The sequence below is a fragment of the Odocoileus virginianus genome, chromosome 8 (assembly GCF_023699985.2).
Source record: "Odocoileus virginianus isolate 20LAN1187 ecotype Illinois chromosome 8, Ovbor_1.2, whole genome shotgun sequence".
Lineage (NCBI taxonomy): Eukaryota > Metazoa > Chordata > Mammalia > Artiodactyla > Cervidae > Odocoileus > Odocoileus virginianus.
The window spans coordinates 47,090,484-47,234,662 of record NC_069681.1 but is presented as its reverse complement, the minus strand read 5'-3'; the positions used below and the strand labels follow the sequence as shown (position 1 = coordinate 47,234,662).

Sequence of the window (144,179 nt, the reverse complement as noted above, 5' to 3'; positions counted from 1 at the left end):
AAGAGTTACATATGCAATGGCAAATAAGCTTGCCAGGAGCAACTTTATTAATTAAGTGACATGTGTTTACTCATTCTAGAATATCTGGAATGATACATGGCCTTTGAGTTCCCTAATTGAGTTCACTGCTCTGGAATCACCTTAAAAACTTGAAAATAAGGAAAATTCTGGAAATACATTAATAAAATATTAACTAGATGTTATGTTTCTGACTTGAGGGGGGAAAAATACAATTCCAGATAAATTCACTTTGCTGACAAAAGACAAGTATGCCATTATTGGAACAGAGACACGCTTTCAGAAAGGCTGTGTTAAAATTTAAGTTTCTCAAATAAAGTGACATTCAAGTAAAATTTTGAAAATGTCCAGTACAGAGTTGAGCTTTGTAAATATATAATAGGAAATAAAGTGTGTGTAAGTAATGATATTTATTGAGCTGAAGTTAAGTGATATGACCAGAAAAGATTAAAAATGTGAGTTTTAGTAAATAATTTAACAAAGAACCTTTTTTGTCTTTGGTTAAAGTTTTTATTTTATTTGAGGCAGTTAAAGACCATGAGATATATCAGAAAAGTAAGTGTCTTGACAGAATCAACATATTACTTCAGGAATATCATTCTTCTTTTTAGTACAGCTGGGAAATAGAATAGATACAGTATAATTATGCTTCAGAATGCTAGAACATTAGGATAAGAACATAGCATGATGCATGGATGCCAGTTCCTCTCCATCATACCAGAAAATCTGAGTATCCTGAGAGGATCATAAGAGAATTTTGCTTCTTCTATACTCAGAGGTATAACATGATGGGTAGGAAAAATGCTGCCAGTTTCAAAGGCTGAAATTTAAGGTGTCTTTAAGTGGTTATAACATATCTGCTAATATAAGCAAGCTATATTTCAAAAGAATATAGAAAAATGATTCAAAAGTGCAATCCATATGAATATGTAAACAGCTACATTCTCCTTGTCCTTTATGGCTCATGGAAATCTGCATTTTCTCTTGGAAAGCCCAGCCTTGTCTCTCATCTCTCATCATCACTGGAATTTTATTGGGATGTCAGCTGACCATTCATAGCTGCCTCTGCAGCTGATGAGAAACCTGAACCCGTGAGACCCACTTTGGCCTGGTGCAAATGCTCATAAACCTTTGCAAAACAAGACTGCATTAGTTAAGATAGTGATGGAAACATGAGGATGTTTTACCTGTAGATCATTTAGTGTGGTCTTTTCTTCTTGGAGGGCTTCCATGATAGCTCAGTTGGTAAAGGATCTGCCTGCAATGCAGGAGACCTCTGTTCGACTCCTGAGTTGGGAAGTCTGTTGGAGAAGGGTTAGGCTACCCAGAAGAGAGTCCTTTCTCTTTTTGGAAAGGATGACGCCCTCTTGTACTTTTGAAACCCTTTTTCTAACAACTCACCTGCTAAGTAAGGGGGTCTCTCTGTTGGTTCGAAGAGAAGCATTTTTGCTATAATCTTTATAATATAAATAACTGACAAGTCTTTAATCAAGTCCTTATTTCAATGGCATAAATAGAGCCATTGAAAGTTCAATAAGGTCTAACCCATGTCATCTACAAGAGTGTACATAAAGGTTTAAAACCAAATATTGATAGTGAAAAACCAGCAACTTTTCTTGGCATGTTTTCTTAATATAGACTTTGAAAAAGTCAACATTTATAAGTAGCTATAAAAACAGCTTAAAATTTTAGATAATTCTAAATACATAAAACAATAATTGAATAATATTTATTTAAATACCAGAGTAAAAAAAATTGTTAAAGCTTGACTTAATCAGAAGGGGAAGTATGATTTTTAATAAATATGTAATTTTAAATTATACAAGGATTATTAAAATGTGTTTAATTTTTAGTCCCGCTAATCATGTAAAATGTGTGAGCTTTTGTTTATTCTTTACAATGGAATAGTATGCTTTAATCAGGAATAATGCCACACTTATTCCTGGAATAAAATATAAAAGAGATAATATGTTTTTGTTTCAATAGCCTCTTCTACTTGGCTCAGCTGTTTTAAAACACATTGGATTTTAAAGCTTTTTTATTATTTAGACTGACTAAAGTTTAATTTACAATAACTTTATGTTCCTGTAGGAAAGAGCGGTTATTTGTGACCAAGGGATCCATTTACTACTGATTCTACCATTGATTTACTATGTGTCCCTGAGCAAGGCAGTTATATTCTTTTTGACTCTATATTTTAATTTATCAGGTGCAGGTGCCACTATTATGCAGAAATGGTGGAATAAATTTTAAATTTCCAGTGAAGAAGAAACTATCAGACAGAGGGCATAATGTGATGGAAATCTTGTCAGCTGTTTTAAAATGCTAACTTCAAATTGTATGCGAGTACTTAGCCTAGCCAAATTTCCCAGTCTATATAATGGTGAAAACTAAGTGCTAGAGAATTAAAAAGGGATAACATATCTAATTCTTATTTTCCAACAAAGAAAAAAATGCCATTTTACATATTAATAAAGTAATGTTTCAGCAACTTTAGCTAGCTTCCACAAAGCAGTAAGGACGTGATATAATGCCAATCAGAACAAAAATTGAGTTAGAAATAAATTTTCTTTCCTTTTCATAACAAGCTATGAAAAAATAATACTGCTAGTCTTCAGCTTTATAGAAGATTTTCAGCATTAAATGCGATTTGAATTGTTTTGCATAAAATATCTCCCTCAATAACCATTCAGATGCCTGAAATTATAACATTAGAATGTTATTTTCTTCACAGATATGAAAATTTTACTCAATAATATGAAAAAACTTCCCCTATTCAAGACATCTGAAATCCTGAATTAAATATAACAAACATCTTCTGGGTGACCTATAATAATAAGTATAAGCAAATGACCATGAGGAGGATAGAATCTAGAATGGAAATTTCACCTAAAATAATAGCTTCCATGGAAACTCTGTACAGTGTTGAGAGAGGGATTTGAAAGTTGGCAAGAAATAGAATGTAAGCCATGATCCAAGAAAAAAGACTCAATTTATGTAGAAGTTTGATCTAGAATAAAAATAGAATAAAGCCAAAAAGAGACAAGGATACTGAGAGAGAAGAAAAGAGGATGGGAGGGAAGAGAAGAGGAAAAAAAAAAAAAAGAGAAATTTACTCCACCTAGGATTTGGTTAGCAAGGAATACTTTTCTTCAAATTTACATAAGAAATAGTCTCTCCTAATATCCCATGGCCATTAAAACACAGATTATAAAATCTCTAAATTCTATTAATATAACAATATTTCACCTCTCTGTACCAAAACACAAAGTCTAAAGCAAGAGTCTAAAATAAGATATTATATTCCACATTTATTACAGTGGATCTATCATTATCAAAGCATGATTTTTAATTACTAGGTCCACTTTTTCTTAAAAAGGAGCCTATCCTTATGTTACAAGAGTTTCACCTATAAATGAGAGAAGAAATATATTTGTATTTCACCAGCTAAAATTCAGATACAGGGTAAAAATAAACCACAAGGAGACATGCAAAATATTTTCTTTGGCTAAAAAGAAGGTGTATTGGTTTTCTTAATTACAGTTTTTTAGTTGTTTGTTGTAATAAGAATTTCACACAAACTATTGAAAATAAGCTTAAATTATTTTATATATTTCATTTATCTTAAAATATCACTGTATTTGTAATAAAAAGTATCCTTATGAGTTTAAAATACCTGAACATGAATATGACTAAATATGTTGGTATCTTGGAGAACAATTTTGTGGGGTATACATTCAAGACATCTTGGCATTTTCTGGGCAAATTTGATTTGATTAGTTAAATAAGCCTTTCTTAACATTTGAGACAAGTATAATAGTTTTTCATTTGGCCAACTTAAGGGACCAAGAGAGCAAACTAAAATGCAAGCAAAGGGTTCTTAAAAGGAAACAAAAGGTTCTTAAAAGCACAAGTACATTTTCTATTGTCCTTTGAACATGCATTCACTAAATTCAAATGTACTCTAATTCTGATTTCCTTTGACATAACTCTATTACTCAAAATTTAATTAGTGATAGAAATGCCCTTAAAATTGTCCCTGAAACATGCCCATTACTTAAGAATTTAAAGACACTTAGAAAATAAATTGTGGAGATAGAGAACCAGTATAGACTGTATGAGAACCTACAGACTGTATGAGAACTTATTTGAAAGAGTATCATTGTTTTCAGGTAACTTTTTGGTACACATCATAGCTTTTATATTATTAGGGCAAAGTTAAACTTGTTACTCAATTTCTCCTCAAAAATGGTTAAAATGACCCGTAACAAATGTTAGTGAAGATACAGAGAAAATGGAACTCTTGTACACTGTGGGTGACATTGTAAATTGGTGCAGTCACTGTGGAAAACAGTATGGAGTTTCTTCAAAAAACAACAACAAAAAAAGATTCACTTATGATCCAGAAATTCTACTGTGACCTGTGTATCTGAAGAAAACAAAACTAATTTGAAAAGACATGTACCCTATGTGCATGGCAGCATTACTTACAATAGGCAAGATATGGAAGCAACCTAAGAGTACACCAACAGATTAATGGATAAAAGATGTTACATAGATAGATAACAATAGATATCTTTCTCACATATATAGATCTATATATAGATGTAGATATCTCCTCAAAATGAAGCACATCTAAACTGAGACTAGTTTACATTTTGGCAGTCTGAAAGTGATGGAAGATGTATTTGAAAGTTTAGTAAAATTAACAACAATTAGTGTGATTAGGAGCATTAATGAGTCCTCAATCTTTGTAATTTAGGTTGCTGTCTTACAAATAATATTACTGTGCTCCAATTAAAAATTTGGCTTGAAGCTCAACATTCAGAAAACTAAGATCATGGCATCTGGTCCCATCACTTCATGGGAAATAGATGGGGAAACAGTGGCTGACTTTATTTTTTTGGGCTCCAAAATTACTGCAGATGGTGATTGCAGCCATGAAATTAAAAGATGCTTGCTGCTTGGAAAGAAAGTTATGACCAACCTAGACAGCATATTAAAATGCAGAGACATTACATTGTCAACAAAGGTCCATCTAGTCAAGACTATGGTTTTTCCAGTGGTCATGTATGGATGTGAGAGTCGGACTATAAAGAAAGCTGAGCACTGAAGAATTGATGCTTTTGAACTGCAGTGTTGGAGAAGACTCTTGAGAGTCCCTTGGACTGCAAGGAGATCCAACTAGTCCATCCTAAAGGAGCTCAGTCCTGGGTGTTCATTGGAAGGACTGATGTTGAAGCTGAGATTCCAATACTTTGGCCACCTGATGCGAAGAGCTGACTCATTTGAAAAGACCCTGATGCTGGGAGTGATTGGGGGCAGGAGGAGAAGGGGACGACAGAGGATGAAATGGCTGGATGGCATCACCAACTGGATGGACATGAGTTTGTGTAAACTCTGGGAGTTGGTGATGGACAGGGAGGGCTGGCATGCTGTGATTCATGGGGTCACAAAGAATTGGACACGACTAACGGACTGAACTGAACTGAATGACTGATTGATTGATTAAGGATACCAGGCTTTCTTTGGCATCCTTTGACTATAAGGAGTTGTCGGGGTTCACAACACTAACTACTATTTTTGTTAGTTTTTGAATAAAGAGTTTAAGAAACAGAGATGTGAAGTGGTGTGTCTAAGATGGTACAACTTTGAATATCACAGCTAATTCTTAACCATAAAATGCAGTAATGTTGTGATTTTTAATCTTAAGCTTGTGACTTGGTAATAAAAGCTATGATATATCTTTAAAATATTTTAAAAGTATAATTGTATATAATAGTGATAATATAATGATAAAATTGTGAAATCCATCATATTAAAATGAGACAAGGATACTAAGTATAAGAAAAAGTAAGGTCCAGTGACTATGCTAAGAAACATGAACTTTCAGGAAATTTTCATCTATGAGTAATAAGCATGTTGTGTTCTGTGTAACTTACACACTTTTCTTTAAACAAAATAATTAGAGTGTAAGGTGCCAAAGACTCAGAATTACTCTCTTCATGGAGCATTTACCCTCCAAATGAAAATAAGTTATCCTTTTGAAGAAAATGCAACAAACATTTTAAATAAATGAGTCAATATTATTTTGTTAATTAAACATGTCTATCATTGACTGAGATAGAGGAAACGCAGCTAGCTAACTGCTTTAACTTTGTATATCTTTAGCTTGTTATAGGCTACCTCAGCCAGCTCTCTGTATCTGGATTCCACATCCTCAGATTCAACCAACCACAGATGTATTCGTGGTTGGTTGCATCTACAGACACAGAATCCATGGATACAGAAGGGCCCGATGAACTAAGTCATTTTACGTAAAGGACTTGAATATTGGAAGGTTTGGGTTGTCCGGAGGGTTGCATATTCTAAGGGACCCCTCTTAATAAATTCGAAATTGATAGCTAAGAGAAGACCCCTCTGTAGTCTCTTTATTTGGAGACCAATTATTTTGTCTGATAAGTCACAAATTTGTTCTGATTTTGTTTGTTTAATCTCCACTATTCCTTTAAAGTGTTCAACCATGTGTTTTAAAAGTCAATTTCCAATTCTGTTTTTTCTTTCTGTATATCTATTTTAAAGATAAGCTTCCTTTCTAAGTGTAGGTATTCATTCAGCATTTAAAAAAAAGAAAAAAACATTTTCTCTAAAGTCAAATTTCAGTCATTTATTGCCTCTTCTATATTTCCTTTACAAGTTAAAATCTCTGCCTCATGTACCCTTAATGGAAAGGTTTCTGAAACAGCATTGCATAGTACATATCATACTTTTCAAGAACATTTATTTGAATTATGAGCAGCTATGCTATTTAAAATCCTGTACTGGCTTTTTGCACTCAGCTGCTTTTAACAACATTTCCCTCTCAGGCATTAACAATTAAGTGAGCTATTTGATTAAATAAGCATTAACAAAATCCTTAATTCAGAAGGAAATTTCTGTCTGTCTTCCTGAAGTTTAAGAAAATCTTTAATCATTGACCTTGACTTGGCTATAGGCCAAGGTTTAAATGCAGCTTATATAGATCCAACATTTAGTCCAGAATTCCTAATGGAGTATGTGCAGTAAGACTGTCCTTCTCCTTAGAACAAAAATTAATGGATGGATGGCTCATTTATAGAGATCTAGAGAAGGAGAGAGAGAAAAAAAAAGAGATTTATGTGGCTGGTAGAATGAAAAACAAAAAAAAAAGACTGAGTTAGGCAGAATTTACAATGTGTAAGTTTAAATTGGTTTTAGTGTGAATTATTTTATTTGGACATCATACAGCGTAATGAAGAGAGGATATTTTGAGACCTCAGGACATAGATCATAGGAAGTTGATCAGATTTTATTTCATTTTACTTTCTCTCTAAAGTTGTTAAGTGATATTTTTAACATGGCAAAAAACTCCCATATTGTCATCCTATTTAATTTTTAGTAATACTTAGTCAGTAACAGTAAGGTAAGTAAAGAAGCTAAGCTTTTATTGAGAGTGTATTTAGGAAAACAATTTTGTCTCTATGTATAGTAGACTTCAGCTTTCTTATAGATGAAACCATGGCACAAAGAATGGAAGCCACTACAGTTCTAACATGTGTACTTACAAAAGGGGTTTCCACTTCCCAGCTAAGCAGAGGCAAGAATCAATATTAGAATTAATTTCTCAGCTATCATTGATCTCAGAATTTAGACTAAGCAAAATGACCCAGATGTGACTTCTCAAGTGAGAGAATACTCTGGAATTTCTGTTGAGGAATCCAAGGCAAAGTTTAAGCAATTATCTTCGTGTGAATTAGCAAATACAATTAAAATATTGGGCTTTTGTGCTGACTTAGGTATGAGACTTATCAGATCTATCCATTAATCCATTCTTATGAAGAACTTCCTCAAAAACTCAACAGAGACAAGATAATTAAATGCTAAACCAAACAAAGGCGATGAGATTTTGTACAATTAGGACAAATAAAAAAGAAGCATCAACTGTCACAAACAAGAGTATCCTAGGAATAAATAGTATAATGGAAAATTACATATAATATAAAATCTGGTATCTTAAATGGGATATGGAAACAAAATATATATTGGGTAAGAAGTAAGAACATTTGAGTAAGTATGGAAACAATTATTAGTAATGTATCTATATATAAAAATACCTACTTCTGCTTCATTGTCTATGCTAAAGCTTTTGACTGCATGGATCAAAACAACCTGTGGAAAATTCTTAAAGAGATGGGAATACCAGACCACTTTACCTGTCTCCTGAGAAACCAGTATGCAGATCAAGAAGTATCAGAACCAGACATGATACAATGAACTGGTTCAAAACTGGGAAAGGAGTATACATCAAGGCTGTATATTGTCACCATGATTATTTAACCTACATGTAGAATACATCATGGGAAATGTTGGGCTGGATGATTCCCAAGGTGGAATCAAGATTGCCAGGAGAAATATCAACGACCTCAGATATGCAGATGATACCATCCTAAGGACAGAAAGTTAAAAGGAACTAAAGAGTCTCTTGATGAAGGCTAAAGAGGAGGATGAAAAAGCTGGCCTAAAACTCAGCATTCAAAAAACAAAGGTCATGGAATCCAGTCCCATCACTTCATGGCAAATAGGAGAAAAAGTGGAAGCAGTGACACATTTTATTTTCTTGGACTCCAAAATCACTGCACATGGTGACTGCAGCTTTGAAATTAAAAGACGTTTGTTCCTTGAAAGGAAAGCTGTGACAAACCTAGACAGCATATTGAAGAGACATCACGTTGCAGACAGAGGTCCCTTAAAGTCAAAGCTATGGTTTTTCCAGTAGTCATGTATGGATGTGAGAGTTGGACCATAACGAAAGCTGAGCTCCAAAGAATTGATGCTTTCATATTGTGGGCAGGAGAAGACTCTTGAGAGTCCCTTGGACTGCAAGGAGATCAAACCAGTCAATCCTAATTGAAGGACTGGTGCTGAAGCTGGAACTCCAATATTCTGATGCCCTAATGTGAAGAGCCAACACATTGGAAAAGATTTTAATGCTGGGGGAGATTGAGGGCAGGAGGAGAAAGAGGTGACAGAAGATGAGATGATTGGATAGCATTGCCAACTAAATGGACGTAAGTTTGAACAAACTCTGGAAGATGGTGAAGGACAGGGAAACCTGGAGTGCTGTAATAGGGTCACAAAGAGTTAGACATGACTTAGCCACTGAACAATGACAATATATTCATTAATTGTAATAAATATGCCATACTAATATAAGATGTTGCTAATAAGGAAACTCAATGTGGAGTATGTGAGAATTCTTTGTACTAACTTTACTTTTTTTCTTTTCTTTGTGAATCTAAAAATCTCATGAAATAAAGCATAAGAAAAGCAAGGATAAAGAAATACATGAAAGAATAAACAGATTAATACCAAAACTATTTACAGATAGTGTTCTCTGATCTAGGGATCTAATTACATTATAGAAAGATGTATTTGGTTGTAAATTATAGGATAACAGTATAAAGTAAACAAAATGTTATTGAAACAAATCAAAATTCATGTTGTTGAAAAGACTCACTGACACCAAATTTGAAGGACTATTGGGACATGAAAGAACTTCTGGGCACTTTTTTTTCTTCAGAAGAAAATTACAAAAGATGGTCTTCAAAACAAAACAAAATATTAGTGAAGCCTTTTATTGTTGATGCTCAAATATCTGAAACAAGCAAAATGTATTGTTTGATTATAAAGGGAAAAAGCTGTGCTTGTAAGTTCCAGTCTTTGAGCACATCAAAAATGCTGATCTTCTATAGGGCTTGGAGAAGCATGAATGAAGTTCAGGGATTGGCAGACTTTCAGAAATGGAAGTGTTTAGGAATGGTTGACCTTTATCTGTAGAAGTATATTTAATAGATTGTTGGTGTTGCTTATTGGCTGACTTACAGAAGAGCTCATTGAAGTGAATTGTCATTGATTTATGAAATGAATATAAACTAGTTTCAGTGGTTATATTTTATCTTGGCAAGGGAAAATAATTATTTTCCAAGAACTTTTATTATCACATCAAATAGAATATAGATATTTCATTGTTCAACATTTTTATTTGATAACCAATGTGCTAGCTTCTATAATGATATCTGATGCATTTTAAATCCTGTATGCTATCTGTTAGTGCCAAAGCTCTTTCAATATATACTTCCTGATTCAATCAGGAGGTGTAGAAAAAAACTGTATAATACTTAATAGCGTTTTCTTCTAATTTTTATTGTGCTTTCTCCTATTTCAAAGGAAGGTAGAAATCTACCAAGAGTGTCTCCCATAATCATGATGCAAATGGAAATAAAGTTGCATTTACTTCCATTCTGCTATAACCATAGGTCCCAACAAGGTATTTAAAGGCACTATGAAGTGATAATAACCTTAAACAATTATATTTATAACACCCATTTTAAAATTTGTAATATGTTTCACATTTTGTGGAAACCATACAACACAATTAATAATAATCCTATGAGATAAATGCAAAATGGAATATGACAAGCAAGTCTTTTTTGTAAAAGGAAAAATACTAAATGGGAAATGGGTGTCTCACTTTAGGAGTTTTAATTTAAGTAAAATTGTGAGACAAATAACTTTTAGTTAAATATTCTTTAATTTACACCATATTGTAAATCCCTTTCTCAATGTTTATAATGATATAAAAAGTAAAGGCTACTTAAACCCAGGTCATTAAGCCAGTCGGAGAGGGCAGTGGCACCCCACTCCAGTACTCTCCCCTGGAAAATCCCATGGACGGAGGAGCCTGGTGGGCTGCAGTCCATGGGGTCGCTAAGAGTCGGACACGACTGAGCGACTTCACTTTCACTTTTCACTTTCATGAGCTGGAGGAGGAAATGGCAACCCACTCCAGTGTTCTTGCCTGGAGAATCTCAGGGAAGGGGGAGCCTGGTGGGCTGCCGTCTATGGGGTTGCACAGAGTCAGACACGACTGAAGTGACTTAGCAGCAGCATTAAGCCAGTAATCAATACAGCTACTAATATTAATGATAGATTATGAATAAAATTAAATTTTAAGAAATTCTGCATTAGGCAATGGGTAGGAATTTTTTTTTCAGGTCAATATTCTCATAGAGAATAACCCAGAAAGTTGGACATAACAGATATATTGTTTGTTAAGATTTAGAGAGGTCAAAGGCAATAGAGTCAGTATCTGGTAAGAGAGGAGAGTAAAAAAAAAAAACACTTAATTTGGTATATAAAGCTTCTTTTCCTCTCAAGGCAATTGCAGGTCCCAGCAGAAAAATTATTAACTAAGAGGATGAGTAAGTGGTTAGAGCTTTCATATGTGGCACTAATTTGGAGGACTTAAGTAAATACACACCAGGCTTTTAGAAGTGGCCTTAGGAGCCATACCCTATGAGTAGTAGGGATTTGGAAATAGACCACCCCCCCACAATAACTGAATCCAGAGTCAAACTGTCTTAATAACTGAGCCCATTAAAAATATCTGCCTTAATTCTAACTGCCTCCTGAAATTAAAAACACTTGTGAAAATTAGGATCATCTAAAATTTTACATTATTTTGAATTTTTCTTTCCTGTGGTCTGGAATTCTATTTATTAAAAAGAAAATAATCTATTGGAAAATAAGAATTTCAAAAAGGGAAAAAGCAAAATAGAACAAATTCATAATAATTCTAAATATTGGTGTTGCCAGTCATGAAAGTTAATTACAATTTATATGATAAGAAATTAACCTACACAATAGAGATTATAACAAATAATTGAAAAATATATAATAGAAATAAATAAATTGTATAACTGAAAATTGTGGTGGTGGTTTAGTTAGTTGATAAGTCGTGTCTGACTCTTGTGACCTCATGGACTGTAGCCTACCAGGCTCCTCTGTCCCTGGGATTTCCCAAGCAGGATTACTGGAGTGGGTTGCCAGTTCCTTCTCCAGGGGATCCTCTTTGCTCTGGGATCAAACCTGTGTCTTCTCTCCTGAATTTCAGTGAATGCTTTACCATTAGGGAAGACCATAAATGAAAATACAAAAGATTACATTAACAACAGAGTGAATGTCTTTAATGACAGATGATGCACAACTGAAGAACTAATTGGTGAAGTGGCGTATTTCAAATTCATAATTTTAAAAAGAATTATCAGGATAACAAGCCCAAAAGTGGCAAATGATGGAAAACATATAAAATATAAGAAATCAAGCAAAACATTGTGAAATAGCTAATACATGTGTGGTTTAAATGTCAGAGGATGGTAGAAAAAGTAAGGCAGAAAATACATCTGAAGAGATAGTGGCTGATAATATTCCAGAAGAAACCACAATAAGTTATAGTTTAAACAACCACTAAGAAATCCAACAGAGGGAAAAAAAAAAGAAGAAAAGCATGACTAAGCACTAAGTAGGAAAAGCTGTGGTAAAGACTAAAATACATTCTAGGAAGTAGTCAAAAGTAAAAAAGAAAAAATTACTTATTTCTTATAACTACTTTCCCAATTGAAAATGGCAGACTACTTTGCAATAGAATAAAATGAAATACAGAAGATAATGAAATTGTAACTTCAAATATGTTTCTATAACTAACAACAAATTCTGTACTGAGTAGAATATACTTTAAGGTTAAGTAATGATCAAGATAATAATAATAATAAGAACATCAGCATCAACATAAGCCCCACAACACTTGAGATGATAAGCAACAACCAATATAATCTAGGAAATAACAAAGTAATTATTTGATTAGGATGAAAATGATCAGCAGTGAGGCTTCAAGATGAAGGGGAAAATGAAGAGCAATAATAACAATAAATATGTAGGAAATTCTAAGTGAATATTTGTGGAAAAAATCAATTTTTATAATACATGATACATTTATATATAATAAAACAATGCTGAATTGAATTTCCATTGCAATTTTAACAATGATCATAAAACAACATATATACAAAATATATAGAAAAAAATAATTTTAAAAACATTCCAAAATAAGCAAGTGGAGAGAGGAACATAAGGAACATATAATCATGAAACAAAGAGACTACAAATTATAAAAGCATAGAATTATATAAATTACCTTAATAATCTGTATGATTTTCCACTACCCTAGTTCCCTGGAGTTCAAACCCATCAATGTTGTTCAAGGGTCAACTGTAATAAATGCATTGGTAATTGAATCCTCAATTATAAAGGTGAATTTACATATAGCAATGCAGAAAAGGAGAAATAAATCAGGAAAGATATATGATATACAGCACTGAGAGTATATAAAAAGCAAATACATTTTTTTATTTAGAGAACTGTACTCAGAAACTGAGAATAGTATGCATTACTTTGAAGTGCATATGAAACAGTGAAGTTAATTTTTTCTTATTAATTTTATGAAGAGACAATGCATAAAATAGAATGCAACATTTAAAATGGGCTGTTACCTGGGTTTTTAACAACTGCTTACGCCAATGAAACTACCATATTAACCACGATATAGAGAATTTCCATCACCTGCAAAGATGCTTTTTTAAGGCACATTCTCCTGTCTAAATGGATTCCAGGTGATCACCAATTTACTTCCTTGGTTCTACATATCAATTTACTTTTTATACAATTACGAGAGTATAGAAAAAAAAAAAGTCCTTCTCTATCCTTTTCTACATAGCATATCAGTGATCCCCAATCATGGAAATACCTATTGGGACATGAGTCCAGGAGAGAAACCAGGATGTTCATGTCAGCAAGCATGACAAAACAATAAATGTATTCTGAAATATCTGTCACAAATGTGTGTATATATATATATGTATATATACACACATGAATCCTAAAGATGATGCTGTTAAAGTGTTGCACTCAGTATGTCAGCAAATTTGAAAAACTCCTCAGTGGCCACAGGACTAGAAAGGTCAGTTTTCATTCTAATCCCAAAGAAACATAATGCTAAAGAATGTTCAAACTACCATCCAGTTGTACTCATTTCACATGCTAGCACGGTAATGCTGAAAATTCTTCAAGCTAGACTTCAGCAGTGCGTGAACCAAGAACTTCCAGATGTACAAACTGGATTTGGAAAAGGCAGAGGAACCAAAGATTAAATTGCCAACATCCATTGGATCATAGAAAAAGCAAGGGAATTCCAGAAAAACAGCTGTTTCATTTACGATTCGAAAGCCTTTGTGTGGATCACAACAAACTGTGGAAAATTCTTAAAGAGATGGGAATACCAGACCACCTTACCTGCCTCCCGAGAAACATGCATGCAGTTCAAGAAGCAACCGTTAGAACCTGACATGGAATAACAGACTGGTTCAAAATTGGGAAAGCAGTATACACCACGGCTGTACATTGTCACCCTGCTCATTTAAATTTTATGCAGAGTATATCATGTATTCCATGTGAAATGAGAGCTGGATGAATCACAGGCTGGGATCAAGATTGCCAGCAGAGATAGCAACAACCTCAGATATGCAGATGATACCATTCTAATGGCAGAAAGTGAAGAAGAACTAAAGAGCTTCTGATGAGGGTGAAAGAGCAGAGTGAAAAAGGTGGCTTAAAAGTCAGCAATCAAAAAAATAAGATCATGACATCCAATCCCATCACTTCATGGCAAATAGATGGAGGAAAATTGGAAACAGTGACAAATTTTATTTTCTTGGGTTCCAAAATCACTGCAAAGGGTGACTGCAGCCATGATATTAAGACACTTGCACCTAGGAAGAAAAGCTATGACAAACTTAGTTTAGTACAGTACAGTCACTCAGTCATGTCTGACTCTTTGCGACCCCATGAACCGCAACACGCCAGGCCTCCCTGTCCATCACCAACTCACAGAGTTCACCCAAACCCATGTCCATTGAGTCAGTGATGCCATCCAACCATCTCATCATCTGTCATCCCCTTCTCCTCCTGCCCTCAATCTTTCCCAGCATCAGGGTCTTTTCCAATGAGTCAGCTCTTTGCATCAGGTGGCCAAAGTATTGCACTTTCAGCTTCAACATCAGTCCTTCCAATGAACACTCAGAAATGATTTCCATTAGGATGGACTGGTTGGATCTCCTTGAAGTGCAAGAGACTCTCAAGAGTCTTCTCCAACACCACAGTTCAAAAGCATCAGTTCTTCAGTGCTCAGCTTTCTTTATAGTCCAACTCTCACATCCATACATGACCACTGGAGAAACCATATCCTTGAATAGATGGACCTTTGTTGACAAAGTAATGTCTCTGCTTTTTAATATGCTGTCTAGGTTGGTCGTAACTTTCCTTCAAAGGAGTAAGCATCTTTTAATTTCATGGCTGCAATCACCTTCTACAGTGATTTTGGAGCCCAGAAAAATAAGGTCAACCACTGTTTCCCCATCTATTTGCCATGAAGTGATGGGACCAGATGCCATGATCTTAGTTTTCTGAATGTTAAGTTTTAAGCCAAATTTTCACTCTCCTCTTTCACTGTCATCAAGAGGCCCTTTGATTCTTCCTCACTTTCTGCCATAAGGGTGGTGTCATCTGCATATCTGAGGTTATTGATATTTCTCCCAGCAATCTTGATTCCAGCTTGTGCTTCCTCCAGCCCAGCATTTCTCATGATGTACTCTGCATATAAGTTAATTAAGCAGGGTGACAATATATAGCCTCGATGTACTCCTTTTCTGCTTTGGAACCAGTCTGTTGTTCCATGTCCAGTTCTAGCTGTTGCTTCCTGACCTGCATACAGCTTTCTCAAGAGGCAGGTCAGGTGGTCTGGTATTCCCATCTCTTTCAGAATTTTCCACAGTTTACTGTGACCCGCATAGTCAAAGGCTTTGGCATAGTCAATAAAGCAGAAATAGACGTTTTTCTGGAACTCTCTTGCTTTTTTGTTGATCCAGTAGATGTTGGCAATTTGATCTCTGGTTCCTCTGCCTTCTTTAAAACAGCTTGAACATCTGGCAGTTCATGGTTCACATATTGCTGAAGTCTGGCTTGGAGAATTTTGAGCATTATTTTACTAGCATGTGAGATGAGTGCAATTGTGTGGCAGTTTGAGCATTCTTTGGGATTGGAATGAAAACTGACCTTTTCCCGTCCTGTATCCACTGCTGAATTTTCCATATTTGCTGACATATGAGTGCAGCACTTTCACAGCATCATCTTTTAGGATTTGAAAGAGCTCAACTGGAATTCCATCACCTCCACTAGCTTTGTTCATAGTGATGATTCCTAAGACCCACTTGATTTCACATTCCAGGATGTCTGGTTCTAGGTGAGTGATCACACCATTGTGGTAATCTGGGTCATGAAGATCTTTTTTGTACAATTCTTCTGTGTATTATTGCTACCTCTTCTTAATATCTTCTGCTTCTGTTAGGTCCCTAGCATTTCTTCTGTCCTTTTTTGAGCCCATCTTTGCATGAAATGTTCCCTTGGTATCTCTAATTTTCTTGAAGATTTCTCTAGTCTTTCCCATTCTATTGTTTTCCTCTATATCTTTGCTTTGATCCCTGAGGTAGGCTTTCTTATCTCTCCTTGCTATTCTTTGGAACTCTGCATTCAAATGGGAATATCTTTCCTTTCCTTTGCTTTTCGCTTCTCTTCTTTTCACAACTATTTGTAACGTCTCCTCAGACAGTCATTTTGCTTTTTTGCTTTCCTTTTGCTTGGTGATTGTCTTGATTCCTGTCTCCTGTACAATGTCATAATCCCCTGTCCATAGTTCATCAGGCACTCTGTCTATCAGATCTAGTCCCTTAAATCTGTTTCTCACTTACACTGTATAGTCATAAGGGATTTGACTTAGGTCATATCTGAATGGTCTAGTGGTTTTCCCCACTTTGTTCAATTTTCCCCACCTAAAATTTCCCCACTTTCTTGAATTTGGCAATAAGGAGTTCATGATCTGAGCCATAGTCAGCTCCCAGACTTGTCTTTGCTGACTGAATAGAGCTTCTCCAATTTTGGCTGCAAAGAATATAATCAGTCTGATTTCGATGTTGACCATCTGATGATGTCCACGTGCAGAGTCTTCTCTTGTGTTGTTGGAAGAGAGTGTTTGCTATGACCAGTGCATTCCTTTGGCAGAACTCTATCAGCCTTTGCCCTGCTTCATTCTGTACTCCAAGGCCAAATTTGCCTGTTACTCCAAGTGTTTCTTGACTTCCTAATTTTGCATTCTAGTCCCCTGTAATGAAAAGGACATCTTTTGGGGGCATTAATTCTAGCAGGTCTTGTAGGTCTTCATAGAACCGTACAACTTCAGCTTCTTCAGCATTACTGGTGGGAGCATAGACTTGGATTACCGTGATATTGAATGGTTTGCCTTGGAAACGAACAGAGATCATTTTGTCGCTTTTGAGATTGCATTCAAGTACTGCATTTTGGACTCTTTTGTTGACTATGATGGCTACTCCATTTCTTCTAGGGATTCCTTCCCACAGTAGAAGATATAATGGTCATCTGAGTTTAATTCCCCCATTCCAGTCCATCTTAGTTCGCTGATTCCTAGAATGTAGATGTTCATTCTTGCCATCTCCTGTTTGACCACTTCCAATTTGCCTTGTCATGGGCTTAACATCCCAGGTTCCTATGCAATATTGCTCTTTACAGCATTGAACCTTGTCTGACAAACCTAGACAGCATATTAAAAATAGAAATATCATTTTGCCAACAAAGGTCTGTATGGTCAAAGCTATGGTTTTTCCCGTAGTCATATATAGATCTGAAAGGAGGCTGAAGGTCAAAGAATTAGTGCTTTTGAATTGTAGTGCTATAAAAGACTCTTGAGAGTCCCTTGGACAGCAAGGAGATCAAATCAGTCAGTCCTAAAGAAATCAACCCTGAATATTCATTAGAAGGGCTGATGCTAAAGCTGAAGCTCTAATACTTTGCAAAAAGCCGACTCATTGAAAAACACTCTGATGCTGGGAAAGATTTAGGCAAAAGAAAAAGAGGGTGGCTGAGTATGAAATGGTTAGATAGCATCAGCTGACTTAATGAACATGAACTTGAGCACATTCTTGGAGATAGTGAAGGACAGGGAAGCCTGGCATGTAGCAGTCCATGGCATTGCTAAGAGTTGGACAGAACTTAGCAACTGAACAACAACATGTTTGCTTGTGATCCTTTAAATGGCAGATACACAACAGTATTTTTAGAGACACAATGATGTACCTATAATATCCTTTGTCCTTAAACATCATTCATTTGTAGAGTTCCATCAGAAGTTTATGATGGTAACCTAAGACAGATATTTAGGAAAGATATTTAGATATTGAAACAGTGAAAAGGAAATGTTCTAAAACAAATGAAGATAATTTGAATTTCTCATAAAGGTCAACACTTTTTTTTTCTAAAGGAAAGTATATATTTTAGCCTTCACAGATCATACAGTCTCTATTTCAACTACTCAGATTTGTTTTTGTAATTCAAAAGGAGCTGTAGACAACACATATAAGATCAGCAAAACCTTAAATACTAAAAACGGCCGCTGGCCGGAATTGGCCTGAGAGCCATGGTTTGCTAGCCCATGATATAGTCAATTTAAAATCATTCAAGTATATCAAACTAACTCAAATAAAATTAGAGTGGCTAGCAATTATAAAGTTATGCAAAAAATCTAAAGTCACTATGACTGTTCTCTTGTTTGGAGTGTAAGTGACTTACAGCTTGTCTTCTCTTTTAGTTTCAATTACAGGCTGTTCCCTTTTTGCTATTCTAAATAAAGGTGAAATACATATGTTTTTAACTAGGAGTGCATCAGTCTCTGGAGTAGGAAATAGCAACCCACTCCAGTATTCTTGCCTGGATAGTTGCATGGACAGAGGAGCCTGATGGGCTACAGCCGATGGGGTCGCAAAGTTGGATATGACTGAAGTGACTTAGCATGCATGCACCATCACTCTCAAACATATTTCTCAATTACAATTTAGCATGTCTTAACATTTTCCACACCTAAAAACTCATAACAATAATACAATCAAAATTTGCTTTTTGCTCTATATCCACAAATAATCCCCACAACAACCAGAAACTAGTTTTATTTTGAAAAGTGCATTTCAAGCATTGCATGTATAATAAAAATGCCCATACATAGTTTTTATATCATCCTCCCTCACCTAGAACACTACAGTGAAGAAGCATTATATATTTGCTTTTGAGAAATAAAGTATACCTTGCAGGCTCAAGATTTTGTTGCCGAATGTATGCTTCTGCTTCTCAAAGTTTATTATGCATATGAATCATCAAAAGACTTTGTTAAAAATGCAGATTATACTTCAGTAGATCTGAAATTAGGCTGAGATTCTGCATTTCTAAATGCTCCCAAGCAGTACTCATGCCACTGGTGTATACACCAAGAAATATAGTAATGGTGTATATAGCACACTTTATAGTATATGCTACATGCATACTATATATATAGTATGTAGTACGTGTGTGTGTGTGTGTGCGTGCGTGCTAACTTGCTTTAGTTGTGTCCAACTGTGTGTGACCCTGTGGACTGTACCCTCCCAGGCTCCATTGTCCATGTGATTCTCCAGGAAAGAACACTGCAGTAGGTTGCTATTCCTTCCTCCAGAGAATCTTCTCAACCCAGGGAATGAACCCATCTCTTAGGTCTCCTGTATTGGCAGGTGGCTTCTTTACCATTAGTGCCACCTTCACTGTGTAATATATGCTATGGTGTACAGTATATTACAGTGAAAATTTGATTTATGGTATATATAACAGTATGAATAGTATGTTATCAATTCAGCTCAGTTCAGTTCACTCAGTCATGCCCGACTTTGTGACACCATGGACTGCAGCATGCCAGGCCTCCCTGTCCATCACCAACTCCCGGAGCTTATGCAAACTAATGTCCATTGAGTCGGTGATGCCATTCAACTATCTCATCCTTTGTCATCCCCTTTTCTTCCTGCCTTCAATCTTTCCCAGCATCAGGGTCCTTTCCAAGGAGTCAGGTATTTGCATCAGGTGGCCAAAGTATCATATATTTTGTATACAATAAAAAATGTATTATATAATTTGTATAAAAATATTTGTTTATAAAATATTGTATACAGGTTATAGTATATTATAGCTTATTTTAATATGCAAATAGTATTCTTGACTGATGTATGAAGATTATATAATTCTGCCTGTTAACCAAATAGATGATACAGAATTGATTTCTAATTCAGTATGTTTCTTTATGTATACTAGCACTGGGTTAGATGTTCCCCAGCCCTAGTAATCTAAGGATGTGCTAAAACATAGGTTAGACAAAAGGCATTTAAATATTTTAGAATATAGAGAAATGTGCTTATCCTCTTGTCACTGTGAGTTTATTCAAGAACATATCAAAATTTATTACATGTTGATGGTGACCTACCCTGTATTTCATTATACAATTTGTAAGGGTTAATTCTCATATTGATTATTAGAATTTTGATCATATGCTCAGAGCAAGAGTTCATTTTGTGGTTCTGTTTTTAAAGAAGAATGAATGATTTTAAGAAATGTTCTGTTTAGCACACTTTTTTCAGTTCAGTTCAGTTCAGTCGCTCAGTTATGTCCGACTCTTTGCGACCCCATGAACTGCAGCATACCAGGCCTCCCTGTCCATCACCAACTCCCGGAGTTTACTCTTTTTTAAATCATATCCAATTAAAAGGCTGATCTGTAAGTTATATTTCAAGGCTACAAGCCAGATACTAGGATAAGCTGCCTACAGAAGGAAGGTTTCCCTGGAGTAAATCTTGCTGGAGGGTTATTTTCACAATGTATGCTGTTTGTTTTAGTCTATTGTATTTAGAGGAAAGAATTCTGTTTCCTTCAACCTGATTAAATATATGCTAAGTATATTAAACTTAGTAGTACTTCCATTGTTGTGACACATGAACTCAATATCTCTAGTGATATTCTTTCATTATCACAAAAGTAGTAAAGTATTTAGTCAGGATATAATAGAGATAATATCTGTGTTTGAAGTCTACAAAGTTCCTTTTTGTACCTTAAAATTAACTTTCTTTCCCCCAATCTCAGTGAGTTATTTTTAATGTATTATATGTGCTGCCTTTGAAATGTTTTGCCTTAGGTTATATTAATGGTTTTATTAAACATTCAATTTATAATTTACACTGGTTTTTCTAGTTTCAAATTTGGATTTAAATGTGAATGTGTAAAAAGTCCAGGGATCTAGATATGATTGATAACCAAATTGTCCATAGTATACATTTGTCAAGACAAAATTTATATTAATAATTCCTAAACATTTTTCAAGATCATCACACTGACTGTGTTATTACATTTGCTTATTTGCAGCTTTATTGCTGGTATTTTACAAAATAATCCACCGTCTATATCTGGGTAAAGAAATAAAAATATAATAGATGTTATCCTGTTTAAAAGTCTCTTTCCCCTTTGATTACTCATCTGCAGTTTGGAAATCCTCCTGCTTACCCCTAGAGTTTCTGCTTAAAAGTCTATTACTTTCCAAAGGCAGGTAACTGCAGGTGTTTCCTATGCAGGTGTTTGACAATAAAAATCACTGCCAGTTAAGGCAAATCACAGCAGTCTTTCTAGCAGCAAAAAATAACCCACAGAATTTATTTCAGGTAAATATAAGCTATAGGATACCCACAATAGAAAAATGCAAATTCAATATTGAGTTTTTAAAGTGGAAACCACGAATGCCAGGAGATTCCCTTGTGTATACAAACAAAAGATGCTGATTTGGAAAAGTTAAGCAAAAAGTAATATTTTGTAAAGTGATAGTATGAGAATCCACTAAAAAAATGGTTTTATAAAGATGAATAAAGAATAAAATATTGTGGGATAATTTTAAACAATATATCTCCAAAACAATGTATAGTGCAGTCATATAAATATATCACTATTATAAAATTGAAATTCTGGTGTATATTCCTTTCTTTCTCATCTAGTTGGTTTTTTGTAAATACAAAAACCAATATCAGTGCCATATATACACTTTGCTTGTTACACTTAACAGATATTCATTATTAGATTGTTTAATGGAGAGAAAGTGTCTCATGAGGACTGACAAAGTGGAAGAAAGGATTGATAGACTGTGTAACAGTTATGAAATAATTCAGAAAGTATTAATATCTATACATTGTGTTGAGTATCTGAATTTAATATGCACAAGTTACTAACTAGAGTTTGGAAGATCTGTATGAGTAATATTACAAAAATAACCCTTTCCCATCTGCTGCCCACAGGGAAGGTCATGGCAGCTACCATGACATTGTATGACTAGATTCCAGTCACCATAGAAATGTTATTGAGTAACAAAATGATAAATAGTGGAATAACAAAAGGAAAGGACTTTGCTAGACATCTGTTGAATTTTCATTTGAAAGAAGCTAATATTCCTAAGCATACCCTTCCACTTCTAACTGAGCTTCCCTGTCCTGGGCTTCCCTAGTAGCTCAGCGGTAAAGAATTGGCCTGCAATGCAGGAGTTGGAGGAGATGTGGGTAAGATCCCTGGGTTGGGTCGGGAAGATCCTCTGGAGAAGGGCATGGCAAACCACTCCAGTACTGAAGCAACTGAGCGTCAGGCATGCACGTCACGGCAACAAGGAAATCCTATTAATGAGGCAATGAGCAGTCTTGTCACTTGCATTTCAACTTCTTCAACTTAGCAAGTGAACAACAACTAACTTGTACCATATGCATTATATATTAAGGACAGTACTATCATAAATATGGTATCTATTTTTTTATCTCCTTTGTTTGTATGTTTATCATATTGCTTCACATAATATTTTGAAACTATGTTGTATTTGTTTGTCCATTGAGTGACTTCCTTAAGAGAAAGGCAGTACATAAATTTTGTTCTTTGAGAGCCCAGTGGATAATTGAATCACTAGTAGAAACTCAATAAATATTTTTAATCTGAACTCTAAAGATTTTTCTGTCTAAATCCAGTTCAGTTCAGTTGCTCAGTCGTGTGCCTGACTCTTTGCAACCCCATAGACTGCAGCAGGCCAGGCTTCCCTGTCCATCATCAATTCCTGGAGCTTGTTCAAATTCATGTCCTGCAAGTCGGTGATGCCATCTAGCCATCTCATCCTCTGTCATCCCCTTCTTCTCCTGCCTTCAATCTTTCCCAGCATCAGGGTCTTTTCCAATGAGTTAGTTTTTCGCATCAGGTGGCCAAAGTATTGGAGTTTCAGCTTCAACATCAGTCCTTCCAGTGAACATTCACAACTGATTTCCTTTAGGATGGACTTGTTGGATCTCCTTGCAGTTGCAAGGGACTCACAAGAGTCTTCTCCAACACCACAGTTCAAAAGCATCAATTTTTCAGCGTTCAGCTTTCTTCACAGTCCAACTCTCACATCCATATATGACCACTGGAAAAACCATAGCTTTGACTAGATGAACCTGTCTAAATTTCTTCATTATTAAAACAGACTAATTAATTTACTTCATGAATCTAAAGTGACCATTATAAGAACAGACATTCCTAAGTATTGAAAATCATAAAATATCCTACTTGCAATTTCTCTTAACTAAATCACTATTTTTCTCTTCATTTATTGAATATATTTTTCAAATATAGTTAGAATATAATGAAAATGAAACATATACAGAAACTATTTTTGTTGATCTTTGCTTAACAATTCAATAATTTCTTACTTTATTTACCTTACTTTGTATCAATATATTTGTATCAATATATTTGATACAAAGTAAATACAAATAAATTTAATAAAGTATGCTATGTGGATAGCACTGTATTGCATAATTCAAAGTTGCTTAAAGAGTAAATCCTAAAAGTCCTCATCACAAAGAAAATAATGGAACTATGTATTTCCACAATAAACTGTGGAAAATTCTGAAAGAGATGGGAATACCAGACCACCTGACCTGCCTCTTGAGAAATCTATATGCAGGTCAGGAAGCAACAGTTAGAACTGGACATGGAACAACAGACTGGTTCCAAATAGGAAAAGGGGTACATAAAGGCTGTATATTGTCACCCTGCTTATTTAACTTATATGCAGAGTACATCATGAGAAATGCTGGGCTGGAGGAAGCACAAGCTGGAATCAAGATTGCTGGGAGAAATATCAATAACCTCAGATATGCAGATGAAACCACCCTTATGGCAGAAAGTGAAGAAGAACTAAAGAGCCTCTTGGTGAAAGTGAAAGAGGAGAGTGAAAAAGTTGGCTTAAAGCTCAACATTCAGAAAACTAAGATCATGGAATCTGGTCCCATCACTTCATGGCAAATAGATGGGGAAACAGTGGCAGACTTTATCTTTTGGGGCTCAAAAACCACTGCAGATGGTGATTGCAGCCATGAAATTAAAAGATGCTTACTCCTTGGAAGGAAAGTTATGATCAACTTAGCGTGTATTAAAAAGCAGAGACATTACTTTGTCAGCAAAGGTCCATCTAGTTAAGGCTATGGTTTTTCCAGTAGTCATGTATAGATGTGAGAATTGGACTATAAAGAAAGCTGAGCACTGAAAAATTGATGCTTTTTAATTTTGGTGTTGGAGAAGACTCTTGAGAGACCCTTGGACTGCAAGGAGATGCAACCAGTGCTTCCTAGAGGAGATGAGTCCTGGGTGTTCATTTGAAGGACTGATGTTGAAGCTGAAACTCCAATACTTTGGTCATCTGATGCGAAGAGCTGACTCATTGGAAAAGACCCTGATGCTGGGAAAGATTGAGGGCAGGAGAAGGGGATGACAGAGGATGAGATAGTTGGATGGCATCACTGACTCAATGGACATAGGTTTGGGTAGACTCTGGGAGTTGGTGATGGACAGGGAGGCCTGGCATGCTGTGGTTCATGGGGTTGCAAAGAGTCAGACACAACTGAGTGACTGAACTGAACTGAATTGAACTGATGTATGGTGATGGATGGTAACTATACTTATTGTTGTGATCATTTTTGAATGTATACAAATATTGAATCATAATGTTGCTTACCTGAAACTAACATGATATTATATTTTAATTACATCTCAATAGAAAATGAATAAGTGAATGAATGAATAAGTTGAGGTCAGGGTGCAGAAAACTCAATACTCTATGAGATTCCAGAAAAAAAAAATAATAATATGTGTAGCTCTCAGTTAATCATGGAGGAATTAAAGCAAATTTTACTTCTGATAGCTTTGAGAACTACTAAAATGAAAATAAAAAGATTTTATTTCATCAAATGATGAAGTAATATAAGTAACTGAAAGCCAACTGCAAGAAGAGAAAATAGAATAATGAAGTCTCAGGAGCAGAGGCAACAGTGGTAATTAATTAAATTAAATAGAGGCAGATGAAACAATGAGTTCCAAGTGGAAAGATCCCAGGGCAAATCATATTACCCAAATCCCAGAATTCTCAAAAACTGGAGTGCCCAGACACATTCAAGAAAAAAAACAGAAATAACATTTAAAGTCAAATTATTGATTCTAAATTGATCATAAAAAGCAGCTTGAGGTTTTCAGATATTCCTTCCAAATCATCCTGCGAAGTAGGCATAGCAATACCCATCCCATTTCAGTAGAAGGCTGAAGATTACTTTCAGGAAAGATATTATCAGAGATAGTAGATGTACCAAACTAGAAATGAAAGGACTAAATCTCCATATGTTCATAACCATCTACCCACCCACCCGCCCAAGAGGCCTTCAGCATGGATTGCTCAGTTTCCTGGAGAAGAGTTCCTTCCTAGAGTAAAGGCTTACAAATCACGGATACCGACATGTGAATCTCCCATTAATGAAGGCTCCGCCATCATGACCTAAACAACTTCCAGAGACCTAATTTCTTAATGCCATAATATATGGCCATAAGTTTCAAAATACAAATTTTGGGGGGCCACAAACACATCATAGTATACATGTTAAAAATACGGAGGTGTGTAAAAGAAGAAATTACTGAAGTGAAAGTTGTTGTCTAAGGAAGAGTAAAAATCTGAGATCAAAGTGAGAAAATGGTTGTTTCGGGAGTCCTTCAACCATAAAGAAAATATAAAAATATACACCATATTACATATTATCTTTTTTTTTTTCTTTTTTTTTCTTTTCTTTTTTTTTTTTTTAATTTTTATTAGTTGGAGGCTAATTACTTTACATCATTACAGTAGTTTTTGTTATACATTGATATGAATTAGCCATGGATTTACATGTACTCCCCATCCCAGTCCCCCCTCCCACCTCCCTCTCCACCCGATCCCTCTGGGTCTTCCCAGTGCACCAGGCCCGAGCACTTGACTCATGCACCCAACCTAGGCTGGTGATCTGTTTCACCCTAGATAATATACATGTTTCCATGCTGTTCTCCTGAAACATCCCACCCTCGCCTTCTCCCAGAGTCCACAAGTCTGTTCCATACATCTGAGTCTCTTTTTCTGTTTTGCATATAGGGTTATCGTTACCATCTTTCTAAAGTCCATATATATGTGTTAGTATACTGTAATGGTCTTTATCTTTCTGGCTTACTTCGCTCTGTATAATGGGCTCCAGTTTCATCCATCTCATTAGAACTGATTCAAATGAATTCTTTTTAATGGCTGAGTAATATTCCATGGTGTATATGTACCACAGCTTCCTCATCCATTCGTCTGCTGATGGGCATCTGGGTTGCTTCCATGTCCTGGCTATTATAAACAGTGCTGCGATGAACATTGGGGTGCATGTGTCTCTTTCAGATCTGGTTTCCTTGGTGTGTATGCCCAGAAGCGGGATTGCTGGGTCATATGGCAGTTCTATTTCCAGCTTTTTAAGAAATCTCCACACTGTTTTCCATAGTGGCTGTACTAATTTGCATTCCCACCAACAGTGTAAGAGGGTTCCCTTTTCTCCACACCCTCTCCAGCATTTATTGCTTGTAGACTTTTGGATAGCAGCCATCCTGACTGGCGTATAATGGTACCTCATTGTGGTTTTGATTTGCATTTCTCTGATAATGAGTGATGTTGAGCATCTTTTCATGTGTTTGTTAGCCATCTGTATGTCTTCCTTGGAGAAATGTCTGTTGAGTTCTTTGGCCCATTTTTTGATTGGGTCATTTATTTTTCTGGAGTTGAGCTGGAGGAGTTGCTTGTATATTTTTGAGATTAATCCTTTGTCTGTTGTTTCGTTTGCTATTATTTTCTCCCAATCTGAGGGCTGTCTTTTCACCTTGCTTATAGTTTCCTTTGTTGTGCAAAAGCTTTTAAGTTTCATTAGGTCCCATTTGTTTATTTTTGCTTTTATTTCTGAAATTCTGGGATGTGGGTCATAGAGGATCCTGCTGTGATTTATGTCGGAGAGTGTTTTGCCTATGTTCTCCTCTAGGAGTTGGATAGTTTCTGGTCTTACATTTAGATCTTTAATCCATTTTGAGTTTATTTTTGTGTATGGTGTTAGAAAGTGTTCTAGTTTCATTCTTTTACAGGTGCTTGACCAGTTTTCCCAGCACCACTTGTTAAAGAGGTTACCTTTTTTCCATTGTATATCCTTGCCTCCTTTGTCGAAGATAAGGTGACCATAGGTTCGTGGACTTATCTCTGGGCTTTCTATTCTGTTCCATTGATCTATATTTCTGTCTTTGTTCCAGTACCATACTGTCTTGATGACTGTGGCTTTGTAGTAGAGTCTGAAGTCAGGCAGAAAATACAGTCAAGTTGCAGGATATAAAATTAACACACAGAAATCTCTTGCATTCCTATACACTAACAATGAGAAAACAGAAAGAGAAATTAAGGAAACAATACCATTCACCATTGCAACAAAAAGAATAAAATACTTAGGAGTATATCTACCTAAAGAAACAAAAGACCTATACATAGAAAACTATAAAACACTGATGAAAGAAATCAAAGAGGACACAAGCAGATGGAGAAATATACCGTGTTCATGGATTGGAAGAATCAATATTGTCAAAATGGCTATACTACCCAAAGTAATCTATAGATTCAATGCAATCCCTATCAAACTACCAACAGTATTTTTCACAGAACTAGAACAAATAATTTCACAATTTGTATGGAAATACAAAAAACCTCGAATAGCCAAAGTAATCCTGAGAAAGAAGAATGGAACTGGAGGAATCAATCTGCCTGACTTCAGACTCTACATATTATCTTTAATAAAATAAATTTTGCTACACTCATCTATCCAATGAACTGTAAAATGACTTTTCAAAAGGAAAGCTCTGATTAATTTTTTTCATTTACATCAAAAATTGTTTACGTTTTTTGTTTGCTCCGTCGCTAAGTTGTGTCCAACTCTGTGACCCCAAGGACTGCAGCACACTGGGCTCCCCTTTCTCCGCTATCACCTGGAGTTTGCTCAAATTAATGTCCATTGAGTAGATGATGCTCCTTTTGCCTTCTATCTTTCCCAGCATCAGGGTTTTTTCCAATGAGTCGACTCTTCACATTAGGTGTCCAAAGTATTGGAGCTTCACCATTAGTCCTTTCAATGAATTCTCATGGTTGATTTTCTTTAGGATTGACTGGTTTTGGTCTCTTTTGCAGTCCAAAGGACCCTCAAGAGTCTTCAGCACCACAGTTTGAAAGCGTCAATTCTTTGGTGCTCAGCCTTCTTTATTGTCCAACTCTCAGACCTGTACACAATTACAGGAAAACCATAGCCTTGGCTGTATGGACTTCTATTGGCAAAGATTGATGTCTCTGATTTTTAATATGCTGTGTAAGTTTGTTGTAGCTTTCCTTCCAAGAGGCAAGTGTCTTTTAATTTTGTGGCTACAATCACCATCTGCAGTGATTTTGGAGCCCAGGAAAATAAAATCTGCCACTGTTTCCATTGTTTCCCCTTCTATTTGCCATGAAGTGATGGGACCAGGTGCCATAATCTTAGTTTTTTAAATGTTTAGTTTTAAGCCATCTTTTTCATTCTCATCTTTCACACTTATCAAGAGGCTTAGTTCCTCTCCACTTTCTGCCATTAGAGTGGTATCAATTGCATATCTGAGGTTGTTGATAATTCTCCTGGCAATCTTTATTCCAACTTATGATTTATCCAGCCAAGCATTTTGCCTGATGTACTCTGCATGGAAGTTAAATAAACAGGGTGACAATGTATAGCCTTTCAAATTACTTTCTCAATTTTGTACCAGTCAGTAGTTCCATATCCAGTTCTAACTGTTACTTCTTAACCCACATACAAGTTTTTCAGGAGACAGGTAAGGTGGTCTGGTATTACCATTTCTTTAAAAATTTCCCACTGTTTGTTGTGATCCACATGGTCAAAGGCTTTAGCATAGTCAATGAAGCAGATGTTTTTCTGGAATTTCCTTGCTTCCTCTATGATCTAATAAATGTTGGCCATTTGATTTCTGGTCCTCTGCTTTTCTAAACTATCCAAATGCATGTATGTATGTGTATATATATATAATATAAGAGAACAATCATTCACAGTATTCTGAACTCATTTTTCTTTCATGAAAACCTTTTAGGATCCTTTCAGTGTGCTGTGTTCATAATACTCTTTAATATTTTATATTATCCTTTAACCTTTCACTATATATCATACTTCATTGATTTAGAGATACTTTTTAATATCTACAAAGATATATATATATACACACATACATATATATATAATCAATATATTTGTCATATATAATGATAGTCTATTTTTTGTATAATTGGCTAAGTAGCTTTCCAGCTGGTTCTAGTTTTCAAGAATCCCCCTGCCAGTGCAGGAGATTTAAGAGACATGGGTTCAATTCTCAGGTTGGGAAGATCCCCTGGAGAAGGAAATGGCTATCCACTCCAGTATTCTTGCCTGGAAAATTCTGTGGACAGAGGAATCTGGTGGGCTACAGTCCATGGGGTTGCAAAGAGTAAGGCGTGACTGAGCATGAACGCAAGAAATAATGTCTTTGATGAAGTAAAATATAATTTATAGTTAAACTCTTATTGATGGGCTTTTTGGTTTATTTCCTGATTTGGAAAGTAAAAACAATATTGCAGTGTTGCAATACACATATCAACATGTTTTTTTCTTTTGGCATAAGTGGGATTATGGGAATAGAGTTAAAGACATAAAGTGGAATTTATCATTCAAATGCATGTGTATTTTTATTTAAATATATATTACAGAATCATCCTGTAAAGATGATATAGCAATTTGGGTATTATTCATGCATTTATAACTTTAATTCTATAAAACTCACTTTAAAATTTTTACGTATTATTATTTTTTTGCCAAATTTACATTTGGGAATTCCCTAGTGGCTCAGACGGTAGAGTATCTGCTTACAATGCGGGAGACCCGGGTTCAATCCCTGGGTTGGGAAGATCTCCTGGAGAAGGAAATGGCAACCCACTCCAGTATTCTTGCCTGGAAAATCCCATGAACAGAGGAACCCAGTAGGCTACAGTCCATGGGGTCACAGAGAGTCAGACATGACTGAGCGACTTCATTTTCTTTCACTTTAATAAATGGAAAAAAAAAAAAGAAATGAAAAAAAAAAAAATTTTCACATTGTACTATTGTTTTATTCATATTTCTTTAATTACAAGTAAGTGTAGCATGTAGATGGTTTGTTTAATATAATTTCATTAAATATTAAACATTTGTTAATATTCATTTCACATTTTTATTATTGATCTCAAAATTTTCAGTAACTGTTTAAATATTAATTTATATCATTGTTTCAAACATATTTTGCAACTATAATTTAACCAATATTTAGTGTTTCTATTTTAAATACAATAGTGTATTCTATTTAAAGCTAATGATCCCTCATAAAACCATAATTTTGTTGTTTTTCCTTTGATGTAAATATAAATTTCATTTTTGAAACTTACTATATTAAATAATTTATTGAGAAAGAGAAAATGAGAAATAGCATTTAAAATATTAGTTCAGAAAATAATCATGAATGCTATAGTACTCTTCGTGGGAATGTAATTGATACAGCCACTATGGAAGATAGTATAGAGATTCCTTTAAAAACTAGGAATAAAAGCACCATATGACCCAGAAATCCCACTTCTAGGCATATACCCTAAGGAAATGAAAATTGAAAAAGACACATGTACTCCAATGTTCATTGCAGCACTGTTTACAATAGCTAGAACATGGAAGCATCCTAGATGTCCTTTGACAGATGAATGGATAGAGAAGTTGTGGTACATACACACAATGGAATATTGCTCAGCCATAAGAAGGAATGCATTGAGTCAGCTCTAATGAGATGGATGAACCTAGAGCCTATTATACAGAGTGAAGTAAGTCAGAAAGAGAAAGATAAATATCATATACTAACACATGTATGTGGAATCTAGAAAAATGGTACTGAAGAATTTATTTGCAGGGCAGCAATGGAGTAACAGACATAGAGAACAGACTTATGGACATGGGGAGAAGGGAGGAGAAGGTGAGATGTATGAAGGGAGGAGAAGGTGAGATGTATGAAGGGAGTAACATGGAAACTTACCATGTGTAAAATAGATAGCCAACGGGAATTTGCTGTATGGCTCAGGAAACTCAAACAGGGGCTCTGAACCAATCTAGAGGCGTGGGATAGGAAGGGAGATGGGAAGGAGGTTCAAAAGGGAGGAGATACATGAAAAAAAAAAGAATCACAAGTTTCTATATCTCAACTCAGTTCAAAATCATATTAATGAAATAAAAATGTGTATGCCTTTCTAAAATGTCAGAATATAAAACATTTTGATGTTTTGCAAGTTATTTATATTCTAAGCATTGCTATGTAAACATCATATACATTAAGATAAATCTGTAGTTACCTATACTTCCCCATGGATAAAATATACTTTTGATTTTTACAAATGATATAAACTTGTAATCAGCCTGACAGTACTTTGGTAAATACTGAAACTGTTCAAATTTCCATCAGAGTGGCCAGTATAACCTCACCTAGATAGTGAACATAACCTTATTACATTCTAAACTTTTTATCCCTTGGAGATAAAATCACTGTGACACACAAATATAAAAATAGGAAATTAAACTAGATAAGAGAGAAGCAGTGACAGACAAAGACAGTATAAAAGAGATACGCCATATCTACATCTACCAGAATCAACTGGAGTCAGCTACACCCAGGAGAGATGAGAAGTCTCATCCTGCCACTGATAACCCAGCTGCAGCATTCAGGCAGTTTCAGAATGAAACCTTAACTGATCCTAACTTCCAGGATGATACATAATACCAGAGGTGCCTTCGTGAAACCTTTATTTTCTTACAACTTTAATAACGTAGGTTATAGAGATGGAAAAAATTCTGTAAACTATCTTTAGAAGACATTTTATTAACCTCTAGAACAACCTTGTATCAATGTTTGGCATATGTATTCAAATCTGAGACCACGTGGCGGAATATTTTTCAGTCAGATAAGTTATTTCTTTATCAGGTATCAGAAGAAAATTCACTGTAACATAGGGCCATTTATGCTTCATATCTATAATAATATATTTTATTTGGCAACTTACTGAACATAGACTAAATGAAGTGTCATTGTACTCAATATAAAGAAAGAAAGCAGAGACCTCACTGTACAAACTTTTAAAATAAATTCAAATTAAAAATTCTTGTAATAAATTTTATCTGAAAAATTTGAATAGGAGGTTCCATATTTTATTTATCATTTTGGCACATTAAAGAATGTATTAAAACATAGCTTTCATACATACAGTTTCTTGCATTATATTTTGATGTCACTGAAATATTTTCATGACTGGATGCTTTTTGTAATTACAACTAAGGAAATATAATGAGATTTTCCTATGTATACAAGGCTTTTATAATAGAAATTTTAAGTTGTGTATCATACAAAGAATAAATTAAATGTTATAATTATAAAAAAATAGTTTTTATTTAGTTTTGGTGATGAAAGAGAAAATTCAGGCCCAATCATCTCAGGTATCTATCCTGGCATTATTGGCATTATCTTTAAAAGTTTAAAAAGAGAATCTAATAAAGCAAATTAAACTTTTCTGTAAATTTATTTCCTTAACTTGAGATTCAGGAAACAAAATGGAAACTTAGTAATGTCTTAATGGGAAAAGAGAACTAGATGTAACATTTGACAAATTTGAATGGAAGGTTCAACTCCAAAGATCATTATTGTTAACTGACATCTGATCTTTTAGATGACTCTGGAAGGTACTTATGCAATTCATTTCTTTAAATTATTATCATTCAGTACATATTCACTGAGATTCAGCTATAGGTTAGGGTTTCCCAGGTGGCTTAATAGTAAAGAATCTACCCGCCAATGCAGGAGCTTGTTGGTTTGATCCCTACATCTGGAAGATCCCCTGGAGAAGGAAATGGAACCCCCCATCCATATTTTTGCCTGGGAAATCCCATGGACAGAGGAGCCAGGTGGGCTACAACCCATGGGGTCGCAAAACAGTCAGACACAACTTAGAAACTAAACAACAAATTATTTATTGAAATTCAGCCATGGGTTAGGTGTTAATGAGAGTTCATGGAGATATAAAATCCAGAGTGACAGCTATCTCTTTTCAGATTTTTTTCAGTTTTTTGAAGAGTCAGACAATGGACATACACTCTTAGTAGATTATGATGAACAAAATGAGAGAGAAGAGGTTTTCAGTTGGGTAGTATATCCAGCAGGAGGGCTTATGGCAAACCTGTGGGGATGGTTGAGTTGACACAGAAATTATGTCTTGGCATTTACTGTACAGAAACCAGAGATTCTAGAGGTTCCTATAATAAACGGATAGACCTGCATGGCAAACAATTACTCAGCATCCTGCATGATTCAAGCACTCTAAGGGGCTTTTTCTTTTTTTTTAAGATACCTAGAATCTACTTTAATTTCACATACAACTATTAATTAACAACCTATTAATGCAAATATACTCATACTTTAAAAATAATTGTGTCTTTGTAACTGGCTCATATTAATTATCATACTGTCCTTGGAGTTTATCCATGTAGTCACTTATACCAGAATTAACTTCCCTTTATAAGGCTGAAAAATATGCTGGACCATATGATAATTCTATGTTTAATTCTTTGAGAAAGCACCATGTAGTTTTGCACAGTGGCTGTGCCATTTTACATTTCCATTAATAGTGCACAAGAGTTCCAATTTCTTGCCATTCCTACCAGCATTCATTATTTATAAATTTATTTTTTTGATAGTGGCCATCCTCAAAGGTGTGAAGTGATATATAATTATGGTTTTGATTTGCATTTTCATCATTATTAGTGATAAACATATTTTCATATGCTTGTTACCTATTTGTTCATCTTTGGAGAACTGTGTATTTATTTGCCCATTTTTTAACCAGGTTATGTTTGCAGTTTAGTTATAGTAGTTCTTTATACATTTTCATATTAACCACTTATTTGATAAATGATTTGTAAATATTTTCTGATTCTGTAGGTTTCCCTTACACTTTGATGCACAAAATACATTTTATCATGAAGATTAAGATTTAAAGATTATTCTGAATATCTAATTCATGACAGAAAATATATTACATAAAGAAATCTCAAACGCTCACTGAAATCACATAGAAGATAAAGGAATATTGCCTCTTTTAAAAAAAGAAGACATAATAATGTGAAAAGAACAATAAAAGTGAGCTAAATTGCCAGAAAGACATTGATTATCTAGAAAAATAATTGTAAAGATATGCTTTAGATTTACTAAGTAAACAGTAAATACTCAAATTTGTATGAAAAAACCTCTTAGCCAAATTATGATGCAGTGGCAGCAAAGGTTTTAACTGTTGCTATGGAGATCTCTGAAACTAGAATGCCTATTAAAAGTTGTTCAGTTTTGAGGCAAAGTGGTTGGGCATACGCATGAGTGTCCTTTCCTTGGGTGAGGTCTTTCCCTAAGGAAAGGACATTATCATGCACCCATTTTGCCTGTTGTAACTGATTAGGTATTATAATTCTTTCTACTGGCCATTTAATGCTTTCCTATGGTAAATGGTGTTTTTGTGGGAGTTTATGTTCAATACAAATTTATTTCAGTTTTTTCCTATCCCCATATGTGCATTCATCTGTTCCTGATTTTCCATTCTTTGTTCTACACATCTGTTTGCCAGTTCTCATGAGTACAGAAACATACTCAGTATATTTATAAATGGAGGAGAAAGGGATGACAGAGGATGAGATAGTTGGATGGCATCACTGCCTTGATGGACATGAGTTTAAGCAAGCTCCAAGAGTTGGTGATGGACAGGAAAGCTGGCGTGCTGCAGTCCATGGGGTCAGAAAGAGTTGGACATGACTGAGCAACTGAACTGAACTGATATTTATATATAGTCTTAATGCAACCCACTCCAGTACTCTTGCCTGGAAAATCCCATGACGGAGAAGCCTGGTAGGCTACAGCCCATGAGGTCGCAAAGAGTCGGACACGACTGAGCGACTTCACTTCACTTAATTCTGGACAGTTCTCTTTCCATAAACATTAGAGACCAGATAGACTTCCCAAAGCTCTCTTCATTGAAAGAGTTAACCCCACTATTGAGTTTCTGAGGCACTCTTATGTAAGGTTATAGTGATGCAGCCCATTTTTAACTGGAAGCTACACCCTGAGCTGAGCAATGCATGAACCAAGCTCAGCTGCTTTCTTCCCTTGTCAATTTGTCTTACATACCAACTCCATATGGTCAGAAGTGTGACTTGAGCGGAAATTGTTTGTGGAAATTTTGAGGATAAGATGGGAATTTGGGTCACCTAAATGTGAATCTTGCTTGTGCCCTCTTTTTCACATGCTTGACTATAGATGTACCACTTTTATCTTATGATGTACTGCTACTGAAAGTACCATATCTTTTGATGCAGTGGGTGTGACAGAATCCAGCTCATGAGCATGCCACTCTAGTATCATGGTCACTTGATATTTTATGTTGAGTCCAGTATACTGTCAGGAGATTGTGTTTTTAATGATACAAACCTTTGCACTGCAGATGACATGGCTTTGCTCCAATACTCTAGAGATATATTTTGTGATTATCATCTTGGATGTTTCCATCATCCCCACATGGTACCATATCTCATCACAGATTCTTCTGTGTTTGGCTGATACTTTGGCCCAAGCAACTGGTCTGTTTACACTATGGACTACACCCATAGCAGAATCATTTTTTCCTTTAGGCAATATTTAAAGTTAGGTTGTCTTTCCCTACACATAAATTGGTAGAGGTAGTATTCTCAAGTGTAGAATATATTATTACTTCTAGTACCCAAAGAGGTCTTCTAGATATTATGATTCTTTCTTAATAGTGTAAGGCAAAGGATGTTATGATTGTCTACTTTGGAGAGCATATTTGGTTGTGCAACTAGAAAAGCTAAAATTTCCTCTGATGTAACATGTTCTTAACATTTCATTTTGTTTGTCCTCCACCCACTGTATGTCTGGTGAAAACCCTCCATGTTTTTACACCCTTCAGAGATATACTCAAAATGCAGATGTTCAGAAAATATTATGATGGGAGAGAGCAGAAGATAGATAATTTTATCCTTGTGTATAATTGTACTTCTGGTGTGAAACACAGAATGGTCCTCTTGCTCAATAGGGATCTGCTAGGTTGTTCTTCGTGCCAATGTGGTGGGTTAAGTGAAGATCTGGAGGAGATCACTGTGCCTGCATAAAGTAATTTAAGGAAGCAGTAAGCATTGCCTTCCTGTAAGGATAAAATTATTATTTTTCCTTTTTTTTAGCCAAGTAAAAACTCAGTTTCAACATTGATCTTCTTCTCTCTAATAGTTCTCATTCAATAGACCAAGCATTCAATGTAGTCATTCTGCCACTTTACAAGTGTGCCCATTCCAATTACATATTCAGGCACTGGGAAAAGTGCCATCAAGTACACCCATAGATCCACTACATTCACTGTGAATTGGACCCAGAACTAAGCTCCATTTATCACCTAAGTACTGTAAACTCCTACTCTAATAAGGGTGAAATGATAATGCTCTGAGTCCTTAAATCCAGTATCCAGTAATATGTTTTGGTATTCCCTTTTTACTTAGGTATTTTTGCTGAGTAATTATCCATAGGATACTTGGTGGAACAAAAAGAGGAATTATTATTATGCATGCTTGCTACAGTGTTTCAGCATCCTTTCTCAGAGTCAGGCTTCCCTTCAGTCAGTGGGTTTCTGAGCTTCTTAGTGGTTCAAGCTTAAAAACAGGGCAAACGTTTATGCCAGTTTATTGGCAGTGCTGCCTCTTGCCATCTACCTGAATACATTTTGTGTTTTATACATAGCATTATCCTTTTTGACTGTCCATGTTTCTTACTCCTGGGAAGTCCATGTTCTATTAAATATCTCCATAGCTATTTGGGTCAAGCCCTGTGGGTCAAGCCATTCTGTCAGTTTTGTATCTCTGCTTATTAAAATAATTGAATTCATTGGCTTTATCTGATTAAGTACCAGCACCTGACCTCCATTTTTTTAATCTTATCAAAAGTCCATTACCATCGGGAAACCAAGCTCTCCAACATCTCTTCTCATCAGCCCTTGCCTACAAAAGACCATTGAGCTACTTGAAGATAGCAGTTCTTCTCACACCAGTGCATTTCCGTGTCTTCACCTATTGGCTGTCTGTGAAAGTCAAATGGGTCAAAGCAAATGATGGTGTTTACCTACACAACGAAGTCTTGTCCTCACTGATTCACTCTGCTGGATATGGGATCTTCACCAGAATAAGTCAATGAAATATGCAGCTACTGATTTATTCAAATATGCAGTCACTGATTTTATAAATGTATTATTTCAAATACTCAGCAGGGAGAGTCAAAAGCAATTTGTCTTCCAATGGAATAAAAAGGAGAGGAGCACATCACCGTCTTACCTTCAAGATTATTTTACCTATCCTGCTATCTGCCTTATTACAGTCTATAGCATTTTGATTGACTTGACATTCGATATAGCAACATTCAGTTCAGTTCAGTTCAGTTGCTCAGTCATGTCCTACTCTTTGCGACCCCATGAACCGCAGGACGCCATACTATATCTTTAAATTGATAACATTCCAACTGATTCTGGTGAAAAGAATTTGTTGTTACCTGGATGTCTGTTAGATATCCTGGATGCTCCATAAAGATAAATTAAAGCCAAGGAGTGAAAATAAATTCGGTGAATATTCATAGATATTTCAATGTATTGACATTTTCATGGATCCATTGTCTTGGGTGTGTTGGGGGATTACTTTTCAGTAGAATGACAGTACAGTAGACACATTTGTGCTAGACAGAAGCTTTATTTTCAAAAGGGTTATGGTTGGCAGATTAATCTACTTTTATGCTAAAAAAGCAAAGTGCTGCAGGCTGATGCCATTCCAACACAAGAATTTAAATAGCAGGTTAGAGAATCAAAAGCTCTCCTGGATCTGGCATTCCGATTGTAAAATGACCCCATTCATAAGCTAATAGCTGAGTCCTGTCATGGAGGCTAGGAACCCAGACTCCAAGAGATACCTGTGAGAAGGCTGCTTTCAGAAGTTACAGTAAAAAAAAAAAAAAAAATCAGTTTCATAGAGTTGAAATGGGTCATTAGAGATGCAGTTCTGTACATGCAGCCCTTTCCTATCAATATAATTCCTTCTGACACTTATAAGATGGGGAATTACAAGAATATAGCACATCAATTATTGCTACACATTCTCATGGAAAAGCAATAACAGGACATTAAATTAGTCCAGAGGGGCTTATCTGCAAGGTCATCTTTATATTTGTTCTTCTGTGTACTATGATGTGTCTTTTTAAACTCAGGCTGCTATTAGATTTTCTTTTTAATACTGGTTTGGAATAATTTCATCATGATGTGGCTTGGTATAGTTGTCTTTATTATTTCTTGTACTTGGAGTTTGTTGAGTTTCTGCGATCTGTGAGTCAAAAGGTTTTGCTGTCTGGCTATTTACAAAAAAGCAGTGTACCCAGCTGTTTGTGGATGCTTTAAAAATGTTAGCTCTAATTGGCTTGGGTGGTTCTTCCCCAGACTCAAGTAGTTTTCTCACTGCATGTTCTGTTCAGTACTCTAATGAATAATGAAGGAAGACTCTGAAGATGCCTGGATTTCTCCCTATCTCTACCTCTCTCCTCTGCATTAGTCTTCCTTAAATTCTAGCTTCCTTGTCCTATCCTCATCATCAGCTTCGTCTTCTCTGCTCAGGATGTCAACAAGACTCTACCTGGTTCTCCCTCCTTGATCTATTTCTAGAAAATTCTCAAAGGCTGTAAATTTAGGTGAGTACAGGCCTCACAATGTTTGCTTGCCATGTCTTTAGGATCACTGATTTTCACTGACACTGTCATTTTTGAGTGTCAGAGAAGTAAATTTTCAGTAAATATGGATACTACTGCATCTTAGCAGGAAGTAAAATCTGTAGGTTCAAAATAGAAATCCTATTACATTTCAGGGTGCTTCCAATTTGCCATATTCTGAATCTGCTGAAATCTTTTCTCAGCTTTATTCTTCCAGTGTGCAGGAAAGGTAAGTGAGCTGGCCTACACTTTGGCTGAGCTGTTTTACTGAAATGTGATATGTATCTCAATGTCACTGACCCCTGGTGATGACATAAAATTTTCTGATTAATCGTGTGTTCTGTAACCCTGGGTCTAAAGAAATATGGAGTGCTTTGTACAAACTTGACAGTATTTTTTATGGATAACAGTGAAATTGATGATTTGCATCTGTTCTCAGTATTCTATGGGCTCTGCCACTGAAGGCTTATTGCGTAGCAAGAATATACATTCTAGACAGCAGGGTATTAGGAATTCTGGATGTGACTTTATTCTGGGCTCTCTGATTCTGAATTGTTCCATTAATACCAGTAGTTCTCTTTCCAAGAGAGAAAACTCTTGCAGCATGGTTCCCTCAAAGGGAGACTGAAATTTACACTTGGCTTCTGCTTAACCCTTAGTTTGATGCAGCCTTTAGCTATTTTGCTCTGTTATATTGTATCATTTTTCTGCAACAAAGTATATAGTTGAAGCACTTTCATTCTGGATTTTATGGTTTTTGTCTGTGTTTAGGATTCATCTTTGATTTGGGAAAGGTTCATGTTCTTATATTCTGTTTAAGTTTTGGAAAATGACTTGAGAAGAAGTAACATTAAGTGCTTTAGGTACCTTCTCTAGGACATTTTCTCATCTTCAAATCTCAACCTCCATGAAAAAAGCTTGAATACATATTCTAAGTCCCCAGCTCAGAGAGAGCGCTGCAAACATTCTGTTGCTCTTCTCAACTTTTTCTGTTTCCTTTAGCCATTAATCAACAAACAAATCAATGTGTTTAAAAAATATGAACGTGCTGCTCTCATTTGTCACTCTTTTAGATATCTAGATATCTTAGACCTTCAAACTGCCTATTCTAGTCATTTTCAATGACTCTGAGCAGTTGTTTTCTATATTTTTTCTAGCTTTATGGTATTTTACACTGTAAAGATGGATATGATTCTAATTACTGAAACTGAAGACCTGAGGCACATCTTAACATCTTACACATTGGTCTGAAGTTATAAAGCACATCTACCCCTTTACTCAAATGCAAGTTTTTAGATCTGCAGTTCCTGATATGGTGATCACTAGCCAATAGGATGTTGAAATTTAAAATTTTAAATTAAATTAAAAATCTGATTTATTAATTGCACTTGTCAAATATGACTACTTTATGCACAGTTTGGATATAGAATACTTCCGTTTAGCAGTTCTGGGCAATCCAGGTAGGACTTGTCAAAAGTATGAAATCTAATGTTTGTTTTGTTTTGTTTCCAATTTTGGTAATTATACTCAAAGCAAACAATTTGTTCATAGTAAAATACAAGTAGAAGGAGAATCATTTTAAGAGAAAGTCTTCAGAAGGCTGTATTCCAGCCTCACTCTTTAAGGTAAATGAGGACGTTTAACTGTGAAACTTCCACTAGCTATGTAGATCTCTACCTCAAAACTAGTAACGTGATGTACCTATGGATTTGCTATCCCATGGGGATCCGCAGATCTACTGGTAATGCCAATATGTATCTAACTCCACATTTATCTCTGTTGCTTTGAAAACCTCCTTCTTTCCACAGTCTAGAACTTCAGGCAATATTTTCAGCTATGTATGTGGCTCATTATATAGAAATGGATCCTTTGGTGAGAGTGGATCAAAGCAGCATATGATCATATAGAATACATTAGAGAACATCACTATCTATCTCTCATTGCATGATCTACATGCCAAAAGTAATTTTGTGTTTTTGGTTCCATTTTTAATTCACAGCAGTGTGTGTGTGTATGTGTGTGTGTGCAGAACAGCAATATGTCATAGAAATATATACATTAAATTCTAACTCCACAATATATCTTTTTTCTGTTTCACATTTCACTGCTTTGGGTACGGAGCAGATATTAAGCAGAGCACACGCTAAGTAGGCAATATTAATCAAGTCTCTTGTTTACTGTATAGCTTCTCTATCAATCAGCAGATTTGGAGCTGTTGGTAAATACTGAAATTTCAGTTATTTTGTCCTTGTAAGGATGTTCTCCCTTATCCTATCTACTGTAATTTTCTAGGAATCTTACTTGTTCTGAAAAGTTTTGTTGTATACTTAGTTGATTCCTGATAACTAGACTTCTGTGTTCAATAGATTCAGAGTATTTTGCATTTCTATTAATCTCTCTTGATGTTTGACTACACATTTGTTCTTGATTTTTTTCACATTGAAAACACTTCTTTAAAGTTATTTGAGTTGGAAACGGTATAAAAATGAGTTACAAATCTTTAAGATTTCTTATGTGTTTTGCATTGAGATATATGCTTATGTTTTGAAAATTTCAACTAGCTTTATATTTTAAAAGCTTTATATTATTCTTTGAATCGCCTATATAAATTTTCTATGCTTTTTCTTCTATATCATACACTATATTTATTGATTACTCACCCACTGCATGATGCCAGAAATGATTTAATATTCATATTCTCCTACAGATAGAAAAAAAATCACTTTTTTGCTTTTATTTTAATTGCTTCTGACTCAGACAATCAGACAAATTTCTTTAAACAAAAATACATAAATAATTAATATAGTTTCAATTTGAGGCATACAGTTTTTGTTACTCCCCACAGGGAACAAAGATTGTCTTCTTCCCTTCTTTTTTATCTTCTATCCCTTACTCTTCTTTCTTTCCTTCTCTTCATTCCCCCTTCATCCAGCCCCCACTTTTTCCATCTCTTCTTTCTCTCCCCTTCCTTTTCTTCCTCTTCATCCTCCTCATGTTAGTATTCTTTCTCTCTCTCTCACTGGCTTGGTTTGGTTTTATACTATATGGTGACACTAACTATCCAGATGGTTTCTAACTGACATTCTAACATCTATATTAAAAATATATCTATTTTTATTTGTAAAATAAAATACTTCATTCCTGTGTAATACTTTGTAAAAAATAAACCCAAGGTATTACTGTAAATTTCTCTTTTGGTGCAACTCATAATTCATGATTCATGTTTATTCTTCATAATACACATTTTTATGTCATTGCACCAAAGTGGTAGCAGTTATTTTCAGGAAATACTTTATTCTGACAGGTTTCTTTGAAATCAAGTGAAGAATACTAGTCAGAAGCCAAGAACTTATTTATTCCCAAATAAATGATATAGGTTGTTGCATATATAAAAATCTACTTTCTCAAACAAAATTGTATTGTTGTCTTAAATATTTTTCAATTCTTGGTCTACCTTTCTTTGTGTTGTTGAAAATCTTACTTTTATATATACTTGGTTTGAATATTCATATCACCCCCCCCCAAATTCATATGTTGAAATTCTAATGCTTAATGTGATAGCCAGAGGGGTTGGGCCTTGGTGAGGTGATTCTGTCATCAAGGTGGAGCTCTCATGAATGAGATAGTGCTCTTACAAAAGAGATCCCACAGAGATCTCTCACCCTTCCACCATGTGAGGGCATGGTGAGGATGTGCGGGCAACAAACCAGAAGAGAGTCCTCACCAGAATGCCACATGCTAGTGTTTCTTCTTGGATTTCCAGACTTTAGAGCTGTCAGAAATAAGCTTCTGTTGTCTACAAGCTCCTCAGTATATAATATATTTTTAATAGCAGTCTTAAGGATCAAGACAATATTTCTTCACAAACCAAGATATTAATGTTGGTATAAGTTTGCTTTTTTTCTGAAATAAAATGTCATTATATAAAATTACAGATATGTTTCCTGGTATCTCTATCTCTAGATAGGAAGCTAGATAGAACAGTGTCATTTTCTTCAAGCTCAGCAATGAATCACTAGAAAATGATTACTTAAATGATCAATCATAACACAAGGTAAGTTTCATTTATATAAATTAATGGTTAGGTCTCAAGAACACTGAAATTATTAGTTCTTATGGAGAGAGAGAGAGATAGCTCATATATGATCTCCTGAACATTCTGCTCATGATAGCCTTGATTGTAAAAATCTTTCAGAAATTAGCCACAGTGAATAGCGAAACTAGCCCACAATTAAACTGTCACTTAATGGCTGCCCCACAGACAGATGCTACATTAATGTGTCCCCTGTGTATTATTAAAATCACTTAATTACCAATTCATGATGAAATTTTGCACCACAGAATATTAAAAATGATTATGATCCTTAACTAGAAAATGTATCAAATACAGAATAAAATCATATGGTGTCATGCTTTTTTAAAATCAAAGTCAGTAAAATCAAGCAGAAAAATACCTTCTAATTTGATATAGTTGGTTGAACAAAGGATGAAGAGTAAAACTTTTACTTTTCAGATAGCTTGTTAAGTAGACCATTTCAGAAATAGTTGATAAGTTTATGCTTCTATAACAAAAGCAGTTCCCATTTGACTTTTGTTTAATTAACTAATTTCCATTATTTTCACTTAAAAGAATACTGTTTATAAGTAAAAATAGTGTGAATGTTAAAAATACTAATAACTTTGCCTTATATATTTAATTTTAACTGTTTTATAAAAATTTTTAAAGAAATAATGCTAATTCTAATGTTTAAATCTGTGAGGTATGTGTTCGTGTGTATGTGTTGGTATGCGTGTGTGTGCTCAGTCACATTGGAGACTTTGCAACTCCATGGACTGTAGCCTGCCAGGCTCCTCTGTCCATGGGATACTTTTCAGGCAAGAATACTGGAGTGGTTTGCCAGGGGATTTTCCCTGCTCATGGATCGAACCTGTGTCTCTGCATCTCCTGCATTAGCAGGTGGATTCTTTACCTTCGAGTCACCTGGAAAGCCTATGAGTGTTATGTGTGTGTGTGTCTCAATAATCAGCCACTGTGAATGGAATCAACAGTTGATGTCATTGACTAAATCTCATTGACCTATTGGTAAGCATAGTTTAATGGCTTATACACAAAAATCTCTGTATTATGGTAAATTATAAAATGTGTATGTGCCAAAAAAACAGTGATTTTAGTAGTTGTACTGTGAACTCTCCTCTGACTTTCTTGATTTGTGACATAAGGAAAACTAGATTTGTTTTCTATAAATGCAAAGATTATACCCAAGAATGGAGAAATCCTGCCTAGGAGAGTGTGTTACTCACACTGTTGAATATTTCGTTGGTTTGTTTTTGGTCCACTATTAGTATAGAGTTCTTACAGTTAAACATTGTATGTCACTCTCAAGGTTTATGGACTAGATAAAGACCTCATTGGATTTCCTTAAAAGAAATAAATATGGAATACAGGGCATCAGTTTGTATGTATGTAAATATATATATATATATATATATATGTGTGTGTGTGTGTGTGTGTGTGTGTGTGTGTGTGTGTGTGTGTGTATGCTCCATGTTTTAACTGTATCCTATGGCTACTGCAACTTATTAGTAAAGGCCTTGCACTCAATTTAACTTACTAAATTATTTGGAGTATGAGAATTCACTAGTTTATTTATTAATCTCTGGGTAGTTTAACTGGGAAAAAGAAATAGCATGCATTAGAGGAATGCAAACCCATAATAATGAATTGAAAACCACATTACTGATAATTTTTTTTTTTTACTCTCCAATAACTGAAGAGATAGTACTGTTCTTCAAACCTTTTAATTTGTTATTACTAATCTATTTGTTTCTCAGTACATATGATATTCATTTCACATCAATCTTATCAAAAAGTATTATTTTAGGCCCCAAATGCATCCTTGTTAACAAACTAGATATGTCTTCTGAAGGGAGATTAGACTACTTATTAAACTCAGATGTGTTGATATAGAGGTGATCATTGAAATCATGACACAAGATTATTTTTAGATTTAAAAGATTTCTTTACAACATGTGATTTGGGGTTTTAAGTAAGAAATGTTTCCAATAATAAATGTTCAAGTATAGATTTGTTTTTCAAAACCTCCACTAATTTTGTTCACATATTCACATGACAATTGTCAGTTACAAACTATCAAAAGTTTTATAATATTAAATAATCATTTCAAAATCAAATTTCCATAACAGGAATATAAGTAATAAGACACAAGAAGAACTGTACAAAAAAGATCTTCACAACCCAGATAATCACGATGGTGTGATCACTCACCTAGAGCCAGACATCCTGAAATGTGAAGTCAAGTGGGTCTTAGGAAGCATCACTACGAACAAAGCTAGTGGAAGTGATAGAATTCCAGTTGAGCTATTTCAAATCCTGAAAGATGATGCTGTGAAAATGCTGCACTCAATATGCCAGCAAATTTGGAAAACTCAGCAGTGGCCACAGGACTGGAAAAGGTCAGTTTTCATTCTAATACCAGAGAAAGATAATGCCAAAGAATGATTAAATACCACAAAATCGCATTCATCTCCATGCTAGTAAAGTAATGCTTAAAATCTCCAAGCCAGGCTTCAGTAATATATGAACCTCCAGATGTTCAAGCTGGTTATAGAAAAGGCAGAAGAACCAGAGATCAATTTGCCAACATCTGCTGGATCATCGAAAAAGCAAGAGAGTTCCAGAAAAACATCTATTTCTGCTTTATGGACTATGCCAAAGCCTTTCACTGTGTGCATCACAATAAACTGTGAAAAATTCTGAAAGAGATGGGAATGCTAGAGCATCTGACCTGCCTCTTGAGAAACCTATAAGCAGGTCAGGAAGCAACAGCTAGAACAGGACATGGAACAACAGACTGGTTCCAAATAGGAAAAGGGGTACGTCAAGGCTGTATATTGTCACCCTGCTTATTTAACTCATATGCAGAGTACATCATGAGAAACGCTGGGCTGGAGGAAGCACAAGCTGGAATCAAGATTGCTGGGAGAATTATCAATAACTTCAGATATGCAGATGACACCACCCTTATGGCAGAAAGTGAAGAAGAACTAAAAAGCCTCTTAATGAAAGTGAAAGAGGAGAGTGAAAAAGTTGGCTTAAAGCTCAACATTCAGAAAACTAAGATCATGGCATCCGGTCCCATCACTTCATGACAAATAGATGGGGAAACAGTCAGTGTCAGACTTTATTTTTCTGGGCTCGAAAATCACTGCAGATGGTGATTGCAGCCATGAAATTAAAAGATGCTTACTCCTTGGAAGGAAAGTTATGACCAACCTAGATAGCATTTTAAAAAGCAGAGACATTACTTTGTCAGCAAAGGTCCATCTAGTCAAGGCTATGGTTTCTCCAGAGGTCATATATGGATGTGAGATTTGGACTATAAAGAAAGCTGAGCACTGAAGGATTGATGCTTTTTAATTGTGGTGTTGGAGAAGACTCTTGAGAGCCCCTTGGACTGCAAGGAGATGCAACCATTCCATCCTAAAGGAGATGAGTCCTGGTGTTCATTGGAAGAACTCATGTTGAAGCTGAAACTCCAATACTTTGGCCGCCTCATGCGGAGAGCTGACTCATTGGACAAGACCCTGATACTGGGAAAGATTGAGGGCAGGAGGAGAAGAGGATAACAGAGAATGAGATGGTGGGATGGCATCACCGACTCGATGGACATGGCATTGGGTGGACTCTGGGAGTTGGTGATGGACAGGGAGGCTTTGCGTGCTGACGTTCCTGGGGTTGCAAAGAGTCGGACAGGACCGAGCGACTGAACTGAACTGAACTGAAGAGCAAAAAAGAACCAGCATGAGACAAGTGCTCGGACCTGGTGCACTGGGAAGACCCAGAGGGATCGGGTGGAGAGGGAGGTGGGAGGGGGGATCAGGATGGGGAATACATGTAAATCCATGGCTAATTCATGTCAATGTATGACAAAAACCACTACAATATTGTAAAGTAATTAGCCTCCAATTAATAAAAATAAATGAAAAAAAAGAAAAGAACCAGTATATAATTGCTAATAGTCCCTTCAGATATTATTGGATCTGCTTGCAAATGTTCCGGGGTACATGTGAAAATCTCGTTTCCCTTGCCTCACATAAAATTTATCTTTTTCTTTAGCTTTACACTTAATAATTTGTATTTTTTAATGTAAGCTAAGAAGTGGGGGGGGGGGGGATTTGTAAAGGGGCTTGCCAGGTAGCTCAAACAGTAAAGAATCTGCCTGCGATGCTGGAGACCTAGGTTCAATCCATGGGTCAGGAGGATACCCTGGATAAGGGACTGGCAACCCATTCCTATATTCTTGCCTGGAGAATTCCATGGGCAGAAAAGCCTGGTGGACACAGCCCATTAGGGCCAAAGAGTCTGACAGGACTGAGTGACTAACACTTTCACTTTTCACATTCCAAATTCCATAACTTGGATTCTGAAACTAAAAGGCTAATTTTACTTTTCAGTGGCTTACTGATGACTTAACTGCTGGCTGAAAAGTAAAGTCACTTAAAGTTCCATCATCATGAAATTTGATTATTTGAAAATAGCAAATAATCTCAGAATATTTAAAAATTCAATGTGTAAATTCATATATAACTGCAATGCTCATATTATTTTCCTATAAAGTATTCTTTAAATGTAGTTGTAAAATTTTTCAACCTGAATTGTGCTTTGCATTAGAGAATGCTATTTCAGTGAGTCAATGAATTTCTGACTTGGGGCAAGATTTTTTTTTTCATAAATAGAAATGGAAGTTTCATGTAAAATTAGCAAAACTAGTTTTAAGATGAGCCTAATTTATTCTGTCTTCATAATTAAAATACCTATTGTGCCCTTGACACATAACACTGTAAAATACTTCACTGTCTTGAGCTTTTTACATATTAGAGAAATTGATAAATTTATTCCACCTGAAAGTGTTGTATAATATGTATGAAAAATATTAACTAAGTTTTGCTTTCTTCAATTTTGTCTTAGAAAAATTTACCATTTAGCATTGCCAAGTTCAGAAAACTGGTAAATTTTTTTTAAAGTTTATTTGTTACACTTGATTCCTATAATCAGAGTAACTAATCCTTGTTTACTCAAATTGGCAATAATTTTTCATTCAAGATAAAAGCCAAACAGAATAGCATCATTTTGTTTTTAATGCCTGAATAGTATTTTACCATATCATTTGTACAATTATATATAATTTTACTAAAAATCATAGAGGCATTTAAATTTGCTTCAGGTAATTTGTTATCTTTGTTTACCATTCTTTTAATTTTTTTTCCTTTGAATGTTGTGATCTTTGTTATATATAAATGTTAAAGTAATAAACATTTAAGAAAAAATTTATAATAATGCATGCATAGGAATTTCTGCATGGAAAAATACAATATACAATATTGAGTCTATTTAGTAGTTTTTTTTAAGAAATCCTAAGCTATTTTATTTGCTCATATGCTATTTATATTTTTGAATATACATAGAAAATCTGTGATTTTTGGCATAAATTTCCTGGATTAATTAATTAAAATAGCTCTTTATAATATGCAAATAATTTGTTTTGGAAATTATTAGAATGTATCTCCACTCTCTTTTTTCCTCAGCCTACATATTGCCTAATACTTGTCTTTCATTATAGATTGTAACTCTTTAGAGCTTTTGTTCTCATTATCCATCCATTCTTAAAGGACTGGAGATTTTCAAGGTGCCTTCAGGAGCTTTGACTTCCATCATTTAGTTTTCATATATTTGGTAGAGAAGTAATAAAAACTTTTGATATCAGAATGAAATTGAGGGTATGACTTAATAGTTTATACAAACCTAACAATGTAACCTGCCCCATTAAGTTTTCCACTTATACATAACCTTATATGTTTGAAAATACTGAGTAAATATACATTTTAGGTAGTATACTGTATGGAAACTTTTGAAGGCAAGATCATATTTAGTTGCACCTCTTGTATCTAAGGTTCAATTTATGGCCATTATAGTATCATTAGGGTTATTCATATATATTGACTCTCTTGCTCCAGTTATTTAGAGGTATTTTATTTTTCTGCTCTGGCTTGAATTCAGTGTAGTCACGTGACTTGCTTTTTGAATGAATTGTTAATAAAAATGATAGCATCATTTCCAGGTTTAAGAGAAACTCTGTAATTTCACCATGATACCTTTTCAGAGCTACAGTAAGGAACACTGTGACCATCTAAGGTTGCCATTGGCCACTAAATTTGACTATGTTAACAACAGCCTCCTTACCAACCCACAGTGAATTTGCTCATGAGGCTGCAGTACATTTTCAGGGTGTCTGTTAAACATTGTGACATCTAGCCTCCCATGACCCATGCAAACTGTGATATCCACTCACATAAACCAAGTCTCTCTGCTCCCAGCATCTATCTCACATGTATTATTGTAAGCTGTCCTCATGAGTCATAAGATTCTCTTATTATTTCCAAAGAGTTCAATGAATCATTGTAGCTTACATTTGATTTTTTTTGAAACAGCTTTCTTTTCAATAATACCCTAAAAGATTTTTCTTTCCTAATAGGTTGCAAAAAAGAAGAATATGAAAGATGAAAACTTAATTTCAGATTTAGCTGTAACACATACAAATTGTGGCATATGAAACAGTTATAGGAAATTCTTAGGCAGTGTGTTTGATGTTTCTTTTTTCTCCCTCTTGTTAAATTTAATAGCGCCTAAATATTCATAAGTAATGTTTTACACTCCTTATATATTTCCTTTCAGGAAATCTCATTCTTTTCTTTCTATTAAAATGCAGTGCAGCATGAAACTCTACAGGCAGCTATTAATAATACAACAAATAACTATGTACTCAACAACCAGTTGAATAAATACACTTGTAACAATAGAACTGAGGCTTTCTGTGACTATCACTCTCCATTTACATCCTCACCTTTGCTAGCTACTTACAGCCCAGAGACAATTCTATCCTGCATTTGGTTTTAACAATACACAAGTATCTGCTTTTATCTCACATTTGTTTACATCCTCAAGAATAAGATTTTTCTCACATACTTCCCATTTTTATTTTTATTTTATAAATAATAGTTATGTAAACATTATTGCACATATCTTCTCAGAAGTGAGTTCCTTTAAACATCTGCTTAGAAACAAAATTGTTTTATGACTTAATGACTTTTATTAATTACCAAATTAACTACCAAATTCCTCTTCAGATTAGTTGTACCAGCTTACATTTCCTTCAACAGTACAAAAGAGTTTTCATTGTTGTACAGCCTCATTATCACTTAGGGTATTGCCAAGATATCGAAAATTTCCTAGGTTGGTGAGGGTGAATCATTTTCCGTTGGTTTTAATTTGCATTTATGTGATTGCCAGTAAGTATCAGTTCAGTTCAGTCGCTCAGTCATGTCCAACTCTTTGTGACCCCATGAACCGTAGCACGCCAGGCCTCCCTGTCCATCACCAACTCCCGGAGTTTACTCAAACGCATGTCCATCGAGTTGGTGATGCCATCCGGACATCTCATCCTCTGTCCCCGCCTTCTTCTCCTGCCCCCAACCCCTTCCAGCATCAGGGTCTTTTCCAGTGAGTCAACTCTTCGCATAAGGTGGCCAAAGTACCGGAGTTTCAGCTTCAGCATCAGTCCTTCCATGAACACCACGGACTGATTTCCTTTAGGATGGACTGGTTGGATCTCCTTGCAGTCCAAGGGACTCTCAAGAGTCTTCTCCAACACTATAGTTCAAAAGCAATTTTTCAGTGCTCAGCTTTCTTTATAGTCCAACTCTCACATCCATACATGACCACTGGAAAAACCATAGCCTTGACTAGACGGAAATTTGTTGGCAAAGTAATGTCTCTGCTTTTTAAAATGCTATCTAGGTTGGTCATAACTTTTCTTCCAAGGAATAGGCATCTTTTAATTTCAGGGCTGCAATCACCATCTGCAGTGATTTTCGAGCCCAGAAAAATAAAGTCTGACACTGTTTCCACTGTTTCCCCATCTATTTCCCATGAAGTGATGGGACCAGATGCCATGATCTTAGTTTTCTGAATGTTGAGCTTTAAGCTAACTTTTTCACTCTCCTCTTTCACTTTCATCAAGAGGCTCTTTAGTTCCTCTTTACTTTCTGCCATAAAGGTGGTGTCATCTGCATATCTGAGGTTATTGATATTTCTCCTGGCATTCTTGATTCCAGCTTGTGCTTCCTCCAGCCCACCGTTTCTCATGATGTACTCTGCATATGAGTTAAATAAGCAGGGTGACAATATACAGCCTTGATGTACCCCTTTTCCTATTTGGAACTAGTCTGTTGTTCCATGTCCAGTTCTAATTGTTACTTCCTGACCTGCATACAGGTTTCTCAAGAGGCAGGTCAGGTGGCCTGGTATCCCCATCTCTTTCAGAATTTTCCACAGTTTATTGTGATGCACACAGTGAAAGACTTTGGCATAGTCCATAAAGCAGAAATAGATGTTTTTCTGGAACTCTCTTGCTTTTTCGATGATCCAGCAGATGTTGGCAATTTGATCTCTGGTTCTTCTGCCTTTTCTATAACCAGCTTGAACATCTGGAAGTTCACAGTTCACATATTGCTGAACCTAGCTTGGAGAATTTTGAGCATTACTTTACTAGTGTGCGAGATGTGTGCAATTGTGCGGTATTTGAGCATTCTTTGGGATTGCCGTTCTTTGGGATTGGAGTGAAAACTGACCTTTTCCAGTCCTGTGGCCACTGCTAATTTTTCCAAATTTGCTGGCACATTGAGTGCAGCACTTTCACAGCATTATCTACACAGAAGAACTCTACAGAAAAGATCTTCACGACCCAGATAATCACGATGGTGTGATAACTCACCTAGAGCCAGACATCCTGGAATGTGGAGCCAAGTGGGCCTTAGAAAGCATCACTATGAACAAACCTAGTGGAGGTGATGGAATTCAGTTGAGCTGATAAGTATAGCAGCCCCTAAAAGAGTAATTAACAAACTTTTTTTTTTTTAAATTTCAGTCTTTTGTTGCTATTGGTGCTTTTGCTTAGTCATGTCTGACTCTTTGAAACTCCATGGACTGTAACCCACCAGGCTCCTCTTTCTTTGGAATTATCTGGGCAAGAATATTGGAGCAGATTGCCATTTCCTTCTCCAGGGATCTTCCCACCCCAGGGACCGAACCTGGGTCATCTGCACTGCCATAAAATTATTTACTGCTGAATCATCAGGGATGGCTTGTTGCTATTGTTGATACTTTTTATCAGTTTTTTTCTATTTTATTAGCCTCAATCCATGAATTTTAATCAATATTTAATTAGTATGGTATTATTCTTTTATTCTAAATATGTTATATTTTGATTTTCATTAATTTTTAGTCTAGGTATATGTGGTGTTTGTGTTTATGTGTGTTCAGGTCTCCTAATAAGAGTTAACATGCACTGGGTGTATACTCGGTGCTAAGCACTATTAGAGCGGGCAGTATTAAGTGTTATACACTGTATTGCCTAATAATGTCTAAAAGATTAATATTATATACCGATCTAATAGTCAAAGGAATTAATGTAGGGTAAAATTAAGAAATATGCCCTGTCTGATATGTCAGTGTATCTATAATTTAAGAAGTCTGACTTCAGAATTCACTTTTTAAAAAAGTTTAGCATATACTATTCTTCTAAAAAAATTTGTCCAATTAGTCATAAGTTGTTTATGGCAATGAAGCTCCATTATCAAGTGAAATACATATGCGTGGGAACATAACCTAGGCAGAACAAACACAGAGACCATAAAACATTACATGTGCAGAAGACTCACTTCGTCATGTGTCTGTTTTTGCACTGCTCAGCTCTTCATCCCACAGCTCTAGCAATGGTAGGTTCTCTATGAGTAAATGACCCAAGCAGAGAAAAATTCATGAGGACTGCACATGATAGGATAGCAAAACCAGGAAGTGGACTGCTGCTATTATACAGGTACAGTCAGTGATCACTTAGAAAAACTGTTCAGGATGGAAGTTGCAGTGTAACAGTTTGAGTTGTAGACTTTATTCACTTTCCAGAAATTAAAAAAAAAAAAAAAAAGATGTTCTGAGGTCAGAATCAACATAATCCATGAGCAGTCATGAATGAGATTCTCTAGCTGTTTTACAATTTAAAAAATGCAAGGTTGGGTGATAGGTGAATTGTAAGTTCAGAAAGTGTTTTGTGACTGACTTTCTCAAAAATGCTCAGAATGAAAATGCACATCATTATGACCTTAAGACTGATACTTTCCCAGTGATTAACACACTTCTCTATTGCACATAAGAGACTGATGAGAGTTTTCATTGGTGTGACCTGTATGACCTTCACTTGAACAAATCAGACCTGTGCAATACCACCTGAGTACCCAGTTAAACTGCAACAGAAACCCATCTTGGCATTCCATCACAGACCATATCATGAGGGGTTTCACCACATACATCACATACACACATACATATACTTGTGTATATACATACTAGTGTTATTCTACACATAGGTGTTCTGTGCATATATCTACTTATGCCATATAACAGACCATGTGAAGCAGTGAAAAGAGTTGAGAAAAGGACATAATCTGATCTTTACTCTCATTGGGCATATAGGTCAAGAGAGAACAGAGAGCTATGACAGCCTCAGCTTTTCTGTTTAGCAACCATGAATCCTAATTATGTCTTCAGTAACTAAATCCTAGCCTTGACAAGTACATCAAAGGGCAATGAATCTAACGATTTTTCTTAAATCAGTTCAGTTCAGTCTCTCATGTCGACTCTTTGCGACCCCATGAACCGCAGGACGCCAGGCATTCCTGTCCATCAGCAACTCCCAGAGTCTACCCAAACTCATGTCCATTGAGTCAGTGATGCCATCCAACCGTCTCATCCTCTGTCATTCTCTTCTCCTCCTGCCCTCAATCTTTCCCAACATCTGGATCTTTTCCAATGAGTCAGCTCTTCGCATCAGGTAGCCAAAATATTGGAGTTTCAGCTTCAACATCAGTCCTTCCAATGAACACCCAGGACTGATTTCCTTTAGGATGGAATGGTTGCATCTCCTTGCAGTCCAAGGAACTCTCAAGAGTCTTCCCCAACACCACAGAAAAGCATCAGTTCAAAGGCATCAATTCTTTGGCGTTCAGCTTTCTTTATAATCCAACTCTCACATCCATACATGACCACTGGAAAAACCAAAGCCTTGACTTGACAAACCTTTGTTGACAGAGTATGCCTCTGCTTTTTAATATGGTGTCTAGGTTGGCCATAGCTTTCTGCAATAAACATCTGCAGTGATTTGGGATCCCAGAAAAATAAAGTCAGTCACTCTTTCCACTGTTTCCCCATCTATTTGCAATGAAGTTATGGGACCAGATGCCATGATCTTAGTTTTCTGAATGTTGAGCTTTAAGATTACTTTTTCAAAAACTCTCCTCTTTCACTTTCTTCAAGAGACTCTTTAGTTCTTCACTTTCTGCCATAAGGGTGGTGTCATCTTCATATCTAATTTATATTTCTCCCAGCAATCTTGATTCCAGCTTGTGCTTCCTCCAGCCCAGCATTTCTCATGATGTACTCTGCATATAAGTTAAATAAGCAGGGTGGTAATATACAGCCTTGACATACTCCTTTTCCTATTTGAATAGATAAATATAAGTTCATCAGTCCAACAAAATGTTTTGGTACCTCTTATGCAGTCACAATATTTTTGTAATAGATTCTTATAATTGTGTTTCTATCCTACTAGATCATAAGTTTTATATTTAGAAGTGCTGCAAGACCTAATGTAATTTGTTTGGCTTTTTTAAAACTTTTTGTTTTATGTTATATTTATAACATAACTGATTAACTAGGTTGTAATACTTTAAGGCAGACAGCAAAGGAACTTGCCTATTTACAATTGAAATCTGTCAAACAGATTAACAGTCATATGGAAATTTTCTACGCAGACTTCATAGTCATGACAGCAACTTGTCAGGAAATTACACATCATAGTATCAAAAGAACGATTTTCTTTAGGGAAATAATATTTGTATTAAATTGGAATATATTTATTATAAAGATAAAATTTATTCATAATAGATATAAAATATATCAAGTTTTCATATAATGCTATGTTAAATGCCATTATATAATTTTATGAAACTAGGTGGTTAATAGAGAGTTGGTTTGAAATCTTTGTATTGTGTCTAAACTTTGTGCTGTACTTCTTGCATTTTTCTTTAAAATTCCATCTTTAAGAATCTTTATTTATAGAATACACTACATGTATGTCTTCTTTTTCAAAAATCTGAATTCTTAATAACAGCAACATAACTGTTCATTTCTTTGATCAGATTGATTGACTGCAAGTCATTCAGTCATGTCTGACTCTTTGTGACCCCATGAACTATACAGTCCTTGGAATTCTCCAGGCCAGAATACTGAAGCCTTTCTCTTCTCCAGGGGATCTTCCCAACCCAGGTCTCCTGCATTGCAGGCAGATTCTTTACCAGCTGAGCCAAAAATAAATGTATTGTCAATTATCATAAAAATAATACCAAAGTTATCACAAAAATAGGCCTATTCTAAGTAGTTAGATACTATTTTTATAGCTTATTTTGTCCCTAAGACATATTAGGTATATAAAATCAAACTTCATGTTTTAAGGTAAGTTGGAATAACTCTTCTCTTTGGTTATATTACCAACTAGATATATGAGTAGGGTAACATCTTGCATTCAACTTTTAGTTATTTTAGTTTAAACTTAATTTCCTTATATACTTGCATAAAATATTAATTTGTATAGTTGTTTAAAAAACTATAATTAAAGAGGCCCAGCATCTGTCATAGTATCCTTCATCCAAATTTCTTTTATTTCATGATTTTTTCATATTCTTGTAATCAAATTTGTATTTATGGCTAACTTTATCAGAATAATTATAGCATAATAAACCTTGCTTTATTTATATTTTTCTTCTCATCACTTACTTAAATATCCTGGTTATCATTTCATAATAGTTTACACAAATATTTCTTTGTCTCATGGTTGTGCTTTTTCCTTGTGCTTGTTTTATGAATGTATCATAGGAATCTGGTCCAGCCTCTAGTGAAGTACATTTGGACTCGCTACTCCAGAGTCATTACAAATAGAGTAAATGCCATTAAATATGTGTATAAACAATTTGGCTAGTTATTAGCAAACTGCCTTTCATAAAGGTTAAATCATTTTGCATTCCCAGCATGAATGTGCTGCATATTCTTATTTCCTCAGTGTTCACCAAGAACCCATATTGTCACACTTGGATTTATGCCATGCTAATAGGTAAGAAATAGGATATTTTATGGTTTAGATTTTCATTTTTTATTACAAGTGGAAAAAGTATATTATTATAAACTAAAACATGATTTCATTTCTCTTTCTCTGAACTGTCTAGAGACAATCATTTTGTTGTCAATAATAAAAAGCTGCACTTTAAGTATACTATTTCTTATCATAAATATTGGTTTAAAATGTGTTCTACCTATATAAATTGAAATAGAGTTCAAGAGTGGTTTTAAAATTAGTAAATGAATTATTCTTAAAACAATTATTTGATATTTTCCATGTGACAGTCACTCTTTTAGTTATTAATTAGAGTGTGATAAAGTTCTTTGTCTCATGAGCTATCGTCTGGTGAAATAAACAAGTTATAAACAAGAAAAAATATGATTAAACAGAAAAATGTCAACTGTTGTTAAATACTGGAAGAGAAAAAAGGAGAGACTGGTGGAGATGGAATGCTATTTTATAAAGAGTTATCATTGAACCTGTCTTTGAGGAAGTAAAATTGAAATTGTGACACAAATGACATAAAAACATGAGCCATTTGAAACTGTAAAAGGAAGAAGGAAGATGTAACAAGTGTAAAGGACCTAAATCAGTAAGGAACTGGCAGGTTTGGTGCAAGAAGATAGCCTGTGTGGCTGGAAGTGCCACACGCATTAGTGTTGCATAAGTCAGCTCAAGGGGGGGATAGTTGTCAGATCATTTAGCATTTTGAGAGATATAATGAAAACACTGGATTCAATTCTAGATTTATAGGAAGCTATTGGAAGCTTTTAATGAAAAGAAATATATGATTTATGCTTTTATAAGTGTAAGCCTGGCTATAATGTAGGGAAAATACTGAGGCTGAAAGGCCAAAACAAGCAGACTTGCCAGTGGAGGGGAGGAAAAATAATTTTCCCTCAACCCAAGTTTTTAGCTAAGACAACTGTAATAAAAGACAGATTAGAGGAGGGAAACAGATATTTCATATCCTCCTTGTTTAATTACTTCAATAGTATACACATGCTAATGCCAAATTGAAATTATAATGTAGTAACCACAATTCTGTAAGTCAGTTCAGTCAATTCAGTAGTTCAGTCGTGTCTGATTCTTTGTGATCCCATGACTGCAGCACGTCAGGCTTCCGTGTCCATCACCAATTCCCAGAGCTTGCTCAAAATCATGTCTATTGAGTCAGTGATGCCATCCAGCCATCAGAGGATGACATCCTCTGTTGTCCCCTTCTCCTCCCACCTTCAGTCTTTCCCAGCATCAGGGTCTTTTTGAATGAGCCAGTTCTTCACATCAGGTGGCCAAAGTATTGCAGTTTCAGCTTCAGCCTCAGCACTTCCAATGAATACTCAGGACTGATTTCATTTATGATGGACTGGTTGGCTCTCCTTACAGTCCATGGGATTTTCAAGAGTCTTCTCCAACACCACAGTTCAAAAGCATCAATTCTTTAGTGCTCAGCTTTCTTTACAGTCCAACTCTCACATTCATACATGACTACTGGAAAAACCACAGTTTGACAAGACAGGCCTTTATTGGCAAAATATCTCTGCATTCTAATATGCTATTTAGGTTGGTCATAGCTTTTCTTCTAAGGAGCAAGTGTCTTTTAATTTCATAGCTGCAGTTACCATCTGCAGACTCCAAAAATAAAGCCTCTCAATGTTTCCATTATTTCCCTGTCTATTTACCTTGAAGTGATGGGACTGGATGCCATGATCTTAGTTTTCTGAATGTTGAGTTTTAAGCCAAATTTTTCACTCTCCTCCTTCACTTGCATCAAGAGGCTCTTTAGTTCTTCTTTACTTTCTGCCATAAGGGTGGTATTATCTGCATATCTGAGGTTATTGATATTTCTCCCAGCAATCGTGATTCCAGCTTGTGCTTCCTCCAGCCCAACATTTCTCATGATGTACTCTGCATATAAGTTAAATAAGCAGGGTGACAATATACAGACTTCATGTACTTCTTTCCTGATTTGGAATTAGTCTGCTGTTCCATGTCCAGTTCTAACTATTGCTTCTTGACCTGCATACAGATTTCTCAGGAGGCAGTAAGGTGGTCTGGTATTCCCATATCCTTAAGAATTTCCCAGTTTGTTGTGATCCACACAGTCAAGACTTTGGCATAATCAATAAACAGAAGCAGATGTTTTTTTTCTGGACCTCTCTTGCTTTTTTGATGATCCAACAAATGTTGGCAATTTGATCATTAGCCATTCCCTTCTGCAGAATATCTTCCCAACCCAGGGATTGAACCCAGGTCTCCTGCATTGCACGCAGTTTCTTTCCCATCTGAGTCACCTGTAAAGTCCATTCACAATTCAGTCATACACAAATAGAATCTGATGGTCATGGAAAATCTGGCCTCAAATCACATCTCTGCCACTGAGAACCTGAACTTTGTTTGAACTATACCAGATAGAAAGATACCACCAGCTGTATTCAGAATACCTGCCAGCCTCAACTTTAAGAATCTCAAGGTTTCCTCTTGTAACTATGCAACAATATGGGCCCCAGCTGATCCTTACTTAACAGAAACACTTACCTCTTACTTTTTGTCACCTCCAATTATAATTCTTGATAAACAATCTGTGTAACTAACTGCAACCTTGTGGCTTTTTTGCCTGTATAAACCTGTCCCCATTTTTTAGTCTGGCAGAAGATAATTCAAATGCTTTTCAAATCTGTATTGCAGTCCTAATACCAAAAAAACACATTTTTTTATTTCAATCAGGTATCCATTTCTAAAAGTTTGGTTAGCAATACAATGGAACATTACTGATCAAATAATGTAATGAAGTACTGATATGTGCTGCAGTGTAGATGAAACTTGAAACTATTATGTTAAATGATAAAAGACAGACACAAAAGGCCATATAGTGTATGATTCCACTTGTATGAATAATAGGTTAGAGACAGAAACCAATTAGATGGTTTCTGGGGGCTGGAAGGAGGAAGGTGTAGGGATTGACTACAAATTGAATATGTGATTTTCTACTAGAGTAATGAAAATATTTTGAAACTAGAAGAGAGTGATGATTACATAACAGTACCACCAAACGACTACATTTTGAGCTGTTCATCTAAGGAGAAGCTGTAAGTTCAGGAAGGTACAGAGCAGTCATGGCAGTGTATGTAGAAGCTACCCATGGTCAGACAGAAAGGGCTACCCTTACCATGACTTATCTAATCATTGCCACTGAGAAACATTCAGCCTTAGATTCGGAGTTCTTGGTATGGCATTCTCCCTCAGGACAAGCAGCTGACCACTCTGGACACATTGTATCCTACAGAGGCAGTGATAATATTTGTAGGACAGAGAAATTAATATTAATAAGTAAACATTAATGGTACATCATGTAGGATAATCACTAAATTTCATATTCCTTTGTAGCCAGACATGTTTCTAAGCTGATTCTCACAATCAAAATCTGCTGTGATCAATCAGTATTTATCAGGCTTTTGGGTGTATTTTCCTCAAAGTGAGGGTACAGAGTCAGATAACCTAAGAACCTATCTTTATTTATTTGTATAATACTAATAATTTGTTATCTTATTTGAAGGAGTGTTCAGCAAAATATAATAAATATATTTGTATAGTTATGAATAATAACATATGGTTGACCTGGCTCTTATTGTTTTTCAGTCAGTAAGTCATGTCAGAATGTGACCCTGTGGACTATAGCACACAAGTCTCCTCTGTTCTCCACTATTTCCCAGAGTTTGCTCAAATCCATGTCCATTGAGTCGGTGATGCCATCCATCCATCTAGTCCACTGTTGTGCCCTTCTCCCCCTGCACCAGGGTCTTTTCTAATGAGCTGGCTCTTTGCATCAGGTGGCCAAAGTATTGGAGCGTCAGCATGAGTCCTTCCAATGAATAGTCAGGGTTGATTTCCTTTAGAATCAACTGGTTTGATCTCCTTGCAGTCCAAGAGACTCATAAGAGCCTTCTGCAGCACCACAATTCAAAAACATCAGTTCTTCTGTCCTCAGCCTTCTTAACGGTCCAGATCTCACATCTGTACATAACTACTGGAAAAACCATAGCTTTGACGATATGGACCTTTGTGGGCAGAGTGATACCTCTCCTTTTTAATACACCAAGTTAGTCATAGCTTTCCTTGTAGGAGCAAGTATTTTTTACACATTTTATTACCCACTTATATATAAAATAAATAAAATTATATTCCAAACATGTTTTCAATCCATACTGTCTTGGGTTGTCTGCTGTGGCTCTTCATGAAGTTAATTTAGTAATAATTAATAATGTTTTACAAAGATTATCTCATTTCAAGGAATAATCATGACAATGAACTATTAAATTGACATTAAAATAATATTTGTATTATACTTGGAAATTATGGTGTTTGCATGTAAGATAATTAATTTTTTGCTTTCTGAAAAAAGGTCAATATTAAAATTTGTCATTGGGACTATTCTACATAAATATTCAATAACATAATATTTAAATAAATGCTATCATGGACCAAATATGCTGTGAATATGTGTAAAATACTGGTTACATTATAGAAAATGAAACTATAGCATGGGGAAAAAGAAGCTTTTCTCAGTTTCCTTTAAATTAGTATGTTTGTTACAAAAGATTAATATTAAGCAATAATTTTGGAGCAGGATTTAAGGAACAAATATGATTACTTGTTTAATTTGTGATCTCAAGTTTTCCAGCCAAGTATTCAAGGAATTCAAGTTTTCCCCTTCCAAGTTGCTTTTTCAGTTACAAAGTAAGAGGGAAATTCTTAAAATGCCTCATGTTGAGGGCTTCTTAAAATGTAGCAAATGAATTCAGTATTCTGCTATGCCCTCTGGGAGATTCAGTCAATCGAAATAAATATACCTCTCCTCGAGGAACCACGAGAGTTATTATACATTTTATTCTCTAGTCTTCATGATTGAATTTGAAAATTGCTATTCTTATGCATATAGTTGGATTAAATGCATTCCATTTCTAAGAACTAGAAGCTCCACAAAGTTCCGCAGGAAATAAAATAATTACTTTATAGTGAAATTTTTTTAGAAACAAAATCTGTACCTGCAATGCATCTTTAAAATAGTACCGTTTTCATCCCAATTTAGAGATGAAGAAACTCAGGCACAAAGTGATAATATATATGTATATATTGTCCAAACAAACATATTGTCAAAGGAAGAAAAAAATACCTGAACCCAGAGAGTATGGTCCTAAAATCAGCATTCAATTCAGTTGACTCATACAAGGATTATAACAACATATTTGATAGTAATTTTTAACATTTTTCCAAAATTTTAAAAATCCACTTATTTCAGGTCTATATGAGCAGACAGACGCAAATTATAATTGAAGATCTGAAAAATCAGGATACAGTTAATCATCCAAGATACAAAAAATTCCATTGAAATCAATTGGCCCATTGTTTTTTTTTTAACCTTCTGTTTTGAAATAGAAATGCAGACATTGCAGTTGGTTCAGTGGCAGCACGAGGGCATCCTAAGATCATGAATACTCAGTCCTTTAATCACCTATACTGGTTTTTGAATACAGCTTGTAGACATATTTCTTTTACTACAAGATTACTTTTAAAACAATCTTGTCTTCCTGCAATAGTTGCTGCTGCTGCTAAGTCGCTTCGGTTGTGTCCGACTCTGTGCGACCCCATAGACGGCAGCCACAGGCTCCGCCATCCCTGGGATTCTCCAGGCAAGAACACTGGAGTGGGTTTCCATTTCCTTCTTCAATAGAGGTAACAATTGAAACTCTTATTTCAAAATAACTATTTGCTACATTTTTATAGAATACTTCTGATCATATCCGCGTTTGCTCTTTCGCTTATTCTGTTTCCCCTATATTACGTGAATATTTATACAACAGACATTATTGGAATATATACTCAGCCTTTCTCTGAATGAGAATGTTGATCAAAGTAATGAAGTGCTTGCCTGGCATCTATGTTTCCTCTCTGTTTCCTAGCTTCCCAGCTGTTAAAAGCAGAGGGATACTTGATCAATGTTTGGAAATCAGATTCTCTGTATTGATACTTAACCTGAGAAGCACAGTTTCTGGCAGTTAAAGTTTAGGTGCATTAAAGATTCCGTCTGAGCCCTGCATCACTAAAATGGCAATTATTCCTATAACTGTTATTCTAAATATTACCTCTTTTATTTTTATTTAGGTTGCATGATTTTTCTGTTTATTAAAATGAAAATAAATGTTGATTAATGTGGCATGAAAATCATGTTTGAAGAATTGATTATAAAAATGTATTTAAGCAATGTTTTAAAAAATTATATTTATATTTACTGAACTCATATAATTTTTTTAATTTGTAAATATGTGTGTGTGTGTGTGTGTGTGTGTGTGTGTGTGTGTATACATATATATAGATAGGAAAGCACTACCAGCATACATTTTGGAGTCAGGAGCTTCCCTGTTGGCTCAGCTGGTAATGAATCTGCCTGCAATGATGGAGACTTGGGTTCAATCCCTGGGTTGGGAAGATCCCCTGGAGAAGGGAACGGCTACCCACTCCAGTATTCTGGCCTGGAGAATTCCGTGGACCTTATAGTCCATGGGGTCACAAAGAGTTGGACAGAAGTGAACGACTTTCACTTTCACTTTGGAGTCACACAAAACTACATTTGAAAAGTCTTTTAATCTCTTCATTTACTTTATTTTCTTCCTTTGTACTTATATTGATTCACAACTTTGGCTGTATTCGAATCATGAGAGAATTTTAAAAAATAATGACATCAGGTGTCATCCCCAGAGGCTCTGACACAATTGATGTGGGTGATGGTGCCTGAGCAGGAGGATTTTTATAAGTTCCCCAATTGATTCTAATGCTTAGCTAAGATTGAGAGTCAATGTTTGAGAGCATGGAGTGAGTCAAATAAGACATGCTAGTTGTCGTACTCAGCTAGGGAACCACCAATTGGCAACTTTATTTAAAGATACAGCATCTTTGAGAAGAATCAATTTATCCATCTACTCTCACCCACCTACCATCTATGTGCCCACACAGCCCCCAACCATTCACCCTCCCAGACATCCATTCTTCAATTCTTCTATTCTTCCTTCTTTCCACCCACCCACTCATCCACTGGTCCACTCCCCTAGCCATCCACCCATCCATTCACCCACCCATCCATCCACCCACCAACCTATGCATTCATCCATCCATCCTTGTAGCCATTCATTCATTTATCTGCCTGTCTACAAACCCACACATACATTCACTTATGCCCAACTCACCTATACATTTGACCATATACCCTCCCACTAATCTTATCCTTTCATTCATCTAACTATATACCCAGTTTATTCATTTTTAAAATACAAAAGTGATAGCTAATTCATAGTGTTGTGGTAAATAATTAAGATGGGAACACATACTAATGTACATAAAACATTAAAAGTTACCAATAAATATTAGCTATTGTTAGTTATCAAAATATTTTTCAATGTTTACAAGAAATGTATCACTCTCCCCCTTTATTCCTATCTACAAAAGCCATATTAAATCATTTTAACATCATAGTTTAGTTTTTTCATTTCTAAACAATTCTCAGAGCTGTATTTCAAATTTTTGTATTTGCTTAAAGTATAAAACTTATGAAATATGAAGCAAAATAAAATTACAAGGCTAGTGTGAAAACTCACATACTTGAAATTCAGATACTGGACAACTGTATATATGCATAAAATGGCCAAGAGTATAAAATAATAGCAGGAAAACTTGACTGTAACAAGTTACATAGAAATACTGTGATAGGATATCCTTGCTCAATGATCTGTTGTGTGTATGTGATAATTTATTTTGAAGTAGTAGCCTTCAAGGCAATATCATGTTTCAAGCTGATGTATAGATTTCTTTAATTGCTTTTCTATTTTCTCAGTATCACGATTTAGGCTGTAGTAAGAACCTACTACAACCCTCTTGCATTTTAATACAGCAAGAGACCCAGAGTAAGAGTCTGGTATATGCAAGCATACTGAAAATAATGCATATACTCAGGGTAACAAGATACTGACAACATATTTATGAAGAAATAAACTGTTTAATAAGTCATTTAATCTTGCTTCTATGGCATTCATGGTACCATGAGAATGATATTTTGGGAGATAATTCTCTACAACACTCTCGTGTTTCTTCACATCTTGCTAACCTTTGTTTCTGTTGTAACATGCAAGCCTTTGGACCAAACTATCTCCTCAAGAAAAATCTTATAGCAAATGGCTTTAGGTGATTGATACAGTGTGTTCCTGTGGCACAAAGGACAGGCATATTTATTGTAAGATAAAAGAAAAATGTCTTCCTCCATACCAAGGAGTTGGCATGTTAACTGGCATTACAAAATGTTCAGGTTTCTTAAGCTCAGGCACTTCACCTGTAAACAATCCATTCTAACTCAAGCATACATCTGGGCCCACCAATGCTAGCCTCTTCTGACTAGAGATAGATAATGAACTTATCATTACAAACTGGACACAAAAAAATGTTTTTGATGGAGGATCTAACAGTACATTCAAGAATTTCAACACCTGCCAAAAGTTGACTTGTCTGAGAACTCCATCTTAATCTGGAGCATTTTGCAGTCACAATGTTTTGTTTTGTTTTCTTTTCTTTTTGTGGGGAAACAGTCACTCTCATATATTTTGTGGGAATGAAAACTTGGGCATGCCCTATAGAGGGACTTTTGGTAACATCTGTAAATTTTTTAAATTAATTTATTTATTTTAATTGGAGGCTAATTACTTTACAATACTGTGGTGATTTTTGCCATACATTCACATGAATCAGCCATGTGTACATGTGTTCCCCATCCTGAACCCCTCCCACCTCACTCCCCATCCCATCCCTCAGGGTCATCCCAGTGCACCAGCCCTGAGCACTCTGCCTCATGCATTGAACCAAGACTGGTGATCTGTTTCACATATGGTAATATACATGTTTCAATGCTATTCTCTCAAATCATCCCACCCTACTTTCTCCCACTGAGTCCAAAAGTCTGTTCTTTACCTCTGTGTCTCTTTTGCTGTCTTGCATATAGGGTCATCATTACTATCTTTCTAAATTCCATATATATGTGTTAATATACTGTATTGGTGTTTTTCTTTATGACTTACTTCACTCTGTATAATAGGCTCCAGTTTCATCCACCTCATTAGAACTGATTCAGATGCATTCATTTTAATAGCTGAGTAATATTCCATTATGTATATATACCACAGCTTGCTTATCCATTCATCTGCCGATGGACATCTAGGTTGCTTCCATGTCCTGGCTATTATAAACAGTGCTGCAATGAATATTGGGGTACACGTGTCTCTTTCAATTGTGGTTTCCTTGGTGAGTATGCCCAGCAATGGGACTGTTGTGTCATATGGCAGTTCTATTTCCAGTTTTTCAAGGAATCTCTACACTGTTCTCTATAGTGTGTCTGTACTAGTTTGCATTCCCACCAACAGTGTAAGAGGATTCCCTTTTCTCTGCATCCTCTCCAGCATTTATTGTTTGTAGACTTTTTGATAGCAGCCATTCTGACCAGTGTGAGATGGTACTTCATTGTGGTTTTGATTTGCATTTCTCTGATAATGAGTGATGTTGGGCATCTTTTCATGTGTTTGTTAGCCATCTGTATGTCTTCTTTGGAGAAATATCTGTTTTAGATCTTTGGCCCATTTTTTGATTGGGTCATTTATTTTTTTCTGGAACTGAGATGCAGGAACTGCTTGTATATTTTTTATTTGTCAGTTGCTTCATTTGCTCTTATTTTCTCCCATTCTGAAGACTGTCTTTTCACCTTGCTTATAGTTTCCTTCATTGTACAAAAGCTTCTAAGTTTAATTAGGTCCCATTTGTTTATTTTTGCTTTTATTTCCATTACTCTGGGAGGTGGGTCATAGAGGATCCTGCTATGATTTATGTCAGAGAGTGTTTTGCCTATGATTTCCTCTAGGAGTTTTATAGTTTCTGGTCTTACATTTAGATCTTTAATCCATTTTGAGTTTATTTTTTGTATGGTGTTAGAAAGTGTTCTAGTTTCTTTCTTTTATAAGTGGTTGACCAGCTTCCCCAGCACCACTTGTTAAAGAGATTGTCTTTCTCCATTGTATATTCTTGCCTCCTTTGTCAAAGATAAGGTGTCCATAGTTGTGTGGATTTATCTCTCAGCTTTCTGTTTTGTTCCATTGATCTATGTTTCTGTCTTTGTGCCAGTACCACACTGTCTTGATGACTGTAACTCTGTAGTATAGTCTGAAGTTCCATTCTTCTTTCTCAAGATTGTTCTGGATATTCAAGGTATTTTGTATTTCCATACAAATTGTGAAATTATTTGTTCTAGTTCTCTGAAAAATGCCATTGGTATCTTGATAGGTATTGTGTTGAACCTATAGATTGCTTTTAGTAGTATACTCATTTTCACTATACTGATTCTTCTGATCCATGAACATGGTATATTTCTCCATCTATTTGTGTCATCTATGATTTCTTTCATCAGTGTTTTATAATGTTCTATATATAGTTCTTTAGTTTCTTTAGTTAGATTTATTCCTAAGTATTTTATTCTTTTTGTTGCAATGGCAAATGGAATTGTTTCCTTAATTTCTCTTTCTGTTTTTTCATTGTTAGTGTATAGGAATGCAAGGGATATCTCTGTGTTAATTTTATATCCTGCAACTTTACTATATTCATTGATTAGCTCTAGTAATTTTCTGGTGGAGTCTTTAGGGTTTTCTATGTAAAGGATCATGCCATCTGCAAACAGTGAGTGTTTTACTTCTTCTTTTCCAATCTGGATTCTTTTTATTTCTTTTTCTTCTCTGATTGTTGTGGCTAAAACTTCCAAAACTATGTTGAATAGTAGTGGTGAGAGTGGGCACCCTTGCCTTGTTCCTGACCATAGGGGAAATGCTTTCAATTTTTCACCATTGAGGATAATGTTTGCTGTGGGTTTATTGTATATGGCTTTTATTGTGTTATGGTATGTTCCTTATACGCATACTTTCTGGAGGGTTTTTTTTTTTTATCATAAATGGATGTTGAATTTTGCCAAAGGCTTCCTCTACATCTATTGAGATAATCATATTGTTTTTATCTTTCAGTTTGTTAATGTGGTGTATCACATTGATTGATTTGAGAATACTGAGGAATCCTTGCATCCCTGGGATAAAGCCCACTTGGTCATGATGTATGACCTTTTTAATATGTTGTTGGATTCTGTTTGCTAGAATTTTGTTAAGGATTTTTGTATCTATGTTCATGAGTGATATTGGCCTGTAGTTTTTTTTTTTGTGTGTGTGGCATCTTTGGTTTTGGTAGTAGGGTGATGGTGTCCTCATAGAGTGAGTTTGGAAGTTTACGTTCCTTTGCAATTTTCTGAAAGAGTTTGAGTAGGTTAGGTATTAGCTCTTCTCTAAAATTTTGGGAGAATTCAGCTGTGAAGCCCTGGTCCTGGGCTTTTGTTGGTTGGAAGATTTCTGATTACAGTTTCTATTTCTATACTTGTGATAGGTCTGTTAAGATTTTCTATTTCTTCCTGGTTCAGTTTTGGAAAGTTATACTTTTCTAAGAATTCATCCATTTTTTCTAAGTTGTCCATTTTATTGGCACATAGTTGCTGATAGTAGTCTGTTATGATCCTTTGTATTTCTGTGTTGTCTGTTGTGGTTTCTCCATTTTCATTTCTAATTTTGTTGATTTGACTCTTCTCCCTTTTTTTCTTGATGAGTCTGGCTAATGGTTTGTCTATTTTATTTATCTTTTCAAAGAACCAGCTTTTAGCTTTGTTGATTTTTGCTATGGTCTCCTTTCTTTCTTTTTCATTTATTTCTTCCCTAATTTTTATGATTTCTTTCCTTCTACTAACCCTGGGATTCTTCATTTCTTCTTTTCCTAGTTGTTTTAGGTGTAGAATTAGGTTATTTATTTGATTTTACTCCTGTTTCTTGAAGTAAGCTTTTATTGCTATGAACCTTCCCCTCTACTGAATCTCACAGGTTTTGGATTGTTGTGTTTTCATTTTCATTCATTTCAATGCAAAGTTTAATTTCTTTTCTGATTTCTTCTGTGATTTACTGGTTATTCAGAAGCATGTTGTTTAGCCTCCATATGTTTGTATATTTAATAGTTTTTTTTTTTTTTTTCCTGTAGTTGACATCTAATCTTACTGCATTGTGATCAGAAAAGATGCTTGAAATGATTTCAGTCTTTCTGATTTTACCATGGCTAGATTTATGGTCCAGGATGTGATCTATCCTGGAGAAGGTTCCATGTGCACTGGAGAAAAAGGTGAAATTCATTGTTTTGAGATGAAATGTTCTATAGATAGCAATTAGGTCTAACTGGTCCATTGTATCATTTAAAGTTTGTGTTTCCTTGCTAACTTTCTGTTGAGTTTATCTATCTGTAAGTGTGAGTGGGGTATTAAAATCTCCCACTATTATTGTGTTACAGTTAATTTCCCCTTTCACACCTGTTAGCATTTGCCTTACATATTGCCGAGCTCCTATGTTGGGTGCATATATATTTATAATCGTTATATCTTCTTCTTGGATTGATGCTTTGTTCATCATGTAGTGTCCTTCTTTGTCTCTTTTCACTGCCTTTATTTCACTATCTGAGTATTGCTACTTCTGCTTTCTTTTGCTCTCCATTTGCATGAAATATCTTTTTCCAGCCCTTCACTTTCAGTCTGTATGCGTCCCTTTTTTGAGGTGGGTCTATTGTAGACAGTATATATAGGGGTCTTGTTTTTGTATCCATTCAGCCAGTCTTTGTCTTTTGGTTGGGGCATTCAACTCATTTACATTTAAGGTAATTATTGATAAGTATGATCCCGTTGCCACTTACTTTGTTGTTTTGGGTTTGAGTTTATAAACCTTTTCTGTGTTTCCTGTCTAGAGACAATCCTTTAACATTTGTTGAAGAGCTGGTTTGGTAGTGCTGAATTGTCTGAGCTTTTGCTTGTCTGTAAAGCTTTTGATTTCTCCTTCATATTTGAATGAGATCCTTGCTGGGTACAGTAATCTGGGTTGTAGGATTTTCTCTTTCATCACTTTATGTGTGTCCTGCCATTCCCTTCTGGGCTGAAGAGTTTCTATTGAAAGATCAGCTGTTATCCTTATGGGAATCCCTTTGTGTGTTATTTGTTGTTTCTCGCTTGCTGCTTTTAATATTTGTTGTGTTTGATCTTCATTAATTTGATTAATATGTGTCTTCTGGTGTTTTGCCTTGGGTTTATCCTATTTGGGACTCTCTGGGTTTCTTGGACTTGGGTGGCTATTTCCTTCCACATTTTGGGGAAGTTTCAACTATTATCTCCTCAAGTATTTTCTCATGACCTTTCTTTTTCTCTTCTTCTGGGACACCTCTATGATTTGAATGTTGGGGCATTTAACATTGTCTCAGAGGTATCTGAGGTTGTCCTCATTTAATTCTTTTTTCTTTTTTCCTCTCTGCTTCATTTATTTCCACCATTCTAACTTCCACCTCACTTATCCTATCTTCTGCCTCAGTTATTCTACTGTTGGTTCCCTAAAGACTGCTTTTGATCTCAGTTATTGCATTATTCATTATTGATTGACTCTTTTTTTATTTCTTTTTTTTTCTTTTTTTTTTTTTAATTTTTATTAGTTGGAGGCTAATTACTTTACATCATTACAGTAGTTTTTGTTATACATTGATATGAATTAGCCATGGATTTACATGTATTCCCCATCCCAGTCCCCCTCTTTTTTTATTTCTTCTAGGTCCTTGTTAAACATTTCTTGCATCTTCTCAATCCTTGTCTCCAGACAATTTATCTGTAACTCCATTTTGTTTTCAAGATTTTGGATCATTTTTACTATCATTATTCTGAATTCTTTTTCAGGTAGACTCCCTATCACCTCCTCTTTTGTTTGGTTTGGTGGGAATTTATCATGTTCCTTTACCTGCTGAATATTTTTCTGCCTTTTCATCTTGTTTAGATTACTGTGTTTGGGGTAGACTTTCTGTATGCTGGAAGTTTGTGGATACTCTTTATTGTGGAGTTTCCTGCCTGTGGGTGGTATTGGACAAGTGGCTGTCAAGGTTTCCTGGTTAAGGAAGCTTGGGTCAGTGTTCTGGTGGGTGGAGCTGGATCTCTTCTCTCTGGAGTGCAATGAAGTGTCCAGTAATGAGTTTTGAGATTTCTGTGGGTTTGGTGTGACTTTTGGCCTCCTGTATTTTAATGCTCAGTGTTATGTTCCTGCATTATTGGAGAATTAGCTTGGTATGTCTTGCTCTGAAACTTGTTAGCTCTTGGGTGGAGCTTGGTTTCAATGTAGGTATGGAGGCTTTTGGATGAGCTCTTGTTGATTGATGTCCCCTGGAGTCAGGAGTTTTCTGGTGTTCTCAAGATTTGGATTTAAGCCTCCTGCCTCTGGCTTTCATTCTTATTCTTACAGCAGCCTCAAGACTTCTTCATCCATATAGCACCGATGATAAACCATCTAGGTTAATGGTGAAACAAGTCTCCACAGTGAGGAACACTCAGGGAGGTCAGAGTTACATGGAAAAGAGAAGAGGGATGAGGGAGATAGAGGTGACCAGGAGGAGAAGAGGGGGAATCAAAAGGGAAGAGTAGTCTAGCCAGTAATCAATTCCCTATGTGCTCTCCACAGTCTGGAACACTCAGAGAGGTTGACAGAGTTACATAGAGAAAAGAAGAGGGAGGAAGGAGATAGAGGTGACCAGGAGGAGAGGAGGGGGAATCAAAAGGGAAGAGTAGTCTAGCCAGTAATCAATTCCCCACGTGCTCTCCACAGTCTGGAACACTCAGAGAGGTTCACAGAGTTACATAGAGAAACGAAGAGGGAGGAAGGAGATAGAGGTGACCAGGAGGAGAGGACGGGGAGTCAAAAGGACAGAGACCAAAATAGCCAGTAATCAGTTCCATAAGTGTTCTCCATAGCCTGGAACACCCAAAGAGATTCACAGAGTTAAGTAGAGAAGAGAAGTGGGAGGGACGAGATAGAGGTGGCCTGAGGGAGAAAAAGGAGAGTCAAAGGGGAGAGAGCAATCAAGCTGGTAATCACACTCCTGAGTAAGAATGGGTACTGAAGATTGGATTCTTAAAGGTACAAAATTGATAAAAAATACCAAAACCAAATATTAAAAATCTAGAGTAGAGGTTAGACTCTCAAAAATACAATATTTAAAAGAAAACCAAAATCACAAAAATTATAAATATATATATATACATGAAATTTGCTTTAAAAATAGGGTCTTTTTTTTTTGCAAGGCAGTAGTATGTTTTAAAAATGAAAATTAAAGGTGTAATAAAGAACTTATAAATAAAAAATTAAAAAATAAAATAAATCTATGAATTTCTCTGGAGTTGTTGAGGGCGGTGTGGGGTCAGTTCAGTTTCAGATAGTTCCTTGTTCCAGCTTATGCTTCTTCTCAAGGTCTATAAGCTCCTTCCAATGTAGTCAGTGCTAACTACAGGATTTTCTTTTTTTTATCTTTTCTTTTTTTTTTCCATTTATTTTTATTAGTTGGAGGCTAATTACTTTACATCATTGCAGTAGTTTTTGTCATACATTGAAATGAATTAGCCATGGATTTACATGTATTCCCCATCCCAGTCCCCCCTCCCACCTCCCTTTCCACCCGATCCCTCTGGGTCTTCCCAGTGCATCAGGCCCGAGCACTTGTCTCATGCACTCAACCTGGGCTCATGATCTGTTTCACCCTAGATAATATATATGTTTCGATGCTGTTCTCTTGAAACATCCCACCCTCGCCTTCTCCCAGAGTCCACAAGTCTGTTCTATACATCTGAGTCTCTTTTTCTGTTTCGCATATAGGGTTATCATTACCATCTTTCTAAATTCCATATATATGTGTTAGTATACTGTAATGGTCTTTATCTTTCTGGCTTACTTCGCTCTGTATAATGGGCTCGTTTCATCCATCTCATTAGAACTGATTCAAACGAATTCTTTTTAATGGCTGAGTAATATTCCATGGTGTATATGTACCACAGCTTCCTCATCCATTCGTCTGCTGATGGGCATCTAGGTTGCTTCCATGTCCTGGCTATTATAAACAGTGCTGCGATGAACATTGGGGTGCACGTGTCTCTTTCAGATCTGGTTTCCTCGGTGTGTATGCCCAGAAGTGGGATTGCTGGGTCATATGGCAGTTCTATTTCCAGTTTTTTAAGAAATCTCCACACTGTTCTCCATAGTGGCTGTACTAATTTGCATTCCCACCAACAGTGTAAGAGGGTTCCCTTTTCTCCACACCCTCTCCAGCATTTATTGCTTGTAGACTTTTGGATAGCAGCCATCCTGACTGGCGTATAATGGTACCTCATTGTGGTTTTGATTTGCATTTCTCTGATAATGAGTGATGTTGAGCATCTTTTCATGTGTTTGTTAGCCATCTGTATGTCTTCCTTGGAGAAATGTCTGTTTAGTTCTTTGGCCCATTTTTTGATTGGGTCATTTATTTTTCTGGAGTTGAGCTGGAGGAGTTGCTTGTATATTTTTGAGATTAATCCTTTGTTGCTTCGTTTGGTATTATTTTCTCCCAATCTGAGGGCTGTCTTTTCACCTTGCTTATAGTTTCCTTTGTTGTACAAAAGCTTTTAAGTTTCATTAGGTCCCATTTGTTTATTTTTGCTTTTATTTCTAAAATTCTGGGATGTGGGTCATAGAGGATCCTGCTGTGATTTATGTCGGAGAGTGTTTTGCCTATGTTCTCAAAAGACCTATACATAGAAAACTATAAAACACTGATGAAAGAAATCAAAGAGGACACAAACAGATGGAGAAATATACCGTGTTCATGGATTGGAAGAATCAATATTGTCAAAAGGGCTATACTATCCAAAGCAATCTATAGATTCAATGCAATCCCTATCAAACTACCAACGGTATTTTTCACAGAACTAGAACAAATAATTTCACAATTTGTATGGAAATACAAAAAACCTCGAATAGCCAAAGTAATCCTGAGAAAGAAGAATGGAACTGGAGGAATCAATCTGCCTGACTTCAGACTAGACTACAAAGCCACAGTCATCAAGACAGTATGGTACTGGCACAAAGACAGAAATATAGATCAATGGAACAGAATAGAAAGCCCAGAGATAAATCCACGAACCTATGGTCACCTTATCTTCGACAAAGGAGGCAAGGATATACAATGGAAAAAAGACAACCTCTTTAACAAGTGGTGCTGGGAAAACAGGTCAACCACCTGTAAAAGAATGAAACTAGAACACTTTCTAACACCATACACAAAAATAAACTCAAAATGGATTAAAGATCTAAATGTAAGACCAGAAACTATAAAACTCCTAACTACAGGATTTTAATCTGTTGCACCTGTCTCTTCCAAAGCCGTTCCCTCTTCATTGTTTATTTTGGCTTCCTCTGTTTGCAAGTCTCTTCAGGGTGTAATTTCTGCCCTGACACAAAGGGGCAAAGGTGCTCATTAATTTAGGCTCACTTCTTCAACTGTGCTGTAGGGAGGGAGGAATACTGCAAACAAATATCACTGGCTTGTGAGGGGAGTGCTCACTGGACCACACTGGGTTTGCCCCCACTCCACGGCGTGTGTGCTTTCCTGGTCTACACTGCTCAGGCTACAGGTTGCTCTGCAGGGGAACTGTCTAAAGCGGGCCCTGGGTTGTGTGCACTTCCCAGGTCTAAGTCACTCAGGTTCAGGTTCTCGGGTACTCCACCAAGCCACAGGCTCGGTTGGACCTGTGTTTTGTGCCCTTCCCAGGTCCAAGCAGCTCAGGCAACTGGGTGCTTGGTGAGCACACACTCCCCAGGTGCAATGTGTCTTATCATCTCCCCCGTCCCAGCCGCTCGGTTTCCTGGGTGCACAGTGGGAGCGCAGTCTCAGGTGTACCATGTGTCTCCTCTAGGGAGCTGATCTCTGACTGCGACCCTCCAGGTGGATGTTGACCATCCAGGACCCCAGGAAGACTTAGTTAGCAACTGGGAGCCTGCTCACAGTTTGGTGGAAGGTGCCATCTCTGGGGCCCAGATTGCCCCTCGCCCTCTGGCTTTGGCTGTCACCCACCTGTCTCTCTGCCTCTGGCTGGGGGAGGGGCCGGTCCGCAGCTGGCTAGCTCTCTTCTGGTATTCGCTTAGTCCTTTGTTTTGTGAGTGGGTCCGGTTGTGCCTTAGAGCTTTACCCAGGAAAGTTCTCTCTTGCTCTCTCTTTTTTTTTTTCCTTTCTCACTTTGGCTATCCCACAATTTGGGTTGTTATCTCACCTTAGCTCCTTCAGCTTGTCCTCAGGGCATTCTGGTCTGGTCCTTACCGTAAGCATGCAGTCCTCACTCCCTGCTGGCGGATGTGAGCGTTTGGGCTACTTCTCCTCTGGGAGTTGTAGTTAAGGTGCATAATCTGTGGGGTTTTTTTTTTCCCCTCCCAGTTATGTTGCCCTCTAAGATTCTGAAACTTCCCACAGACCCACCAGGGATAGGGTTTCTTGGTGTTTGGAAACGTCCCCTCCTTCGTGATTCCCTCCCCGGGACGGGTCTCCTTCCCTGACTCTTTTGTCTCTCTTATTATATTTTGTCCTTCCTCCTTTCAAAGAGAATGGGCTGCCTTTCTGGGTGCCTGTTGTCCTCTGCCAGCATTCAGAAGTCATTTTATGGAATTTGTTCAGCGTTCAAGTAATCTTTTGATGAATTTGTGAGGGAGAAAGTGGTCTCCCTGTCTTATTCCTTTGCCATCTTAGGACCGCCCCCCGCTGTCACATTTTTATAACATTTCTTCAGTTCTCTGATTTAAACATTAGGGCTGGGGAAGATTTTTGGGGTGGAAGGCTGAAGATAAGAATTATTTAGACAGCACTTAGATTCTTATCTGTGAGCCCCCTGATGTGGCTCTGGAGGCCACACTGTATGGCACATGGTTCCTGTTGAGTCATGACAGAAAACTTCATCAGAACTTTTACACTTTCTTACAGTTCATTGCTACAGACTTGTTTTCTAGGTTATAGTATCACTGGTTCAGTATGACCAGTTAACTCTGGCATATTATTATAGTTCTGAAAGGAAAAAGTCATGCTTTCAGCAACCAGTGCTGCTTTCAATCTGACTAGTGCATGCCTTTCACTGCCAAAACAACACAACCATGGTCAAAGATTTCAAGGAAGCTGACATGCTCCATGATTCAAAAGGAACTAAAATGAACCCTGACTTGAACTCCATTAACATATCTAGGTCAGGCAGTTTAGTCATTTAATTTGGATGTCCACAGAAATAATTCATTTCTAGATCCCTCCCTAATTAGTTATTAGAACAAACCTGGTGATGAGTTATCTAAATCAGTTTTGAAAATCTGGGATTCCAAATTTTCAGTCTAGGATAGGATGTATTTAATAGCAACCTTTTATTTAACAGCATCCCCAAACTGGCCTGCTTGCTACTTCTTACTAGTGGCAGCCCGGCCTAAAGGGGCCTTACAAGATTCAAACATAATTCTGGTTCTTCCCCTGATTCTCTTGGTGGATTGAATCGTCTTAGATCATGAAGATAGCATCTTGAGTGCACTGCTCTCTGAGTTCTCCTCCTACACTAGTCACAATGGATCTCTGAATGATTTACAGAAACACCCTTCTGAATAATCATAACTGATCTATTCAGACCAAATGTAGGTGTAAATAGGGGATGATTGTGAAAAATTAGCTATTTGAATGAGAAATAAATTTAGTGATTTAGAGAGGAAACAACAAACTTGTCAATGGATAGGAAATATCTTAGACCCTGACAGAAACAAGGGAGGGAGGGCATGAGTGATCTTTGTGTATTGCCCCTTATTAAGAAAAACATCTGGAGAAATATTTCCAGTGTTTCATGCACCTCAAATTATAGTGACCACTAAGTATTTCGTCCCCTACCAGACAGTTCTGATCATGATATGACCTAGCCTTCTCAAGGAGTCTCTCACAAACAGGAAGTGATGGCCTGAGTTTCTGCACATCTACAAGACACCTATCTGATCACTCCTTTGCATGTCATTCCATGGCAAACAAATATTGCCTTGCTGAATATGTGAGCAAACAGTACAAAGTATATATGCTTTATAAGTCCAAGAACTAGACTCCATTATTAACTGAACAGGGATCTCTGAGGCCTGCCACCTGTCTATAAGTTCCCATGTAAGGTATTTCCAGTCTGTATTTCCTGAATCATGTGTTATCACTTTAGGGGTTCTCCAGAGCTTCTCTCGTGGCTTAGTGGTAAAGAATCCACCTGCAATGCAGAAGACATGAGAGACACAGGTTTTAACTCTGGATCCGGCAGATTGCCTAGAGAAGGAAGTGGCAACCTTCTCCAGCATTCTTGCCTGGAGAATCCCACAGACAGAGGACCCTGGCGGGCTACAGTCTATGGGACTGCAAAGAATCGGACACGACTGAATGATTAACACTAACACTTAGGCATTCTCCAAATTTACTGATTCTCTCATTCCAGAGATATCATGAATACAATACTCCTGGGTCTGTATTTCTTGTTTGGAAATCAGACAATCCCTTCCTTCCTTCCTTGAAAAACATGGTAGCTTGCACCTCAAGAATGGTCATAAGGGGCTTAAAGAAGCATCACAATAGAATCTTTAATAAATACAGAGATCTCTCCAATACAGATCTACTTTTTTACCTTTCTTTGGCTGAAGTGATTAATGCTCTTTACCTTGGCTGTGGAATTCATTCATATTAATCTTAATTTTCTGTTCAAGGTTTTAACAGAGGATACAATTTCCCTAGATTTCCTCATAGTCCAAGGAAAAGGCTATGCATTGCTAACATATACTGGATTAATGCATTGGACCAAGATAAAGATTGATAGGAAAAACTTAAAAAGAAATTCACTTGGATTCCTAAGGTAGGACCAAATGATATGTGATTTGTGCAGCTACTTTAGTTTGGAGACCCTGGGGATGAGTTTACCAGATAAAATACAGGATGTTTATTTAAATATGAATATCAGGTAAACAACAAATAATTTTTTTTCACATAGGTATGCCCTGTGTAACATATGGTGCATACTCACATTAAACAACTGTTATGTGCAATCAAAATTAGATAGATAGTCTGTATTTTTATTTACTAAATTCAGCAACTCTATGTGAGAGGAAGAGTTGAAGTCAACATTTGTATGGCCACATTCTGTTTCTCGAAATCCTGTTGATATTTGCCTTAATTTAATACTGCATGAACAAATTCAGTGAATTTAATCTCAGCCTCTTTAGACTGATTACTCAGTAAAGCATACCAAAACCAAGACATTGTAGCAACAAAGGATGGATATTTTTCCATCTTCACTTACATTAAAGTAAGTTTTTAATAAATCTCTTTCAAAGTATGCATTGATAAACATTTATTTGTGTCTTATTTTATGCACTTTACCCTTTACACGTAAACTCCATAGAAGTCAGGGACAATTTCTCTCTTGCACTCAGCTTGTAGAAAGTGCTTATAATGTGATAGCTGCCTAATAAATATTTTGGAATGAATGTATAAATATATTAATAAAAAATGAATTATTACACAAGAATTCTATTACTGTCACATACATAGGATTTACATTTTTTTCTATCAGGATAATTTATTCACAATTAAAACATCTGCATGTAACTACATTTACTGATGATCAACTAAATATTTTGAAATATGAAACTGATGGTTCATTTAAGCATGATGAATTAGAGATAAAGTTCAATATGATCTGGATTAATATAGTGCAACATCTAAGTGAGATAAGTTAGAAATCTCAGGAAATAACTTCTAACATATTTTTGCAATTTGACTTATATTGGCTTAACATAAGGGGAATCAACTCTAGAGTATCTGTGCAAATGTGTTTTTGAGAATGACCAATAAAAATGGGATTAGTCACTCAACAACTGTGCTTTATAGTTTCTCTCTATATATTTTCTACATGGTGATTGTTAAACTATATTGTATATTTCTATATCTGTGATGTTTTTCCTCATGTGGCTGCAGAGTTGCTGAAAAAGAGTGAGTGCTTCATTCTTATGTGATCTTTGTTGACAAACTATAGACTTGGATGACTTGACTTTATCCCAAACGGTGTTATTATTCAGTATTATAAACTCCATTAAAAAGGTGTGATTTTTATGAATTAATTGTAAATGAATTTTCTATTTCCATCTTTACTGACTTGAGAAGTTCTTCTTAAGAAGTCAGCAATGTGTAGAGTGGAAAGCCATCTTTTTCTATTTCTTTAATATATGAACAGTAAAAAACAAACAAACAAAAAACACAGCTTAACAAAGGTTCCTCTACACAACACAGCAGGATGCTGGAGAATTCCACACACCAGTGCCTGTAAAGATGGGTGAATCGGAACACACAGAGGAGACACAACGAAGGGAACAATTGGTAAGTGCCCACAGTCTCGTCCCTCTGACCATGACAGTTGAGCCCACAGCTTTAGAGAAGCCAGTGGCAACGAGGTAGGCAGCACACGTGACTCTGGCCCCCGACCCTCTGTGGTGACCTCAGCCACAGATAACCAGGGCAGCAGTGACAACGGAGTCTGGGATCCCATCCGCTCAGATGTTGAGATGCCCACCCCCACGCTCCTGAACTCCATCCACAGTAGCGGAGCCTTCAAACCTTAAAACAACAGGCACAGTAGAGGTTTCTGAACAGCACCGGCTCCCTTCCAAATATCCCCCTTACCCCACAATCAGTGGCAGACTGTGCCTGCAACTCGGGGGATTCCAGAGGCCAGGGAATATAGCCACCATCCTGGTGATTGACAGTGGCTCAGGGAGAAGCATCACAGCCAGCGCCCCAGAGGACAAGAAGTGATGGCAAAGACATGGAGTCATACCTCTTACAGAGACAGGAGTGCATGCAAAGTGCCACTCTCCAACCAAAGACAGCACAGCTAAGAGAAACTAAAACCTTATGCTACCACACCATCTGCTGGAAAACAAGAGAAAAACTCCAACTGCCGATATAAACTTCAAATCACCAGCGGAGAAGTAATTCAGCAAGAACCATGAAGAACCGCAGTAACACTGTATCATAGCAAGAAAAGGACAATTCTCCAGACACCAAACTTAAAATCACAGACTACTGCAGTGCAACTGATAGGGAATTCAAAATATGTGTCATGAAGAAACTCAGTAAGTGAAAGTAAACTCAGAATGGCAATTCAATGAGCACTGGAATAAAATTAATAAACAAATAGGAAAATTTATCAAAGAGATTAAAAATCTAAAGCCAAACAGAAATTCTGGAACTGAGTAACTAATAAATGAGATGAACAATGCATTATTAGAAAGCATTGGAAATAGAGCATATTGTGTAAAAGAGAATTAGTGAGCTGGAAGAGAAAGCTAGAAAGGATACATGTAGAAGAAACAGAAATAAGTAATAAAAATAAAGAAAATCTACAAGGTCTTTCTGACACTTTTAGGGAAGGGAATATCTGGGTATCTTAGAGGGATAAGGGAGGGGAAAGAGAGCAGAGAGTTTATTTTAACAAATATTAACTGAGAATGTGCAAACCTGGGAAAGAAACTGGATATAAAAATTCAGCAAGCTAACATCTAATTACCTTGATACAAAAAAGACATTCTTTATGACACACATATTAAATTTGTCAAAAATCAATGACAATTTTAAAAACAGCTGGGGGCGGGGGGGAAGATGGCAACCTACCAAATCCTACCTTGAGAAACAAGAAAATCTCAAACAGTCTAACCTTAAACTAAAGTAACAAGAAAAATAACAGGTGGTCTAAAGTTAGTAGAAGAAAAAAACAAAATCAGAGCACAAATAAACTACTAAAAAGACAATATAAAATATCAATAAAACTAAGGTAATTATTTGAAAATGTAAATAAAATTGACAAGTCAAACAAAAACTAACACATAGAAAAGAGAGTACTGGTTATCAAAGTGGTGGAGGGAGAAGTGAGTAAAAGGGATCAAGTGTACAGTGATAGATGGAAATAAAACTTTTGGACATAAGCACCTTGAAGAGGTAATACAATGCTGTATACATGAAATGTATATATTATAAGTCGTTACCTACATAAAAATATTTTTTAAGTTTTTCTCAAAAATTTCTCAAAATTCCAAGTATAATTTCTGATCTGTTCATATGGCACATTTATGGGTCCTTAGCGTTCACTGTATATGTCAATGCATTCTCGGAATGAAAGAGAATTTATCTGTTCATCCTAGAAAATAGATAGGGAAAAGTGGAAACAGTGACAGACAATTTTCTTGAGCTCTGAAATCACGGCAGACTGTGACTGCAGCTATGAAATTAATAGATGCTTGCTCCCTGGAAGATAAGCTATGACAAACCTAGACAGCACACTAAAAAGCAGAGACATCACTTTGTTGACAAAAGGCCCTATAGGCAAGGCTATGGTTTTTCCAGTGGTCATGTATGGATGTGAGAGTTGGACCATAAAGAAAACTGAATGCCGAAGAATTGATGCTTTCAAACTTTGGTGTTGGAGAAGACTCTTGAGAGTCCCTTAGATTGTAAAGAGATCAAACCAGTCAATCCTAAAGGAAATCAATGCTGAAAGTTCATTGGGAGTACTGACGCTGAAGCTGAAGCTCCAATACTTGCCACCTGATGTGAAGAGCCAACTCCTTAGAAAAGACCCTGATGCTGGGAAAGATTGAGGGCCGCAGAAGAACGGGACAACAGAGGATGAGATGGTTGGATGGCATCACCAACTCAATGGAAATGAGTTTGAGCAAGCTCTAGGAAATAGTGAAGGACAGGGAAGCCTGGCATGCTGCAGTCCATGAGGTCTCCATGAGGTCTCAAAGAGTTGGACATGATGGAGCAACTGGACAACAACAACAAATTAAAAGTTACAGTAATTCTCATATATTGAGTGTAATTCACACTAGTAAAATTGGGCCCCAGTCCATCTACTCAGGTCTTAAAATTCATAAAGATCCTTTTTTCTCTGCTTGTGTCTATAGTCCTTCTGTGGTCCATCCTAAATTGACCCTATCACTTCATACACTTACCTGGTCATTCTGACTTCATGACTTGATTTGTGCGTATTACTTTGCCCCCAAGTGAAATTCTGTCTCAGTTCATTATCATACTACATATAAGACAGGACCCTCAATCATAATCTTCTTAATCTTACAAGTAAGTTAATGAAAGCAAGTAAAATGGTACTGTTCTAGGTGAACATGAGTAGGAACACAGTATCTGAGGGATGGGATTTATATTTTTACCATTTTTTTCTATTTAATCTATTTGAAAGAGACAGTATATAGTAGCTTTCCCTAACCCAACACAAGCTTTATCTCCCACCCCCTTTTCTTAGTAGTAAAATTTTCTCCAAGTAATTGTACTTATTTTCACAGTGAGAATAAACTTACATTAAGATAAATAATTTGAAATTTTTTGAAAAAGTACAATGTGATGATCAAAACCTGAAAATGGAGCTACAAACATTTATCCTTAAGACAAAATATTTTTGAATTAAGAAATTGGTGCAATGAATGTCCTTTTAATTTATAACACATTCAGTCCCTCTTAGTATATTTGGCTTTATCAATTTAGGCATGAATACTGTCTAAATGATACAACAAATTTATTAGGAAATTACTTTTAAGTACATACTTTAGTGACATTATCTCTGCAGGCTTATTTTCAAACATGCAGTTCATAATGGGGAGTGCCTTCAACCATTGGAAAGAAATGACTGACAGATGGCATTGTTCATACTCTCTATGATGCAGGTGGTGTGAAACTTGGAGTTTAAAGAGCCCTTTGTAAGTAAAAGGTTGGATAGTGTGAAAGGCCATCTATACAGACTCTAAGGGGGATTGTTCCTGCTCTTTAAACCTGCCCTTTTGACAAACTAAAATGATTTCAAAAGAAAATGATTACCAACATGGTACATTTCACTATGGATGAATAGGGAGTGCTGCATTGAGATAAAGGTCAACTGTAGTTATTGGTGAAATCTGCAGAAGCCAGCAAATCATAAAGCTTTCACTGCTGAGGGAAATAAATGCTTGTCTCATCAAATCCTTAGCCATCCTCTAATAAGAGGGAATCCAGCACTAATATGTTGAACAGAAATTACTAATAATGCTATACTAGTTGTACTGATAGTGACAAAGTGGAAAAATTAGAGTGGTACCATTCTTTGCCTCCAGGGAATTCTTTTGTAACTAACCCCAAAGAGATGTCCTTTCTAGAGTGAATTTTAGAAGTAATTCATAATCAAAGCTTAGGACCATCATTTTATGGAGAACTGTCCTTTAACATTTTCATTTCAGAACTGGATAAATACCCTATAACCAACTTATTTCAGAACCTTGAAACAGGTGAATTTCCAACTTTTTAAAATATGTCTTTAATAGAGTCTGCAATTTTCTATGGGCACAGGTTATTTTCTATACTTGGAGTAGGGTTTGGCTTTCAATTGTAAATATTCCAATTCATTGGAAAGACAGATGCTGAAGCTGAAACTCCAATACTTTGGCCACCTGGTGCAAAGAACTGACTCATTTGAAAAGACCCTGATGCTGGGAAAGATTGAAGGCAGGAGGAGAAGGGGATAACAGAGGATGAGATGGTTGGATGGCATCACCAACTCAGTGGACATGAGTTTGGGTAACTCCGGGAGTTGATGATGGACAGGGAAGCCTGGCATACTGCAGTCCATGGGGTCTCAAAGAGTCAAACACGACTGAGTGACTGAACTGAACGGCATGTATATAAATCAGTGATAAAAATAAACAATGTCACTGAAGGTTTAGAAATCTGACACATTCCTAGATTTTTGGGAGTGTAAATTGCTAATTTTTTTTTTTGGAAATGTTTTTATACTATATATGTAAAGATTCTTAGTAGGTTGACTCAGCAATTCTATGTGAGGAAGGAATTGAGGAAAGAAAAAACAAAATTAGCTTCATCTACAGCACAGTTTCTGAGACCAGAATTTTGAACCAACCCAACAATGTAAGAACAGTTAAGTAAAAATTGGAAAACCTTACAGGAATCACCTTAATATCTTTTGCTCAGAAAAGCTTGCCTTTACTACCTTATCTAAATTTTTTTCCTGCCTTTCTAATATTGTGTGTTTTTTATACCTCTCCTAGAGCTGTGTTTCTTTTTCCTCAATAACAGTCCTGTCCTTCTGCTCTATGCTGTATCTCAGGATGAACTGACATTTCAGTTGGCATCTGGCAGTGTTAGGTCAATGCAAAGCGGGTGTGTGAAGTTGGGGAATATGAGGAAGGGGGGCATCCATGGATTATTCTGTTCTTCTTTGCCTTTGATTGCATCTCTAGCAGTATTAATAACTGGGAAAGTTCTGTGGTTGTAGGTTGTCTCTGTTGGGTACTGTATAATAAAAATACCACCATCTGGTGGCTTAAACAATGATCTCTCTTAGTTCTCAAGCCTGGGAATTCCAAAATCAAAGCATCAGCAAATTCAGTATCTGGTGAGAGCCCACTTTCTGATTCATGCATGACTCTCTTCTCCCTGTATGCACACATGGCTCAAAGGGTAAGGGTGGTCTCTGGGATTCTTTTGTGAAGACACTAACCCCATTTGTGAGGGCTCTATTTTCACGACCTGATGATCTTTCAAAAGCCCCCATCTTCAAATGGGCTTCCCAGGTGTGCTAGCAGGAAAGAACCCACCTGCCAATGCAGGAGAGGTAAGAGACATGGGTTCAAAGGGCACAGCAAGCAACTCCAGTATTTTTGCCTGGAGAACCCCCATGGACAAAGGAGCCTGGTGCGCTATAGTCCATGGGGTTGCGAAGAGTTGGACATGACTGAGCGACTTAGCATGCACGTGCAAATACTACTGCATTGGAGACTAGGATTCAACATGTGAATCTGGGTTTTCATATAAACTTCAATATAAGCACTTAGTCTACAGCATAATTCCCTCCAGATAGGTCTGTCATGACTTCAGCTTCTGCAGATGTCTCTGGCTTCTGGGCTCTTGTAACACTCTATCTTCTATCAGTCCCTCCATCTTAAGAATTGAAGAAGTATCCTGACTTCTGTGTCTGAATTGCTTCACAAACACTGACTCACCTTCTTAAGCTACCACATCTGTAATTCTCTGCATTAAATTTCCTTTGTTATTAATAAATACTCAGAAAGGTTTCTTTCCGACTGGACTCTGAAAAATTAGTATTTATCTAAAATTATCTTACTACTATCCTTTTATAATTTATTTTTATGGAAACATTTACAATTATTTCATAGGAACACTACCATTAGACCCCACGGTGGTTGTAAGTTCTCATTACAATAAAAAAATCCTTTTGAAAGTTATCATTCCTTCCTTAGCCTTCCTCAGTTACTCAGTGGTTAAAGAATCCACCTGCAATGCAGGAGATATAGAAGATTTGGGTTTAATCCCTGCAAGATGTTGACTAAATCATGTTACAGCTGAGGTAGTACTTCTAAGCACTCATAAGAAACTGCATTAACTACCCTATGAAAAAATATTGTCTCAAAAATTTGGGGTTTTTTCTTATTAAAAAATCTCAGTGCATTTTGGTTTTATTACACCCATTTTGACTTTATACAACTCAGACTAATCTCAAATAATCAAACATTTTTAACAGCAAGTTATTTGAATGGCACGAATTGTATTTTCATTTTCTAGCATGCAAGTGGGTCACATAAATGACTCATTATGTATCAGTTTTACCAAATAACGTGGGAAGCAATTCAGTAAAATCACTCATGGGATTTTAACCTTTTCTTCCCTCTATTTTGAATTTTTGCTTAGCCCTATGAATTTGTTCTAACATTCTCATTTTTCTCTTTTATTTAAATCACATTTGAAATAGTTTCCTTTCACAAATGTACTTAAGTTTATCTTTGGAAAGTAGTCCAAAATTATCTTAGACCTCAAAATTTAGCTAGTTTTGTATTAATTTGTCATGATTGGATATAACGGTAGAGGTAAATGGGAATCAACATCTTATCTAGTTTTTTGTTTTGTTTTCTTTATTTTTTTTTCAGTCTATAGGTACTTCAGTTTTTCAGTTTTAATATTATAGTGTATGTATTCATTATTTCTTCTAATTCAAAGTTTTATATTTCAAGCAAAGTTATCAGCAATCATAGGGATACTGTATTTGTCATTTTAAATTTATTTACTTTAAATTAGTAGACTGGCCTGATATTTATCTAAAATATTTTCTCTGAAAATAATTTATAATCATAGAATTAAGACAAATTCATTTAGAAATATTTGAAATAATCATAATTGTATTATTATAAAGAAAAGCCAATTAATAATCCCCAGGTATTTATATATAGTGAGCCATCAGACCATAATAAGGCAATTTACTGGTGATAAGTCATAAATTTTCTTCAACTAGGGTGATAAATAGTAACAATAATAGAGACAAATAGTGCTGTTTATAAATGTACTGGATACCTGAAATGTAATAGGAGGACATACCAGTAACCAATTAATGCAATTTGTTAATGATTATTTTAAATCTATGCAAAATAAACCAGAGACTTGTAATATCCATTTTTAACCTTAATTTAAAACAGTTTATATTCACTCAGAAATCTGCCTGTATGTTTCTTTCACAACTTGAAGGTATTCCACTGTCACATATTAAAAACATGATGGTCAATCTGTATTTTGTTTTATACATGCAACAGTTTGTTGTGTTTGGGGAAAAAAAAAAAAAAAAAGGCCTTGCTGTAAGTAGCCAATTTATGTCTGAAGCATCCAGAGACAATGATTCCACAAATCAAGCTTAAGCAGTTTTGGCTCAGACTGCTACTCTCCTCCAACCCATTCCAATTGATGCACACCGCCAGTGGCACTCCTAATTCACAGCAGCAGGCAATAATTTCCCTAGGATACCCATTAACAGTAATTATTCCCAAGATAGACTATTAGATATGGCTTGTGAACATCTCAGCAGTAAACTTGAAAAAAATTAATTCTAATATTTCCTTTGAGATTCATTTGTACCTTGGTGACAATATGAATTAATGGAAGTCTTTTAAAAAATATACATGCTTACTTTTAAGAAGTAATAAAATTATTTAAAATAATATTTTTTATAGTTTTTTAGGGTTCTTACATAATTATTTTAAAATACAGAAACACGTGTAAATCCTGCAGATAAGGTAGATGAAGTAGTTGGTAGTTAACTGTTTTTCTCACACCAAAGCTATCTGCAGACATTTGACTTTGAATAGATAACTATTATATGTGGTTTAGCAAAAATATCACTGCTTAAAAAGAAGAATAAAACATAAAACATTAAATACATTTTATACTCAGATTGCCTTGGAAAATCTTCCATTAACTGAATTTAAAAATACAATGTCAACTTCATAAGAATTTAGAGTAGCTGCTTTGAATAGTCTTTCATAAAATTATAAATTTATTGTAAAACTGCAATATGTAATTGCATATAAAAGCACCATCTGTTTGCAAACTTTGTAATGTTAAAAAATGATGTACTTTTTATCTCTTATTCTTATAGATTACATTTATTTGGGTTGGTGCATGTCCTTATTCATGTTACTTACAGTAATCTTAATATAGGTGACATATGTATAAAAACGTGTGAATTGTATATTCATAAGCTTTCCAGTCTGCTGTAAAATACTGATGTATGACAATGCACAATTATCCATTTCTAAGTTTTCTTGTGAAAGAAGCTACTGTGGTTGTAAGTTATATATAATATATATGAATAGAAGTGTTAGTAGCAGAAAGGAACAATTTTATATGCAAAGTCCATGGTGGGTTTTCTTGTGTTTTTGTCAAGGGAAAATATAAAAAACAAGGAGTAGTTTTGCCCAAAAGAGAATGACTGGTTGTCCTAGAGTCAGAGAAAATTGTAGAACAAACCTGACTAGATATATAAAGTTGTACAGGATTCATGGAAATGGATTTTTATTCTTCTAGGTCAAAGATGGCTAAGATTTGATGAGTTTATAAAATTTTCAAAGAGAACTTTAGTATTAAATATTATTAAATATTCTTGCCATTATTTTTTTCTTAAAAAGTCTCAGATTATTGATCTTATTTTAATAAAAGCTTATAAATGGTTTTTCTTTACCTTTGGAATAATCTGCATAAAATGCAATAATCTTTTGACTTAGTTTAATTTCCTGTGTTTTATGTTGACTTTATCATATTATTTGAGAAAGCAAAGACTTCTCATGCTTTTGAATGAGCTTCATTTCTTTACAATCATGTTGCCTCCTATATTTACTTTTAATATCTTTTGTTGTCATTTTCATTGACTAGGTAGCTAAGAATTGCTTTTTAATAAACTAGGCTCTTATTGAATCAAATATTTGAACTTCCTGACAAATTTTAATATTTTGCCTTTTCAAATTCATATTCTAAATAGTACCTTTTGGAGCAAAACTGTTTTTTCAGAATTCCCAGCTCCTGGGGCATTGGAAAATATTTTTTACTTTTAAAAAAGAGAGTTGATAGAAATAGACTTATTTGATATGTTACTATTGATAAGTTTTCTTGCTAGGATAATCCCATGGACAGAGAAGCCTGGAGGTTCCTGAGGTCGCAGTTCATGAGGTCTCAAAGAGTCAGACATGATTGAGCATGCATGTAGCATATGGGTTTTTATTATTATTATTATTATTGATAAGTTTCTTGAGTGTTCATTAATTCAGATGTGCTCCTCAGCCTTTCTGAAGTTAAATGTGATTGGTAAAATAAGTATTTCAGAATTTTATGCTGCATGGGAAGTTACTGGGCTTCCCTGATAGCTCAGTTGGTAAGAATCTGGGAAGTTACTAGAGTTATGTCAGTTTCTACATTTTCAATGTGTTTCCTTTATCAAAGTGTTGATGCTGCTTCTCGCATTACATAACAACATTTTAGTGTCATCAATTATAAATTTAATTATTTTTTAAAATATTATCTTGATCATCACTTTATTTTTTGAATCCAGTATACTCTAGGCCATTAGTTTTTAACTGTGAATTTACATCACTTAACTATGAATATATGAACCTTCATTAAGATACCAACAAATGTATTTATGTGTGTGTGTGTATGACCTACTCCATCTTACTGAATTTCCTTATCTGATGACGTATTCTTGGTATATTCTAGCAATGCTGCTGCTGTTTAGTGGCTCAGTCTGACTTTTGCAACTCCAAGGGCTGCAGCTTGGCAGTTTCTTCTGTTCATGGGATTTCCCAGGCAAGAATACTGGTGTGGGTTGTGATTTCCTACTCCAGGGCATCTTCCTGAATTAGGGATCAAACCCACATATTCTGCAAGTCTCATGTATTGCAGGTGGATATTTTTTTACTGCTGAGCTACTAAGGAAGCCTATATATTTATATATGCTATGTATTTAATATATTAATGATATACTGTGTCTCACAATTACTATAGTTTACATTTAAGAATTTTCCTCTGTAAGTATTATGCTTATCCATTTTTATAAATTTGATATATTCACTTTTTGAAAATATAGTTAATCATACTTATAAATATTTTGTCTAAAACTTTTGGACTGACATGCCATAGAAAACAATTCCCTTGTCAACTGCATTATTCTTGTAATGAGTTCTCAACAGATCTTTTGCTTTTGATAACCACCAGCCATAATTTAAGTATAGTAATCTGAGTCTTGTTATAGCTACTTTCAGGTAGATGTTTTACAGGGGTGCATCCATGAAAATGCTTGTTAATCAGCTGCTTGCCAGAAGGCATCTTCAACAAAGAAGAACTGTCTCACAGTCCTATTGGAAACACTGTGTCAGGTACTTTGGTATAGCTTCTTAGGACATCACTTAAGTAGTTTTAAGACCATACCATTAGTCTGAATCAGAATATCCAGAACATCAACTGAGAAGAGACCATGAGATTAATAATCCAAGATCCAATGAAACAAAAATTAATTACAAAGAAATAAATGAATCAATAGGGGATGACTGCAGCTTTTTTTTTTTCAAACACTTAATGTCTTAACATTTTATTTTCTGGATACAAGGGACACCTTTCTCTGAAACTGTCCATAACTCACAGCAGTAGTAGACCATGCTATTGTAAATAGAAATGAACCATTTATCTTTTTTTTCCTACCTGACTCCTCCAGAATTTGGAATCACTTGTTGAGAGCTTATATTTCCATGGCAACAAGGTTATTTGCACAGGTTTAATAAGAATCTGTTCTCTTTTTAAATAGTTTATAGTTGCAATAACTTATTATGCAACCAAAGCCATGCCTCGGGTGTCATATTTGAAATGAAGCTTATTTAATCAGTTGTGATCAGGCATTTTGAAAGCAGTTAAGGCACAACAACTGCTAGCACTTGAGGCTGAAAGGTAGACTGTTTACATCACTCAGGCTTCTATGTTATTGGGGGCCTCCAATATGTATCAGGGAGGCACATCTACTGATCTTGTCTTTATTGATGTAGCTACATTAAGTGCCTTTTATCATTCATACTATTTTTAATGAATGAATTACTGAAATTAGTTTAGAATTGTTTTCATAATTTTCAAATATACATTTTTATTTTCCATACGTAATCCATGACTTCTTGCTTGGAAATGTGTATTTTCATTGTGTTGATTTCTATGAATGTTTTTCAATCAAAATCTTTCATTTAATTAAAATGTTTTCAGTTGATACTTATATTTGTTTATTTCTTATCTAATTGTGTGAGTTGTGTTGAAAAACAGGAGATTTGTCAAATTGCAACAAACTTTATTGTTACCTTTTAGGTTAAGACTTTAAAGAAATATTTAAAACTAAAAAAATATCTAAATAAATCATGTATTATGGTGTGGTAAAATATACTGTCTCAAATAATACCTATTGGCTCAAATATTGTTTATTCCAACTTAGTTATTTTTTCTTTATTAAGCCACCATGAGTGTATTTCCATTCTTCATATATATCTGTTCCTCACTCTTGTCATTTGAAAACAACATATTATACTTTTGAAAAATGTATGTAGTATTTTCCATTCTCTAACTGATGTTACTAGTCCACTTTTTAAAGATATGACATTTTATACACCTATTGTTAGCTCCCCTCTGCCTTCCATTGTTTTAATTGGGTATTTTACATAATTCCCTATTGTCTACTGTCTTAGCAAGTCGATTTTACTTCATTTCTTGTGTTTTATTTTTTAATTTTCTTTATAATTTTCAGTATACATTTTGAACTAGTCAAAACCTACCTTCAAATAACATGATTCATGTGTAGTGCAGAAGCATTAATTTAGCCTATTTCCACTTCATCCCTCCTGCCTCTTATTATATAATCGCCATTCATTTCACTTAGTCATATCCTAAAAACACGCAGTACACTGGTATTGTCATTAGGCAGGACTTTTTTTTAACCTCAAGAATAAGAACAATGAAATATTTTATTTTACCTTCTTTTTTCCTTCTCAAAAATTCTTGCTTTCTTTATGGACGCTCAGTAGGTTTTTTTACCTGTAAATAAATAAATCATTTATTTCTTCCTGAAGAACTTCTTTTAACATTTTTTGAAAGGCAGGTTTGTTAATGATTAATTTCCTGTTTCTCTTTGTCTGAGAGAGTTTTTGTTTTACACCGAACTATGTTTTCTTTTTTCTTAATGTATAGTTGAATATTTGTGTTTGATTCCTTGCCTTTAACCGTTGTTTCTTTTTTTTTTTTTTCATTTATTTTTATTCATTGGAGGCTTATTACTTTACAATATTGTAGTGGTTTTTGCCATACACTGACATGAATCAGCCATGGATTTACATGTGTTCCCCATCCCGATCTCCCCTCCTGCCTCCCTCTCCATCCCATCCCTCTGGGTCTTCCCAGTGCACCAGCCCTGAGCACCCGTCTCATGCATCCATCCTGGGCTGGTGATCCGTTTTACCCTTGATAGTATACTTGTTTCAATGCTGTTCTCTCTGAACATCCCACCCTAGCCTTCTCCCACAGACTCTAAAAGTCTATTCTGTACATCTGTGTCTCTTTTTCTGTTTTGCATATAGGGTTATTATTATCATCTTTTTAGATTTCATATATATGCATTAGTATACTATATTGATCTTTATCTTTCTGGCTTACTTCACTCTGTATAATGGGCTCCAGTTTCATCCATCTCATTAGAACTGATTCAAATGAATTCTTTTTAATGGATGAGTAATATTCCATGGTGTATATGTACCACAGCTTCCTTATCCATTCATCTGCTGATGGGCACCTAGGTTTGCTTCCATGTCCTGGCTATTATAAACAGTGTTGTGATGAACATTGGGGTGCACGTGTCTCCTTCAGATCTGGTTTCCTCAGTGTGTATGCCCAGAAGTGGGATTGCTGGGTCATATGGCAGTTCTATTTCCAGTTTTTTAAGGAATCTTCACACTGTTCTCCATAGCGGCTGTAGTAGTTTGCATTCCCACCAACAGTGTAAGAGGGTTCCCTTTTCTCCACACCCTCTCCAGCATTTATTGCTTATAGACTTTTGGATAGCAGCCATCCTGACTGGCGTGTAGTGGTACCTCATTGAGGTTTTGATTTGCATTTCTCTGATAATGAGTGATGTTGAGCATCTTTTCATGTGTTTGTTAGCCATCTGTATGTATTCTTTGGAGAAATGTCTGTTTAGATCTTTCGCCCATTTTTTGATTGGGTCATTTATTTTTCTGGAATTGAGCTGCAGGAGTTGCTTATATATTTTTGAGATTAACTCTTTGTCTCTTTCTTCATTTGCTATTATTTTCTCCGATTCTGAAGGCTGTCTTTTCACCTTGCTTATAGTTTCCTTTGTTGTGCAAAAGCTTTTAAGTTTCATTAGGTCTCATTTGTTTATTTAAATTCTACATCCTTCAATGAAACTACATCATCTTCATGTGCTTACTGTTGGCTTTTCTTAGATACAGATTCATCTACTTTAATAGTTAGTAATTAATCAAGATCCATTCATTTTATGGTAAGAGGATTCCCTGTACATTTGCTCTGATATATTGCCGAAAGTAAATCTTCAATTAGTGCTATTTCAATATTATATAACACATATTTAAGATTTTATTGCATTTTTTTGCTGAATATTTTATTTAATGACCACATAGAGTTCTTACAGTAAATTTAGGAATATATTCCATTGTCCATTTTCTTTATAGGAATGGACTCTGAGATAACTTGTGAAGTAGCAATGAGTCTCTTCATTTTATTCTTCTATTAGGTAGCTGTTATTGAAAGTAAAATACATATAATGCATTCTTAAATTGTTTGAACTATGATTTGCATATCTCTTAAAATTATGTATGCCATCATTTAACCTTAAGAAATAATTTTTTATCAAGAGAGTTTCAATATGTGTATGAGCTTTTCTCAACTTAAATATTTAGTATTTAGATTTGTACTATTTTTTAATTTTACTAGACTACTGTGATAACTTTACTTGAGTTGCTGTGCAGAACTATTTTCCATCCTTTTCTGACTTCTCTATACTTTAGATTAACCTTTAGATCCTTTGACCATCAGTTTATTTTTGGCCAAAGTGGTAGGTGGAAAGAGACAGTTAAAAGTGAAAGTGAAAGTCATTCAGTCATGTCCAACTCTTTGTGACCCCATGGACTGAGCCACAAGGAAGCCCAAGAATACTGGAGTGGGTAGTCTATCCCTTCTCCAGTGGATCTTCCCGACCTAGGAATCCAACTGGGGTCTCCTGCATTGCAGGTAGATTCTTTACCAACTGAGCTATCAGGGAAGCCCTGCTCTGTTAATCCTGGGCCATGTTTGGTCAATGGGTGCATTCTCTATGGTCACAGTGATATTCAGATGACTGCAGATCAATCGCTGTAATGCTAAGCTCTAATGAAAGTACTCTCTCCTGTGTAAAGCTAGGTATGGTCATAGATTCCAGTTACTGCAGGTCCCTGGGAGTCTTACCATTCATTTCATTTCTACTCGACTATGCATCCGGAAGAAGCTGAAGTTGAATGGTTCTATGAAGACCTACAAGAACTTCTAGAACTACCACCAAAAAAAGATGTCCTTTCCAGCATAGGGGATGGGAATGCAACTGTAGGAAGTCAAGAGATACCTGAAGTAACAGGCAAGTTTGGCCTTGGTATAAAAAATGAAGCAGGGCAAAGGTTACCAGAGTTTTGCCAAGAGAACACACTGGTCATAGCAAACACCCTCTTCCAACAACACAAATAGGGAAAATCACTAGACCATTCAGGTATGACCTAAATTAAATCCCTTATGATTATACAGTGAAAGTTACAAATAGATTCAAAGGATTAGATCTGATAAAGTGCCTGAAGAACTATGGACAGAGGTTTTGTAACATTGTACAGGAGGTGGTGATCAAAACCATCCCTAAGAAAAAGAAATGCAAAAAGGCAAAATGGTTTTCTGAGGAGCCCTTACAAATAGCTTAGAAAAGGAGAAAAGGAAAGATATATCTATCTAAATGCAGAGTTCTTACAAGGCGAGGTAAGAAAGCCTACCTAAGGGTTCACTGCAAAGAAACAGAGGAAAACAGTAGAATGGGAAAGACTAGAGATCTCTTCAAGAAAATTAGAGTTACTAAGGGAATATTTCATGCAAAGATGAGCACAATAAAGGACAGAAATGTTATGTACCTAACAGAAGAAGAAGATATCAAGAAGAGGTGGCGAGAATACATGGAAGAATTATGCAAAAGAGATCTTAATGACCCAGATAACCACTATGGTTAACCACAGACATCCTGGAGTGCAAAGTCAAGTGGGCTTAGTAAGTATGACTATGACAAAGCTAATAGAGGTGATGGAATTCCAGCTGAGCTATTTCAAATCCATAAGATGATGCTGTGAAAGCGCTGCACTCAATATGCCAGCAAATTTGGAAAACTCAGCAGTGGCCACAGGACTATAAAAGGTCAGTTTTCATTCCAATCCCAAAGAAAGGCAATGTGAAAGAATGCTCAAACTACCACATAATTGCACTCATCTCACATGCTAGCAAAGTAATACTCAAAATTCTCCAAGCTAGGCTTCCACAGTTCATGAACCAAGAACAGCCATATGTGCAAGCTGAATTTAGAAAAGGCAGAGGAAGCAGAGATCAAATTGAAAACATCCAGTGAATAATAAAATAAGCAAGACAATTCCAGAGAAACATCTATTTCTGCTTCATTGACTACGTTAAAACCTTTGACTGTGTGGATCACAACAAACTGGAAAATTCTTCAAGAGATGCTAATACCAGACTACCTTACCTGCCTCCAGAGAATGCAGATCAAGAAGCAACAGTTAGAACTGGACATGAAACAACAAACTGGTTCCAAATTGGGAAAGGAGTACATCAGGCTGTATATTGTCACCCTGCTTATTACATGTAGAGTATATCATGTGAAATGCTGGGCTGCATGAAGCAGAAGCTGGAATCAAGACTGCCAGGAGAAATAGCAATAACCTCAGATATGCAGATGACACCACCCTTATGGGAGAAAGCAAAGAGGAACTAAAGAGCCTTTTGATGAAAGTGAAACAGGAGAGTGAAAAAACTGGCTTAAAACTCAACATTCAAAAAACTAAGATCATGACATCCAATTCCATCACTTCATGTCAGACAGATGGGGAAATAATGGAAACAGTGACAAACTTTATTTTCTTGGGCTCCAAAATCACTCCAGATGGTGACTGCAATCATGAAATTAAAAGACAATTCCTCCCTGGAAGAAAAGCTATGACCAACCCAGACAGCATATTAAAAGGCAGACACATTATTTTGCCAACAAAGGTCCATCTAGTCAAAGCTATGGTTTTTCCAGTAGTCACATATGGATGTGAGAGTTGGACTATAAAGAAAGCTGAGCAGCAAAGAATTGATGCTTTTGAACTCTGATATTGGAGAAGACTCTTGAGAGTCCCGTGGACATCAAGGAGATCAAACCAATTGATCCTAAAGGAAATCAGCCCTGAATATTCATTGGAAGGACTGATGCTGAAGCTGAAACACCAATACTTTGGCCACCTGATCTGAGGAGCCGACTCATTAGAAAATACCCTCATGTTGGGAAAGACTGAAGGCAGGCGGAGAAGAGTATGATAGAGGACGACAGTTGGATGACGTCAGTCTGACTAGATGCAGATGAGTTTGAGCACGCTCTGGGAAATGGTGAAGGAAAGGGAAGTCTGCGTTCTGCAGTCCATGGGGTGGCAAAGAGTCATACATGACTGAGCAACTGAACTACGACTCTGCATCTACTGCTGTAAACAGCATTTCATTAAATTATCTTTAAATAACTTTTTGATTGTGCCTTTTCTTTCCTGTCACACCTGGTAAGATTAATAAAAAGCCTAACTGAATTTTCAGCAGGATTAAATCAGATTTTGTAATATTTCATTAATTATATGTTGCTAAGTAATAGAAAGCAGTTGAGCAAATTGTTGATAGAATTTTCTACCTAAAATTTTAGCAGGAAATATGCATGAGACCTGTCTCATTTACATCCCTGCTTTTTCCTTCTAAGCTATTTCAATGTTAAAAAGCTAAATGTCTTTTAGCTTTTTAAGGAGGAGACACAAATATTCTGAGTCTAGAAACTGGTATGGTATGCTATAGTTGGCTTCACATTAATCATATTAAATGGAATTATAAACAAATACACTTCTTAGAACCTATGCTAATTAAGATACATGGAATTTCACACAACTGAGAAACTGGTCAAAAGGGGCTCTTAAACAACTATTTTTATCATAAGGCACATCTCTCCTATGAAGAATTCCTGATATGCAATAGTCTTCCATTGCAAGGGTATGTGTCAAGAAGTAGAAAACCAATACAATTTTCTTTTCCTTTAAAATCCCAGTTTATTACAAAGTACTAAATTCCACTGTTCAATGAGTCAAGGCTAAAGAAAATTTAAATTGGTTGTATAAATGAAGTTATCTGGCCAGTGCTTCTAAAGCCCAATTGACGAGACAGTGGTAATGATTCAATTCCCTTCTACATTAATAGGAATGAGATATTTGAATTACATGCATATTTTCTTCACTTGAACAATTATTTAAGACTGCAGTAACAAAATTAGCTTTTGTTGATTCCTAGTGCTTTATTTCACCTCAGACATCAAAACTATACCCTCTCTGACATAAATCAATATGAATAAATTACTGATTGTCCCCACCCAGTAATGTATGATTCTAATGGAATGTAAAATAATTTGAAGATCAGAGAAGCTAAAGTGTCATGAAAGTTTAAAGCGCTAATTATCAGAATTATAATCCCATAAACTATATACAGTGCGTCACTCTTCACTTAAGGTGAATAAATTACCACAGAAATAAAATATAATTTCCTGTAGGGCCTATTTTCAGACTTATAATACATTTGTGTTTTTAAATATTCTCAATATAACCTGAGCCAATTTTTTCTTTATTTCTGTGATGGTGGTGGCATTTGTTAATATGCTGTTTTACTTTTATATTTAGTAGGTTAAATGTCATAGTCACAGATGTGTGTTGTCACTTGTCTAAATGAAATTCAGCAGCAGTAGTAATTTCCAAATGATATTGACCCAATGCCAGAATTTCATGAAAGAGGAGAGGTAAAGGTAATAACAGGAAAAACGGGACAAGAGGAATTGATAAGGGAGGGTGTCATACATATCTCATGATGTTTGATAAATGTAATAGTCACATTGGACCTCTGTCCACAAGAAAATTGAATTTTCTTTACTTAGCAAAATTTTCAATCTTCCCATTTCTCTCTTTCACTCTCTTTTGCAGTGTTTTTTACACCTTTAAAATTCCTTTCTCTTTAACTAACAAATTGTTTTCAAAGATTTCAGCTCATTCCTCCAAAAAAGCTTCTGCCTCCTTAAGAGATGCTGCTTGGATACCTATGTTCAATGTCCCTTCTCGATGTTTCTGTTCCTCTTCCATTTTTGAAACCTTATTCAACTCCCATGGTCCTCAAGCACTTTATCCACTTTATAACTCCCTTTCCTAGAAATTTATTTTTCTCCAGCATTCTTGAACATCCTCATTATACCCTTTCTCTTAGATTTCTTCTCTATGACATCACTAAACAATTGTATCTGTTTTAAATTAAAGTAGACATCTTTCATGCATTGAGAACCATAATAAATAAGATAAGCATACCAAAAACTTTAAACATAGATATTTGGAAGATACTATATGCTTTAGTTCACTGTTCAATATCCCTGTTAGACTTTAGCATTCCTCTTTGAGACCCCAGGATATTTATATCATGTCAGAAAACTGGATCTAGAAAAAGAGATTTTAGGCTATTAAAAGTATTTGATAATTAATTGGATTATCTAGAAACTACTAAAAACTCATTCAATGTTGTTTTGCTTTAATAAGCAAATTCCAAAAGTGGAATATTAAAATGTATTTTACTGGAGAAAGGAATGGCAAATCACTTCAGCATTCTTGCCTTAAGAACCCGATGAACAGTATGAAAAGGCCAAAAATATCTGAAAGATGAGCCCCCCCAGGTCAGTAGGTGTCCAGAATGCTGGTGGAAAAGAGTGAATAAATAGCTCCAGAAGGAATGAAGAGACTGAGTGGAAGTAGAAATAACGCTCAGATTAAACCAGTCCGTCCTAAAGGAAATCAGCCCTGAATGTTCATTGGAAGGACTGATGCTGAAGCTCCAATACTTGGGCCACCTGATGTGAAGAGCCGACTCACTGGAAAAGACCATTATACTGGGAAGATTGAGGGCAGGAGGAGAAGGGAGTGACAGAGGATGAGATGGTTGGATGACATCATCAACTCAACGAACATGAGTTTAAAAGCAAACTCTGAGAGATAGCGAAGGACAGGGAAGCCTGGCGTGCCCATGGGGTTGCAAAGAGTCAGACATGACTGAGTGACTGAATCACAAAGCATGTATTTTATAAGACCCAGCTATATCACAAAAGTTAATTTCTACTTATACTGTTATGAATATGCATACAATTTTATGTAACCATCAAGTAAATTCTACAAATCCCCATGTCTCATGGATTAGTAATAAATGTCCATAATTAGCACCCTTCCATATTTAGAAAGGTAAAAATTAAAGAAGACATAATGTAAGATTTTAGCTATTCTATTTGACAGAGGTTTTTTGTTTTTTGTTTTTTTGATAAGAAAACTTTTGTTGCACAAAAAATGCAAGTCTCTGGACATGCGCGCTTATAAATCTTCTTTGGTTCTGAAAAATGCCCCTTTGAAGAACCACACTGATTTGGGATTTGGGTATTATGTGTCAGTCACAGTGAGGTAGGGTAGCTTAGTTTCCCAGCATCAGAATTTAAGTTTACACAAAATGCCTATCATATGTTTCCAAATGTCTGTCATATGTTTTCAGGTATCAGAGTTTAGAACTGAAGAGAGAAAGGAAGGGGTGAAGTCAAGAGAAATAATGGTAAACTCATTCTGCATTCCCTAATGGTGCAGCTCTTGTAGGCCTCATTTTTTAGTATCCTGTCTGCCACACAAGGGCCAACCCTAAGTGTTACACCAAATCCTTGGGCATTAATTGTGTGTGTACAACCAACTTCTTAGACTTACTTTAACACCAGACACAAAAGAAGTTCAGCAGTTACCATGGAGTTAAGGTTATATGTGTACCTCTATCAACACTATCAGTTCTGATGATATTTATCTTCTAAAAATTCCTTCATTTAATTATTAGTGTAATGTCTTGTAGGGCTTCCCAGGTTGTGCCAGTGGTTTAAAAGAAAAGAAAAAGGGGTGATTATGGAATCAGAGAGTTCATTCTCAGGTAGGTTGATAAGAAGTCTGGGGTCCCCCAAGGGGGAAAAGGGGTCTAGAGGTCTTGAGGAGAAAAGGACACTTTTTTTGTTGTTGTTGTTCCTACATTCCTTTGTCTTAGTCACATAAAACTTTTTTTTTTCTTTAAGCCCAGAGCTAATGATTATACAACAAAACAACTCATCTTGCTCAAGTGTATGTTTTTCCTTAAACTGTATACATTACAGTTTATATATTGACTCTACTTGTATTTAGAAAGAGTTAAAGAGTCCAAACAGAGAAGGCAATGGCGCCCCACTCCAGTACTCTTGCCTGGAAAATCCCGTGGATGGAGGAGCCTGGTAGGCTGCAGTCCATGCGTTCGTAAAGAGTCAGACATGACTGAGAGACTTCACTTTCACTTTTCACTTTCAGGCATTGGAGAAGGAAATGGCAACCCGCTCCAGTGTTCTTGCCTGGACAATCCCACGGACAGAGGAGCCTAGTGGGCTGCCGTCTCTGGGGTCGCACAGAGTCGGACACGACTGAAGTGACTTAGCAGCAGCAGCAGCAGCAGAGTCCAAAATTCATGTAAATGTTGCTTCATTAGCTTCATTATATAGTGTATCAGCTCCTTAAAATTTCCACTAAGTTTATAAAAAATTACTGGAATTAAAAACTGCCTGCCAATGAAGGAGACATAAAGAGACATGGAGTCGCAAAGAGTCGGACACAACTGAAGCAACTCAACACGCAGGCATGTAATGCCTTTTAATTATTATGTTCTTTCCAATATCACTTGCCCCCAAATTCAATGACCACATTGAGAGAGGGGGAGTGGGAATTGGTGGAAAGAAGAAAGGTTTCTACAGAATGAAATCATGATATATACATATCAAAGTTTATATATTGACTATACTTGTATTTAGAAAGAGATAAAGAGTTCACATTTCATGCATATGTTGCTTCATTAGCTTCATTACATAGTGCATAAGCTCCTTAAAATAATTTCCACTATGGTTGTAAAAAATTATTGGAATAACTTGGATAAGTTGTGATAACTTAAGATATGGATGGATAACTTAAGAATTTTCACATCTTTATTTTAATGCCTGTTTCTACATCAGATATTGGTAAATATTTCCTAATTCAGCTGTAGTGATCAATATTTGATTCTAAGATTCAATGTCTTCATATTATTTTTTCTTTCATATGGATTAAAACAAGTATATACAAATTTTGTTATAACAAAGTCCCCAATTTTTGAAAACTTTTTTTAAATGGATTTCATGCTTATCAGCAATGTTTTTTTTGACTGTGTGGCAATTGCATCTTCAGGATATTTAATTCAGAGACACCTGAATGATGATGTGGAAGAACTAATGCTGTTGAAAGATTTTTCTTACTGAAATTTCCTAAGAGTAGGGTGCACACCATGTCATGGAGAGGGCTCACCATGGCATGCAAAGATACATGGGTTTGGTCAGGAAGCAGAAAGGAGAAACAAAGGATAGCCCAGGCCAGAGTCTTTGCAAGAATGGCAGGATAGGGCAGAAGAAATGGCTTACGATTTGATAATTTCAATAATGTAGGTGGGCTCTGAGCTATAGTGGTCTTCTTTGTCTCAGAGCTGCACCTGGGTGATTTAAGACAGGGGAAATAATGGCTTGGTATGAGAGAATGAGATAAAAGAATGGTTATGATTATGGACCCTGGACGGCACAGGGAATGTAAATAATTTTGACCATCAGTTTGGTGCTGTAATTAATGAATGCCAAGTGTGGCTGCAACGGTGCAGGAACAGAGCAGGCTGAGAGGAGCTACCCCATGTCCAAGGTCAGGGGCGGTGGCCAAGAGGAACTATCCCACGTCCAAGGTAAGGAGCAGCAGCTGCACTTTGCTGGAACAGATGTGAAGAGAGAACCCACGTCCAAGGTAAGAGAAACCCAAGTAAGACAGTAGATGCTGAGAGAGGGCATCGGTAGCAGATAGACTAAAACACAATCACAGACAACTAGCCAATCTGATCTCATGGACCACAGCCTTGTCTAACTCAATGAAACTAAGCCATGCCGTGTGGGCCACTCAAGATGGGCGGGTATGGTGGAGAGGTTTGACAGAAGGTGGTCCACTGGAGAAGGGACTGGCAAACCACTTCAGTATTCTTGCCTTGAGAACCCCATGAAAAGTATGAAAAGGCAAAAAGATACGACACTGAAAGAGGAACTCCCCAGGTCGATAGGTGCCCAATATGCTACTGGAGATCAGTAGAGAAATAACTCCAGAAAGAATGAAGGGATGGAGCCAAAGTAAAAACAACACCCAGGTATGGACAGAACTGGAGATAGAAGCAAGGTCTGATGCTGCAAAGAGCAATATTGCATAGGAACCTGGAATGTTAGCTCAAGGTTAGGTCAATGAATCAAGGCAAATTGGAAGTGGTCAAACAGGAGATGGCAAGAATGAACATCTACATTCTAGGAATCAGCAAACTAAGATGGACTGGAATGGGTGAATTTAACTCAGATGACCATTATATCTACTACTGTGGGCAGGAATCCCTAGAAGAAATGGAGTAGCCATCATAGTCAACAAAAGAGTCCAAAATGCAGTACTTGGATGCAATCTCAAAAAAAACAGAATAATCTCTGTTCGTTTCCAAGGCAAACCATTCAATATCATGGTAATCCAAGTCTATGCCCTGAACAGTAATGGTGAAGAAGCTGAAGTTGAACGGTTCTATGAAGACCTACAAGACCTGCTAGAACTAACACCATGAAAAGATGTCCTTTTCATTACAGGGGACTGGAATGCAAAAGTAGGAAGTCAAGAAACACCTGGAGTAACAGGCAATTTGGCTTTAGAGTACAGAATGAAGCAGGACATAGGCTAATAGAGTTCTGCCAAGAGAACACACTGATCATAGCAAACACCCTCTTCCAACAACACAAAAGAAGACTACACATGGACATCACCAGGTGGTCAACAGTGAAATCAGATTGATTATATTCTTTGCAGCCAAAGAGGGAGAAACTCTATACAGTCAGCAAAAACAAGACCAGGAGCTAACTGTGGCTCAGATCATGAACTCCTTGTTGCCAAATTCAGACTGAAATTGAAGAAAGTGGGGAAAACCACTAGACTATTCAGTTATGACCTAAATCAAATCCCTTTCGACTATACAGTGGAGGTGAGAAATGGATTTAAGGGACTAGATCTGATAGACAGAGTGCCTAAAGAACTATGGACAGAGGTTCATGACACTGTACAGGAGATAGGAATCAAGACCATCCCCAAGAAAACGAAATGCAAAAAGGAAAAATGGCGATCTGAGGAGGCCTTACAAATAGCTGTGAAAAGAAGAGAAGTGAAAAGCAAAGGAGAAAAGGAAAGACATACCCATTTGAATGTAGAGTTCCAAAGAACAGCAAGGAGAAGTAAGAAAGTCTTCCTCAGTGATCAATGCAAAGAAATAGAGGAATATAACAGAATGGGAAAGACTAGAGATCTCTTCAAGAAAATTAGAGATACCAAGGGAATATTTCATCCAATAATGGGCTCGATAAAGGACAGAAATGGTATGGACCTAACAGAAGCAGAAGATATTAAGAAGAGGTGGCAAGAACACAGAAGAACTGTACAAAAAAGATCTTCACAACCCAGATAATCACGATGTTGTGATCACTCACAATCACCTAGAGCTAGACATCCTGGAATGTGAAGTAAAGTGGGCCTTAAAAGCATCACTACGAACAAAGCTAGTGGAGAAGATGGAATTCCAGTTGATCTATTTCAAGTCCTAAAAGATGATACTGTGAAAGTGCTGCACTCAATATGCCAGCAAATTTGGAAAACTCAGCAGTGGCCACAGGACTGGAAAAGGTCAGTTTTTATTCCAATCCCAAAGAAAGGCAATGCCAGAGAATGCTCAAACTACCGCACAGTTGCACTGTTCTCACACACTAGTAGTATAGTGCTCAAAATTCTCCAAGCCAGCCTTGAGCAATATGTGAACCATGAACTTCCAGATGTTCAAGCTGGTTTTAGAAAAGGCAGAGGAACCAGAGATCAAATTGCCAACATCTGCTGGATCATCGAAAAAGCAAGAGAGTTCCAGAAAAATATCTATTTCTGCTTTACTGACTATACCAAAGCCTTTGACTGTGTGGATCACAATAAACTGTGGGAAATCCTGAAGGAGATGAGAATACAGGACCACCTGACCTGCCTCTTGAGAAAACTGTATGCCGGTCAGGAAGTAACAGTTAGAACTGGACATGGAACAACAGACTGGTTCCAAATAGTAAAAGGATTACATCAAGGCTGTATATTGTCACTCTGCTTATTTAACTTATATGTAGAGTACATCATGAGAAATGCTGGGCTGGATGAAGCACAAGCTGGAATCAAGATTGCCAGGAGAAATATCAGTAACCTCAGATATGCAGATGATACCACCCTCATGGCAGAAAGTGAAGAAAAACTAAAGAGCCTCTTGATGATAGTGAAAGAGGAGACTGAAAAACTTGGCTTAAATTTCAACATTCAGAAAACTAAAATCATGGCATCTGGTCCCATCACTTCATGGCAAATAGATGGGGAAACAGTGGCTGAATTTATTTTGGGGGGCTCCAAAAGCACTTCAGAAGTTGATTGCAGCCATGAAATTAAAAGACATTTACTGCTTTGAAGGTAAGTTATGACCAACCTACACAGCATATTAAAAAGCAGAGACATTATTTTGTCCACAAGTTCCTTCTAGTCAAGGCTATGGTTTTTTCCAGTGGTCGTGTATGGATATAAAGAAAGCTGAGCACTAAAGAATTGATGCTTTTGAACTGTGGTGTTGGAGAAGACTCTTGAGAGTCCCTTGGACTGCAAGGAGATCCAACTAGTCCATCCTAAAGGAGATCAATCCTGGGTGTTCATTGGAAGGTCTGATGTTGAAGCTGAAACTCCAAAACTTTGGCCACCTGATGTGAAGAGCTGACTCATTTGAAAAAACCCTGATGCTGGGAAAGATTGAGGGCAGGAGGAGAAGGGGACGACAGAGGATGAGATGGTTGGATGGCATCATGGACTCAATGGACATGGGTTTGGATGGACTCTGTGAGTTGGTGATGGACAGAGAGGCCTGGCATGCTGCGATTCATGGGGTCACAAAGAGTTGGACACGATTGAACGACTGAACTGAACTGAAATGGACAAATACAGAAGTCAAGAAAACACATCACATGCCATGTTTCCTTGACAAAGTGTTTTATCTAGAGTCAACTTTTTTATGTCTCTGTAATACTTTTTATTCATATTTTAAATAAAGGCTTGGTTATAAAAGGCTCCATGACTTGAGTATTACCTGTATAACTGGAAATGCATAGTTATATTTGTTGCTTTTTTTTTTTTTTTGGTCTTTAGAAGTCAGGTGAAAGTCTAAGGCAGAGTAACAATTAATTATGATGGATTAGATAAAGGAATGTAACCTTTCCATCAGAGAAACTTACTGCAGTGAACATGTGGAATGAAAGATCAAGAACCCAGAAAGACAAATAGGTGAGTAGAAAATAACAGACAGTAGAAGGAGCTAGTATCAGATACACAGTCATTTGATGCCAGGGAAAGATGTAATCTAAACTGACAAGAAGTGGGAGCCCTGGGAAGTTAAGCTATCTGCCCCAAAGACATGCCATTTCCCTCATCCCCCAGTGCTCAGAATTTAGATGTATCAAGTCCTCAACTCACACAGGTTGAATTAAAAACTAGATTGAACCCAGACAAGTTGATCTTTTTTTAATAAGGATTTTTAATAATATTCTTATACACCCTCTTCTAAACCAGGAGGCCAAGTGAAAACAAATATTCAAACTTAGCAAGATTCTGGAGATTTACTATAAGTATAGGTGAGGAAGGAATATATGTGATATAAGCTTAAATAGGACTGTCCCTCAGTCCTATTTTTCCTCTCATATCCCAGAACATGGCAGCCAGGTTTTATACAATAGGCTAAGATTTAGGATTCCCTACTTGAAAAAAAAACCCATTTGAAAAGACATTGACCAGTATGGCTATGAGGGTGATTAAAAAGCTGTGTAACAAAGCCACTGACAACACACAAAATTTTCATTCATCTTTATAGTGTTTTGTTGTATATAAACATGAAGCATAAAGCATTTTAAGTTTCAGGGAATTATGTCTAACATTAAAGAGAAAAAGAAGTTCGCTTAAGCCTTGATATAAAGCAATAGTAAAAGGAAATAGAAAACAAGAGAAAATTTATGAAATGAAGGGCTAAATAAAATCCTATAGAGAAGTAAAATAACAGAGATTAGTAGCATTCTAGAAATCACTTCCACTGAGGCATTTGTCAGTTTACAGGATAATGACACTAGGAGCCGAAAGCTCAGAGCTTTTCATAGTCACAGAGAGTCACAAAGCAGAAAAGTCTAGGCTCCCTGAGAATACCTAGCACAAAATACCTTAGAGGTGGTGACATGTGGGGCGGCCCAGGTGATGCAACGGTGAAGAATCCTCCCGCCACTGTAGGGACACAGGAATCACAGGTTTGGGTCAGAAAGGTCGCCTGGAGTAGGAAATGACCGTCTGCTCTATAATTCTTGTCTATATAATCCCATGGTTGGAGGAGCCTGGTGGGCTACAGTCTATGGGGTCTCAAAAGAGTCAGACACTACTAAGCACACAGCACAGTAACATTTAGAATCAAGTCCAAAAAGCTAGAGAAGTATATTAAAATTTTTAGATTAAGTACTTTAAGGATAGTTTTATATATATATAAAACATAAAGAGAAAACATAAAGAGAAAACCTGCAATTAAAAAAAATGTAATAATTATTAAAATGCTAAATATCTTAACATTAAGATATGTTATCCATCTGAAAACCAATATTTTGATATAATTATATAATATCTTTTTCCTCTAAGTTATTCTCAGTGGGAGAAATGTCATGATAACAAAGTTGGATGTATGTGAGCTGGATGATATTACTGTGGCCATCTTTTGAAAATGCAATATGGCATATGTGTGTGCTGAGTGTGTGCTAAGTCACTTCAGCATGTCCAACTCTGTGTGACCCTATGGACTGCAGCCTGCCAGGCTCCTCGAAGTAAGAGTGGGATGCCATGCCCTCCTCCAGGGGATCTTCCTGACCCAGGGATCAATTCCATGTCTCTGTGTCTCCTGCACTGGCAGGCAGGACCTTTACCACTTGCACCACCATATAGACTAAAGTTAATCAATCAGTCATCTGACTCTTTGCAACCCCATGGACTGTAGCTCGCCAGGCTCCTCCAACCATGTAATTCTTTAAGCAAGAATACTGGTGTGGGTTGCAATTCCCTTCTCCAGAGTATCTTCCAGGCCTAGGAATTAAAACCAGGTCTCCTGTGTTGCAGGGACAACAGCAGATGAGATGATTGGATGGCATGACTGACTCAACAGACATGAGTTTGAGCAAGCTTCAGGAAATGGTGAAGAACAGAAAAGCCTGGCATGGTGCAGTCCATGGGATTGCAAAGAGTTGGACACAACTGAGCGACTGAACAACGACTCCTGCATTGCAGGCAAATTCTTTACCATATGAGTCACCAGGGAAACCCAGATAGAGCAAAGCCACTCTATAATAGGCAATATAGGCAATATTTTTTGATATTGATATTGATATTTTTGATATCAATATCAAAAATATTGATATCTCAATATTTTGAGATATCTCTCAAAAAATATTTTAAACACCAGTACACTATGAGTTTCCAGATGGCAATTGATTGAAACTAGGTATAATAAACAGTTTCTAACCAGTCATAACATAAAATCAGGCTTGTCAACAGAAATCCATTATCAAGTGAGATTCTTGTGTTTAGAAAATGGTCTGAATACTTTTCCAATGAAAGAATCATTTGTATCAGCAGACGACCCACATTCTGTGATGGTTTGTGTGTAGATTTCGCTTAGCTATGGCACTCAAGTTGTTTAACTGAGCACTAATCTCAGTTTTGTGGTGGAGGGGTTTTGTATGTGTGTATCCCCTCTACGATCAGTTGACTTGGACTAGGATTACCTTAGATAATGTGGGTGGGCCTCATCCAACTGGCTGAAAAGCCTTAGGAGCAAAAACTGGCCTTCTTGGAGAAAAGAATTAAGAAATAGGCTCAAGTGATTGTTGGAGCTGGCAAATTTGAAATCTTCTATAGCAGGCTGGCAGGTACAGAGCTTGGGTAGCCTCAAAGTTGCATTGCATTTTTGCTTTCAAAGCTTTTCTTTTGACTGATTAGATTGGTTATATTTCTCTGGAGAATCCAAACTTATACACATTCCCAGTGTCCCAACTTTTGCAGTTCCTGCATTAAACAAAGAGGAAGAAATGGTTAGACAGCTGTTGATCCTCTCCTTTTACTAGGGGATCACTTCTGGAATAAAAAGAAGGTAGCTTAATTAATCTCCTTGTATACATACAAACAACTGAATTCCTGGCAAAAGGCCAATATCATTTCCTCAAAGAAGGATCCTAATCTATGGAATAAAAGTTCTCAGCAGATTGACTCTCATTTGCCTAGGTTTACTTATATTAAACAAATTTAGAAAGAAATAATTTATGGGATATATCTCCCTGAAAAATCTGTTTTAAGCTCTTGTTGCTTTGTTGCTAAGTCATGTCCGATGTCTTAATGACTTCATGGCTGTAGCCTGCCAGACTCCTCCTTCCATGGGATTCCTCAGGTAAGAATACTGGACTGGGTTGCCATTTTCTAGTCCAGGGAATCTTCCTGACCCAGGGATTGAATCCCTGTCTCCTGCATCACCTGCCTTGTCAGGGGGATTCTTTACCACTGAGTCCCCGGGGAAGTCCCATTTAAGCTATCAGTCAGTTCAGTCCCTCAGTCATGTCCGACTCTTTGTGACCCCATGGACTGCAACACTCCAGGCCTCCCTGCCCATCAGCAATTCCCAGAGTTTACTCAAACTCATGTCCATTGAGTCATTGATGCCATCCAACCATTTCATCCTCTGTTGTCCGCTTCTCCACCTGACTTTAATCTTTCCCAGCAACAGGGTCTTTTCAAATAAGTCAGTTCTTCCCATCAGGTGGCCAAAGTGCTGGAATTTCAGTTTCGGCATCAGTCCTTCCAATCAATATTCCAGACTGATTTCCTTTAGGATGAACTGGTTGGATCTCCATGCAGTGCAAGGGACTCTCAAGAGTCTTCTCTAACATGACAGGTCAAAAGCATCAATTCTTCAGTGCTCAGATTTCTTTATAATTCAATTCTCACATTATGACTACTGGAAAAACCATAGCTTTGACTAGATGGACCTTTGTTGGCAAAGTAATGTTTCTGTTTTTTAATATGCTGGCTAGTTTGGTCACAAATTTTCCTACAAGGTGTAAGTGTCTTTTAACATCATGGCTGCAGTCACCATCTGCAGTGCTTTTGGATCCCCCCAAAATAAAGTCTGTCACTGTTTCCACTATTTCCCCATCTATTTGCCATGAAATGATGGGACCATATGCCATGATCTTAGTTTTCTGAATGTTGTTTTAAGCCAAATTTTTCACTCTCCTCTTTCACTATCTTCAAGAGGCTCTTTAGTTCTTCCTCACTTTCTGCCATAAGGGTGGTGTCATCAGCAAATCTGAGGTTATTGATATTTCTCCTGGCAATCTTGATTCCAGCCTGTGCTTCATCCAGCCCAGCATTTCTCATGATGTAGTATGCATGTAAGTTAAATAAGCAGGATGACAATATACAGCCTTGATGTATTCCTGTCCCAATTTGGAACCAGTCTGTTTTTCCATGTCCAGTTCTAACTGTTGCTTCCTGACCTGCATACACATTTCTCAAGAGGCAGGTCAGGTGGTCTGGTATTCCCATCTCTTTCAGAACTTTCCACAGTTTATTGTGGTCCACACAGTCAAAGGCTTTAGCATAGTCAATAAAGCAGAAGCAGATGTTTTTCTGGAACTCTCTTGCTTTTTTGATGATCCAAGGATGTTGGCCATTTGACCTCTGGGACTTCTGCCTTTTCTAAATCCAGCTTGAACATCTGGAAGTTCAGAGTTCATGTACTGTTGAAGCGTAGCTTGGAGAATTTTGAGCATTACTTTACTAGGTAGTGAGATGAGTGCAATTGTGCAGTAGTTCGAGTATTCTTTGGGATTGCCTTTCTTTGGGATTGGAATGAAAACTCACCTCTTCCAGTCCTGTGGCTACTAATGAGTTTTCCAAATTTGCTGGTATATTGAGTGCAGCACTTTCTCAGCATCATCTTTTAGGATTTGAAATAGCTCAACTGGAATTCCATCACCTCCACTAGCTTTATTCATAGTGATGCTTCCTAAGATCCATTTGACTTCACATTCCAGGATGTCTAGCTCTAGGTGAGTGATCACACCATCGTGATCATCTGGGTCATGAAGATCTTTTTTGTACAGTTCTTCTGTGTATTCTTGCTACCTCTTCTTAATATCTTCTGCTTCTGTTAGGTCCACACCATTTCTGTCCTTTATCATGCCTATCTTTGCATGAAATGTTCCCTTGGTATCTCTAATTTTCTTGAAGTTATCTCTAGTCTTTCCCATTCTATTGTTCCCTCTATTTCTTTCCATTGATCATTGAAGAAGGTTTTCTTATGTCTCCTTGCTACTCTTTGGAACTCTGCATTGAGATGGGTTTATCTTTTCTTTTCTTCTTTGTCTTTCATTTCTCTTCTATTCACAGCTATTTGTAAGGCCTCAGACAAACATTTTGCCTTTTAGCATTTCTTTTTCTTGGAGATGGTCTTGTTCCATATCTCCTGTACAGTGTCATGAATCTCTGTCCATAGTTCTTCAGGCACTCTATCAGATCTAATCCCTTGAATCTCATTGTCACTTCTACTGTATAATCGGAAGGGATTTGATTTAGGCCATAACTGAGTGGTCTAATAGTTTTCCCTACTTTAATCAATTTAAGTCTGAACTTGGCATAAGGAGTTCATGATCTAAGCCATAGTCAGCTCCCAGTCTTGTTTTTTCTTACTGTATAGAACTTCTCCATCTTTGGCTGCAAAGAATATAATCAGTCTGATTTCAGTGTTCACCATCCAGGGATGTCTGTGTAGTCTTCTCATGTGTTGTTGAAAGAGAGTGTTTGTTATGACCAGTGTGTCCTTTTGGCTAAACTCTATTAGCATTTGTCCTGCTTCACTCTGTACTCCACAGCCAAATTTGTATGTTACTCCAGGTATTTCCTGACTCCCTACTTTTGCATATGACCAACCTAAACAACATATTAAGTTACATAGACATTACTTTACCAACAAAGGTCAGTCTAGTCAAAACTATGGTTTTTCCAGTAGTTATGTATGGATATGAGAGTTGGACTATAAAGAAATCTGAGTGCCAAAGTATTGATGCTTTTGAACTGTGGTATTGGAGAAGACTCTTGAGAGTCCTTTGGACTGGAATGAGATTGAACCAGTCCATCCTAAAGGAAATCAGTCCTGAATATTCATTGGAAGGACTGATGCTGAAGTTGAAACTCCAATACTTTGGCCACCTGATGTGAAGAGCTGACTCATTTGAAAAGACCCTGTTTCTGGGAAAGATTGAAGGCAGGAGAATAAGGGGATGACAGAGAACAAGATCATTGGATGACATCACCAACTCATTGGACATGAGTTTGAGTAAACTCCAGGAGTTGGTATGGACAGGGATGCCTGGTGTACTGCAGTCTGTGGGGTCACAAAGAGTTGGACATGACTGAGTGACTGAACTGAACTGGACTGAATGACAAAAAGCATAGAGGATCTAAAGAACCTCTTGATGAGAGTGAGAAAGGAGAATTAAGAAGCTCAAAAACTAAGATCATGGCATCAGGTCCCATCATTTCATGGCAAATAAATGGGGAAGCAATGGAAACAGGGGCAGATTTTATTTTCTTGAGCCCCAAAATAATTGTGGACAGTGACTGTAGCCATGAAATTAAACAACGCTTGCTCCTTAGAAGAAAAGCTATAACAGACCTAGGCAGGGTATTAAAAAAGCAAAGACATTACTTTGCTACAAAGGCCCGCATAGTCAAAGCTATGGTTTTTCTAGTAGTCAGTTAATGATGTGAGATTTGGACCATAAAGAAGTCTGGGTGCTTAAGAATTGATGCTTTCAAAGTGTGGTGCTGGAGTAGACTCCTGAGAGTTCCTTGGACAGCAACGAGATCAAACCAGTTAATCCTCAAGGAAATCAACCCTGATAATTCATTGGAAGGACTGATAGTGATCTGAAGCTCCAATACTTTGGCTACCTGATGCAAAAAGTCAACACTGATGTTGAGAAAGATTGAGGGCAAGAGGAAAAGGAGGCAACAGAGGGTGAGACAGTTGGAAGGCATCAGTGACTCAGTGAACACTAGTTTGAGCAAATTCTGGGAAAGAGTGAAGGACAGGGAAGCGTGGCATGTCGCAGTCCATGGGGGTCACAAAGAGTGTGATACAACTTAATGACTAAACAACAACAACAAATACAAAGTGACATAATTAAGATATCAGTGAATCATAGTTATATTTTCATTTACTTACATTTATCTACCAAGTCTTTATGAGAAAACTATTAACTATCAATTATATTGTCATAGTATACTGAGTAATAGTATATTTCTCATTCTTTTTTAAAGACTTGGATTGTAAGCATATATTCAGCCACGTTTTAGCTTTAGGAACACTGTGTCAGACTAACTGATGAATTTAGTGAGACACTGACTTTTCTTCCAAATGCTTATTTGTAGGTATACTAATATATTGTAAGTTTTAATTATGTCAAGGTCAGAGCTTCCTAAACCACAGAAGTATTTTAAATCTGAAGTATTTTAAAACTTATGTCATAAAACAAATTGGTTAGAAAGAATAATCCTGTCTTTATATATGGATAGCATTCTAGTCTACATAGAAAGTTCCAAAAAATCGACAAAAATAAACAAAACCTACTAGAACTAATTATTGAGTTTAATAAGGAAAAAGAATAAAAGGCAAAAAACACACAAAAAAGTAAGCAAGTTTCTATTTACTAGCAATCCAAAATATGTTCATTGAAATCAAATTCAAGAGCTAACTCTGACAGTTGGTCACCTTAGATAGACAAATAGGTAAGTGGAACAAATTGAGTGCCCAGATCCACAAATAGCACCATACATTTTTTGCACAGTGGATAAGCCAATACAATATAACTGAGTATGTGTTCCTCTAACATGTCACTTAGTCACCACTAGTAGCAAATATGCTGTTTTTTATTCTAATTCTAATTTGTAGTTTAGCAAAGTGAAGCACTCAATGTCATAAAGCTACTAAATTGCATACTAGGATGTAAGCATAAGACTATAGTTCTACAGTATATGCTTTAAAAATATTAGAAGAATTAGAATAAAAATTAGTATGCAATATTTGTGTCTATGGGAGAGAAAAATATTAACAGAACATAAAAAGCAATAGTCATAAAGTTAACTTTGATAAACTTGGTTGTATCAAAATTAAAATTCTGATTAACAATAAATATTGTTAATAGAGAAGCAGGAACTGAAAGGAAACATTTGTCACATGTCTACCATACAGAGTATTGAGATCCAGGATATATAACATTTCCTACAAAGCAAAGAAAGAAAATAAAACCCACTCAATTAAATAATTGGGAAGCAATTATGAAATGGAGCCAAAAAAGAGGGAATAAAAATGGTCCATAAAAGGGTACATTATCTCATTAATAATAAAAAGGAATGCAGATTAGAACATTATTAGCATATTTTAGCCATCAGGTTTTAATAATGCCAACTGTTGTTGAGAGTAAAGATTGAATTGCTCTATAGAAAGCAGTTTGAAAAAAACTATTGCATTAGAAATGTGCATATCTTATATTATAGCAATTACTTTACTTCTTTTTAGTCTCTAAAGATTTGCCTTATGTAAGATTAACAATGTGTGTACATTAATGCCTGGGGAAACATTTTTTTCTAATAGTGAAAATGTAAGAAAACATAAATACACATTGTTAGAAACTGATTAAGTAAATGTAATGTATGCCCATACCATGAAATATAATACAGCAATGTCGTTATTGAAATAATTTAAATATACACATATTTGAAATATTTAAATTGTTACATTTAAAATATATACATATAATGAAGTCAATACATAGATACCTACAGTGGGCTTGGCTCCACTCCTTATCTTGGAGCCAAAGCCAGCTGAGTCCAACCTGGATGAACTTTACACCAGCCAACTTACAGAAATGTACATGAAAAATAAATGATATTGTTTTATGTCACTAAAATGTTGTTTATCATACAACAAAAGCAGACTGAAATACAGTTGATACAAATTAATCAGACATAGTAATTTTCTTAATATTATCTACATTTTTAGGGAGAGATCAACTTTCTTTTGTCTTGTATAAACTTAAAGGGTTTTTTTTGTTATTAGAAGTCATATTTATGTAGGGTCTATCAAGTCATTATTGAATATAATGTATGAGAATTATTATAAAGATACATTGAATTGTTTTCATTAGGGTAGATGCATATGTCTACAAAAATAAGTAAGCACATGTTCTAATTTTGAGAGCCTAGGAGAGATGATTGTGTTTTGGGTTTTATGAAAATTAACAATTAACTATTAATAATTGCTTAGCATTTCAATTTGATGTATACTCAATAATTGATGTCTCAACTGTCATTGAAGAGACTATTGTTTTCTGTTTTCAATTCACATTAAGTCACTATCACCATGATCAGTTTGTCTATACTAAAAGAATTTTGTCAACATTTCCCAGTTACTTATCTTCATGAGAAAACTAAAAAAATTCTCTGTTTTGGATGTCATAAAATGGGAACTGCCTAGCTGTATTTTTCATATACTATACAAAATGAAAATTTGGAAGTGAAGTCTATCTTAGCAGAAATTAATACTGTATTTTCCATTCAGTAAACCATTTATAAACTTTGTTACCTTATCATACCACCAAGAACAAACAGCTTAAATTTATAACTATGAAAGTAAATAAAATGATAGAAAACAATAAGAAAGATAGATATCATTCATAGATGATTTTAATTCTCTGTTCATTAAAATATTTAGGAACTATCATATACTCAGATGACCAAATTCACAAGTGCTTAGGCTTACAACACCACCCAGAAGGCAATCAGACACAATAACCAAGACTGGGCTTTCCAGGTAGCTCAGACAGTAAAACGTCTGCCTACAATGTGGGAGACCCTGGTTCAATCCCTGGGTCGGGAAGATCCCCTGGTGAAGGAAATGGCAACCCACTCCAGTATCCATGCCTGGAAAATCCCATGGACCGAGGAGCCTGGTGGACTACAGTCCATGACATAAGGTCTTAAAGAATAAGACACGACTAAGCAACTTCACTTTCTTTACTTTTTTTAGCCAAGATTGGGCTAAATGATTTTCACACATTACACATATAATACTTAAAGTGTAGGGTGAAAGTGAAGTCGCTCAGCCTTGTCCTACTCTTTGAGACCCCATAGACTGTAGCCTACCAGGTTTCTCTGTCCATGGGATTTTCCAGGCAAGAATACTGGAGTGGGTTGCCATTTCCTTTGCCAGGGGATCTTCCTGACCCAGGGATCGAACCTGGGTCTCCCACATTGTGGGCAGACACTTTACCGTCTGAGCCACCAGGGTGACGTTGTCTAATTATCATTTTTGAAGCGAGGTGATCAGTTGCAGTAAATTTAAATTACTCAACTTCCCTAATTTAAAACCAGCAGCATTTAAATGTGAACCTAGATGTATCTAATTCCCTAGCCCATCCATTTAACTACTATGCAATACCAGTAATCATGTTGTGTAGGAAAAAATATTAAAGGAGAACTCAAAACTTTGTCAGACTTTATTAGTACAGAGTTAAGGGAAAAGAAAATGAGTTTTAAATGGTGTAAGTTAATGTAGCAATGAAGGGTAGTCTACAGTGCCGGAGTATAAAAAGCACATTATAACTGTGATCAATAAACTACCAGGGCATTACATTTGCAGAAGCAATTACATTAAGACAGATATAATTTGAAAGTTATTTTGGGAAATTTCAGCCTCTCTTCCAGATCATATGTGAGTGTTAAAGGAAATCATAGAATCTCATTATATGAGATGAATATTATCAAGAAATGAAGAGAGCACTGTCAATAATCACTTTTAATTTATCCAGTTTATCTATGGGATGTAGGTGATTAAATACTTATGATAAATATAAAATTAATATTTGTGGAATCTCTGAAGTGTATGAGAGTAGGTAAAAATAAATCCAAGTTAACTGAATATTCAGTTTCACACTAAACAATATAAATGTCTAGTCCAGGGGGGTTCTGCTTACCCAAGAAAGAGAATTCGACATAAACCACTGAATTGGAGAATATTATTGAACTGAATGTTCTCTGCAAGTATTTCCTTCAGGTTTCAGCATGATGGTTCTCATTTGATACATAAAATAATTATAATTTCCTTTTTCCTTTCTATTAGATGTTAAATCATGCAGACATTCTATTGCATCTTTTGACACGTTTTGTTGCTTCACAAAGATAGCATATTGCTTTATTTGCCAAAACTTGCCTAACACGTGAAAGGATTTGTTAAAGTAGGTAAAAAAGTTAAGGGATTTTTCTGTGGTTGCTTTTAATTTTTTTTGTTTGTTTTTTAGTAATCTGATAGAAGATACAGATATTATTGAAAACAAAAAATAAAGGTTAGCATATTGTGAGCACCAGTAATGGTCTCTAATGGGCCTCCCTGCCAATGCAGAAGATTCAGATTCGATGCCTGATCTGGGAAGATCCCCTGGAAAAGGAAATTCTTGCCTGGGAAATCCCATGGTGAGAGGAGCCTGGCGGGCTACAGGCTAAAGAGTCAGAAAAGAATTAGGGACTGAACAACGACAACAATGGTGTCTAATAGAATAATTCTAATAGACCTATATAGGACTAACTGAGCAGATGGAAGCTAAAAGGACAAAAAAACTGACCTAGATACATAAAACTGCATGAATAAAATCACATCACAGAACAATATCAAATATCCAGAAAGTTACTTGATGCTTTTGTTGAAATTTATTATAACCTAAGAGAGTATGAAAAGTGAAAGTGTTAGTCTTTCAGTTGTGTCTGACTCTTTATAACCCTCTGGACTGTAGCCCACCAGGCTCCTCCCACCAGGTCCATGGAATTCTCCAGGAAAGGATACTGGAATGGGTAGCTGTTCCCTTCTCCAGGAGATCTTACTGACCCAGGATTCGAACCCAGATCTCCTGCACAGAAGGTGGATTCTTGCCTGTCTGAGCCGCCAGGGAATGCAAGAGGGAATCTGGATATTTGGGGCACACTGACTATGATTTGCAGTGCCTCTGCCAACATCAACTTGCTCCCAATCAGAACTAGATGTCACACATCTAGATTCCCTGTGGCATGTTAGCACTAACTGCCCTCTCTATTGTAATACTTTTTAACTGCAACATTAAGGAGCAATCTAGAATTCTAATTGATGAGATTAATCAGTTTATGCACTCAAAAATGTATACTTACTCATTTGCTTTGCAGATGAGTAAGTATATATATTAATACAATTAGCTATTACTAGGTTCCATGAAAAAGGATGGCTATGTTTTTCTGTTTTTAATTTGTATACTCTGTAAACATAAGTAATCATTCTCCAAATAAACAAAAAGAATTTTCCTCAAAGACGGATGGGTTTTTAACCCTTAGCTCTTCTCTTCTAGCACTAAAGCAGGTCATCTTAAATGAGGGAACACTTCCTATTTATAAAAAATATAGAGGAGAAGTGCCTTAGGTGCCCCAAGATACCACAAAGTATTTTAGTCTCCAAAATCAGGATATCGATTCCTCCCTCGAATCAAATTATAGCTCATGGCATGATCTCCACATTTACTATGTGAGTCAAATTCTTTGCTAAAGAATTCTTGGGAAATGACATTATTTTTTTTTCTTTTCATTTATTTTTATTAGTTGGAGGCTAATTACTTTACAATATTGTAGTGGGTTTTGTCATACATTGACATGAGTCAGCCATGGAGTTACATGTATTCCCCATCCCGATCCCCCCTCCCACCTCCCTCTCCACTCGATTCCTCTGGGTCTTCCCAGTGCACCAGGCCCGAGCACTTGTCTCATGCATCCTACCTGGGCTGGTGATCTGTTTCACCCTAGATAAAATACATGTTTCGATGCTGTTCTCTTGAAACATCCCACCCTCGACTTCTCCCACAGAGTCCAAAAGTCTTATTTTGTGGCATAAGTATTGGTTTCTTATATCAAAACAAGGGTAAATACAGGTCAGTAATTATATGGATATACAACCAAAAAAATAAGGATTTACCTGAACTATCTCCTCTAACTGCTCCTCCATCAAAGACAGTGGTCTTTTGATCACTTATCTCCCATCCTCCCCTCTTTCTTTTTTACACTTTACAGCCATTTCTAATTTTTGTTTGTCTCTTCCTCTTTTTCCATTTTTTCCCCCATACAATGAAGGGTAATGAGAAGGTTGAAATTACTTAATCTTTATAAGCATAAGGTAAGATTCAGTAGCTATTTCTGTACTCTCATTAAATGGGATACTTTTCAAGATAATTTATTTTTCATTTAAAAACATTTGCTATTTGAATGTATTTCATTAGAGGCAGCTGATCTGACTACCCTGTGAAAAAAGTGAAAGTCTAAGTTGTTCAGTTGTGTCCACCTCTTTGTGATCCCATGGACTGTAGCCTGCCAGGCTTCTCTGTCCATGGGATTCTCCAGGCAAGAATATTTGAATGTGTTTTCATTTCCTTCTCCAGGGGAATCTTCCCAGCCCAGGAATTGAACCCAGGTCTCCCACATTGCAGGCAGATCTTTCACCCTCTGGGCCACAGTGGCTTCCATATATAGTAACTGATTTTCACTACTCTATTAAAATTGTCCCTGTCCATATTCATCCTTTAGCTTGTGAAAATGATTAAAAAGACTGAGGAGTTCAGAACAGGTCTAAAATACAGAACATCCATCTTGGATAAATAGAGATTATCTTATTTCCCATTTCTGAGAATTAGCCACAATCAGAAGAAATATTAAGATTCTGTTTCAAGTTTAAGTATACATATTTTATTATTTTAATTGATATATATTTGATATGTAACATCATACTAATTTCAGTTCTACAAAATAATGATGTAGTATTTGTATATATCATGAAATGATCACCACAGTAAGCCTAGTTAACACACATCATCACACGTTTATACATATATGCTTTTGTTTCTTATGACAGGAGCCTTTAGGATCTACTCTCTTATAAGTATACATGTTTCAATTTGGATCTCACAACTGTATTCTCTGCTCCTGTATCTAATTCATTTTCTTCTCTTTTATGTATTTACTCAAAAATCAAAATTACTTGGTCTTGGCTTCTCAATATGGGCTGCCCATTATGCTTATTCATTTGTTTGACAAAATGAACACTGTTAGAATATGGATCACAGAAGAAAGATAATTTTTCTTTCATTTTGGAAACATACATCTTAGAATTAAATTTTAAGGTCTTTTATCCCAGATTTAATTTCTCAGGAAAAAAAAGGAGAGAAGACAATAATAAGTTACTCTATTAATTTATCTTTGACTCATTCAGTCACTGTACAACACTTTGAGGCTCTTAGTACCTTAGAGAATATGTACACCCATTAGTGGAGTAAAATGAGAAACAAGTATTCCAAATATATGACATAATCTCTCAACAGAAATACTTACAGGGATTTCTGAAGAATTATGGAGATTTTGACCATTTATTGTCCATTTTAGGACTCAATAAGGTGACCAGAGATGTGAAATCAAAGCTATTAACCAAAGGGAAAATTTCAGCTTTAAGGTAAAATAAAGAGTTAGAAATATCATAGGAAGAAGTGCAAGCGTGCCAGTTAGGAGACAATTGAAGAAATGAAACATGGATGACAAACCAGAGAACAAGAATGAAGTATAAAGTGGAAAATACAAAGAAGCATTGTCATAAAATTTTAGGATACTACATTATAAGTAGACTAATATTTATTTTGAGACAAAAAACAATTACCGGAATATTCAAGCATAGGATTTATGTAAAAATATATCTTTAGAAGTTTATCTCTGGTTGCAATACCATAGGATTTGAGGGTGCAGTTTGGGAAGTTAGAAAAGTATTGAAATAATTGACCAAAAAAAGTAAAACAGATAGAGGAGGTGATATAAAGGAAGCAAAAATTGGAGGATGGTTTAAATCTTTTTGGGTATCATATAGAGACAACCCGCTGTGTTAGAAAAGTGACATTATTCTTGTTGATGTTATTGTGGTTTTACTTCTTCATATCTGCATGATTCATATCCAAGATAGTGCACATATTATCTTAGGAGATATCAGGGGTGCAAAACAAGTGATCAAATATACATATTTATAAGAAACAATTCAATAACAAAGGCTTTATGATACAATTAACTGGAAAACATTTCATCAGGTTTTACTATTTGACATTTGATATATATCCAATGAAAAATAAGGCTGTCTTCCCTTCAGTAAAACATTTATTATATTAAAATAATGTGGGATTGTGTTAATATATTTTGGAGTTATATATTTAATTTTTATTTCATATTTTAAATTGAGTTTCAGAAGAAATAGCTAGCTCAAAATATCAAAGGCTCTCATGTCATAGCTGGAATTAAAATGCAAATGATTGCTACTATATACCGTTTTTTAAACTTCAACCACCTTATTAAATTCATCATTATGTTTCCATTGAGGATTTTATTTTATTTTTTTTCTGTTCTTTGACAGTCTTTTTTTTTTTCATTTATTTTTATTAGTTGGAGGCTAATTACTTTACAATATTGTAGTGGTTTTTGCCATACATTGACATGAATCAGCCATGGATTTACATTTAAAGGAATTTTAGAATGAGTAGCAATAATTAAAGAAAACAGGCAAAAAAAATTATAGAAAGAAAGAGTGCATTTGCTTTAGTTAAAAGAATGACTAGTGATCATTTTAAACTTAAAAAGACTACTATATACACATTATATGTATATATACATTGTAAGTAACAATATTAATAAAGATACTTTTAGATATGAGTGCTGAGAAGATCAAGGTGAGCATTAGAGTCTATAACAATAGAAGCATAATAACTTTGCACAAAACAGCCTTGAAAATGCAGGGCCTGGTTTATCAGAAAAATAATATTTCTTTTAAATATGTATGAAGCTGTAAACAGATAATTTTCTATAATTTATCTCCCTACTGCATGCTATCATTACATCTTCCTGGATAAAGAGATCATAATGAATTATGTAAATTCTTGATTGTGTTATCAAGCACTCTTGTACCTTGATAATCATTGCTTGATTCTTTGCAATTTGGAAATAATGACCATCAGGATGATCACTATCTATTTGTAATCCATTCAAAGAATCAATACCAAGATTGGTTTATATGATTAATGAGTATACTCTAATTAAAAGTGTGACAACAATATGTTGAGAAGCCAAAATAACTCACTGTGTTTTTGTACAAATTACTTCCTGAAAGAATGGACATTTTTTTAAACGAACTTGAACATAACAAAGTGCCTAACATTATCTGAATTAGCAACAGAATTATTTTTATTGACCTTGATAAGGCTCAAATATCTTTTGATACTTTTTATACACTATAAAATCATAGAACTTATGCTCCAGTTCACAGATTAAAAATCAATCTATATAGAACTTATAACATTGAAGAACTATAGGTGAAACAACTTCATAAATTACAAAAACTAGCTGAAATAGTAAACATTTGTTTATGTTTTTGTATTTCTATTATAGTTAGAAGTTGACATATTTTTACTTTTTATTTTGCTTTTTTTATAAACAATAAATATATCACCAAATTTATTAATATTCTGCCCATATTTCTTTAGCTATTATATTTATGAAAACCTATAATGATTATATTGTGCTACCCCCACATTGCACTTATATTCATTCTTTTGATAAACTCTCACTTTAATATAACAAAATAAGCTCCCAATGTTTCAATTGTATTTATGACTATAAATTAGCACCTGTCATTTTACACTAGTATAAAGAAAGTATTGCTGACAATGCTTGACAGTATATGGTAGTTTTTCCATATAATCAAGTAAAACACTATGAAGTGTATAGAGAATACATTAACATTAAACTCCTGCAATTAAATTTCTCAAATTGTTATATAAATATAAATACAACGAAAACTGATCTAAAAGTAAGTTGAAACCTGTTTTTTAAATTGAAGACTGTGACCCTTTGTAATTTGCAAATCATTTAAGCTGTATAAGAATAAGTTTTAAAAAGCCCTTTCAGTTGAAATGTTTTAGATAATTTGTAATAAAAAGTCAAAAATTTAACTCGTTCATTCACTTTTTGCTCAACTTCGTTTCCATTTTAAAAGTCACAATAAGGTATATTAATAATATCAATATGAAGAGAATATGTGAAAATAGAAAAATGAGAGTGATAAAAGGAGGGAGGCAGTAGGGGTGTGGAAGGGAGAGTGAGAAAATGAGAGGTTAATTGAAAGATGGAAGACACAGGCATTGGGATAAAGGATTCAGAGGACATGCAGTAGCATAGCATCTACTTTGTAAATAGGAGCATGCATAAACAAAGTGTAAGCTGGATTGATACATCACAATCAATACAGAAATGTTCCTGTCTACCACATTTGTTAAGCTCAAGTTGTAGTAGGTTTTCTGTAGACTTAATACAATTTTCTACATAGAACACAGGAAAATTTTCAGTTTTTTCCCAGATGACTTTAATTATTTTTCTTGCCTCATCCCACTGGCTACAACCACACTAGATGTTGTGAGAGTCAACATCCTTGGTTGGTTCCTTATCTTAGGAGAAAAAATAATTATCTTTTACTATTAAAGATGATGTTAGCTGTAGGTTTTATAAAAATACCTTTTATGAGATAAAAAGGATTACCTTTTACTCATAAGTTGCTAACAGTTTGTCACAAGAATGTAGTTTTTAATTTTTTCCAATGTTTTTTCTGCATCTAGTGAGATAGTCATGTTTTTGTTCATTTAGTAATGTGAGTTGTATTTATTTATATTCAAATATTAAACCAACTCCACATTTCTGTGATAAACACACTTGATTGGGGTGAAAAAAAAAATGTGTCAGAGTGGGAAAAAATAGTGTTAGCCGCTCAGTCGTGTCTGACTCTGAGACCCCAGGGAATGTTGCCTGCCAGGCTCCTCCATCCATGGAATTCTCCAAACAGCAAGACTGCAGTGGGTATCCAGTCCCTTCTCCAGGGGATCTTCCCGACCAGGATCAAACACAGGTCTCCCACACTGCAGGCAGATTCTTTACCATCTGAGCCACCCTTTTTATATACTGTTGAATTGATTTGCTACATTTAAAAAACAGCAACATTTTATTTCAGGATAGTTTTAGATTTATTTTAAAAAGTTAGAAAGAGTGCAGACTTCCTGTATACATTTACCCTGTTTTACCCTCTTGCTCAAATAAATACCTCAGTCAAAAGGAATTTATACATATATCTTCTGCTACCAGCTCTAACATCAGTCATAGTCACATAGTTCCATCCTACTAGATGAAGGAACGTAAGAGAATCTTCTCATACACCAGAAAGCAGAGAGCCAGAAATTGCACCATGTCTTTGAACCACGGGGCTGCAAATTGGCAGCCAGGAGAGCCTGAATTTTCTTCAAGAAATGTTTTATTTAAATAGTACCACATTGTAAACTTTTTAACAGACAGTGCAGTGTATGTGTTTTTGCATTTGCTAAAATTATCATCATTAGCTGCTGTACACTTGGAACATTCACATAAATGTGATACTACCTGTGGTGTGTTATACCAATGCAACAATGGATGTATTTTTGTACAGTACAATGCTAAAAATGCCATCCATGAGACTTCTTTCTTCTGTTCTAACTTTCTTTCTTAATATTGTATCAAAAATAACTGAATAGTCTACTACTCAAGGAATATTCTAATAAAGCCTCTACAGACTATCCTTACAACACTGACCTCAGACTCTCTAAAAACTCATCCACCATTCATTTGAAGATTTTCACATGGACTTCACATGTACAGTATTCTACACATTACAAATCTCTTTCATTAGACAACAGTTCCTTTTCACAGGAAAAACTTCAGGTTTTAAGCTGTTGCACTGAATCTCATTTAAGATAGGACTCAATATTTAAAAGATAATAGTGAAAACTTCCTTATATTTGTATATGATTTACATTTTCAAAATATTTTATGCATAATGGCCTTTCTCTAGCAATTAGAATATTAAGCACCTGATAAAAGAGCAAGCAGTGTAATTGATTTCCTGCATTTGGTATTTTTGTGTATATTATTTTATAAGTTCTGAAAGTCCTTCAAGTTGATACTCAAAACTTTCACTATTTATTTATGTAATGATTTATTTGTGTCCATCTCAGTTGCAAATTATAAGTGGAAACTCTTTCATAGTTCATTGCTTTATAATAAGGAATAAATTTGATTTTAAGAGGCATCATTAGCTTATACTAGATTAAGTTGAAGCCATGTTTTCAGGAGAAAATGTTTATTTTTATTATTTGAACTGAAATTTTAATTTTCTTCACATTACCTTCATCAGTCTATTTAGCATACATATTTCCAAAATATAACTGCCCATTTATATCAGAAAAAAAGTAATTATACATATGTTTTTATGTACACATAGGCTTATGTATACACACATGCTCATATTTGTGTGTATGTTAGAATTTAGTGATTGCAAAATTTTGAAATATATATTTAATTATAGTTAGAGCAGACATATTTGAAAATATTATAAAGGCATTACTATCTTTCAAACTGTGTTATTCAGTTTCTAGGTATCTTTAGCTAAAATAATCCCTGGGTGTAAGGACAAGCTTCATTTCTCTCACTTTAATAAAAGTTTATATATTTTAATAATTTAATAATAATTGAGTAAAATGTATGAACTACTTGTACCTGGCTCTTTTCACTCAGCATTTACTTCTAAAGTCATTTACCATGCTAGGTGCAACAATACTTTGTTCTTTTGAGTGATGTATGGGGACTCCATTTCAGGCTTCACCCCTTGTTGTTTATGTAATCACTCATTGGTCGTTTGGGTTGTTTCCAGTTTATGGCTATTAAAATCAAGCTACTACAAAAGTATGTGTCTATGTCCTTGTATGGAAATATGTTTTTATTACTTCTGGTCATACACCTAGAACTTGAGTATATATGGTAGATATATTCTTAACACTTTAAGAAAAAACTGCCAATATCTGATCCAAAACATTTACATGCATTTAGATTCCTATCAGCAGTGCTAAGAATCCCAGCTATTTCACATGATACTCTTGTTAACAGTTGCTATGTTCAGTCTTTAATTTTTTTCCTTTAATTTGTGTTACTCTATTAGAGATATAGTGATGTTTTGCTGTTCTTTTAATTTACATTTATTTAAATAATACTATTTTCATGTATCTTTTATGAGTATGTATTTCATGTATCTATCTCTAGGTCTATTTGTTCAAATTAAATTTTAATTGTGATTATCATATTTGTCAGCTGTGTTTTTTTTTTCTTGTTACAAATTTTCATTGCAAGTACTTTGCTAGATATTTTTTAAAAATTTTGTCTCCTAGTCTGTGATTGTGTGTGTGTGGGTGTGTGTGCGTACACTCATGCGCTCAGTTGCTCAGTTGTGTCTGAGTCTTTGTGACCCTATGGACTATAGTTCATGGAATTTTCCAGGCCAGAATACTGGAGTGAGTTACCATTTCCTCCTGCATTAGATCTTCCTTACCCAGGAATCCAAACTGCGTCTCCTGTGTCTCCTTAAATTGACAGGCTGATTCTTTACCACTGAGGCACTTGGGAAACCCAGTCTGTAACTGGGTCTTCTTTTCCATTTTGGGCTTACCTTGTGGTTCAGTTGGTAAAGAATCTGCCTGCAATGTGGGAGACCTGGGTTTGATCCCTGGGGTGGGAAGATCCCCTGGAAAAGGAAAAGGCTACCCACTCCAGTCTTCTGGCCTGGAGAATTCCATAGACTGTACAGTCCACGGAGTTGCAAAGAGTTGGACAGGACTGAGTGACTTTCACTTTCACAATGGTGAATATTGAAGATCAAACTTTTTTTTATATTTTACAAGACAAAGTGGCTTTTTTCTTCTTTCATTGTCATCCTATTACAATAGTGTTGCCTCTCATAAGGTAAATATTTGTTCTTATTTTTTTTCTAAAAGTTTAATAACTGACTTTCTTACATCTAGACTAGTGCCTGCCAACCCTAGCCCTATTAATATTCGACTGAACAATGCTTTGTCCTGTACTCCGTCTTAGTCATTGTATGTTTACTAACTCTCCTTCTACTGCTACAAGCTATTAGCATCACTTAGCTTTAAAAACCAAATACATGATTTTAATTCATTGAGTGCTTCAGTAATTTCATTTTAGAGCTTTGTAATATTCTGTTATATGACAGTACCACAATATGTTATTTTTAGCATTCCAAAATTCATGTCTGCAGAGTTGAGTATATAAAATGAAACTGTACTTTTCATATGTTGATAGTTATCTCAAAATAACACATACACTTTTACTACTCATTTCAAATGTCACAGAATAAGAAATTTTCCTCATTATTAGCAGAAAAATTATTCCACATTAATACACACTAATATTGAATGATAACATGATATTTGTTCTGTCATTCATTCATTTTACAGAGGTTGATTTATATACTGAATATATGTGAATATATAAAATATGTATTTTCCCCCAAACAGTAGATAAGCTATGTTGAATATATGATGAATATGCATAGAGTTTGCATAGAAGTGGGAAATATGTGTTTATTAGAAATAAATTTTCACATGTTTTACCCTTTAGCTATTGCCAAAAAAGCAAATTTTTTATTAACTAAAAATTTGATTATTTGATGCCAAAATATTTGTATCTTAGATTTTTTATTCTTACCAACTAAAAAAGGAAAGCAAAACAACCCAGCAGTCACAAAAACAGTAACAATTACAGGAGCCACACTAGAAGAACCATATAGCAGAGCTGACAAATAACAAATAGTTTTCAGATGACTTCAGTTGTGAAATCTTTCTCTAGCTTGTCAGTATGTATAAAATATCTTCAGATATTAAATTTTACTCCAGGAAAAAAGGAACCCTCATAGCCTATTTGTGGGAATGTAAACTGTACAACCACTATGGAGAACGGTATGGAGATTTCTTTAAAAACTAGGAATAAAACTACCATATGATCAAGCAACCCCACTTGTGGGCACATATCCTGAGGAAAACATAATTCAAAAAGACACATGGGCCCCAATGTTCATGCAGGACTGTTTACAATAGCCAAATATGGAAACAACTTAAATGTCCATCAAGGAATGGAGATAGAAGATGTGGTATATTACTCAGCCATAAAAAAGAATGAAATAATGTCAGTTGCAGCAACCTGGTTGGACTAGAGATTAAGTCAGAGAAAGACAAATTGTTACATGATATCACAAATATAGAGTTAAAAAAATGGTACAAGTGAACTAGTTTATAAAACAGAAATAGTCACAGATATAGAAAATAAATTTATTAAAGTCAAAAGGAAGGGGAGGAATAAATTAGGAGATTGGGATTAACATATACACACTACTCTATATAAAACAGCTTCCCTGGTGGCTCAGAGGGTAAAGCACCTGCCTGTGATGTGGGAGACCCCCTAGAGAAGGAAGTGACAACCCACTCCAGTATTCTGGCCTGGAGAATCCCATGAGCAGAGGAGCCTGGTGGGCTACAGTCCATAGGGTTGCAAAGAATTGGACATGACTGAGCGACTACACTTTCTTTCTATATAAAATAGGTAACTAATAAGGACCTACTGTATAACACAGGGGACTCTACCCAGTGCTCTGTGGTGACCTACGTGAAAAAGTGAAAGTCGCTCAGTCATGTCCAACTCCTTGTGGCACCATGGACTGTGGCCTGCCAGGGCATTGCAGGTGGATTTCTTACCAGCTGAGCCACCAGGGAAGCCCAAGAATACTGGAGTGGGTAGTCTATCCCTTCCAGGGGATCTTCCCAACCAAGGAATAGAACCAGGGTCTCCTGCATTGCAGGTGGATTCTTTGCCAGCTGAGCTACCAGGGAAGCCCTATATGGGAAAAGAATCTAAAAAACAATGAATATATGTATATGTATAACAGATTGATTTCATTGTATACCTGAAACTAACACAACATTGCAAATTGACTATATTCCAATAAATCAGATGAAATAAACAATAAATTTTCACAGAGAACAAGATGGTGGAATAAGTGGACATGGAGAACATCTCTCATCATGTAAACATCAGGAATACATCTTCAGACACAGAAGTGCATGCAGAACACCAACTGAGAGTGAACAGGTATACCTGATCAGAGGAAAAGAATATATAGACCCATGCAAAACTTGAGATTAAGCCCTGAGACTTTGGAGAGGGAGCACTGACTCCAGGACCCTAGACTACCAAAGAACTAACCCTAGGGAGTATCAAATAGTGAGAACTCACACAAAGGAAACCACTTCAATACAAGACCCGGCACCAACAAACCACCAGCAGCACCCTGTGCAGGACGCCTCATCTAAACAACAAACAAAACAAAAACACAAACCCAATCACCAGCAGACTGGACTGCCACCTCGTTCAGCCTTGCCCATAAAAGGAAAAACAAACAAACAAAAGCTCAGCACAAACCTCGCCCTGTGTGAAGCTTACACAAACCACTGGGCCAACCTTAGGAGGGCAGAAACCAAACGGAAGAAAGAATTCAACCCTGAAGCCTGGGAAAGGGAGACCTCAAACACAGTAAGTTTAAAAAAAAAAATAATGAAAAGGCAGAGAAATACTACACAAATGAAGGAACAAACCAGAAACACAGAAATCCAAATAAATGAAGAGGAAATAGCCAAATTACCTGAAAAAGAATTCAGAATAATGATAGTAAAGATGATCAAAAACACTGAAAACAAGATGGAGAAAATGCAAGAATCAATCAACAAAGAACGAGAATAATTAAAGAATAAACATGCAGAGACAAACAACACAATTACTGAAATTAAAAATACTCTAGAAAGAATCAATAGCAGACTATCTGAAGCAGAACGAATCAGTGAGCTGGAAGATAAAATGGTGGAAATAATTTCTGAAGAGCAGAATAAACTAAAAAGAATGAAAAGAACTGAGGATAGTCTCAGAGACCTCTGGGACAATATCAAAGGCACCAACATTTGAATTACAGGGGTTCCAGAAGAAGAAGAGAAAAAGAAAGGGTGTGAGAAAATTTTTGAAGAGATTATAATTGAAAATTTCACCAACATAGAAAAGGAAATAGTCAATCAAGTCCAAGAGGCAAAAAGAGTCCCATACAGGATAAACCCAAGGAGAAACATGCCAAGACACATACTAATCAAACTAATGAACACTAAACACAAAGAAAGAGCATGAAAAGCATCAAGGAAGAAGCAACAGGTAACATACAAGGGAAACCCCATATGCTCAACAGCTGATCTTTCAGCAGAATCTCTGCAGGCCAGAAGGGAATGGCAGGATATATTTAAAGTACTGAAAAAGAAAAATGTACAACCAAGATTACAGTACACAGCAAGGATCTCATTCAAAATTGATGGGGAACTAAAACTCTTTTCAGACAAGCAAAACTTAAGAGAATTCAGTGTCACCAAACCAGCTTTACAACAAATGTTAAAGGGACTTATATAGTCAAGAAATAGAAGAAAAAAGATCTACAAGATCAACCCTAAACAATTAAGAATGGCAACAGAAACATATATATTAACAATTACTTTAAATGTAAATGGATTAAATACTCCAACCAAAAGACACAGACTGGCTGAATGGATATAAAAACAAGACGCATATATATGCTCTCTACAAGAAACCCACTTCAGACCTAAAGACACATATAGAGTGAAAGTGAGAGGATGAAAAAATATATTCCATGCAAATGGGAAGCAAAAGAAAGCTGGAGTAGCGATTCTCATAGTAGGAAAAATAGACCTTAAAATAAAGAAGATTATAAGAGATAAGGAAGGACACTACATAATGATCAAGGGATCAATCCAAGAGGAAGACATAACAATTGTAGGTAATTATGCACCCAACATAGGAGCACCTCAATATATAAGACAAACACTAACAGACATAAAAGGAGAAAATGACAGTAACACAATAATAGTAGGAGACTTTAACACCCACTCACCCCAATGGACAGATCATCAAAACAAAATTAATAAGGAAACAAGTCTTAAGTGATACATTCGATGAGATGGATCTCATTGATATTTTCGGACATTCCATCCAAATGCAGAGGAATACACCTTCTCAAGTGCACATGGAACATTCTCTAGGATAGACCACATCTTGGTGATTGCAGCCATGAAATTAAAAGACGCTTACTCATTGAAAGGAAAGTTATGACCAACCTAAACAGCATATTAAAAAGCAGAGACATTACTTTGTCAACAAAAGTGCATCTAGTCAAGGCTATGGTTTTTCCAGTGGTCATGTATGGATGTGAGAATTGGACCATAAAGAAATCTGAGTGCCAAAGAATTGATGCTTTTGAACTATGGTGTTGGAGAAGACTCTTGAGAGTCGCCTGCACTGCAAGGAGATCCAACCAGTCCATCCTAAAGGAGATCAGTCCTGGGTGTTCATTGGAAAGTCTGATGTTGAAGCTGAAACTCCAATACTTTGGCCACCTGATGCAAACAGCTGACTCATTTGAAAAGACTCTGATGCTGGGAAAGATTAAGGGCAGGAGAAGAAGGGGATGACAGAGGATGAGATGGTTGGATGGCATCACCGACTCAACGGACATGAGTTTGGGTGGACTCCCGGAGTTAGTGATGGACAGGGAGGCCTGGCGTCCTGTGGTTCATGGGGTCGCAAAGAGTCAGACATGACTGAGTGACTGACCTGAACAGAACTGAACTCAGTTACAAATCAAACCTCAGTGAATTTAAGAAAATTGAAATTGTATCAAGCATCTTCTGCAACCACAATGCTATGAGACTAGATATCAATTACAAGAAAGAAACTGTAAGAAACAGAAACACATGGAGATTAAACAACATGTTTCTAAAAAACCAACAGGTTACTGAAGAAGTCAGAAATAAAAAATATTCTAGAAACAAATGACCATGAAAACATGACAATTCAAAACCTATGGGATGCAGCAAAAGCAATTCTAAGAGGGAAGTATATAGCAGTACGATCCTACCTCAAGAAACAAGAAAAACATCGAATAGAAAACCTAACTTTATACCTAAAACAACTGGAAAAACAGCAAAAAAAAAAAATTACTAGAAGGAAACAAATCATAAAGATCTGAGCAGAAGTGAAAGAAACAATAGTAAAGATTAATAGAACTAAAAGCTGGTTTTTTGAGAAGAAAACCTGACAAGCCTTTAACCAGACTCATCAAGAAAAAAAGAAAGAAGAATAAAATCGACAAAATTAGAAATGGAAAGGAGAGGTTACAACAGAAAATGGAGAAATACAAATGATTATAAGAGACTATCATGAATAACCATATGGCAATAAAATGGATAACCTGGAAGAAATGGACAGATTCTTAGAAAAGTTCAATCTTCCAAGACTGAACCAGGAAGAAATAGAAATTATGAACAACCTAATTACAAGCACTGAAATTGAAGTTGTGGTAAAAAATTTCCCCCAAAAAGAAAGCCCAGGACCAGATGGCTTCACAGGGGAATTCTATTAAACATGCCTATCCTTCTAAAACTCTTTCAAAAAGTTGCAGAGGAAGGAACACTTCCAAACTCATTCTACGAGGCCATGGTCACCCTGATACCAAAACCAGACAAAGAGAACACAAAAAATGAAAATTACAGTCCAATATCACTGATGAACCTAGATGCACAAACTGTCAACAAAATTTTAGCAAAGAGAATTGAGCAGCACATCAAAAACCTCACACACCAAGATCAAGTTGAGTTTATTCCAGGAATGCAAGGATTCTTCAATATATGCAAATCAATCAATGTGATACACCATATTAACAACTTGAAATATGAAAACCAAATGATAATCTCAATAGATGCAGAAAAAGCCTTTGAAAAAATTTAGGACCCATTTATGATTAAAACTCTTCAAAAAATGGACATAGAAGGAACCTACCTTAACATAGTAAAGGCCATATGTGATAAACCTACAGCAAATATTATTCTCAATGATGAGAAACTGAAAGCATTCCCCCTAGGATCAGGAACAAGACAAGGAGGTCCACTTTTACCACTATTTTTCAACATAGTTCTGGAAGTCCTAGCTACAGCAATCAGAGAAGAAAAAGTAACAAAGGGAATCCAGATCAGAAAAGAAGTAAAGTTCTCACTGTTTGTAAATGATATGATCCTGTAAGTAGAAAACCTTAAAAGATAATATCAGAAAATTACTAGAGCTAATCAGTGTATTTAGCAAACTTGCAGGATACAAAATCAATACAAAGAAATCACTTGCATTTCTATATACTAACAATGAAAAATCAGAAAGAGAAATTAATGAATCAATCCTATACACCATTGCAACAAAAAGAATTAAATGTCTAGGAACAAACTTACCTAAGCAGATGAAAGAAGTGTACACAGAAAATTATAAGACACTAATGAAAGAAATCAAAGATGACATAAACAGACTGAGAAATATTCCATGTTCCTGGGTAGGAAGAATCAATATTATGAAAATGACTATACTACCAAATGCAATCTACAGATTCAGTGCAATCCCTATCATATTAGCAATGGCATTTTACACAGAACTAGAACAAAAAATTTCACAATTCACATGTAAACACAAAAGACTGCAAATAGCCAAAGCAGCCTTGAGAAAGAAGAATGGAACTGGAGGAATCAACCTTCCTGACTTCAGATTATACTACAAAGCTACAGTCATCAAGACAGTATGGTACTGGCACAAAATCAGAAATATAGACCAATGGAACAAGATAGAAAGCCCAGAAATAAACCCATAAACCTATGAGTACCTTATTTTTTACAAAGGAGGCAAGAACATACAATGGGGCAAAGATAGCCTCTTCAATAAATGGTACTGGGAAAACTGGACAGCTACATGTAAAAGAATGAAATTAGAACACTTCCTAACATCATACACAAAGATAAACTCAAAATGTATTAAATGCCTAAAGTAAGACCAGAAACTATAAAACTCTTAGAGGAAAATATAGGCAGAGCACTTGAAGACATAAATCAAAGCAAGGTCCTCTAAGACCCACCTCCTAGAGTAACAGAAATAAAAGTAAACAAGTGAGACCTGTTTAAACTTAAAAGCTTTTGCACAGCAAAGGAAACTGTAAGCAAGGTGAAAAGACAACCCTCAGAATTGAAGAAAATAATAGCAAATGAAACAACTGACAAAGGATTAATTTCCAAAATATGCAAGCAGCTCATACAACTCAATGCCAGAAAAACAAACAACTTAATCAAAAAGTGGGAAAAAGACATAAACAGACATCTCTCCAAAGAAGACATACAGATGGCTAACAAACACATGAAAAGATGCTCAACATCACTCATTATTGGAGAAATGCAAATCAAAACCACAATGAGATATCACCTCACACTGGTCAGAATGGCTATCATCAAAATGTCTACAAACAATAAATGCTGGAGAGGGTGTGCACTGTTGTGGGAATGTAAATTGATTCAGCCACTATGGAAGATGGTATGGAGATTTCTTAAAAACCTAGGAATAAAACCACCATATGACCCAGCAATCCCACTGCTAGGCATAGTCCCTGAGGAAACCAGGGTTGAAAATGATACATGTATCCCATTGCTCATTGCAGCACTATTTACAATGGCTAAAACATGGAAACAACCTAGATGTCAATCAACAAATGAATGGAGTTGTGATACATATACATGGTGGAATATTACTCAGCCATAAAAAGGGATGCATTTGAGTCAGTTCTGATGAGGTGGATGAACCTGAACCTACTATACAGAGTGAAATGAGTCAGAAAGAGAAAGATAAATATTGTATTTCTAATGCATATATATGGAATCTGAAGAATTTATTTACAGGGCAGCAATGGAGAAACAGACATAGAGAATAGACTTATGGACATGGAGAGAGGTGAGGAGATGGTGAGATGTATAGCAAGGGTAACATGGAAACTTACATTACCATATGTAAAATAGATAGCCAATGGGAATTTGCTGTATGGCTCAGGAAACTCAAACATGGGCCCTGTATCAATCTAAAGGGGTTGATGGGGTGGGAGATGGGAGGGAGGTTCAAAGGGGAGGGGTTATATGTATACCTATAGCTGATTCATGTTGAGGTTTGACAGAAAACAACAAAATTCTGTAAAGCATTTATCCTTCAATAAAAAATAATTTAAAAAATAAAATTTCAGTCCAAGAGAGTTAGAGAAAGCCAACACCAACGTTCCATATTTCAATGTTATAAAAGCACTAATCAAATGATTTAGTATATTCCAAATGAATAAAGAAGTTTTAATTTTTAATTATTAAGGATAATTTAAGAAGACTTGGAGGAAAAATGATAATTTTCTAGTTTGTGACTTTATTAAGATAGAACAAACAAAATACTACCATACTGTGTAAATAGTTATATTTAACTTGCAAAAAATTTATAATTTTAAAAACTAGGCTTTAAAATTTTATAGAGCTTTGAAACAAATATTAGTAAACTCTATGGTTCCAGACACTGTATATAAATTTCCAATAAGTATGTGTTTAATGAAGATATTTTCATTAGATAAATTGAGACAAAGGTGTTTTTGAAATAACATCATAATATACAAATTATACTGTCCCCTAAAAAGTTTTAACTGTTTGAAATACAGATAACCAATGTTTTTGAGTTAATAATGTGGAATATGTCATGAAAAATAAAAACCTAAGATCCACAAAATGTATTATTTTCTTATCAATAAATTATTTTTCTGGTGAGACCCCAATACTGTAACCACTGGCATATTTGATACTGAAATGATGTAGAATTACATTTAAATTTATCAATCAGTGTATCCACATTTCAAGTGCTCAATCACTGAAAATGACCAGTGACTATCATATTGGACAGCATGGTGGAATATTTCCATCATTGCTCAAGAAATATTAAGCAATGCTGTGGGAGAGATTTTTTTTGAAAGTGCCTGCTGAAACACCAAAGAGGCTACAATAACATATTGTCTTTTCAGTTACTGCCATGTAACTTAGGACAATCAGAATTCTCTACTTCAGTTTCCTCCTCCAGAAAATAACTCTACTAAGATTTCCTGTCTCCCAGGGTTCACATGAGGTTTAAATGTGTAATGCAGGTAAAGTGCCAAGTGTACTTATGTGGTATATATAACTGCTATTGTGGAAATAAATAGTTATCCTTATTCTATGAAGAACCATGAAACACTCTGTTTCCTAATTGTCACAGTTTAAAAATCCCTCCTACTTCCCAGGTACATTGTCATGTTGATGAGAATTTCCTTCTTCCAGCCTACCTCCAAGTCAAACTATTATGCCAACCAGTTTGCTTTCCTTAGACACAACACACAACACCCCCACAGTGGGAGCAAGGCCAGTGTCCAACTTCTGTCAATTCATCCTTTTGCCATTTCTACAAGTCATTGTGTCCACATGAGCCACGATAAGTCCCAAAACAAGGTTGAGCCTATAATTTGTCTTCCAAATAATGTGAAAGTGAGCATAAATCTTGTTTTAGAGTACAACCTTGAAATGGAAATTATCCGAAGCAACGTGGTAAACTAGGGTTATTCTGAGTAATCCTTTAAGCCCCAGAAGAGGCAGAGTAGAACCTGAAGTCCTCAACCTATAGCTTCCTCTGTTGTGCCCTAAATGAAAAATCCCCACCTTACCATTTGATCCTACATCCCTGGACACTGACACTCCTATTTCACAGATGACACACATGACATTTACTCAAAAACAGGTGAAGGCAGAGTAGGTTTAATAGAGTGAAGTTGCTATTCACTTTCTCTCTAGCTTTTTCTCATCACTTCAGCTTTTTTTTTCCTTCTCTTTTCTTGCTTCAAATTTCCTCAGTACTATCATGAAGTGAAAAATGTGTAGCCATTGACACTTTAATCATTATCAAAATATACAGAAGGATTAAGTGACTTACTTTATATTATCCTCTAATCACTGTTTATTCTATGATTCCCAAGGGCCCAGAAAGTGCCCCACAGTCTGTATGTAGAAGCATCTACTTGATTTGCCTTGATTTAAAGGAATGTGACCTTAGTGTTTTCTGCATAAGCAGGGATGAAACAGCATCTCTCGACACTAGTCCCGCAACTCTAGACACTGGACACCATTTCCTGCTTGCCAAGATTTCTACGTATTATATAAAGCACATACTCACTCCTTCTTGCATCTTCTACTACACTCTAGCCTCTGGGTGTTTGTACATTTCAGCAGTTCTTTGTGCTGTGATAGTCACAGACCAGTACTATTTTCTGTGGTTTTCTATTGACGTAGCTGCATGCAGTTTTCTTAACTGTCACCATCACATCCCATTGTTTATTTCTCTTTATATTTCTCCACAAATAAACATTTGTTAATGTACACATTATATACCTTTATATCCAGAAATGAGAAGTAAACTGTTTAACCTTGTTATGATTTACCTTCCAACTGGAGAGCTGTTAATAATGTCAGATTACATCAAACCCTGTTAACATAATGTGATTGGGCATTAATCTTTATCAAGGCAATCTTTTTATAATAATTTCCCAAATAACTGATTGTTGTGTGCACAGATCTTCCCCAGGTACATAAAATAGACTTTGAAATATATCTTGACCACTCATTACCTCCTCCAGTGATGAAAACTCGTCACATTAAAGACGAGTTTCATGTTATGCAATTTCATTAAAAGGTAGTGTGTTTTTCACTATTCTATTCTTGTATGTCTTCATACAAATTATCATGTATCCGTAATATGACAGATTTTAAGGAGGCAACATTTCAATTAATATCACCATCACCACAGTGACACCTGCATAAAAATATACAAATAATCTACAATCAGTTCTTTTTTTTAACAATATAATTATTGAATACTTACTATGTGTTCCACACTATGCAATGTTTAAGCTTTGCATATTTGTTTAGCATATGTAATAGAAATTAGTGGGTCTTCATTCTTCATAGTTGGGTTACACAGATAACTAACCTTCACTTTTAGAATATTTTATTTTCATAATGATGAATGTACCCTGCTAGGTCATACCTGTGTTACTTCTGACAGCTAATGTTTAAGCTGCATTAAATCTACTTTCATTGAACATCTTGAGTATAAATCCTATATGCTCATAAAAATGAACTGTAATCTGTATCAGATAATGATCATTTTAGAGGTGCATTTTTAAATGATCTGAAAATTTTGGTGTCTTATTGCTTCCAGAATGGGCTTCATTATTTGACTTATTGTCCTTTTCCAGGGAATAAGCTGGAATTTTAGGCATAAATTCCATGACATTATAAAAAAAGTTATTGAGGAAGATCAGGAACTTGTGTTCAAGGCAGCAACATTTGGCTTGGATGAACTGGATGAAATAGTTTTACTTTATTTTTGTTGGTTTGATAGTTTACACACTAATTTCCAAAGTTCCTCATAGTTTGTCACTCAAAGGCTTCAGTTCAGTTCAGTTCAGTCGCTCAGTCATGTCTGACTCTTTGGGACCCCATGGACTGCACCATGCCAGGCTTCCCTGTCCATCACCAACACCCAGGGTTTACTCAAACTCATGTGCATTGAGTTGGTGATGCCATCCAACCATCTCATCCTCTGTTGTCCCCTTCTCCTCCTGCCTTCAATCTTACCCAGCATCAGGGTCTTTTCAAATGAGTCAGTTCTTCGCATCAGGTGGCCAAAATATTGGAGTTTCAGCTTCAGCATCAGTTCTTCCAATGAATAGTCAGGACTGATTTCCTTTATGATAGACTGGTTGGTTCTCTTTGCTGTCCAAGGGACTCTCAAGAGTCTTCTCCAACACCACAGTTCAAAACCATCAATTCTTCAGGGCTCAGCTTTCTTTATAGTCCAACTCTCACATCCATCCATGATTACTGGGAAAAAAATAGCTTTGACTAGATGGATCTTTGTTGGTAAAATAGTGTCTCTGCTTTTTAACATGCTGTCTATGTTGGTCATAACTTTTCTTCCAAGGAGCTCCTGCTGCTGCTGCTGCTAAGTCACTACAGTCATGTCTGACTCTGTGTAACCCCATAGATGGCAGCCCACCAGGCTCCCCTGTCCCAGGGATTCTCCAGGCAAGAACACTGGAATGAGTTGTCATTTCCTTCTCCAATGCATGAAAGTGAAAAGTGAAAGTGAAGTCGCACAGTCGTGTCCGCCTCTTAGCAACCCTATGGACTGCAGCCTACCAGGCTCCTCTGCCCCTGGGATTTTCCAGGCAAGAATACTGGAGTGGGTTTCCATTGTCTTGTCCACTTCCAAGGAGCAACTGTCTTTTAATTTCATGGTTGCCGTCCTATCTGTGGTGATTTTGGAGCCCCAAAAATTAAGTCTGCCACTGTTTCCCCATCTATTTGCCATGAAGTAATGGGACTAGATGCCAAGATCTTAATTTTTTGAATGGCTTAGCAGGCATCTTTACCACTGAGCAACCTGGGAAGTCCTATGTATATATGTGTGTGTATATTTGGATTTTTTTTTAATGTTGATTTTTTTTTCCTGGATACATTATTATGTATGCCAAAATTCATTAGAATTATTTGGCAGTTTGCTAGTGTTTCTCCATTTTAAAATATGTAATTTTATTAGATTGACTTTAACTTTTAAAGAAACATTTTATTTATCTTTGTTGTTTTTTCCTATCCTGGTTCCTTTCTTATTCTTCGTTGTTTTTCTGAAAATAAAACTAATTAAACATAAGCCATATAGGCTCGCATATTTTTATACTTAAATTTTTCATCATTTGTATGATATAACTGATTCTTTAGATATATCTGTTCTATAGGAATGAGCACAGAATATACCTTTTTAAAATATTCATGAACCCACTGTTTCTTAGGTTACCATTCTTTCATAGAAATTAGTTTGTCATTAGTTATGCAAAATAGTCCCTGAAAACTTTTAGAAGCTCATATTTTTCGAAGTTCTGTGCCTCAAACTATCTTTGTTTCTTTGTGTTTTTTTTTCTCTTTTATTGGTTCTCAGTTTCCTTGTATCTACAACAGATGATAAAATGATAAATTATATTATAGACAGAAAATGAATTTTTAAGTTTTTTAATAAAAACACCAACAGTTTAAACTTCTAACAAATATGACTATGTTCTTCAACATCTGCAGAAAATGTCAGGAAATTCAAAGTTTGTAAACACTTTTCCACATGGCATATTCAAAAATTCACAAACACATATGATCATTACTTTTCTACATATTAAATAACATTGGCAGTAGAAAGTAAAAAATATTGGTAGCTATTGAAATCCATATAGAGGTTCTCAGGTGGTGCCACGATAATGAATCTACCCACCAATACAAGAGACACAAGACACGGGTTCAATCCCTGGGTTTGGGAAGATCCCCTGGAGTAGGAAATGGCAAACCACTCTGGTATTCTTGCCTGGAAAATTCCCTGGACAGAAGAACCTTGCAGTGTGCAGTTCAGGGGGTCACAGGTGCAAAGGGTCACAATCGCAAAGAGACATGACTAAGCGAGCACAAGCACAAAAAAGCACAATGAAGTCTATAACAAGTACCAGGCTAGGTAGATAAGTAATGGATTTTTCCCTGAATTTGTTTTGCTCAACAGTATGATTTCATTTCTGAACAACTGACTGAAATATTGTATATGTATATATCAAAGTTTAGCCATACACTGTCTCAAAATTCATCCTATTCCAGAAGAGCCTTTCTTCAGGAGAGCCTTTGTGCCGCCAAACCCTGTTTTGCCCATGTTTTTGTTGCATCATTTATCCATTTAAACCTGGTTTTCCTTAAAAGCCAGTTTTTGTTTTCTGTTTAAGATGCCCCCCCAAACTTAACCTATTTGTTAAATGATTTTAAATGAAGGAAATTATTTGAAAATTATGTAATATTTTAATATTCTGCTATTGCTTCAAAACACCACTCTGCTTTCACATGCTATTATACTTTATTTCTTTATATAGATAAATAACAGCCTAAAGGCAGGCCCAGTCTTAGCACTAGCAAGAAAGTTGGGTATAAATGGCGGCCCACATACCATATGTCCAGATACTTAAAAGTTAAAATCCAGTTAACAGATTGTGAAATAAAGTATATTCTATCCTTCTGCCTTGACAAATATATCTTCATAAAGTCCTGGAAAGTCAGGATTGAATTTGGAAATATTGGACTTCTTATAGTTCCAGAATAAAGTATGATATTATGTAGAGAGCCAGCCTGCCTGCAGTCTACATTCTGTTCTCACCCATGGCTCCCTTCTGCACTGTGAGAAGATCAGAACATATGCAGGTGAACCAGTTTCCCATGAGACCACGTTTTGTTCATATACCCTGAAAACAAATTGAGTTGGCTACTATGTCTGTGGACAGACCTGGGGTAAATGTCCATGCAAACTCAGGTATTGGTCTTAGAATCATTTGAATTTAGAATTTCACTCTCAAGTATCCCATGCATGACCTCCAAAAGTAGAGGCACAGGCTCTAAGTGGAAACTTTCCCTTGGCCGGAGTGGTATGTGTAGAAATGGAATCTAGTAGGCTGCAGAACATGGGACTGATGCAGATGACCTTTCTCCATGCTGAAAAGATAGTGGTACATTGATGAAATTCTTGTCTCCAAGTGCATTAGTGAAAATCCCAGATGCAATAAAACAGAAATGCTCACAGACTGATTTAAGGTGATTAGAACATATTACTTCTCAAACTAAATTGAAGCTCACAAAGAGAAGCAAGAAGAGAGATACTAGGGGGATAAACACACTTAGGGAAAGGTATTTATTGGTGGAAGAATCATACTATCTTGATCCTGAGATATGCAATGGTTATATTCCTTCTCAGTCTCTCTGTCTTCCCCTCTTTCTTTTGGCCTCTCCTTTACTTTCTCCTCCTCAACAGTTTCTCCAAATATGGCCTGGGTATAAGAATGAGAATCAAAATTTGAACAAATGGATTCCAACAGATGGAACCATGGCTGGGCCAGTGACACCCACATCTTTTACTACAATGATGCACAAAAATAGGTAAAATGTGCTTTACCAACATCTGTAGCTTGCCAAATTTTTTGAGCTGAGCTGGTGGCCAAAATAGAACTGTACTAAGTGTAATCAAACTCATGTCCATTGAGTCAGTGATGCCATTCAACCATCTCATCCTCTGTCATTCCCTTCTCCTCCCACCTTCAATCTGTCCCAGCATCAGGGTCTTTTCCAAGGAGTCAATTCTTTGCATCAGGTGGCCAAAGTATTGGAGTTTCAGCTTCAGCATCAGTCCTTCCAATGAATATTCAGGACTGATTTCCTTTAGGATGGACTGGTTGGATCTCTTTGCAGTCCAAGGGACTCTCAAGAGTCTTCTCCAACACCACAGTTCAAATGCATCAATTCTTCAGCACTCAGCTTTCTTTATGGCCCAACTCTCACATCCATACATGACTACTGGAAAAACCATAGTTTTGACTAGACGGACCTTTGCTGGCAAAGTAATGTCTTGACTTTTTAATAAGCTGTCTAGGTTGGTCATAACTTTTCTTCCAAGGAGCAAGTGTCTTTTAATTTCATGGCTGCAATCACCATCTTCAGTGATTTGGGAGCCCCCCAAAATAAAGTCTGTCACTGTTTCCATTGTTCCCCCATCTATTTGCCATGAAGGGATGGGACCGGATGCCATGAGCTTGGTTTTTTGAATGTTGAGTTTTAAGTGAAATTTTTCACTCTCTTCTTTCACTTTCATCAAGAGGCTCTTTATAGTTCTTTGCTTTCTGCCATAAGGGTGGTACCATCGGCATATCTGAGGTTATTGATATTTCCCCTGGAAATCTTGACTCTTGGAGAAAGAAAATGTCCATCCTCCTCCTATTGCCCCACCACCAGTTGAAATCCCTGATCGTTTTATAATGCCACCAGACAAGCACCACATGAGCCATATTCTATCAAAGCAACATGGCAACACATCAGGATGCCAGCATCTCCCTTGCAACATGTGCCCCACGAGCACTATAATCAGCCACACAAGGATATTCATGCTCCTCCAGCAGAACTGTTCCACCTCTACCTTGTTCAGTCAGGAAACCTTTCCTAATTGAACAAGGATTTAATATTCAACAAAATATTCAACAGCAACTTAATAACCCCCCTGATTCAGGATGACTCAAATTCAGGTGCTAAAGAACTATCACCTCCTACCCTAGCATCTGCTCACCATCATCCTGAATATCAAGGTCAGCCAATGGTCTCACACCCTTATATTATGTCTCCACTGCAACAATATGTACTACCCCGACCTCCTCCACCACCAATAAACCATTAAGTACCACAGCCTCCCCAGGCCACAGGTACTCCTCACTTGATGTATAGCTAAGTTCCACCTCCACCAATTATCTCTGCTCCACCACCAATTACCCCTCCCTGGGCATATCATTGCCCAGATGCCATCTTATATGAATCATCCTCCAAGACCTCCCCCACCTCAACATGGAGGTCATCCTATAACTGTACATCCTCCTCATCATTATAACCCTCACTCTTCACCCCAGTTCACTGAAGATCAAGGAACTCTGAGCCTTCTATTTATACAACCACAAGGAAGGAGCCTTGGTATGTAGCCTGCACCAAGAGGGCCACCTCTTCCTCCACAAATGCAGGGTCCTCCTTCTCAAGCCCCACTTCCTGAACCACATCATCCCTATCAGACAGATATAGGCCATATTATCAATAATAGTATTCTGAACTGAAGGTGTGATGAGGAAACAAAACTTATGTATAGTTAATCTTTTAATTAAGCCTTGACTAGGGAAGGAGAACACCTCTTACTGAGATGGCTAAAATATTTAGGGTCTTGTCTCTTGAAATGGTTTTAAATCTTGACTTAGGGTTGATATCAAGTATTATACTGCAATGTGGATACGTAACTGAGTTGAGGACAGCTATATTTTAACATATTTGTTCCTCTGTTGTGGTAAATTGACCCATAGGTGACCATTTGTAAAAATTCTGAAAAAAAAGTTTTCATTGTTCTCCTTTCAAAGCTAAACTCAATGTTTAATTTTTCTTTTGAAACATTATGTTAATTTGTGTAAAAAGATTAAATTTCAGTATGGCTGTAAAAGGCTATTTTTATTTGAATTTAAGTGCAGTCACATATTATTTTTTAAGCCAAGTGTTTTACCACTAATTTCTCAGAGATACAATAAAATCCTAAAAGTAAAAATATAAAATGAAAACAAACAAAATAAAGCATCCTATAAGTGCATCTATATATTGTGGGCAAATAGATTACTTATTATCTCTGTTTAATTTTTCTTATTACTCTTGTCATTTTTTATGCTGTTTTTATCAAAATTGAGCATTTCCAAATAGTACACAATCTCACATCATGTCTTAGGGTTTCCACCTCCTTTTTAAAGTAAAAACTGTTTTTCAAATGGGTTTTAATGATAAAATCCTTCATTTTTTATATGACATTTTAAAATGTTTTATATCAGGCATCACAAATTATGATGGAATAGAATTAAAAATGATACAAAATTATAAGGTGTTTTCCCTTACTTTTCATCTGCTGATCCCTTGCATTACTATACCTCTCTCTCTTTTTGATTTGAAAGTCTATTTTCATAACAAAACACAAACTACACTAAGGCAGACAATGAAACACAGGTATTCATCAACATACTTGACTTTTTTTTCCCCAGTTATTTGAAATGCTCCATTGGGGAAGTATAAATTAAAAAAAAAAAAGTAGAGGAAGATATCAAGATTAGCTCTGTCACTATGCATTAGCAAAGGTCAAATTTCCACATGTGAGATATTTTAAAGCAAAGAATCAAGGTAGATTTTTAGTGAAATATGTTTAATATTCCTTTTATCAATCAAAAGGAATGAAGATAATTTTATCTTTAGTTCATCAGTAATAAGCACTCCCACGCACTTCCACAGTTGTAATATAATTCATGACATGCTTTTATTCTAAATACTTGTCAGATTCTATTAAACATAATTTCTTTCAACTTTACTTTTCAACTAGATGTGAACAAATAACTTTTGAATATTTAGCAGTTTCTATTTTCCAAAAGATCCTTGTTAATCCATGTTTAGCTAAAGCTCTTCATGCAATGAATGTCTGTTATTCAGAACTATATGCCCAGCAACAGAATGCTCCATTAACTTCTTGTATTTTTTTCTTCAATAAGCAAATTTTAGCAAAGTTCGTAGAGTTCTAAAATTATTTAAAATAAAATCTTAAGCAATTCATTGTTCACAATAATTTTCATGAGTTATTTTTCACTTACTTTCTTATTTGTATTAATTTATACCTAGATAGGGCTTCCCTGGTGGCTCAGTTGCTTAGAATGTGCCTGCAATGCAGGAGATCTAGGCTTAATCTCTGGGGGTTGGGAAGATCCCCTGGAGAAGGAAATGGCAACCCACTCCAGTATTCTGGCCTGGAAATTACATGGACAGAGGAGTCTGGAGGGCTACAGTCCTTGGGATTACAAGTGTCAGACACAACTGAGTGATTTAACGTATCTAGATACAATCACATGCAAATAAGATATTCTTTATTTTTCAGTATGGTAGAAAATGACAATATCAAAATCATTAGTATAATTAGAATCAGTTCAGTA

The 144,179-nt window shown here is 35.9% G+C and overlaps 1 pseudogene; it reads left to right on the top strand.

Annotated features, from left to right (window-relative positions):
* Nucleotides 1–93,413: 93,413 nt before the first annotated feature.
* On the top strand, nucleotides 93,414–142,273 carry LOC110127743 (E3 ubiquitin-protein ligase Hakai-like; annotated as a pseudogene).
* Nucleotides 142,274–144,179: the final 1,906 nt, after the last annotated feature.